The 113,563-nt window shown below is 38.3% G+C and overlaps 2 protein-coding genes, 1 long non-coding RNA gene and 1 other non-coding gene across 7 annotated transcripts; 1 reads left to right on the top strand and 3 right to left on the bottom strand.

Moving 5' to 3' along the window:
* Window positions 3,645–43,379, top strand: LOC110260745. Of its 3 annotated transcripts, XR_002344114.1 has the most exons (6): window positions 3,645–4,528; window positions 22,403–22,444; window positions 23,093–23,144; window positions 23,652–23,781; window positions 34,198–34,279; window positions 42,989–43,379. It is a non-coding gene; the product is annotated as an uncharacterized LOC110260745 (long non-coding RNA). The 3 variants fall into 3 exon arrangements; XR_002344115.1 differs by lacking the exon at window positions 22,403–22,444 and having other exon boundaries at window positions 23,652–23,770; XR_002344113.1 differs by lacking the exon at window positions 22,403–22,444.
* LOC100524679 (ovostatin homolog 2) lies at window positions 21,874–53,409 on the bottom strand. Its single transcript, XM_021092373.1, is given in 27 exon segments — window positions 21,874–22,039; window positions 22,461–22,536; window positions 24,097–24,199; window positions 24,810–24,878; window positions 25,249–25,339; window positions 27,573–27,697; window positions 28,393–28,602; window positions 29,712–29,923; window positions 30,637–30,802; window positions 31,796–31,870; window positions 34,449–34,605; window positions 35,221–35,302; window positions 37,116–37,292; window positions 38,447–38,530; window positions 39,328–39,379; window positions 40,383–40,459; window positions 40,462–40,500; window positions 42,911–43,040; window positions 43,399–43,627; window positions 44,053–44,149; window positions 46,693–46,837; window positions 47,840–48,010; window positions 49,976–50,125; window positions 50,844–50,989; window positions 51,374–51,428; window positions 52,396–52,620; window positions 53,234–53,409. Coding segments are annotated over 25 exon segments (3,075 nt in total). The 5' UTR covers window positions 52,576–52,620; window positions 53,234–53,409; the 3' UTR covers window positions 21,874–22,039; window positions 22,461–22,483.
* TRNAK-UUU lies at window positions 89,672–89,745 on the bottom strand. Its single transcript has one exon. It is a non-coding gene; the product is annotated as a tRNA-Lys (tRNA).
* KLRB1 (killer cell lectin like receptor B1) lies at window positions 89,934–102,838 on the bottom strand. 2 transcript variants are annotated; one of them, XM_003126494.4, is made up of 6 exons: window positions 102,638–102,828; window positions 96,678–96,776; window positions 95,906–95,980; window positions 94,127–94,281; window positions 93,646–93,761; window positions 89,934–90,091 (listed from the first exon to the last, which is right to left on the bottom strand). In XM_003126494.4, the coding sequence occupies exons 1-6, from the start codon at window positions 102,711–102,713 to the stop codon at window positions 89,950–89,952; spliced, it is 663 nt and encodes a 220-aa protein (XP_003126542.2). In that variant the 5' UTR covers window positions 102,714–102,828; the 3' UTR covers window positions 89,934–89,949. The 2 variants fall into 2 exon arrangements, with proteins under 2 accessions (XP_003126542.2, XP_020948031.1); XM_021092372.1 differs by lacking the exon at window positions 96,678–96,776 and having other exon boundaries at window positions 102,638–102,838.

Raw genomic sequence — 113,563 nt, 5'->3', positions numbered from 1 at the left:
GACGAAGGAAGAGGTGGGGTTTCAAAATAAAAATATTTGTTATTTCTGCCACCCACCACTACAATATGAATGTATACATAAAATTTCAAAATGGGCCCAACATATGCTTTTTTTTTTTTTTTTTTTTTTTTTTTTTGTCTTTTGCCTTTTTAAGGCCACACCATGGCATATGGAGGTTCCCAGGCTAGGGGTCAAATTGCAGCTGCAGATGCCTGCCTATGCCACAGCTCACAGCAAGGCGGGGATCTTTAACCTACTGAGCGAGGCCAGGGATCGAACCTGCATCCTCAAGGATGCCAGTCAGATTCGTTTCCACAAAGCCACGACGGGAACTGCCAACACATACATTTTTAATCTCATGTTTTCCTTATACCAGAAATTTATTTAAGACAGATGATATGTGTGGCCTACAGTGGGTTTATGATTCCCTGACTTAAGAGAGTTTGTGCAAATAACAATATTTTGAATGTCTTTTTCCTAAAAGACAAATAAGATTTTCACTCCAAAATCTATCTAAAATACATAAAATTCATATGTTAAAATAAATCCATAAGTCATGCATTGATGGAATTATCAACATTATGATAGTGATTTTATAGGATTATTACCTACCAGGATCATAAGATTATTAATCATGCACAATTTCAGGGATTCCAAAATGATGTTGAAATAGGTTGAGGCTAAGGTGAACCTTAATGGCAGAGTTTAACCAAATGTCAAAGTCAGTGATTAGTGTAACAGTATTCCAACTTTTTTTTTCCTTTTTAGGGCCACACTCTTGTGACATATGGAAGTTCCCAGCTAGGGGTCCAATCAGAACTGCAGCTATTGGCCTACACCACAGCCATAGCAACACAGGAGCTGAGCCACGTCTGGGACACCTCAGCTCACAGCAACACTGGATCCTTAATCCACTGAGTGAGGCCAGGGATTGAACCCACATGCCTATGAATACTAGTTGGGCTCATCACTGCTGAGCCGCAATGGGAATTCCACAGTATTCCAACTTTCAATAGTATGTGGCCATTTAACTCACATGAATGAAAATACAGTAATGAAGTTCCAGTCATCAGTTTAACAGGCACTCAGCAAGTATTTGTTGGTATTATTTCACATAAGCAAGAAAAGCACCTGGAGAAGAAAAAATCTGAAATACAATATGAGAATATTTTAACTGCCCTCAAAGCAGGGTGACATAGTCGTTAAGAGAATAGTCTCAACTGTCAATCTGCCAGGGAAGAAAGTCCAGCTTCCTCACTTGGTGTGCCACCTTTGGGCAAATTACATGCCATCTTATCTCAGTGCTTCAGCTCATCTATAAAATTGGCCTTAAGAGTTCCTCGTTGCAGTGGTAAGAAGACTAGGAGAGTGCGGCTCCTGCTCAGTGGACGATGGGGGGAGTGGGTAGGGAGACGGCTGATCCGCGTGCTGGCTCTGGTGTAGGTGGCACTAAAAAAAAAAAAAAAAAAAAAAAAAAAAAAAAAAAAAAAAAAAAAAAAAAAAAAAAAAAAAAAAAGAGAGCTCTAGGAAAAGGGAACCTTCCTCCACTGCTGGTGGGAATGTAAATTGGTGCAACCCTTATGAAGCACAACATGGAGGTTCCTTTGAAAACTAAATATAGACTATCATATGATCCAGCTATCCTACTCCTGAGCATATATCTGGAGAAAAATTTGAAAAGATGCATGCATCCCAAAGCTCAGTGTAGCACTGTTTATAAGAGCCAAGACATGGAAGCGACTAAAATGTCCATCCGCAAAGGAATGGATAAAGAAAATGTGATACATATATACAATGGAATACTACTCAGCCATAAAAAAGAATGAAATAATGCCATTTGCAGTAACATGGATGGACCTAGAGGTAATCATATTAAGTGAAGTAGGTCAGACAAAGACAAATATCATATGAGATCTCTAATATGTGGAATCTAATAAAAATGATATGAAAGAATTTATTCACAAAACAGAAATAGACTCAAAGATTTTGAAACCAAACAGGGTAACCAAAGAGGAAATGTCAGAGGGGAGGGATACATTAGGAGGTTTGGATGAACATATATATACTACTATGTATAAAATAGATAAGTAACAAAGACCTACTGCATATAGCACAGGGAAATATACCCTTGTAATAAGCTATATGGGAAAAGAATCTGAAAAAGAATAAATATATGTATAGGTATAACTGATTCACTTTGCTGTACACCTGAAACTAACACAAAATTGTAAGTCAACTATACTTCAATAAAATTAAAAAGAAAGAATAAAATGTGAAATTGGAGTTCCCGTCGTGGCTCAGTGGTTAATGAATCCAACTAGGAACCATGAGGTTGCGGGTTCAATCCCTGCCCTTGCTCAGTGGGTTAAGGATCTGGCGTTGCTGTGAGCTGTGGTGTAGGTCGCAGACGCGGCTCAGATCCCGCGTTGCTGTGGCTCTGGCGTAGGCCGGTGGCTACAGCTCCGATTCGACCCCTAGCCTGGGAAACTCCATATGCCGCAGGAGCGGCCCAAGAAATAGCAAAAAGACAAAAAAAAAAAAAAAAAAAAGCAAAATTATACAGAAGGAAGGAGAAGCTTTTCTGTAGGGTTAGATTATCTTAGCTGACAAAGTAAAGTACTTGGAGAGTATATGGCATCAAGTGCTGCATAAATGCTAATTATTATTAATAAGACGGCCTTCACAGTTTTTTTTTTTTTATCTTAGGAACTCTTTTTGTGCAGGAGACATCTGTTGTACATAACCGATGTGTAAGATCCATGGTTTTGAGAACCAGAGGTAACCAACTCAGCCAAGAAATTCTCATACAGAGTAAAATGTCACTCTCTAAATCATTCACTAAAGCACCAGTTGATATTAATAAAACTGTAGATGAACCGAGTTTTTTAATAACATGCTGTACATTGCCTTAGTAGAATATTACACATATATCAAAAGCGATAAATAAGAAGACTTTATCACAACATGAAAAGTTTTATTTACTGCCATATGATAAAGAACAAAAGCTAAGTGTGGACAGTAATAATAACGTTAAATATTGACATAAACAAGAAGAGAGAAGAATAAGTAAATGCGAAAAGAGTTGACTTTGCCATTGTTGATAATTCTCATAAAAGGTTAATTGTTTAACAAGCAGATTTTTTAAATCCTAAAAGCTATTTTTAGAAAAGTCTATGAAAGACATCATTACCTTTGGACATAGTTCTAAACTGTTATTTACAAAGAAAAATATATTTACAGAGCATTGAGCAACCATGAGTGGGTGAGAATCGAGGTGTCCTTGTCACTTAGTGTACACTGGGGGAGGTACGGTTTGGATTACTGGCATATGTAGAATGAAATTGCAACTCACAGGACACAGGAAGGATATTCATGGCAATATTTTTTTTATTTTATTTTATTTTATTTTTATTTTATTTTATTTTTTTATTTTAGCACTGCATCCACGGCACATGGAAGTTCCCAGGCTAGGGGTTGAATTGGAGCTACAGCTGCCAGCCTGCACCACAGCCACAGCAATGCACAATTTGAGCCGCATCTGCAACCTACATCACAGCTCATGGCAACACCAGATCCCTGACCCACTCAGCAAGGCCAGGGATTGAACCGGCATCCTCACGGATACTAGTGGGATTTGCTTCTACTGTGCCACAACAGGAACTCTCATCATAGCAATATTTTTAATGAACAAAAGAAGCAAGAATCCTGGTTGTGATGGTCCTCCATGATAACTGGCCGATGAACCCTGCATACTTTTCCAAGTATTTTTATGAATACGTGGCTTTGGGGAGAGCAGGCTGCAAAAGGTTGGGGCTTATAAGATGCATTTCCATCCTTTGAGGATTTCCCTGCACTGATTCTGAGAGGCAGGGCAAATGATAAAAAGAACATAAGGAGGTGTTCTTTCTTTGTCTTCCTAGAAAGATGCGTGGTTAGCATCAGCATGCTGATTCAGAGGTCAGGCTAGTGGGCTTGCCAGTGGAGCTGTGATTCCTCCAGTCCACTTTATTCAAGACAACAGTCCTATTTTCTTCAATCCAGAGCATTAAAAACTGTCCTAGTGGCACAATGTTGTTCCATCCAGCTCAGTCTTCTTCCTCTGAGTCATCAGTGGAAGTTTTGTCCAGGAGAGTGATGTTTTCCATGCCTGCATACCCCTCCCAGCCCTGGGATCCCCAGTCTCCACACCTCCAACCAGCTGACTCCTCTGCCTTGTCTGCTCAGCCCTTCTGACCTCCTGGCTCTCCTCCAGCACTTGAGAACCCTCCTGTATTAAAGACGTGATTTTGTGCCCTTCTCTTGTATTTGTCTTCTTCCAGATGTTCACAGTGCTAACTTCCTGACCTTCAACCTTTGCTCATCTATCAACGTCGCATTGAGAGCAAGGGTCATGTTTGATGGGCACTGATTCTTCACCCATTTATTCAACAAATAATTACTGAATGCTTGCTACTACTGAACCCTGTTCTCAGAGACCAGGAACACCAATGAGACAAACGCTGCCCTATCGTCCGGTGAGAGGAGTCAGGTAATAAACAATAAATATAATAAGTAAGTGCATTACATTATGTTATGTCAGAAAAGTACAATGCTATGAAAACGTTTTTCATTGAACAAGGGTGATCAGTAGTGCCACAAAATAGAAAGGTGCCACAGCAATTTAAAGGCTGCGGTCAGCATAGCATTTGTCACTTTCTGATGGTAGAATATTTCTCTATAATTACTTTTTGAGGTGGTATTAAAATCTTTTTGTAAGATGATAAGTCTACTTGGAGGCCAGGGAGCTTACTCCATAGCCAGGGAGTGGCCAGAGAGTCAAGGATCAGTCGAAGGTCATTTTAAGTAGTAAACAGGTTTATGGTCTATGGTCTAAAATAAACAGGTTTATTTTGCAATAAAATGATAGTGTTCAGTGGTAGTTAATGGTAAATAACAGTCTCTGAACCGTGATTTTCATCGGATAAAAAACATGTGAACTTGGGAGATACTAATCTGAAATTCCCTGGCAAGAAAATACGCAGATATTTTTTAAGGAACCACTCAGAAAATAAGTTGGCTGTTTTTGAGGGAATGGTGCCCCCTTTTGAACACCAAAAAGGGATCCTCCATTTCCCCAGATGACCTAAGAGAGCTCCAAGCTAGAGGACAGAGGGGAGACAGTAAGTTAGACATGGTCTCCGTGCCTCTGCCTGCTACTGGGCTGGACTGAAATACAGGTAAAGGAAGGCAAATGATATCACAGCAAGTGCCCCTCCCTGGGGTGTAGACAACTCAGGAACAGAAGTCATTGCTGCCTAACTTCTCATCTGAGACTTTTGAGAACAGCAAACCTGCTGACGCTCTTCATGCCAGGAGGTGAGATAAGGACAAGTGAGAGGGTTCCACTGAACACAAGACTGAAAAGCATCTTTTCCCCACCCAGCATCCCCTACACAAACCAGGTTTCCCTGGGAACTCCCAAGTCCTGGACAGGAATTCCAGATTTTTCACAGATTCCTGTGGAGATTAATGGGGCTCAGGATTTGGAGACAGCAAAATATTGCCAAGATTGAAGCGTTTAAAATAAATTTTAGAAGAGCCTCTTGAGCATTTCAGTTCATATCTTTCCCTCAGTAGTTGGTCCAACATTTAGTAGTATTATTATTTTTATTAGTAGTCCTCCTTGTCAGATCAGAAGCAGAAAAAAATGAAGTCTTTTGTCAAAAATGAAGAGTAACAGAAGCAGGTTTTTTTTCTTAATTATCTTGACAAATTTATTACAAGCAACTCTAGAGAGCCTACTGGAAGCAAGCTGGTTACTAATTACAGTTAAAGCTGGGGTTTATATTTAATGTTTTTTCTGTAAATTGTAATCTCTCTCTCCCTCCTATTTTGCAGAAATACCTCTTCAGGATTTAATCAATACTGAGTGGTTATATTTATTAGATACTATGTATTTTATATTTCATTTGTCATTTTAGAAGAGCTGCTTCATATATTATATGAAAAAAAAAAAAATACATGACCGTGGCCACTAATTTGAGCTATTGAGAGGCAGTGGTGGAGATTTTGCATAAGTCTTTAGAATTAATCATTGAAATTTTTTACCATTGAGATTGGAAAACAAGAGGCTATAGGAGCAGAAAAGGAAATTAGTCTTTCTTGAGGCTGAGAGAAAAGTCAAGGAACTGAAACTATAGTACCTTTAAAATAATGTTTCCTAAATAAAAGCATAAATAATTTCACAAAAAGGTAAAATAAGCAAAAATACATGGTTAGAAACTATTGCACTTGGAATGGAGAAGCAATGAGATTCTGCTATATAGGCCAGGGAACTATATCTGATCCCTTTCGATGGAACATATCGGACAATAATGTGAAAAAAAGAATATATATATATATATATATGTATAACTGGGCCACTTTGCTGTACAGCAGAAATTGACAGAACATTGTAAATCAAATATAACAAAAATTTTCTAAATTAAAAAATACATGGTTAGAATTGTGTAATAATCTATTAAGATAATAAACAATTTAAAAATGAAAAATAGAGAAGCAACTGAGTAAATGCATGCTAAAGAAAAAAGTCCAACATGAAAAATGAAATAAAGTAGGGAAAAGTAGAAAGAAATAAAATAAATAGAAAGGATACAAGGAAACGGGAAAAAGGGAGACAAAGCAAGAAAATGTATATAATGGTACAAGGTAGGCAAGTGGCGATTTAAAATAAAATAGGTGCTTTCAAATGTCATTGGGCTAGAAACGTCGCTGTAATTTCTCCATAAAATATCTTAAATGCAAACAGACAAGTTTGAAAATAATAATTAAATAAAAGACAAAGCAAATCAGTAATGCATGGCAGGTGGTGATAGGTTTCCAAACCGAAAGAGCAGCTCCACCTACACGAAGGCTGAAGGATGCTTCATTCTTGTCTCATTTCCTGCTCCTCTGTCTAGAGAATTAGGGTCGTGTTAAAAATGGAACAGCTGTCCCTGAACTGGGTTCGCTGTCCCTCGGAGGAAGTCAGCAACTCTGACAGCAGCCTTTGTAAAGGCCGGGGCCAGAAGGGTCTGCGGAGAGGGGAAAATAGACATGCATCTGGGTTTCAAAGGCAGTTTTATGGCATCCTGATTTGTAACAAAATACCTGCCTCTGAAGGTAGATTTGAGTTTGTATTGTTCCCTTATTGCATAGAGTTAGAGAAACAAGCAGTGGGGTTGTTTAGCACAACAGGTTCAGCCAAGATCAGTGCTCTTCAAGCAGTTTTAACTGTAACCACAGTAAGAAATGCATTTAACATACAAAATACACGTGTATGTACATACAATTGAAAAGAATGCTAGCCAAGCAATACTTAAAAACAGTTACTTGCAATGGATAGTGATACTACTAGCTGTGTTTTTCTAAAATGATTTCAAGACCTGTTAATAGGTTGGAATCGTCAGTTTGAAAAACCCTGCCCTAGATGAAATATTTTGTGGTGAAAGTCCTGGGAACTGACATAACTGCTAATGACAACAAAGAGACCTATAGGCATATTGAAAAGGCATTCACACCACCCACATGTATATCAAGTGAAGAAAAGCAAGGCAAATCTACAAGCCTTTTAGCAAGTGAATCTGACAAGACCACTGTTCATTTGAGGATAAAAATGCAAAAAATTGGAAATACAAAAAAATCTAGATACGACCATAAATTTAAGACTCAGAGGAATAGCTTAAGTTTTTTAAAATAATTTACTAAATAAATTAGAAATTTAAACTTACAACTTCCTTATCAACAACAGATAAAATTACTTCAAGTATATGTTTATTTTAAAAAAGGGATAGAGTGGAAAATAGGTAATAGAAATAAATATATGCAAATATACTGAGCTAAAATAACATCATTAGAACAATCAAAACATTCCTCTAAAATTAAAAAAAAATAGATGAAATCTGGTTCAAAATAGAACTACTGACATAGATGATAAGTGTGAATTAAGACCAAAATGATAAAGAGTCTGAAGGAATTCTAAAGGAAGTGTTTTGATGTTCAGAGAAAGACGATCGAAAATGAATATAACCTGTGTCTTCCAAAGCATCCTAACAAATGGAAAAAGTATTTTTAGGAATATAGACGTCATGCTTTGCTTTAAAGTTAAAAAGTCATCTTTTGGATGTAAAAAAGGAGAGACATAGAAAGAGTTAGCAGCCTAGGCAAAAGGAGCTTGTTCAGGTCTAGAAACAGGTGGAGGAATTGGGCAATGAAAATGAAAATAGAACGTGATATTAAGAAGAAGGTCCCCAAATAAAGAGGTACACCCTTCAAATCGCCAGTTTTTGTTTGAACCTTGATAAGAGTCACAATAGAATACCATTTAAGAGCTGCGATTTTAGTATGACTTCCTGAAAGAACATCATATTAGGGTCTATACTTACTGATCTCTCATCATCACCATTCATGTTAAACTGATCAACACATGGACTTTCATCCTGAAGTGATAAGAAAGACATGAAGTATTAAGGACACGTCAACATTTTCTCAAAATTATAGACCCATTAAAACTACGCCGATTGAATTAACCATTTCTGTAATCTGGGGCCTGATCTAATGACCACCAAGACAGATGGACTTGATTAGGTTAACTGTTAAATGCTTCTCCTCATGGGGCTGGATCTGCTTCCAGGTCAGCCACCCCTTCCCCTTCCAATCCACTGCTACTCATCCAGTAAAAAAGCAGAGTGAGCATCTTTTATACCCACTACATGAAACTTTCGTAGATTGCTTGTCTCTCTTTTGTTTAGTTCTTTTTTTTTTTTTTAAGGTTCTGTTTTGTTCTTTGGATTGGAACATAGTTCTCTGTCATTGCATTTTGCCTAATTTTCTGCGTCGTTTTTATGTATTAGGCATTATCAGCTCTCTCTCCCAGTCTTGAAGGAGTAGCCCCACTTGGGAGATGTCCGGTGGGACTCAGAAATGCAATCTCATCTGGCCACAGAGCCAGGAGCTCCACGGATGTTCCCTACGTGGGCTCTGGGTGCTTCATGCTATAGTGGGGCTGCAACTGCCACAGGGCACTGGTGGACAGGGCTGGCCCCTGGACCGGTGGCTGTGTGCTGGTGGGTGGGGCCATCATGGGGATGGTTGTGAGGTTTTGCTGAGGTGCATGGCACACCCACTGACAGGTTAGAGGGAGAATTTCAAGATGGTACCAATCACTGCCAGTATGGTTCCCACTGGTGTTTCAGTCCTAGCTGGTTCCTGCCTCTCTGTCAGAGCTTTAAGGTTAGCAAGGGGGTGTCTTTCATCTATGCTCCATGTACTTTTCAATCTGGTGTTTTTGCACTGATTTTCAGATGGAGTGTGTGTTGCACACCAACTCTTTCAAAGAGGGTTTTTCTTTTTTCTTTTGGTCTTTTTGTCTTTAGGGCCACACCTGCAGCATGTGGAGGTTCCCAGGCTAGGGATCCAATCAGAACTGTAGCCATCGGCCTATGCAAGAGCCACAGCTCAGTGGGATTCCAGCTGCATCTGCAACCTACACCACAGCTCACAGGCAACGCAGGATCCTCAACCCACTGAGCAAGGCCGGGAATCAAACCCATATCTTCATGGATGCCAGTCGGGTTTGCTAACTGCTGAGCCACAGTGGAAACTCCCTAAGAGGGCTTTTCTGATCTCTGAAGTTTTATGGTATTCTTGGACATATTTATTCCCTATTGGTTTTCAAAGCCATGTGTTTTAGGGGGGCTTGTCTTTCCTTTGCTGGTCTAGGGGTTGGAGGCCTGATGGGGAGCTCGAATCCCTCATGCCTCACTCCTCGGGGAAGGGACACCTTACCTTCGTGATAAAGGGAACAGATACCAAACCTTGTGAACCCTCTTGATTGTGGATCTCTGGGCTGTGTTTTTTCCTCGGTGAGACCATTTCTCACCAGCCATCGGGATGCTGTCCTTTACCCTTTGCTGTGGAGACTCGGCTCAAAGTCTTCTGGGTCCTTTCCAAGGGAATCATTCCATGTTGCGTTCCTGGGAACATATTATTCCATGCCGTGTTCCTGGGAGGAGGTGAGTTCAAGATCTTGAACCCTCTCCCTCTGAGTCTGAATGCTTTTGGTTCCTGGTAAAAGTGGGATCAGGTAATATTTGTCCTTCTGTGTCTTTTGGAAGGAAGTGGTAGGGTACCTGCCACAGACTCCTCATTTACCTCCTGTGACGTTCGATCACCACGTGGATCCTGAGACTAAAGAAAGTATATTTTGTTGCATGCTGGATGTTTTCATTTACTGGAAAATTTTAGCAAGGCACACTTGTTAACAATCTAACTTACTGTGTCAAAACATGAGTAGGTCCTCTAATGCCCCAGGGAGAATTGAACCCATCTGGGTTCACTTAGCTACCTATTGTAGCACTTAGTAAATTTTGGAGTTGCTATTTTTCACAAGCCTAATTTAATGTCTGTCTCTGATTTCTTAAGGGTAAACCATAATTTATCCCGAAGTGCATGTTTACATATAGTCAATAAGTAAGCATGAAATGAGATGAATTCATACTTGCCTAATGTTTAACTGGTAGATGTTAATATCAGCCTTATTATTAAAAACTATTTCTATTTTCTTGAGGATGGTTACGTGAAATAAATAATTCTGTGACAAATTAGATCAGACAGTCTTCCTCGGTAAACTGCATTCGTTCTGAATTTTTTAGATGTTTCAGCAAACCTGGCTTATTAGGCCCTGGAATAACATTAACTACAAAAATGTAGGCTGCTTCTATGTATGAGAAATGCCAAATGTGAAGCTGGAAAACATAAAGTCAAAAGGTGTATCTAGATAATTTATGGGTCCCCTCAAAATTTTTCAAAGGCTAACTTTGCAACAACTTAGCCATCAATATTTTGTAAAATTTTCAGCCTGTATTGAAATTGTATCGTCTGTAATTTCTCAGAGGGAGAGAGATGAAGGTGTAAATGATCAAAATGCAGATCATATGAAGCCACAACAATCTTAAACATGTTTTGAGCTTTTAGCGTAAAGCAATAGTTAATATGAAAATATACTCCTTTTTTTAAAACAGAGTATAACACTGGGTAAGCTATGAATATTTGAAGCTGTGAATATTAAAGTGTCTAATAAAATATACACTAAAGGTCAATTTTTTGGAAAACTAGATATCCTCAATTATGCAAAACTCATGATTCACCTTTGGTGCTACATTATAACCATTTCCAGGACCTTAGGCCCTTTACTAGAAAATGGATGGGCTGAGAGAAAAAACTCATTTGAATTAAGTGTTTATGTTTCTGGGCTGTTTGAAAGAGTAGCATCTTTTTCAACCTCTGCCTTCTTTAGCGCTTAGCAGGCATCCCAGACGAATTCCAATTTCTTGAAATATTTCCTATCGGGAAAGAAAGCCTATTAGCAGTTAATAATGTCAGTTGCTAAGGATAATCTTCTTCAGGCTGCTTTCATCAGGGTATAATCCCCCAATCTGCAGAAAACAGCTCTTGAGTGCCACGGCCAAGGCTTTCCTGTAACTCTCTTATTCACTTGAACTTGTTTTGCTCCCTTCTGGGGTTATTTATTTATTTATTTTTTCTTCACTGCAAATCAGTCGATTTTAGACTCATTTTAAGGCATGGTTTTCAGATTAATGCTATGTCTTTGCTTTCTCATGCATCAGTCATCTCATCAGAAACATCTTTCCTTTGCCATAGTAATCTGTGTCTAAGAACTCCTTCCAGGCGGAGGAGATAAGAGACTGCTCAGCTTAATTCCATGCCATGCTGGTCACTCCATCCCTGGTCAGTTCTCCACTCACTGGGGTTCTCTACCTCTTCTTGATACACTTTATGGCTGTTTTACTTTCACTTCAGTTATAAGCTTACATTTGCCTAAGCTGTCATTTAGTGATTCCAAAACTTGATTATTGTTAGAATCACCTAAAGGTGCTTTAAAAATAAAGTTTCCATGGCTCCCTACCTTAGATTTACTGAAACTAAATCTCTAGCCTTTATGCTGCATAATATATATTTTCAAATCACTTCATGGGGTATGACTGATACTCAGAACGCCATATATATTTAATGAATAGGTGATAAGAATACATCTGTGGAAAAAAATTGAATTTGTGTATTCTCCTAACGGAGAGGTTGTGCTAATCTTTCTGCATTGTTAATATTATTATTTTTTTTTCCCCTTGGCCATGCCCCTGGCAGGCAGAAGTTACCAGGCCAGGAATGGAATCTGTGCCACAGCAGTGACAATGCCAGATTCTTAGCCATTAGGCCACCAGGGAAATCCTTCTCTGTATTGTTCTAATTTTAGTATATGTACTGCTGACATGAGCACTGCGATCTATATTTTTATTTTCTATTTAAAGCAACTCTCTGGTGGATTTTTAATGCAACCAATTTGCTAAGCACATAGCATGTTCCATCAGCTTAGATATCCTATAAACGCTATTACTTGAGTGTAAAGAAGTTTACACTCACCTTTCTGCTGGGACTTGCAGATGGCTGCAAAAACACCATGTTTTCCTAAGACCTGATTGCTCTCAAACTTCTTCCAGGTTGAGAACTGTTCCTTTAGCAGAGAATGTAACAAAAGCCAGCGGGTCAGGTCTGGCCTGAGGAGGCAAGTGGGGGGCAAATAAATACAAGATCGATGTTTTGTCAAAAAATCCTTACCACCAACTATGCGTTGGCATCACTTAAAGTTTTAATTCATAACTCATCATATCGATTTTTTGAATGACCAACCTTGTTTATTTCTCCTGTTTCATCATTCTTATCTCATCTTATTCAAATGAATTCTTCTCTTCCTTTCTTAAATCTTTCCTTCTCTGTATGGGAATCTTTCCTTTTATTTCTCTTATTCCCATCCACAAATTTCTGTCCTAAAATCCAATGATTTGGCTCATCCCCTTGTCACCATTTATGACTGTACTTACGTCATCCCATTCTATTATTTTAAAAATTAAAAGAACTTATACATGCACAGTAAAATAAATCTGAAAAGTCTTTTTTTTTTTTTCCCTTAGAAAGTCATGTGTATGGGTACCTTTCATGTTCCTGCAATATTCTTTCCTACAAAGCAGATCCAAGTATTTACCTTAAAGTTGAACACATTTTGTGTTACTTTATCGCTAGGGATTTGAGTCCATGGGAAACTCTTGGAAGACATCTCAGGATTGCTGTGGTAACATCGTGTATCATAAAGGAATCTTCTGCTGAGTTTTTCACTAACATTGCCCTTTTACTGAAAACAGCAGGAAAGCCATTTTACACTACCAATGGACTCTTTTTTTTTCCCCTAAAATGCACATTAATTATATCATGTCCTCTTTATAAACTCTTTTATGGTCATAATTATCTGCTGGATAAATCCCAAACTCTTTAGCAAGTTTCTTCTTAAGCAAGTCCATAAGGTTTCCAGCTGTGGCACCCATCACCTCCCCTTAGACACTTTTTGGGGGTATTTTTGATGAAAACATTATCAGTTTCTTACATGAGCCACACACATATATACATGTGCTGTATACATAAACTAAACGTATATACATGAGCTGGATACTCTCTGCCTGGAATATCTTTCTCCATAATGACCTTTCTGCCGGGTATCTAGCTCTTGCTTCATGAATCCTGTTAAACTTTCATGAATGCCCAGATGAAATCGCTTTGAACTGCTTTGAACTTCCAGAACTCAGGGACAGAGCTCTGTTACAGAATATCTTGTTACACCATAATTATGGATGTTCATGTTACTATTGCACTTAGCTGTGAGAATCTTAAAGGCACTGCTGGTATATTTTATTCATGGTTAACTTTCCAAAGGCTGCAATATTATGGGTCCTTAATGAATGCTAACGGTATTTTAAGTCTTTAATAAATGCAAGCATCTTTTGACCCCCTTGTGGCTTTTAGTCAATTTATGTTGTGTTTGAAGTAAGCTCGCTCGCTCTCTCTCTTTTTTCAGTTTTATTGAGATATAATTGATGGCACTGTATATGTTTAAGATGTGCAGCATACTGTTTTGACTTGCATATATTGTGAAGTGATTACCACAATAAATTTAGTTAACACCTATCATCTAATAGAGTTACAGAAAAAGGAAAAAGAAATTCTTTTCTTTGTGATGAGAATTCTTAGGATTTACTCTCTTCACTTTCAAATACAGTACACAGCAGTGTGAACTATAGTCGTCATGTTGAATATTATCTCACTGGTACTTATTTATCAAACTGGAAGTTTGTATCTTCTGACCACTTTCATTCAATACACCTCCCCCCACTCTCGCCTCAGGCAACCACAAATCTCTTTTTCTATGACTTTGCCTTTTTAATTTTTTTTTTTTTTTTTTTGGATACTGCACATAAAGGAGATGATACAGTATTTGTCTTTGACTTTTTTTTTTCCTTTTTTTGTCTTTTTGCCTTTTCTAGGGCCGCTCCCGTGGCATATGGAAGTTCCCAGGCTAGGGGTCACATTGGAGCTGTAGCCGCTGACCTACGCCAGAGCCACAGCAACGTGGGATCCGAGCCGCATCTGCAACCTACACCACAGCTCAAGGCACCACCAGATCCTTGACCACTGCTCACGGCAAGGCCAGAGATCGAACCTGCAACCTCATGGTTCCTAGTTGGATTCGTTTCTGCTGCGCCATGACGGGAACTCCCTGTTTGACTTTTTTTATTTAGCATAATGACCTCAAGATTCCATGTTCTTGCAAATGACAGAATTTTGTCTCTTTTTTTTTGGCAGAATAATGTTTCATTGTCTATATATCACCATGAACAATGCACTCTTGATCCCCAAACTTTTAAAGCAGAAACCCATTTCTCAGGGTGCTTTCTTCCTATTCAAGAAACACTCTGTTTTTGGATGAGAAAGATGCATCTTTCCAGCTAACAATGTCTTCTGCTGGATTCCCACTCTTGCACCTTCCAGATAGTTAAAAAGGATGAAAGCCAAGCATCCTCTAGTATTCAGGGGCTGGTGAGCTTAATGAGGCGTTAGTTTGCATTTTTTTCCTGTTGTATTTTCGCCCACCCTTTTCTAAGAAGACAGCCTGGTATTGCACACTAAAGGTTTGGGCCAGATCTAAAGAAAATTTTCTCCACTCACTTTACCAAAGCAGTGACTTCATATTTTCACTTAATTCTTCTCTACAGCACAGAAACAGTTTCGGGTCAGTGGTCATTTATGTCATCCCTGATGAAAAGCAGCCACACAAATCTACTGCTCTCTATGTTGGTCCATGACTGATCCCTTGGAGTTTCTTTGTCCCTTGTCATCACACTCACTCTAACTTATGACCCTAAGATAGTCACCTCATATTTGAAGAACATTCAAATAGTCAGCTATGTGTTTACTTTTAGAACATTCTTATTAATTAAAATGAAGAACATAAATCCCATGAGCAGTGCCTGCTTCCTTAACATCCCCTCTAAATTGGGAAAGTCGTCTAATTTTTTAAATGTGAAATTTAAATGGGTAAAGGTATCAACCACAGAAACACACAATTTTTTTTTAAAGGGTAAATCCTATGTTCACGAATGTTCTTTCCTTAGAAGATGCAGAACCATTGTTTCCTATTCTGCTCATTTCGTGGGGAAATTGCCTTCCCCATTTACTAGTGAGGAAAGAGTTCACTAGTAAAGTTAAGGATGTGGAGGAAGGTAGAGGAAAGAAAACTGGTGTAACACGTTCAGCATATGGAAAATACCCCCCTTTTCCACTCCCATACATTCCAGTGTGCATTTCCCTCTTCCGGTAAAGCAGAGATATGTTTCATCGTGAACTGCGAAAGTGTAATGTTGGGATAAGGCCACTGTACAGTTACTACTACTAAGAGGTCCAAACAAAAATCTAAATGAATGCTCTCAAGTTCAAAATCATTGCTCTAGTCAAAAATGCATTTGGGGATGCCTCTTATGGAAAACATTTTCAAAACATCAACAGTTTCTTTTATGAAATCTGGAAAACGAGTCCAGGAATTATCAAGATAAAATATAAATAAGACATATGTTCAAGCCTGTGTCTCTTGCGTATATACTGCAATAACATTAACGTGTAGTTTGTACTTCTGTTTCCAATGATATCCATATATTTAATATGCAAAGACATTTCCTATCCATAAACTTTTTTTTTTTTTTTTTTTTTTGGCTTTTTTGCTATTTCTTGGGCCACTCCCGCGGCACATGGAGGTTCCCAGGCTAGGGGTCCAATCGGAGCTGTAGCCACCGGCCTACACCAGAGCCACAGCAACGCGGGATCCGAGCCGCGTCTGCAACCTACACCACAGCTCACAGCAACGCCGGATGGTTAACCCACTGAGCAAGGGCAGGGACCGAACCCGCAACCTCATGATTTCTAATCGAATTCGTTAACCTCTGCGCCACGACGGGAACTCCTCTATCCATAAACTTTTGTCTACAATGAAGAATGATTGTTTTCTATACTCTTAAAAAGTAAGTAGTTAATATATATTGGTGAAAGTAAAAATAAAGAAGAGAGAAATTAAATTGTTTCCAGTCCTGTGAAAATATTTTCCAAGTTCCAAAGTCAAGTTTGGAGCATAACTTCTGTTCTGTCCTGTATCCCTCTCACCTTTGGTCTTCACTTTCTTCAAGGTATGGTGTCTCAGGGGGTATTGACAATTTGTAATATCAGGAAAATAGAAACCTTCTGGAAAAAAATCAATTTTGCCAACTTTATGATAATCACTTTGCTGATAGTGATATTACTTTGCATAACATGGAATGTCATGCAAGTCTTTCCTCTTCGATACTACAGGGCAAAGGGAAAATGGGCCAGGAATTTATCATGCGTTGTGTAACAAATGAGAACTCCTTCTTCCCCCTGCAGAAACTGTTCTTGGCGGGAATTCTACCCACAACCCAGCAGGCAGGCCCGTCATGCAATAGGTGGTGAGCAAGGCTCCTCTGTCTTCTCCCTTCAGAGGCTTCTTTGTGTGAAGGTCGAGGGTGGGGCTGTGTCAGGGCAGCAAGCCCACGGCGTTCTCCTTGGAATTACCGTCACTGAAAATAATAAGCTTTCTGTAAACTTGCTTGGATTTTAACATCAAAGTTGTCACAGCAAGTTATAAAAATTTCCAGAATCTTTCTGCCAGCAGAGGCTGATGTTCAGGCCGATGGTCTCTGCTGGGAAACAGTTGCCCTAAATGCAACCCTTTTGCAGAAAAAAATTACAGTTTTGTTGTAGCCAAAAGGAAACTACATTTTCTCTCCCTGTATTTTTATTTTTTTCTTGTTAGGGCCATGTGTTCCAGCATATGGAAGTTCCCAGGCTAGGGGGTCAAATTGGAACTGCAGCTGCTGGTCTAAGTCACAGCCACAGCAATGCAGGATCTGAGCCATGTCTGGGACCTATACCTCAGCTCTCAGCACCACCAGATCCTTAACCCACTGAGTGAGGCCAGGGATTGAATTCGAATCCTCATGGATACTAGTTGGGATCATTCCCACTAAGCCACAACGGGAACTCCTATTCTCCCTGTATTTTAAATATTAGTATATTAAGAATATGGTTTGTGTGTACAATTTTCCTCCCTTTCTTTGCAAGCCCCTGGGCGGAATCTCACAGGCCACGTTTGGATTCTAGTTCTATGGCTTAAGGAACAAATGACCTTCAAGGATTCACTTAAATTCCCTGTGCTTCTCTTTCTTTGTCTGTGAATGGGAATCGTTATAATAGCAATGATTTATAAGTCTATCGAAGGGGTAAAATAAATTAATATATTTAAAGTGATTGGTGCAGTGCCTGTCATGTAGAAAACATTGGATATATATATCCCTTTTGAGACTAAATATCACACACACACACACACACACACACACCCCAAAGTTCTAGTCGTGAAGAGCATTACTGTGAGCAATGGATAATTCATTTCTTATTTACAACCCATCAGGAAATCTTACTGGTTATACCTTCAAAATGTACCTAGAATTTGATAACTTCTGACCATCACCACTGCTACAACCCTGGTCCAAAGCCACCATCATCTTTTGCCTGGATTTCTGCAGAAGGTGCTGCCAGGTCTCTGACAGACTGTTCTCAACACAACAGCCAGATGATCAGTTTTAAATATAACCAGATTAGGTCACTCCTCAGTCTGGGGCCCTGCATTGGATCCCTTTTGCTCAGTGTGAAAACTAAAGTCCTACCAAGGACCCTCGATCCCCAACCTTGTGTAGTGCCCTGTTAGAATTCCCATCGCCTCACCTCGTGCTGTAGACTCCTTCTTCCTCTGTCATTCTAACCACACTGACAGAGCTGCTGCTCCTTGAACATAGAAGATACACTACCACTCTATGCCCCGTGAAATTTTTTTCTAGCTGCTTCTGCTGTCTGGAATATTCTTCCTTCAGATAACTACGTGGCTAACTCCCTCACCTCATTCAAAACTTTGCTCAAATCTCACTGCCTCACTGAGGCTGATCCTAAATCTCCTACTTAGTATTTCAGACTTTCCCCTCTTCCCATCTCCCTGGGCATTCTAGATCCTACTACTGTCTCTATAGTTTTTATTTTCCATAATGCATCGCTTACTGATTTCCTATTTTTTGCTTATTTATTATGTTGATTTTATGTCTGAATATATTGACTATATTACGTGTAGAGTTTCTCTCCCCCACTGGAATGTAAGATCCACAAAGACAGCTATTTCTTATTAGTTTCATTCATTGATATACCTCAGCCGTGAAGGAGAGTTCTGAGCACATATAGGCACTCAAGGCTGGGGCTCTGATTGAAGGCAGCATGTTAGTGGTGGATAAAAGCAAGTGGACCTATGAGCCACTCAGCTATAGGTCAACAATGGCCCAATATCAACAGTAATTAATAGAATAGTACTACTAGAGAGATGAGAGGGAAGGAGTTAAGGTTGGTATGCAGATAATTGGTGATGATATCACACACTTACGGGCCTCTCAGTAGAAGCTGGTTTATGAGTAGATGAAGGATCCTATAGAGGTGTCCATGAGACATTTGGTTAAAGAAGTAGGAATCTGTGGGATATACGGTGCTGAAATGCAGATATTTGGGAATCATAAAAATTCCTGGATACTTTTTTTTTTTTGTCTTTTTGCCATTTCTTGGGCTGCTCCCCCAGCATATGGAGGCTCCCAGGCTAGAGGTCTAATCGGAGCTATAGCCGCTGGCCTACACCAGAGCCACAGCAGCACAGGATCCGAGCCACGTCTACGACCTACACCACAGCTCACAGCAATGCCAGATCCTTAACCTGATAAGCAAGGGCAGGGATCGAACCCGCAACCTCATGGTTCCTAGTCGGATTCGTTAACCACTGCGCCACCACGGGAACTCTTGGATACCTTTTTTTGTCTTTTTTTTTTTTTTAGGGTCACAGCTGTAGCATATGGAGGTTCCCAGGCTAAGGGTCCAATCAGAGCTATAGCTGCAAGCCTACACCACAGCCACAGCAATGCCAGATCTGAACCTCATCTGTGACCTACATCACAGCTCACAGCAAAGTTGGATCCTTAACTCACTGAGCGAGGCCAAGATCGAACCTGTGTCCTCATGAATGCTAGTCAGATTCATTTCTCCTGAGCAAAGATGAGAGCTCTCGGATCATAAAAATTCAGATGATAATTTAAATCACAATATTTTTAGTATGCATAGTGAAAAGAGAAGAGAACATGTTAGAATCATGAAGAAAAATACTATCTAATGTTTGGGAAAAGAAAGTGGAGCCAAAAAGGAAGACCAGTAATTATCCAGAAAGTGGGAAGGAAGGAAAATATGTGTATTACGGGGGGAAAATCACATCTTTATGTGATGATGAAAGAAAAAAAAAAAAAAACGGTAAAAGGAAAGAGGCTGGATCCAAAGACAAGAGAAAGAAACAGTTGACAGAAAGAGGAGAAGGCCAAGAAGATGAGATTTACAGAAGGAATGCTAGGGTTAGGCTTTTCAGGTACTAGTTAGGTGTGCTTACTATACTGTAAGAATGTGATAGACGGAATGAATTATTCCCATTGGCCACATACTTTTTTTTTTTCTTCTTTTTAGGCTTGCACCCATGGCATATGGAGGCTCCCAGACTAGGGGTCGAATCGGAACTGTAGCCGCCGGCCTATGCCACCGCCACAGCAACATCAGATCCGAGCTGCATCTGTAACCTATACCACAGCTCATGGCAACGCTGGATCCTTAACCCACTGAGTGAGGCCAGGGATGGAACCCGCAACCTCATGGTTCCTAGTCGGATTCGTTTCTGCTGAGCCACGATGGAACTCCCTGTCCAAGTACTTTTGTGTGGAGGGAAAAGAGGGGCAGATACCATACCATGCTTTGATAATACCAGCCTCAACCAAATGAAAGGTATACATCCTCTATGAAATATTCCACAGTGGTCTGCTTTACTAAGAGCATCTTAAACACCCACGTGCACAAAATCATATGAATATTTTGTACTTCCCATTCAACATTCCTGAAATAGAATGTCTCTTATGTCTCATTTCCATTAAAATTTGGACCAGGAAATGACTTTGGTTTTCTGTCCAAATAAACTGGGGAGATGCTTTAGTGGAGGTAAGTAACAGAGGCGTATTTTTATCCACAGCTTTCTGTTCTTTAGAAGATACTCTGATCTCAGTCTGTGATACCTGTTCATTATGACACCAAAAAATTTTGCAAGTGTAAACACTGAATCCCAGACTTCCTCTGTGCCTTGAGGTATAGCAGGTAGCTCACTTTGCCATGCCCTTCTTCCCTCATTATCATTTGAGGGACAATTTTATTAGGGAATAGGCTAACTGTTGAATACATGTCAAGTAAAATGAGCACTGAGAATTGATTATTTACTTAGGCAGAAAAGGGGAACTTTCCCACCAAGAGAGCTTATTTACCACCAAGTGAATTTTCTTCATGTTTTTTTTTCTCAAATCTTTAGCACAAAATGTACTAGAAGAGTCACATTTTCCTTGAATGGAATCCTTGAATATCTGTAGAGCCCAGCAAGTTTTTAAAAAAATATATGGGTGCCGATTATCTACACATGTGAAAGGCCATGTTATGATAAACTAGGTATAAAGGAATTCTTAACACAGTGAAATAAATTCTTGTAGCACCATACATGGGCTGACACAGCAGTTTACCTCTGACGAATCCATAAATAAATATTTAAAAGCCCAGTTGTAATTTACATTGGTACACAGAGACTACAAAGTAAATAACCCCAACTGTCTTCCATTAAGACACGCTATTTTTAATTTGTTGAATACTGTTAGGCCCTAGGACACTCTGTTTCCATTTTTTTTTTTTTTTTTGACTCTACAACTAGAGAATTTATCTCCAGCTTTTTCTAATCCGTAGCAGAGACTCAGAGTCAGAAAGCCTGTGTTGAAGTTGGTAGAGAAATTATTTCAGCTCCAGCCCAGTTCCCTCCAGTTTCTTCTTGTCTCCATCTTCTAAACATTAACTCATTGCTACAACAATAAAGTTAAGCAAAGCAGAGACATTGAGTACTGCTTGTCAGTAATAAGAACAGTAAAATGATTTTTAGAGAAATAAAATGTCCTTGGGCAACCCTCTTGATCATGTGTATGAATTCAATGAAATTGTCAGTTCATTTGTGACTTTCCAAGTGCACTCTCCCCCACCTCTTTCACTAAGAATAGTCTATGTGTCTTGTATTTCTTTTTATTTCACTGAGCTCACATGAAGTCCTCTTTCTCTCCCTGCTCTCAGGGGACCCTACCTTTCTCTCTCTCTTTCTCTGGATATTGGTGGGTTCCATAGTCAGTATCCCATAATGCCTAAAAAGAGTAAAGTAACTTATTAGAGTCGCTATCAAACAAAGCCCTGAGTTTTCTAGAATGAAAATTATGAATGATGCACTTAAAAAAAGATCATAGACTCAGATGCAGAATAAGAGGGTTTAATGGAATAGAAAAGAAACAAAATCTGATAAGACTCATGGCAGATTGCAGGCTATTCAGAACTTGATGTGGTTCATGGTTTTCTTCCAGGTTTGATACAGAAGAGGGAGTTTGTTCAAAGTAAATAGTTTTCTATTTCTATTTTAAACCTGGGATTTAAAAACATTGTTTAAACAATATATAAATGTGTGTATGTGTATATAAATAAATATATAGATATAAACAAATACATATACCAACATGCGCAAATACATACACATTATATGTATAAAATGTGTACGTACATATTTAATAATGTATCAATTTATAAAACAAAGAAGAGTTTATTTAATGAAACATTTATAAATGGCACATATATAGCTGAAAATCCTTTAAAACTGTTTTAAAGAAATTAATAAAAATCTAATGTTTATCCCATCTGAGGGCTTATCTAGTGCTTATAATTGTATAGGCCCCGTGAAGTCACTGACTTGTCGTTGATTCATCTATTTTAATTTTTTTTATCTCCTTAGGTTTACAGTTTCTTACTAGATGTGTTTTTAATGATCTGCGACGTATGTATTTTCTTACCCTTTCACATACTTTGTTTGGTTTCACTGGGAAACTGAGACACTGTTGATGTTGTAAGAAGCAAGGGCATATTCATCTGAAAATAAAAGAAAGTTCATCCTTATAAAATCTCCAACTTTCTATAACCAGATTATGTCAGACAACATAGATACACTAGGTCTAATCTTTCCAATAATTCTGGAAGAGACTCAGTCACTTCTATTTTCTAAAGCCAGGAATATCCTATTAAAATTTAAGCACTTGACACAATATATTGAACTAGTAAATAGAAGAGCCAGAGACTTGACAAATTCTGCTTGATATTCAACAGAAACCAATAGCACTAAACTTTTTTTTAGGGCTGCATTTGTGGCATATGGAGGTTCCCAGCTAGGGGTCTAATTGGAGCTACAGCTGCCGGCTTATGCCACAGCCACAGGGGATTCGAGCCTCGTCTGTGACCTATACCATAGCTCACGGCAACACCGGATCCTTAACCCGCTGAGTGAGGCCGGGGATCGAACTCGCAACCTCACGGTTCCTAGTCAGATTCGTTTCTGCTGCGCCACAATGGGAACTTCTTTTCATTTTCATGTGCTTGTTTTTAATGGAGAACAAAGAGACATAATGGTGTCTGTTTGTGGTTGATCCAGGTTTTATGAATGGTACACATTTTGACAGGACACTTGACGAAGAAATTACCATGTAAGTAGACATTTTTCTTACTATTGTTAAGTTTTTCTGTTTCAATCCAATTGTACCAATGTTTAAATTTTTGCATTATTATAGTAAAGATTCAAATTTTTTTCCTTGGTTTGCAAATTTTTATCATTCATTTTCTTAAAACGATTTTTATTCTTTTCCATTATAGCTGGCTTACAGCGTTCTGTCAATTTTCTGCTGTACAGCAAGGTGACCCAGTTGCACATACATATATACATTTTTTTCTCACATTATCATGCTCCATCATAAGTGGCTGGATATAGCTCCCAGTGCTATACAGCAGGATCTCACTGCTTATCCATTTCAAAGGCAATAGTTTGCATCTCTTAACCCCAATTCCCAGTCCACCCCACTTCGTCCACCTTCCCCTTGGCAATGAGTCTGTTCTCCATGTCCATGATTTTCTTTTCTGTGGAAAGGGTCATTGGTGCTGTATATTAGATTTCAGATACAAGTGATATAATACGGTATTTTTCTTTCTCTTTCCAGGGAAATTTTTGATCATTTTTACAACATCTTAGTAATTGTTTTGGAACCTAGTCTATCAAGATTTCTCCAATAACACTTCAGAACATTGCTCACTCCTTCTCAAATTAAAGTCGATAGAGGTAATATGATGGTGAGTTTTGGCATTAACAACAAAAACAACAGCAACAAGACCTGGAAACTTAGCATGGTTTGTATTTTAAGTTATAAGGGAATTCTTTGCATTATATCAAAAAGAGTCTAGGTACTGGAAAACTCTGGTAAATAGAAAAAAAGCCCAGTTAGAAGTTATTTCATGTAGTAAAAAAAAAGATCAATATATAAAGTAAAACCAAATATTGCTTATTTTTGAAGACTGAGGATGGTTCTGGAAAATTAAGTAGCTCAGGGAATCTTAGATACATATATCATGTTCAGTAGCTTTAGGGCATGATTGTTGCTTGCCTACCTTTTTCATAATAATCATAGACCATGACAGGGGCTGGCTGAATGTTGGACACACGGTTGCTTTGCTCAACAGAGAAGGAGAAACTATTTGCTATACCCCAAACCTATAAAGACACAAATTATAAATACATTATGGCATGTCTCCAAAGGGGAAATCACTGAGCAAATTATTTCCAGAAGTTCATGATCTACCTAATTAAATAACTCCCGGGTATCACAATTTTACATAATGAGAAAATAATGAGTTAGGTAACATTAAACTGTATAAAGTTTAAGTTTCACCTCATATTGAGGTGCAAGAAATTTAGTTGAAGGCATCAGAGTAATGCAGGCATTTATGTGAATGTTAATGATATACACAGAGAAAGGGGGACTCTAAAACTCATGCCAGCCTATACTGGAGTTCAAGTTGAACTACAAAGAATTATATAGCTACTCTTGGACCAGACTATGTTAGATGCCGTGAGGAATGAAAAACAGGGAAATGATGTTTATAAACTTGAGAATCGTCTAGTTAGATAACCAAGGCATGTATGAAATAGCATAAAAATTAATCAGGAGAAAAGATTAGTGGGATGGAAGAATACTGATCATTTTAATGTCCCATATAATTTTGGCAAGCCCTATCATGCCTATGTACAAGAAGTAGAAGCATCCAATTATCCTCAGAAGAAAAAGAAATTTTTGGAAGAAAAAAAATTATCTTCAACTTACATTTTCTAGGAAGAAAAGAACATGGTCATTCTTGACTTCACTCTTCATTACTTGACCATTGCTTTCAAGCTTTAAAGGAATGGGCAGGAGGGATAGACATTAAAGAGGACCATTCCAGAATTGAATGTTTCATGCTTTTTATTTAACCAGTTGTCAAGAATTTATTTTATGGACTGTTCCCTTGTGCAATGATGTTTTCATAAGCACAAGGAGGAACTAAATTAAAAAAAAAAAAAAAGGACTGTGGATATGGGAAATAATGACCGCTAATAGCTACAAATTAAGAACCCATCCCTCCAGTGTTCCAGCAAAAATATAAGTGTGAGCTTCGAATAAGTTTGTTTCAGCCAAGAATCCCATGGCTTGGTTTGCTCACCAATTATTTCATAAACACACAGTTGCTTTTTCTGTGCTGAAAGGTTGGGCTTCTATTATTTACCTCCTCAATGGATGACATGACTGGAGTAAATCCTGAGAGCATTTTTACATCAACAAGGACCATGTTGGAGTTGTTGTGAATTCCAGTATATCTGAAATTTAAAAACAAAATACTAGTGTAGACATTTTAGAAGAGTGACTTAATCTTATGGCAAGGGTATGAGTACGTAGATCCCAATTGGTTATAAGTCAGGACAAGAGGCAAAGCCGGAGAAGAAACATTTGAAGACAGTCATTCTCACCCATCTGGAAACAGGTACAACCAGAGTGACAATGGATGACATGACACAGAGTAACATAAATTGGAGTAAAGAGTGAGTGGTCTGGACCTGGAATCTCCCCAAATCCTGCTTTTAAGTTTACCTGAGGTCTCAGCCTCAGGACTTGTAAACCAAACTTTTAAACTTATATTACATATACATATGTTAGCCTTAGATTTGTACAGAACTTAAATGAGACTTTTTTTTACAAAGTAGGATGTTGACCAAACTATCAGAAGGCATATCCCCCAGAGAACTTCTAGATTGTTCCCTGACTGTGGACAGGATTATTGGGACATGAAGTTAACAGCAGTGTATTAAATTCTTATTCAGCACTGGTATTCAACAGATTTTCATTTGAAAATCCTAAGAAAAAATCCCCCAACTAATTTTACTCAGTGTTTCTCTACATAGTAATCAAGATTAAAATGATTTGGAATAAATTACATTTTAATTCAAGGGAATTATTTTGCTTTTCTTCTCTGAAAAATAAGAGTCTAAAATTTTGCTCTGTGCAGTCATAATTCAGCATTTGCAGGTTTTTCTCCTCCTGGATCACCCATGTTTGTCTTTAGAAGGAAAAATCAAATCTCCATTGTCCAAAACTGATAGTACTTCCATACAAAAAAGTGAAAGCATTGCTGGAGCATCATTGTGGCAGAAGTTTTCAAATGATACTTACGTACCTTATGTACAGTACAGATGACATATGCATTATTTTAGCTTTTAGTTTAAGATGTACTAAATTGTGGTGTGTGCATAGACAGCCATAAAGAGACTGCCATAGAAATATCGCCACAAACATATAAACTCAAGATAATTACCATCATTAGTATTTTTAAAATGTCCTTACTTTTTTAATATAATTTTTATTTATTTATATTTATTTATTTAGCTTTGTAGGGCCACACCTGCTGCATATGGAAGTTCTCAGGCTAGGGGTCGAATCAGAGCTGCAGCTGTCAGCCTAGCCACAGCCATAGCAATGCAGGATCCAAGCCACATCTGCAACCTATACCATAGCTCATGGCAATGCCAGATCCTTAACCCACTGTGAGGGAGGCCAGAGATTGAACCTGTGTCCTCATGAATACGAGTTAGGTTCATTACCATTGAGTCACAAATGGGAAATCCCTTAATACAATTTTTAAAGCTTAGTTTCCATTTATAGTCATTACAAAATATTTGCTATATTTGCTGTTTGGACAATACATCCTTGAGTTTATCTAACACCCAAGAGTTTGTACCTCCCACTCTCCCACCCTGATATTGCCCCTCCCCGCATCACCTCTCCCCAATGGTAACTATTAGTTTCTTCTCTATTTCTGTGACTAGGCTTCTTTTTTTTGTTTTATTCACTAGTTTGTTGTATTTTTTATAAGTGATATCATACAGTATTTATCTTTTGTCTGACCTATTTCACTGAGCATAATACCTTCAAAGCCCATCCGTGTTACTGCAAATGGCAAAATTCCGTTCTTTTTTATAGCTGGGTAGTATTCCATTTACATACATATATGGACCACATCTTCTTTATCCATTCATCTGTTGATGGACAACTAGATTGCTTCCATATCTCGGAGTTTGTAAATGATGCAGCTATGGACATTGGCATCTGTGTATCTTTTCAAATTAGTGTTTTTGATATTGTTTAAAATATTTTTATTGTTTAAAATATTTTTTGTTATTGTTTAAAATATTTTTTGTTATTGTTTAAATTATTTTTTTCTGATGTATTACTTTCTCTCTAGCCCAGGAGTTTGGGGTTTTTATTTATTTATTTATTTGGTCTCTTTAGGGCCATACCTGTGGCATATGGAGGTTCCCAGGCTAGGGGTCGAATCAGAGCTGTAGCTGCTGGCCTATACCACAGTCATAGCAACGCAGGATCTGAGCTGTGTCTGTGACCTACACCACAGCTCATGGCATCGCCAGATCCTTAACCCACTAAGTGAGGCTAGGGATAGAACCTGCGTCCTTATGGACGTTAGTCAGATTCCTTTCTGCTGAGCCACGACAGGAACTTCTTAGCCCAGGAGTTTTGACGTCAAAATGACACACTTACTGGAGGGTTATTGTCAGGTCAAAGTGACTCTGGAATGTATCGGAAGAGTTTTTCCTTACAATTTCCAAGGAAAGGGAAAATCCAGATTCCTTCTTAGGTAGAAGCACATTGTACTTCAGGGTGGCCTAGAAAGGAGAGCAAGTTGTAAGAAAATCCATCAATTTATCTTGTAGCAAAAATTGAAGCACTTGCTGTTTCTCTTACTTCCATTATTAATAACTTTCTTTTTTTTTTTTTTTTTTTTTCAGGGCTGCACCTGTGGTGTATGGAAGTTCCTAGGCTAGGGATTGAACTGAGCTGCACCTGCCTGCCAACTCCATAGCCATAGCAATGTGGGATCTGAGCCACATCTGCACCCTACACTGCAGCTTGCAGCAATGGTGGATCCTTAACCCACTGAGCGAGGCCAGGGATCGAACCCAAATACTAGTGGGCTTCTTAACCTGCTGAGCCACAATCAGAACTCCTAATGCACTTCATTTTACATCTTCACCATCAGAGAATAAGGTTAAATGTAATCATTTAGTTTTCAGAAGACACCAGAAGCTTTAACAATGTAATTTAATAAAAATATCAGAAAACACATTAACAGCGACATTCCTCAAGAAACTTCTCAGTCCCCCCGTTATCCTTAAGAGTAAGTAGCTCTTTACAAAATAACTTTCGTTTTCCGCTACTGAGCAGAAAATATCAATGAGAGGAAGAGTAATCATGAAAATGTGCAAAATGATAAAATAGCCCTTCTTACATAACTGAACAGATAGTCTGACTTCCTTTTACTGGCAAACATTCATCTCCCTCACAGGTAGAGTTCTATTACCTGGATGAATGTGCAACCTTGTCCCTCCACATCTACTGTGTATTGTCCACCTGCTCTTGGCAGTTCTGAACGCTGGACCAGTAAGCGGTTGTCACTGTTAACCTGGACAATCTCACTGGATGCTTCATTGCTAAAGGTGACATTGTTTTGATTGTCAGAGAAGGTCAATGTCATGTAGCGGGTCACAGCAAGAAGGCAGATGGCCGTGTCCTGCACAGAACAGTACAAGCATCAACTCTGGTACCATGCGTAGGAGTCATCATTTGGCCATGAACTTTAAATCAATCCATAGAAATAATCCTGCAACAGGTCACTAGAACACTGAGAAGCAGTATCCCGAACAATAGGAAAAATATATTTGCTTGTGCTAGTTGTTGCCATTTAATCTTTTCAACAAATCTTATTTAAATTTTTTTTTCCATGGCATGTGGAAGTTCCTAGGCCAGGGATCAAACCTGCACCACAGCAGCCACCAGAGCCATTGCAGTGACAATGCCGGATCCTTAACCTGATGTGTCATAACAGAACTCCAGATTTTCATTTTCTAATGAGTTTTATAATCTCTGCTGTTGAAAATCGTGCCAAAACTTTTCTAAAAATTTAAGTGTTATATACCATGGATGCCTTAGATAACATTTAGGCCAACCATCTTCAAAGATGGGAAGTCAGAATCCAGAAACGATGTTAGGAGATTCACTAACACATGGTTTTACTCAGAAGCTAAGACCACAAAAAAAGGAAAGTAAGGAGAGAAGTGAAATTTTTCTTGTGGGAATAAAACTGCATTTTGTTGCATTTAAATTGTTTTCCCTTAAAGAAAAGACATAAAACACGGTTTTTGATATCCATTTCTTTGGTTATTCATTCATTCATTTGTTTTTCCCAATGTGTAGACCACAGAAACAGAGAGAAGTATTTCTTCTTAATATGTAGTTTGACCATAGTATCATCAGATTTCTAACTTATCATCAAGTCTCCGGTGCTTATAACAACAGCCTTTTCTAGACCATTCTATTTTTACTGTGCAAATTTCCCTTCTGCTTTTACTGTGCAAATGGAGATATAAGTCAGGCATACATTTCCTGCAAAGGCACCTCCTTTTATTCATTTGTATATAGAGAACCCCTACTAGAGTTCCCGATAACAAGAACTGCCTGGTGAATAACTGTTGACTAAATAAAATAAGATTTATAATAGCAAATAGTCTTCATCTCAGATGGTATTTTCTATGATTGCCTTTCTAGATTCTTGCCAAATAGTACCTTTTGCATGGAGCATATCAAACATATCATTATTAATGTCAGAGCCACACCAATCACCTGGGGGTAAGAGAAGCCTCCGTAAGAATTCATCTGTTGGGCAAGCCACTGCACGATCTTACTAGCATAGGTCAGGTCAGGAGTTTTCCGGGAAAGGACAGCCAATAGCACGTAGCAAGTCTTTTCCATCTCAGCAGAAGGTGTCAGAGGAGTAAAGGATGGGGAAGCATCTGTCTTGGGTTTCTTCGCTCTTTCCCAATATATCGCATTATCTGAGAGAAAGGAAGAATTTTCACACGGTCCCTAACAAAGAGAACTGATTACATATAGAAGGATGCATATTCCATCCTTGGCTTTTGTTAGGGGCTGAATGGTGCTCTTTACAATCCATGCATTCAAGCTCTCCTCCCCAGAGCCTCAATATGTGACTGCATTTGGACATAGGGCCTTGAAAGAGGTGATGAAGTTAAAATGAGACCTTTAGGATGGGCCGTGACCCGATCTTACTGGAGTCCTCGTCAGAGCAGGAAATTTGGACACAGTGGATGCACATACACGGAAAAAAAAAAAAAAAAAAAACGTGAAGATGGAGGGAGAGGAAGGCCATCTACAAACCAAGGAGAGAAGAAGAAAACAAACAATATTTTATGATGGCAGCTCTAGCAAACTAGTACAACTTCAAATAGCAACTTCCTGAGGTCGGAAGTGGAGGTGATTATGTTTCACGAACAGTTTTCATCATCAATGGTCGCTGTGCTTGATTTCCTTTATTTCATTCATTTGAGAAGAAGTTAGCAGAAAAGAGAATGAGAGAAATTTAGAAAATACCTAATGTTCTTTAAAAAGATAAAAAGAAAGGGCCACTCCAATTCATTAAGAGAAATGGAATCACACTAGTGAAGAGAGGGTTGCTATGTGATTGCTAAGTTTCATCAGTTGATTCTAAAGTTCATCTCCCTGAGCAAAAAGGAACAAAGATGCTTACTTTTTTTGGTAGCAGATTGATCCAGGATCTGGAGTAAGGAGTCTGCTTGCTCCTCTTTTCCAGCTAATGCAAAAGCATAAGCTAGGATTGCCTGGTTATAGCCATTTGTGACACCATTTTCCAAGGCCTCCGACAAGCAAAAGAGGGCATCTCGTAGAGCAGGAAACTAGTGATGAAGAAGAAGAGTTTATTTAATTAAATTAATTAATTAATTTTATTTTATTTTATTTCATTTTATTTTGTCTTTTGTCATTTTAGGGCCGCACCCTCGGCATGTGGAGGTTTCCAGGCAAAGGACTGAACCTGCAACACAGCAATGACCTGAGCCAAGTAGTGACAACTCTGGATCCTTAACCACTAGGCTGCCAGGAAACTCAAGGGGCTTATATTTCCTTTTTTTTTTTTTTTTTTCCGGTCTTTTGTCTTTTTTAGGGCCACAACCATGGCATATGGAGGTTCCCAGGCTAGGGGTCTAATTGGAGCTAGAGCTGCCAGCCTACACCACAGCCACAGCAACGCGGGATCCGAGCTCACACCACAGCTCACGGCAATGCTGGATCCTTAACCCACTGAGCAAGGCCAGGGATCGAACCTGCAGCCTCATGGTTCCTAGTCGGATTCGTTTCTGCTGCGCCACGATGGGAACTCCAGAGGCTTATATTTCTAAAGACAATTTTTGAGATGTACCAAGGAGCCTGAAAATTCCAACTGTCTTATTTCAAGAATAGACTTTGCAATCAGATAATCTGACCTGTGAATTGAGAGGCAGCCAGGATGGACCACAGTTAAACTGAAAATGTTTGCATACAGAATTGATTAGATAAACTAGATAGTAGATGAAGGTTATACTTGGAACAAGGGTTCTTAATCTGAAATTAATGGCTGAACTTCAGAACATATGTAACTACCTGAAGTGATGTGAGTATGTGTATCCCATATATGTGCAATGTCTATCTGCCCTGGGGAAAAGCTCAATAATGTTCATTCAAGGTTTCAATGAATCAGAAACTTCAAGTAGCATCAATTTAAAGAAGGGCAATGCAATTAACTATTCTCTTGATGTTTCACCCAGTCCAAGAGTTTTTAAATCACTCTGAACCCACAGTCTATTTAGCATGGATTCAGCCAACTGAAAGTTAAAGAACATGGGAATCCATACAGTGAAATTGAGTCCAGCTTCGAGGAATGCACCAACGATATAGGCAGTGAGTAAAGTGTCCTCTTCATCGCCAACCTAAACACAAAAGAACAATCAGTCCTACAGGTGGCAGAGCACAGAAGAAGAGCTACGCTTCTGAAGGGAAACTAAGTATTAAGGAAACCTTGGAACAAACACCGTTATTCCTCAAAACATCTAAAAATGAGTCATTTTGAAAGGGAATGGCTAGCAACTCTCTGAGCAGGAATCCATCAAGATCCAGTGTAAAATGAAATAAAACATACAATTAATCTCAAGTAAATTTAATGACATATACAATCATTTTAGGTGGACTGTTGTTAAGCATGAATTTCAAGCCATTCGTAAGACTTCATTTTACTCTATTTGGTATTAATTTGGAAAAGCAAACAAAGAATTTCTGATGGAGTGTGTGGGGCTTCATGGTCTCTTCAAGGATATAGAACTTGAAGCCACTGGCCAAGATAAGAATTACCAGACCCTTATCATCACCCCATCTGTAGTACCCCCTCTCCTACCTTGAGCAACTTGGCCTACTCCTTCCTGCCCCTACTAGAAAAGGTATGTGGCCCACTCCTCACCCCACACCTATAGGGGCATTATATGCCCCCAACCAACCAGCAAGTGTATCCTAAGATCCCTCTTTCCCCAACCAATCAGTAGGTCAGCAGGTGTATAGCAAGATCTCTCCTGTCTCTCTGGGCTATAAAAACACACACAACCACATGCCTGGGGTCAGCTTTCCCTAATTATCAGGAAGTCATCCCACTGCACTAGCAGTGTCCCTTTTCTCAATAAACTCTTCTTTCTCTTCACCTTGCTATGCTGGGAATTTTTTTTTTTTTTTGACCTATTTTGCATGGACCACAACAGGGTGGAGCAGAAAGTTGCTGTGAAGCTTCCCGAACACCTCTGGAAAAGTGTTCTAGGAGGTAACAATTGTCACGTTTGACAGAATCTCACAGTGAAAAATTAGAAAAACACTTATAAGTTATATGATTGGTAAACTGACTGCAGGTAAAACTCCCCTGGGAACTTAACCATGAAATAAACCAGTATGCACAGAAAGATTCTCCTTAAAAATGTCAAGAATATGACATAAGAAAATGAATTGTGATACTGATGCAAACGGCATTCAAATGGCATTTGGGATTCACTGATCTACTATAAATCTCTCATTTTATCTTTTAAAGCAAAAGGCAAAAGGCAATCTCTCTTCTTTAGGAAAGGAGTATTAGGAGCTGTTTTCATGGAAAAATAAGTACAGATATTGGACAAGAAAATAAGATCCAGGGACTCAAAGCACTTGAATAATAGCAAGCTTTTTTGTTTTGGTTTTTGTTTTTGTTTTTAATCTTTTTAGAGCCACACCTGTGGCATATGGAAATTCCCAGGCTAGGGGTCTAATCAGAGCTATAGATGCTGACCTACACACGCAGCTCGAGGCAATGCTGGATCCTTGACCCACTGAGCAAGGCCAGGGTTCAAACCCACAACCTCATGGTTCCTAGTCAGATTGGCTTCTGCTGCGCCATAATAGAAACACTGTCATTTCTCTGCAGTGAAACTCTTCATTTTTCCCTGCTTATTACTCCTCAATTCTCTCTCTCTCTCTCACACACACACACACACAATTATGGAAAAAGGATTGTGTAACATTAGGCAAACTGAAGCACTGATCAATAACGAATCCAATAAGAGGCAAGATGTGGAGATGTTTTAGAAGAGAACATGGACTATTCTCATCTTTCTACCCAGGAACAAGAGCTCTTCTCTGTCGGGATCCTCCCATTGCAAAGATGATGTTTGGAATCATTTAAAGACACTTTTCCACTCTGTGTAATAGCAAGGCAATTTGGAAACAATTTGCATCAAAATGATATGCCCTACCCAGTTGCAATTTATCCACATTTTGAGGCAGATTAGCTTTACATTCCAAAGTCCAAGAAGAGGAATGATGAGCCAGAAAAACAGCAGAGAGGAAAAACCCAGGATATTTCAGAGGTTATCAGGGCATGCTAAACTATCATGACGGGAGAATACAAAGATCAGGGAATAAAAGGCACATAAAAAGGGGGTGAAGTGGACAGCTGTCTTCAAAGAAAGGAAATCCGAAGGAAGGGAGGATACCAAGTGATTTAGCTAAATACGTGAAGGAAAAGGGAAAGAATAGGTGTGCTCAAGGGCATACTTCATTTTATTTGCATTTTGACCTGGGGCAAGCAAGGTCCTCCTGCTCTTCATTGAAATGAAATAAAAATGACTAGATACTCTCCCTGAACCATCTTCCCATCCATAAGTAGGAATGAATACTTTGTTTGGCCCCAAATTTATGAATGTTTCCTCTCTAAGTTCTTTTTCTCTCCCTTCTCTCCTATTTCCAGTTTATCTACTAAAGGAGACAGTAAAGCAAACAAGAGATACAGGAGGAGTTCCATCCAGGCTGAGGTTAACATCACAAAGCAGGTATGATGCCGTCGACCAACACAGCACAAGCCTATGACAACAGCAGACTCAGAAGGTACACGGTAGTATTCGGGAGAAAGGATTCATACTCCCAGTTAGGGAGGCCAGACCTAGGGAAGGGCAGAGGAAGCAAGGAAGCAAGGCAAGCCCACTTGTATTCATCTCTCACCTCCCAGGCATTGTTGAAAATCTTGCCGTCACTTTGAAAGCAGCCATTTCTTTTCTGTTTGTTTGAAAGCCAGATCAAGGTCTCTTTTGGAACTTGTTCATCAATGAAAACATATTTCTTCATTCCCTCTAATGTCTTAAAAGTAAGGGCACTGAGCCTGTAAGGCAAATTCTCAGTTAGCTAAAAGTTAGATAAGAAAGAAATGATGTCAGCTACCCAGCAGGTCCTTCACCATTCCTTCCTTTGGGTAATAGGTGTTCCAATTTGGCTGATAGTGATGGTAACAAGTCTTAACTGATAGTGGCTCTTTCCTTTGGGTCAGTAATGATATGAACCATAATATGTGAAAATAAGAGCATATAATTCCTATCATTTTTACCCAAATTCCTATATAGTCTATCAGAGCATCCATACATGAAGAAAGAATGGTTTAAGTAAATGTTTTGGAGTCTTTCGGTTTTCCTTTCCTGAATCTATGGGAGACTCTGAAAGATGCAGACTACGATGTGCCAATTTCCACAGGCTGTGGAAGTGTTGGGGGGAATGTCATTAAATGACCAGACTATGGAGCAAATTGCCACGAGACCCTAGGTATACTGTTGCATTGAAGTGGGAATAATCAAATATTTTAGTTTTCTCCAATTCACCTCTATAAATTCACTTTGAAACCCACCTTGCTTTCAAAACCCTTCCACACTCAACTTCCCTCACCCCCTTCAAGCCATCCATAGATCATTTCCGTATTATTTAAAATAAAATTTTCGTCTCTCACCATATGCTTCCTTCCTGATTCAACCGCCAAAACACACTATAGGAACCATCAGGGTTTTTGAAAGACAACTGCTTTTGATAACCTAAAATATAACATGGCAGGAAATTACTTTTTAATCTAAGAAAGTTAGAAGAAAAAGAATGGTGTAATGCCAACCCTGTGTTTTAGTATTATACATAAATCACAAGGATGATCATTTATTTCAGTTTTAATTTCTGAAACCGAAGATTCTCTAACTATAGGGAGAAAAAATAACTTCTACCTTCTAGGGTTTTAATGACAAATAAGATATTACATGTGACTGTATCTGGCTCAGTAATTCTCTAATATTACTAAACGTTTTATATCTTTTCCTTAAGGGTACTTCACTTCAGTGTTATCTGTCTGAAAAATAAATAAAAGAAATTATACTCTGAGCTTTTCCTCGCATTTACAAGGTTTACACACCCTTTGTCTAAATACAAATTCAATCGTTTCATTGCAATGAATTGAGCAAACACAGGAGGTGGTAAATGAGCCACTTACAGCTCCTATTAGTAATAAGAATGGAGTAGGATAGTTACACTGCTAGCTGTAGAAGTCCCAGTAGGGGAGCATAGGTGGAAAGGGAAATTTAGGGAATTTTGTGAGAATACTGTTAAATTAATAATCCCTCAAGAAAACCATCAGAATATCATGGAACAAAGCAGGCTTGCTTAACTATAAAACCGTAAATAAAAACATGGGAGATGTCGCAGGTAAGTCATTAAACGAAAGATAAAATGGGGCCTGCATTCAAGTTCAGCAAGGTAATGATCCTTAGGATCAAGGAGAGAAATTTAAGGGAAAGATGACCCACATTATACAGAAACCTGAGCTGACTCAACATATTTTAGCATATGTTACCGCCCTTCTGCTGATTTGAATAAGGGCCAGGACAGTCCTAGTTCGACCTCATAGGGTCAATTACGCTCTTACCCAATAGGAAGGAGGAGCTAATGATGTAAACCTGACTTCTGTTTGAAGAAACAGGAAGAAAGCAGTCTTTTCCCCTCTCCACTTTCCTTGAATTATAAAAGTGTAGCCCAGTTAATTCTTGGGGCTGAGTCTCTTCGTCTGCCCAGCTGCATCTCTGACAAGCGTCCTATCTTAAAAAATCTATTTCTTGCCTATCACTTTGTCTCCCGCTGAATTCCTTTTGTGCTGAGGCATAAAGAACCTGAACCTCAGTAAGTCCAGACACCAGGTGAGTGATTCTACTTTAAAAAATCATGGGAGTTCCCGTAGTGGCTCAGTGGTTAACGAATCCGACTAAGAACCACGGGGTTGCAGGTTCGATCCCTGGCCTTGCTCAGTGGGTTAAGGATCTGGCGTTGCCGTGAGCTGTGGTGTGGGTCTCAGACGTGGCTCAGATCCCACATTGCTGTGGCTCTGGCGTAGGCCAGAGGCTACAGCTCCGATTAGACCCCTAGCCTGGGAACCTCCACATGCCACGGGAAGCAGCCCTAGAAAAGGCAAAAAGACAAATAAATAAATAAATAAATAAATAAATAAAATCATGAGTTCAAGTCCCTAACTGGGTTTAGATCGGGGTCAAGTTAGAGGTGTTTTTGGTTTCATTAGTAACAACAACAAAAAAGGTAGCTTGGCAAAATATTAGGCATTAAAGACAAGCTGAGCTCATAATTTAAAACACTACTGGTCTAAATTGTGCAGGTAAATGACCACATAGATAATGAATTCCCAAAAAACCCCCAAATAAACAAAAAACTCCCAAACCATTGCTAACACAGAGTATCTCAGTTCCGATGTACTTTTTCTCCACGAGACTACCTCATAATTAAAGCTTTAGGACATCTTGATATTAGTAATAATTTATTTCATCTATTACAGGCAGAAATTACTTGTCTGCTCACCGTTAGATAAGAAAAAGAAAGCTTTAGATTTAATTTCCTCTGTTAATTGATTAGTAGATTTCAGATAGTCAAGGATGTAGGTATCAGAGGCCAGCAGGGCTATATTCTGCTCTCCACCTCCGTAGGGCATTTTGAGAAGATTTTCCAGATTCTGCACCGCAAGTCCTACAATATCCCCTAAAAGTAAGAAAAAGTGGAAAGTTACTATTGCTAACTTGGCATTTCAACATGAACAACAATAGATAAAAGAGGTGGTTAAAGAATCCGACTAGGAACCACGAGGTTGCGGATTCCATCTCTGGCCTTGCTCAGTGGGTTAAGGATCCGGTGTGGCTGTGGCTGTGGTGTAGGTCAGCAGCTACAGCTCCGATTAGACCCCCAGCCTGGGAACCTCCATATGCCACAGGAAGTGGCCCTAGAAAAGGCAAAAAGACAAAAAATAAAAAATAAATAAAAAATAAAAATGAGCCTAAAAGGTGGAAACAAGGAAAGTTTTCATGAAGTGATTCTGAAGAGGAAAGAGGCATGAAAGGTGATGTAAAAAGGTTTCTGGGATGAAAAACATTTCTGAAAATCTCATTCCCAGAGAGAGGGTTAAGTTAAGAAAGGATGTTTGCTTGCTTGCTTATTTTTTTTGACAAACTGACCCTAGGAGCTGTGCACTGTAATCCATCCCTTCCTCAAAAGTGTTAATGTTAACGGACAAAGAAGTTGGTTTTGGTAAAAGTTTTCTCCTATTACTGAGGAAGTTTCCAGTATCTTTAACAAGAAAAGGGTATTCTGGTTTCCAAGGGGGAATTTAATATTTCAGATTAGTGGGCTATGACAGAACCCTTTGTTTTCTAACCAATTATCATGCAACAGAAAAGATGTCTTCTAGAGACACAGATTTGAAAATGGTGCTGTCAGAACCTTCTGATGGCATATGGAAAAAAGCCCAGGGGAGCATCTTCAGCAAGTTCCCTCCAAATGATAATGGAAAAACCAAATTGCTCCATCTTTTTATTTTGAGAATTTTTCTTTAAGATGACCTCAATCAAGATCTTCAAATTACTGGAGTTCCCGTTTTGGCTCAGTGGGTTAAGAACCAGACATGGTGTTCGTGAAGAGGTGGGTTTGATCTCCGGCCTTGCTCAGTGGGTTAAGGATCTGGCATTGGCACAAGCTGCAGATGTGGCCCAGATCTGGGACTGCTGTGGCTGTGGCGTAGGCTGGTAACTGAAGCCCCAATTCGACCCATAGCCTGGGAACTTCCATATGCCTTGAGAGCAGCCCTAAAAAGAAAAAAGAGAGGTTTTCCAAATTATTGTGAAACAAAACATTTAACTTACCCACAACAGTGAAAAAGGCCCTGGCTGATCCTTCTACTACATTGTTTGGCAAATCCAGATCTACCTGCCTGGAGTCTTTGGTGCCTGGAAAGAAAATAACAATAAAATACATAATGTTATAGCTTCCTTTTATAACCAATAGCAGCAGATTTGTGGGACAAACATATTAGAAAATATATTCCATTATTTATTTTTATATTATAAGTTGCCCATTAGAAGAGATGAAATTGAGGTCTTGATAATTTAGGATAATAATACTTTCAGAAAATAATATATAAATCTATGTGTTAGAGAATGGCCCCTTTTCTCCATTAGTTTAGTACTTAGCCACGTATGAAAAAAAATGTAAACAACTACTATGACATAAAGCATCACATACAAATGGTAAAATTTGGAGAATCCTATTAGGCATTAAAATCAGATCATCAATCAAATAAAGCAATACTCTGTGTGGCCATAAAACAGATTATTGAGGGGCAGTGATTTATCTATGGTTGTTTCATTCCAAGAGTACAAAAGCAAAGGTTACAGTGTGTGCTGTTTGGGCATAATCTTGACTTTCCACTGTCCAAAACTGTGCCACATTCATATGACAAGAGAAACCAAAAACATACAAGATGGGAGAAATAGGCTGAGACAGATCCATGTCATAGGTGAACTAAAAAAAAAAAAAAAAAAAAAAAATTCATGAATATCCTTTTCATTTGCTAAAATTATACAACGAAGATCAGACCTAAAATGAAATATTCATCCATCAGATATTTAAAATGAAATTAATGAGGTCCTCAGTATGGCAAGAGAACTAAAGTGAGAGGGAATAAGCTCATTTGTGGGATACATTTTCCTTAGGACTAATTTGACCATTCAAAAGACCCTCTTACCTTTTGTACAGATAAGGAAACCCTGAGTCATCTCTTCCTCAATACCTTCAGGCTATCAAAGAGTAAACAAAAAGAAACACCAAGTAAGGCGTCTGGGCCATCTTTTTATGAAGGAAAAGCAACCAGGCATCAGCTCGCATAGGCGTGACTGGCAGAGGGTTGTTCCTGGAGAAGATTCTTTCATTATGCCCTTCTGTTTATATCTGAAATCAGTGTACATAACCAACACTCATTTTGGCCCTGTGTTCCCGTAGCTCTTTTCAGGACAAGGATAACATCAGTGTCTCAGTGGGACACCCTTCACTCCTCTGCTCTTGTCCAGCTTCTCCAGCAGACAAACAAAAGTGTTTTGCAGAGTAAGAACATGCCACAAGGTGAAGTGAGAAGGCTCTGCCAACAAGAGTTGGTTCTTCTGGAGGATGAGGAGAGCTACATGGGTGTGTAGGACAGCACATTTGTCTCTTGGATTTGAGAGTCAAAGAAAGGGAGGGGAGGAGTTCCTGTCGTGGCTCTGTGGTTAATGAATCCAACTAAGAACCATGAGGTTGCGGGTTCGATCCCTGGCCTCCTTGCTCAGTGGGTTAACGATCCGGCATTGCCATGACTGTGGTGTAGGTTGCACACGGGGCTCGGATCCCACGTTGCTGTGGCTCTGGCGTAGGTCGGTGGCTACAGCTCTGATTTGACCCCTAGCCTGGGAACCTCCACGTGCCACGGGAAGCAGCCCTAGAAAAGGCAAAAAGACAAATAAATAAATAAATAATAAAATAAAAGAAAGGGAGGGGAGAGGATGAGGTGCACAGGAAGCATCATGAGTCAGGAGCAAACCAACAACCATCAAGCCTCTTTCAAGGCTGAAGGTTTTCTATCCTGGGTCAGATATTGATTAAAGAAAGGATGATTTTTATTGCTGCTTTAATTCGTATCAAATGGCCTGTTTGTGTCACTAGTAACTCTGGTCAGGTAAGTCTCTTCAAGGAGAATGTCCTTTAATATTTAACCTATTAGATACTTTCCACGTCATATCTAGAAGGGATAGTTTTGCACATACATACCTCTACCAACAAACTTTTCACCACAGTATCTTTCCAGTTTAGATTCTGCTGCTCCTTTGCTTCATTTGGGCAAGCGTACTTTGTTTGGACTCAGCAATTACTGTGATATTCACTTTACCTGAAAAATATTGCCAAATAGAGGTTAAATTGACCATTGGCCCCTTATGTAAAGGGAAATGATTAGAGTCTATAAACCACATCTTGAATCAGATGAACTGAATCCAATCACTCTATCTGTGCTTGACCAAAATAACTCGTTCTTGTCCTGCCTGGAAATAATATGATAGGTTCTGTTTTACCCATGTCAAGATTCTTCATATTAAATAAGTGATTCATTTGCCTATTTAGAACTCAAGAAATTTTAAGAAAAAAATAATATCTTCAAAGCCCACTGAGCCAATTCCTTGACATTGATGGTTTTTAAAAGTTACTTGCGACAATATTAGGACATAACATCAGATAACTAGGCTTCCTGACATTTCCATGATCAAATGAACAAAAATAGTAAAATATGACATAGTGGAAAGAGCACTGGGTTTAAAGCAAGTGGACCCACTGTTTTAATTCCCTATGATATCATACGTCGTGTAATTAAAACTGGTCTTCAATTTTCTTCTTTTTTTGTTTTGTTTTGTTTTGTTTTTGCCATTTCTTGGGCCTCTCCTGCGGCATATGGAGGTTCCCAGGCTAGGGGTAGAATCGAGCTGTAGCCACCGGCCTACACCAGAGCCACAGCAATGCAGGATCCGAGCCGCATCTGTGACCTTCACCACAGCTCACAGCAACACCGGGTCCTTAACCCACTGAGCAAGGCAGGGATTGAACTCGCAACTCATGGTTCCTAGTCGGATTTGTTAACCACTGAGCCATGATGGAACTCCATGGTCTTCAATTTTCTTGTAAAAATTAGAGGACTAAAAAAATAAAACTCTTTTGGCTTAATATTACCTGTATGCCTACACAGCCGTATGTAACCCATATACTGTTCTTGTGTTTTGTTACCGTGTTTTTTTATTTGCTTCTTTTTTAGATAGGCCTTTGATACGCCACTCTTAGAAGTGAGTCTCCACTTAATGGCATAAAACCGTACAAGTTAGTATAGTTTATATCTCAACTGCCAGAATCAGAATTCTGAAGACCTAGTGCAGTTAGAAAAGTTGAGGAACTTAAAATCTAATAGGGAAACTAGTCTTAGGCACACTCATGTCACAAGTCAACTAAAATAATCTCATATATGATTCTTTATTGCCAAAATAATATAATGAATTTAGAACATGAAATACAGAAATTTTAATGATATTTCTTTTTTGAAATTTGTTATGAAGATTATCACGTCTACCACATTCTCATTCACTAGACTCTTTTTAACTTTTCCCTTCTCTTACATTTTTAACAAGATGCTATCAATTTTTTTTTTTTTTTTTTTTTTTTTGTCTTTTGTTGTTGTTGTTGTTGTTGCTATTTCTTGGGCCGCTCCCACGGCATATGGAGGTTCCCAGGCTAGGGGTCTAATCGGAGCTGTAGCCACTGGCCTACGCCAGAGCCACAGCAACGCGGGATCCGAGCCGCGTCTGCGACCTACACCACAGCTCACGGCAACGCCGGATCGTTAACCCACTGAGCAAGGGCAGGGACCGAACCTGCAACCTCATGGTTCCTAGTCGGATTCGTTAACCACTGCGCCACGATGGGAACTCCTCAATTTATTTTTATATGTTGCAGATAATATATACACCAAGACAGAACTCTTCTTAGTGTTTGATCCTCATTCAAGTGTTTGGGGCATCTCGTAATACATTTAGTAAATTTACAAATCCTGGCAATTACTGTGAGTGGGGAGCAATTTTTGTATAGGTGACATGGGTTCGGGTTTGTGAAAAATAGGTGAAGGAGAAACAAGAAGTGAAGGAATTGGGCAGCATTAATGAAAATATGGCCTTCATTTGGGATATGATATATTGTCTTGATAGGTCATGCAAATTAGTATTTATAATTATTTTAATCACGTTAGGCTTTTATACAAATGAAGAATGGGTTTGCTCTACACAAGCATTAACAACCAGAAATGAGATCCTTAAAATAGGGTTTTAGGGAGTTCCTGTTGTAGCACAGTGGAAACGAATCTGACTAGTATCCGTGAGGATGCAGGTTCGATCCCTGGCCTTGCTCAGTGGGAACCAGCATTGTTGTGACCTGTGGTGTAGGTCGCAGACATGGATCAAATTTGGCATTGCTCTGGCTGTGGCTGTGGCTGGCAGCCGTAGCTCCCATTTCAACCCCTAGCTTGGGAACTTCCATATCCCGTGGGTGCAGCCCTAAAAAGACAATAACACCAAAAAAAAAAAAAAAAAAGAAAAAGAAAAATATTTTATATTGAGAGTCTAAAAAAATGAGAAATTTTAAAACTGATACATTAAAAATGTGGGGGGAAAATTCTTTTGGTATAGAGGATTTAAGGGAAATAAATAGAGGTAATAAAAGTAGGCTGGTTTTCCATGACAGGTTGGCACAGACACACAGTTGCTTACCCAGTTTCTTAGGGATGAGAGTCCAGACATATGTCTTCCTCTCTCCAGCTTGGATAACCTCACTGCCATTGTCTTTAGGGCTGCTGAGATTTGCCTCAAAGTCCTGAGATGCTTCCAGCTGAACAAAGATCTAAAATAACAGTCATGACAATAAGGGTGATATTCTCCATACTTGGCTGTTAATATTCCTTCTCCCATCTTGCGAAGATTCTGCTTTATCTATTTTAAGTTATCGAAAATAAGACACCAACTGACTCCTCTCCCACGAAGATGAATACAGTAGAACACAGACAATGAAACGGCAGTTTTAAAGCAATATTTAAATTGGTGCTATGAATTAAAGCAATTGTTTTTGTTTGAGGAAAAGGCGAATAAATCTTATTAATGTATAGTACCATTTTGCATTTGAAAGAAGAAGAATATGGCAATATTCAAAGCGTCTTTTGGCCTTGTTGGATTTTGACTCCAGATCAAAGGGAATAACTTACCTCTATGCATGTATTCAGGTGGCTGAAGACATTGACAATCACATCAGATTGTTCATTTCGAACCATCGAAAAGGGCAAGGTCGTTTCCACAAAGAAAGATTGGGAGACTTCCAGAGCAATTGTTGATGAAATGCCAAATCCGGCCTCACCATTCACACAGAAGGTGTTTGCCTCCCATTGGGTTATAGTATCAGGGATGGTGAATGAAAGATTTGCTGAACCCGAGGAACTGCAAAGAGAGATTATTGATGAAATGCATTCTTTGTCTAAACCAGGAACCTACATTAGTCCAGAGCAAACAAAAGAGTACTCACGGAAGGCTAAAAATGAGTGCTGATGTTTGGACAGGGCATTAGATCAATATCTTAGGAGAGCGATTTCTATACAGTTTAATCTTAAAAAGGTCACATGTCTTTAAACATCACATTATTAAAAAAAGCTGAGGCAACTTATGTCTATCCGTGTGAAATTAATAGATATAAAACAATGCCAGAGGAAAAATAAAATACAATATGTGGTCAGTACACCCAACTGGGTGGTATCATGTATTTTACAAAGATGGTACTGCTTTATATACTCAGAAATAAAGTTTAAGAAAAAGAAAAACAAAATAGAAATAAAGACAAAGATCAAAGAAAACTGCCAGAAGCTTACTCAAGGCTGACAAGGTCCCAAATCCATGTCTCTGGAAAGTTCGTTCTGACTGTTTCCCTTATAGCCTGTTCTACGTAGTCAAAATTCTTCTTTGAGACTTCACCAGTCAAAAGAAAAGAGAGAATAAAAAATAAGTGTTGCAATGATACACCTATGAACTCCATCTTTAAACACACGTGCTTAGTGTGAAACAATATAAAGACTGCTCCTGGGATTCATGGCCGATAAATGTGCATCCCAACCAAGGCGTCAGCATTGTGATACTCAAATCTCTCCCACTGTTAAAAAGAACAGCAACAAACACACACACACACAATAATAACGATCAGCCTCCTTTGTTCCTCTACAGCCACGTTTAGAGAAAGTAATGCCTATATACCGAATGGAGTTTCTCATCTGACCTTCTTCATCATACTAATCAATAAAATTGTCAATGACTTTAATATCGCTAATTTCTAAAGAACGCTTTCTTTGGCTTCCTTGGCCTCTAGGCTGTATTGGATATTCTTAATCACGGTGTCCTTTTCAAAACAGTCGCTATTGTTAGCTTCCATAACACTACATCCTTCCAGCTTTTTTCTCATCTCCATGGCCATTTCTCTTTTGCCATCCTCCTTTGAGGATGTAATTCCTCATCCTTGACCTGTTCCTAAGAGCTCTGTTTTAGGTCCTCTTCTTACTGAGCACTGTCTCCACACTGGTACCCTCATGCCTGGTTTCATCACAGTCCTGATGTTGACATCTCCCCGTCTGTGTCTTCCACATGGACCTCTCCTCTGAACTCCAGATGTGGGCAGGCAACGGCCCTGTGCCCTTTTCACTTTGGAGGCTTTGCAGGAAGTGAAAATAGACCCATTCCAAAAGCATTATATCCTCTTCCCGCTTCTTCCAGTATTTTCCACTTCCACACCAAGTTTCATATCCAACCACTTACCCAAATCAGAAATTTAAGAATAGTCCTTAACCCACCTCTCTCCATCCTGCATTTCCTAGCATAACCAACCAAGGGAAAATATCTTGAAACCAGCTCAAATCTATCCATGTTTCAGTTTCCACTGCCTTGCCCTAGTAATGCAAGCACCACTATCTCTTATCTTAATCACTAGCTTGGACAGCATTTGTTGCATACAGACTTCAACAGCACAAATTCCAATCTCTTTTTTCTGCATTGCAATCAGCTATGTCTTTGAAAAACACATATTAGGCTGTCTGCTTAAAATTTGTCAGTAGTATATAACTGCATTAGAATGGATTCCAAACACTCATCTATAAAGTTCTAAAACTTTGTGCCTTGCTTTGTAGTTAGTTTTAGAGCTTCGTAGAAGAGAGATAGCTTTAGCTCTCCCTACTTTTGCCATTGAACCTTATCTTCTGTCATTTTGAAGGGCTTTTTTATCTTATCTTTCTTAGTACTTCCCTCTCTGCCCAGAATGTTTTTCTAACCCTTTTTGTGGCATATTATCATTCAACTTTCAGATCTGAGTAGAGAGTCTACTTCCTCCAGGAGGTCATAATAGGCCCTTGAGAAATTTAGGTCTTCCTATTATTTCCATGTAATGTGCTCTTCCCAGGTTTTTGGAATTACCTATTTCATTATGCTTCCCTGCTAGACTAAAATTCCAGGAAAGCAGAGATTAAGCTGCTGTATTTATATCTATAGCTCAGTTCCTGGACACAATAAAGGCTTTTTGAGGGAATTAATAAACAACTGAAGAAAGAAGACATTTAAATAAATGACTCTGGGGTTCAGTACATTTTATTCAGATACTAAAAAGCTTAGAGATTTCTGATAAAGCTCACTACATATGGTTTAATCTAGTGGCGGAAAAGTAGATAGCTTCAACCTCTTGAATAGGACTTTAGTGTGAATTCAGCCTTTGGACTTTATAGGGCCTCCTGAATTCTTGCTGAGTCTACCCTTGTGTGCAATCGTCAGGCCTTTCATTTCTCTCAAGTGGAGTTTCTGATAAACACTTCTGATAATCACTTCAATTATTGGATTAGTCTCAATGTTAGGGCAGAGAGATTTAAGGAATAGTATTCAAATATGTTCAGATCTGGAATAAAGCTTTGATTCTGGTTCTGCTTTGATGACTTGGTTTCTTTTTGCCTCCCTGACTAAATTTCCGTGTTTGAAATTGGCCTAGATCTCATTCATGGCTGAGTTTTGTGCCTCCAGCCCTTCCAGCAGGGAAATGGACTGGGATTGAACAAACTTCTCTGATGCACCTATTTAGATATCCGAGAATCAAAATATGGTTTGCCTTGAATTCTGTGTATTATGTTCCATACATAATCAGGGCATAAGGACCCCATAAGGACATCGTTCTCCTGTATTACACTCACTTATAATGACAGTCCTCTCGAATCGCCACAAACTCCTGGCTCCTGTGCATTTCCGAGGTGGTGCTATACCCCCTAAAATAGATTCCTTTCATATCTGAAGCTCATTCTTCCTTTTAGCTAAAGCCATGTCCACTTGCTTTATACTGCTTTATTCAATGGCAAGGTATCTAGTTGCAGCAAAAACATAACATACTTCACATGTAAAATCCCAATTTTGTATAGATTGATACCAAATACACCCATTCCATGAAACCTTTCAGCCGTCTCCCACATACGGCATTCCAGATTACCCACATGCAGTTCTCAAGGGGGCATTATCCATGGGCATGTATGCTCCTGAGTCTAGATACAATGGCCCGGGGAACGGCATCCTTCTCTCCATGGAACATACTTCTGGTTTCCGGTAATGGAGATTAGTAAAGACTTTCAGACCCATATCCTTCAAGGAAACAGACAGCAAAAGAAAAGTTATGCATTCCTTTCGTGCAAAACCTACAAAAGGCCTATCAACTCTTTGCAATAAAAAAATAGATGATAAATATACATTTCCTATGGTAGTAAGGCTCTGGGATTTCAGAGGCCAAGTCACCTCTGTTTGATGTGTGGAAAATCCTGATTTGGAGGAAAAAGGATAATCACTATGATTTATCTAGCACTTGTGTATGAGGATTTTGATGAATGGTTTATGTCATTCTCTATTTAATTCTACGGGAAAAATATTACCATTGCCTTAATTAACATAAAACATACACACGGAGATACATATATACACACATCAACACACATATACAATGCACTGTCAAGAGCTGGGACTTGAACTAATGCCTGTTTGATTCTATGCCCCTTTTCTTTTATAGCTGTGATTTCAATTAGAAAGATCCTTTCAGGGAGATCTCAGCATATTTCATATAATATATGTAGGCTGTATTTCAGCCTCTTGATTTGAAGATTTCTGCATAAAATTTATTGCAGTAAATTGAAGACTGGTCTCATTGCTTCTAATATCAGGTTTTATCATTTCTTCAGTCACCTTATTTTCCACAAAAGAGAGAAACATTAACAAAAATTGGTTTTTTGTTTGTTTGTTTGTTTGTTTGTTTTTTCCTGCACCGTGGCATATGGAAATTCCTAGGCCAGGGACTGAATCTGAGCCACAGCTTTGATCTACACCACAGCTGCCCAACACCAGATCCTTAATCCATTGCACCAGGCCAGGGACTGAACCCACGTGGCTGCAGAGACAATATTGGATCCTTAACCCACTGAGCCACAGTGGGAACCATGATATCTTTTTTATAAGACAATTTCTAAGTGTTCTATGAGCAGATCACTGACACCAATCTCAAAGAATAGGAAGAAAACACAATTAATAAAGCATGGATGTGCATTATGAAAATTAAAACTGATATGAAACAATTTTTAAAATCTTAAATGATCTTACCCTGACAACATTATAGATGTCTCCATCCCCATGGTTGCTTACAGGTGTATAATACAAACCATTGTAAAACATATCCTTCTGAGGAATGCAAGGGTCTAACTTGCTATCATCAAGGTTGAGACCATGATAGATATACCCATATAGTTCTTTATTTGGAAGCATACTGTACACCTGCAAGAAAAATCACATGGTTCCCAATTACTTTAAGCACTCTTTTCATAACTGCAAAATTGACAAGTGTTGTGCTAGAACCATTTATTCTTGTCCTTTTCTTTATAGCCATACTATTTAATCCAACGCTTTTGAGTCAACTCATTCCAGAAGAGGAAGCCTTCAATTTTGTTTTATGTGGTCAACAGCATGTTTCCAGAAAGTTTTTAGTTTTGATGCCAGATTTAGGATAGCATGTAAGAAGGAGATGCCTGAAGATCTATGGATGTCTCCAAGCCCTGGAGTACAGAAACTTCCTTGTAATAGTAGGACTCCCAGGTCTGGAGGAAAATGGGAGCTACCTGACTCTAAATCTGTGTACCAGCTCCAGCAGCTCTTTCACCCAGCGAGAAACCAAGCGAGCACTTGAGCACCCGGAGAGTTGGAGAACTCAGGTTTATTATGCTGTGGGCTCAGAGGAGACGGCTCTCCCGAGTCCGAGACCTGAAGAGGGGTTTCACAAGGCTTTTACGGGCTAGTTCTTCCGGGTCCGTGCTTGGCGGACCAGAGTGAGAACTGGCAAAGTAATAGATGCGGGAGCAAGTTTACAGAAGCAGATATGTAGGGGAGGGGTGATTAGGGGTAGTTGGCCAGATTTTGCTTAGTCATCATGGCCGGGGTGTCTCCTTTCTACCTTTTTGTTGGGACATTTTCTCCTATAAAGCAACTAATTAAGTAATTAACTAACAAGTTAATGAACTAACTAAATAAACTAATAGAGAAAAACCATATCAAAATACTTCATATAAATGAAATGTTCTTCCACATTCATTTAGGCACTGTGAATTACAGATTCAATAAGGACAATGAACAAAACACAGGAAGAAATAAAATGAAGAAAATGTATTGAAGTCAGGAATAGTCAAAACCATGTAAACAATATTTTATTAGAGAAATAAACTCTAAGAAGTTCCAGAAAAAAATTAATTGGAAAAAAAACTTTAAAAAGCAGTATAAAAAAAGCAAAAGAATAAAAATAAAAGAGTGAAAATGGGTCAGAAGCAAAGTGGTTGAATTGGAAGGCAGGCAAAGTAGATTCAACACATTTATAGAATTTTTTTTAGAAGAGAAAAAAATAAAAAAGCTAATATTTAAAACTAATTCAAAACAAATTCTGGAAATAAAACAAAATTCTTAAAAGCAATATTCAAAGCCAGGCTATGGAGGAGTATTTTCAAGAAATTTAAAGAAAGTGGGAACAAGGATTTAACACACAGATAGCCTGTCCTTCCCAATACAAAGCTTTGGTTATACAGTGCGAATATGCAAATTTCAGGGAATTCTATTTCCACAAGAGCTTCTGAGGAATCTAGTACAGAAGAGCTTTATGCAACCAGAAGATGACTGAAGAAACTGGCAGAACTTTGTGAATAGGAAGGAAAAAATAGAACATAAACTTTTACGTTCTGACAAAGAAGGAAAGATGCCACTTTCAAATGAGAGAGAAGGGGGGAAAAAGTATTGGGGAAATAACCATTAAAGAAAAATGCCTAAAATAAAATAAATTAAAATGAGAGAGAAGGGGAAAGTAAAATACCCAACAGAAACAATTTTCATGTAAACTTCTAGAATTACTGGTTTGGAAATGCTTATGAAAATGTAAGATCCATTAATAGATAATATTTTCAGATTGTGTCCAAACATATCCTTCCAAACAGGGATTTAACTCTAGGTTTCTACAGACATGGTTACATCTATAGTTTTTTTTTAAAAAATCACCTTGTTTTATAACCCCTAACCCATTACAATTATCTTGAGAGTTCTGTATTGCTATGAATGCTGGGTCAGTCATGAAAAATAACCCAGGAAAGAACAAAGGAAGGCAATATTTGACTTTTTTAAGCTGCTCCGTCCAAAAAAAAAAATCATCTGGAGGGTAAGACTTGTTAGGAGTCCAGATAAAAATGAGGAGGTCAGAGGGCTTACCCTTTCAGCGGACAGCTGTTGGTCTGATTTCAGCAGGAGAACACTTCTATCCACAGCCCGGAGAGCACAGACTGAATCAGGGGCTGCTTGAAGATGGAGACTGGTCCTGGAGCCAGGTGGCCCCTGCTCCTTCGAGAACTTTATGCTAACCTAAAGTAGGGGAAGAAAAGGAATGTGTAATTCTGTGAAAATAGATTGAATATATCTAACCTTTTCCAAGTTAATCTTGACAGGTTTCTATACGAACTTTTCTTTTCTTTTCTTTCTTTCTCTCTCTCTCTCTTTCTTTCTTTCTCTCTCTCTCTCTCTCTCTCTCTTTCTTTCTTTCTTTCTTGCTTTCTTTCTTTCTCTTTCTCTCTCTCTTTCTTTCTTTCTGTCTTTTTTAGGGCTGCACATTTGGCCTATGGAAGTTCCCAAGCTAGGGGTCAAATCGGAGCTACAGCTGTCAGCCTACACCACAGCCACAGCAATGCCGGATACTTAACCCACTGAGCGAGGGCAGGGATTGAACCTGCAACCTCATAGTTCCTAGTCGGATTTGTTTTTGCTGCACCATGACGGGAACTCCCTGTACTAACTTTTCTCTTGCCCACTGTCACCCTTAATTCTCCTTCCTTACAGGGCCACCACCATCACCACCTTCCTATCATCTCAGGATTGGCATTGATGCCAACGTTTATTCTGTTTGATGATTCTCTCTTCTCCTATACCAATTCCAATTTTAATTCCAATGCCAATTTCACTATATCCAGTGTTGATTTCGAGATGACCCTATAAAGGTTATGGCAGTGAGAAAACAAGGAGACACCAGGGAGGAAACCACCCACCCCTCTCATTCAGGACAGACAAAGTATAGAAGAAACGTCACCTTGTTTTTAAAGCACTTGTCAACCTGGAATTTGACACTGTCAGCTACAATTTCCCCACTGGGGTGAACAGTGTAGACAAGCATGACAGCCATGGGAGCCAGGTCAGCACTGACATCGATGGGGAATGAGAAGTTTCCCGTCCAGGCTGTGTAGACAGGAAAGGTCATCAGCAGATATAATGCCACCAGTTTCCCAGCTCAGTGGGACACTTAGATAGAAGAGAATGGTATGCATAGACAGAGCAAGTAGGCTTTATTTTAAAGGCAAATAAACAATGGAAGGTTTATATACACGAATGAAGAAGGCTGTAAAATTTAGATAAGAACCATGTTTGGGTTTTGGACATAAATTTTCTATAATGTACTTGATAACCTGGCAATAACTGAAACAGGTTGAAATCTCTTTCATCAAAGTATTCTCACTATTGCCTTCCATCCACAAATTGGAATGTTAAGGGCCTTTCCTAACCGCTTGACTCTTTAAAAGAAAAAAAGTGAAGGGAGAATATATATGAATGTATCATATACACCTTTGTTTTGGATTTCCTTTTGTCCATTGAGGAAGATAGATCCTCTTACCATTATCTGTGTGGAAAAAACACAATATGTGATATCATGTTAGATAATACATCATAAATTATTAAATAATGAATGATCTAATGATCATTATATTCATAAGGTAAGGTCGCTTCCACCAACAACTATTATAAATGGACTCTGCACAACTTGGAAAAGAACAGAGAACGTGACTGCAATGGATGGAGAGTCTATTATGTGCTAGAAACTTGGTGAAGGACAATGCAAATCACTGTCTAAGGGGTGCATAAAGCGCTGAAATCATTTAGACCATCTGGCTTCCAATAAACCGAGTCATTTCACTTCTTTGCTCTGTTCCCTTATTTGGAAAAAGGAGATATTCGTAGGGCTGATTAATGCACACATATGAAAAACTCTCGTAACACTGCCTGACATATAACACTTACCCTCTGAGGTAAGTCTTATTATTTCCAATCACAAATATACAGCTGAAGAAACTAAAGCTTAGAGAGTTTAAACAATCTGCCCAAGAGCAACTGGTTTGCATGATAAAACAGGAGGGGGGGAGGATTCCAATCGGAAGTCTTAGTGTCCAACTTTGTAGCTTTTCTTCTTTCCATAGCCTTGTAGAGACAAAAAGGGATAAATATGGGGACAGAACCAAAAGGGCTGACTCTTTTTATTGCTCATCAGCTCAGCCTTGCACCTTACTCCCTAGTAGCTGCCTAACAGTTTATCTTCCTGATAGATCATGTATACTTGGTATGAGTTAGAGTGGAAAGCTTAAAAGAACAGACTCTGAATAATAAGATTTTCAACCTTAGGGAAACTGAAGTTGCCTTGGAACTTCTAATGTGTTCCTTTATTTGTTTCTGAGTTCGTTCTTAATGGACCCAGTAGTATTGACCAGCAAAGTGAGAAGGCTGGTTCACTCTGGTTGTCAAGGACGGATGTACGGGTTCTGGGCTAAGCAGACAATTAGACAAGATCCAGGAATCCACCCACTGAGACTTACCAAATAGAAGAAGTTAATTGGCTCGTCTCTGTAAGCGTCCCTGTTTAGGGAGTAATGCACAGTAACAATCTTTTGTTGATCGCAGCGAAGCTGCTTGGGTTCAGGTTCAATCATTAGGAAGCTGTTGGTTCGGGAGTAAAAGCGTTGGACTGAGAGATGACCGTCCATGTATTCTGGCATTAACCAGCTGGGAAGGTAGCAGCTCTTGGGCCGGATATACGTGGCCTGAGAAGATAAAAGGCAGCAGAGGATTTCAGCACTGCAAAGACCTTCCAGGCACAGTCACTGCAGAAAGCAAGGCTTCTTATCTCTTCAAAGCAGGGAGGCATCTTAGCTTGTGGCTGACCTCTCAATGTTAAATCTTGGAAGTAAAAACAGTAACAGCACTCTCCTCTTTTTGCATATAAAAAGAGGACCTTAATTTATGTATATTTCATTAGGCCTCCAACAAAGTGTTTATTTTTACTTTGTAATGGACGTCAGGGAATGGCTTTAAGCCCTATGTCTTTCAGCTACATTTGAACACTTAACAGATTGTTTGCAAAATTCTGTTTAAGCAGAAAAAGACAAAGCACAGAATCTCTCTCATCTCTGTGTGAAACGATCAAAGGAAAAAAGCCAAATCACCTTCACGAGCTATTTCTAGTTTCTCAGGGGAAAATATTGATTGTTAGAGAATTTATGAAAATTATAATAGGCTGTTATCTTCAATAAGTATTCCCATGTATTATTTAATGAGCAAGTAAACATAAAATACACTACAAGTTAAAGCTTTGTTAAAAGGTATTCCCAATACATTATTATTATTATTATTTTTTCCTTTTTCAACCATACTCACGGCATATGGAAGTTCCCGGGCCAGGGATCGAATCTGAGTGATGCCACAGCTGCAGCAACACTGGATCCTTAACCCACTGTGTCACAGCAGGAATGCCCACAAGTTATCTTTTAAGAGATTCCTAATAGTCAGAATTGCTAACATTGAAATCCCCTGCCAGATCTCATTTACGCTGATGCCTTACTTTCAGGCTGAAGGCTGGATCGAATATATCTGAAGTGTCGATGGAAAACTGAGCTTCCCCATTCTCATCCGTGGTGTAATTTCCTAGAAATTTGTTATTGAGCTCCAACTGCAATAACTTGTTTACCATCGGTGCATTATCAGGACCGGACAGTTTAAGCTGCACACAAACCAAAAGAGACATTCATTTTTAAAATTCAAAATGTCTCATTTCTACAAAGAAGGAGTTTCCTATTCACAAATGTTTATTTTGAATTTTCTTAAATTTCAATAGACAGAAGGATATTTTATTAAGTAAACACAATATGGAAACAGCTATAATTTTATCTATTGCTTTCTTTCTGTGAAGGACTTTTCCCAATATATCAGATGCAGTCATGCTATGTAGGTGTTTGGAAGTAAGAAAAAGGGTCCAGAAATTTTCAAAGGACAATCTATGATCTAATAAAATGAAATGAGAGCATATATTTTTAAAGTCAAACCCACAGTTCCCAAGTAAGGAATTCCTCTTCTATAGAAAGTGTCCGTATTCTCAAAAGTCACAATCCCAAGCAGTTGAGTGATAAAAATAGAAGATTTTTCACTGATCTGCACACCTGTTAGAAATGAAAGACAGTGTTTGAGTAGATAAATCATTTGATCAAGAATTTCAACAGAACAAATAGCTTAGATTGTGTTTGTACGTGTGCAAACACATGTAGACAGAATGACATTCTTATTCTGCGTTGCAAGGGAGGTGTGGATGCTGGGAGCAGGCTTCAGAGTACTCCCTGGTTATAGAATTCATCAAACTGAATAATGTAATTGACATGAAAATATTTTAGTCAGAACCAGGAGAAAACACATTATCCTTTGTTCTACTCAATGCTGGCTTGGAACACTTGTTTATGGCAGAAAATGTCATAGACAGAGAATGTCTTTAGCCTACAAGATAACTGTTTCCAGATTTTTACCAGATTCAAAAATATCTAATAGCAAAGTAAATAGAAATGCATCGTGATATGGACAAAGCGTGTGACAAGTAGAGGCAAACATATCTAAGTAGGACTATAAATGTGTCAAACTTATCCATTATGAATGCCATCACAATATTGATCAAGCATATTTATATAACGCACTTTATAAATAATACCATCCCGATCCTTTTTTTTGGCTGCACCTGCAGCATGTGGAAATTCCTGGGCTAGAGATTGAACCTGCACCACAGCAGCCACCAGAGCCACTGCAATGGCAATGCCAGGTCCTTAACTCACTGTACCACAAGGGAACTCCCTAACGATCTTTAAGTAACAAGAAATAATTAATAATTGAGTCTCGTTTTCTCCAATCCAAATTTTATCTCACTTTCCTCTGCTTTGTCATTCTTTTAAAAAATATTTATTGAGTCCTTGCCATGTGCAATCTTGCAAATTTTTCACAAATAATTTTTACACTTGCAGATGCACCCAATTATAGTGAATCAGAAGTTGGCAAACTTTGGTAAAGGATCTGACAGTTATAACTCAAGCCTAAGACTGATGTATCGCTGTCCCAGCTACTCAACTTTGTTGTTGTAGTTCTTAAGCAAGGTGATCAAAACGGTCATCTTCCAATAAAACTTTATTTACATAAATAGGCAAGGACCTGGATTTGACCTTCCAGATGTAGACTGTGAGCTCCGGCATTAAAATACAGATTAGGGAGTTCCATCTTCGACTAGCACCTGTGAGGATGCAGGTTCGATACCTGGCCTCGCTCAGTGGGTTGGGGATCTGGCATTGCCGTGAGCTATAGCGTAGGTCGCAGATGCAGCTCAGACCCCAAGTTGCTGTGGCTGTGGCTGTGGCCAGTGGCTACAGCTCCAATTTGACCTAGGCTGGGAACTTCCATATGCCACTAGTGTGGTCCTAAAAAGCAAAACAAACAAATGAACAACAACAAAGATTAGACCTTGGCAAGTGATTATCAAATGACTGACACAAAATTAGAAAGAGATACTTTCCTTGTTCTTTAGCTGGCTCTACTACCTTTGACGGGAGCTCATTTGTCTGATTGATGCAGGCACACAGCAGACATAAACATGGAGCATTTAGATAATAGTTTTAAGTATTATTAGGGAAATCTTGTTCAAAAGCAGCCGTCTAGGCTAGCAGCTACAGCTCCACTTGGACCCCTAGCCTGGGACCCTCCATATACCACAGGTGCAGCGCCTTTAAAAAAAAAAAAAGCAGCTTTGATTATTTTTTTTTCATGACATTTTAATCTTGATATCCAAGGAGTACAAAATTTTTATCTCATGATTTTTTCCTTTTTGTTTTGTTAGAGTATAATTGATTTCCAGGGTTGTATCAATTTCTGCTGTTCAGCATAGTGACCCAGTTTTATATAATACTTTTTCTCATACTATCTTCCATCATGTTCTACCCCAAGAGATTAGATATATTGATCTGTATTTAGTGAGTACTGCTAACTGGATAACTTCTCCCAGGAAGCTGCATACCCCCCAGGATGCCCATAAAACAAGCATTACCTGTCCCAGTTTCTGCAACAGTTACGGTGATATGAAATGACATGAAAAGTCCAGAACGGTAGAGTTGGAAGACTTTTGTATTTACTGTTTGAGAAACACAACCATTTCTCAACTGAAAAATAGAATAATGAAAAAGTTAGGGATTTAAAAGTCTTTTTAAAGTATGTAATTTTTTTTTCTTTTTTTTTGTCTTTTTGCCTTTTCTAGGGCCGCACCAGCAGCATATGGAGGTTCCCAGGCTAGGGGTCCAATCAGAGCTGTAGCTGCCGGCCTACACCACAGTCACAGCAACTCGGGATCCGAGCCCCGTCTGCGACCTACACCACAGTTCATGGCAACGCCTGGATCCTTAACCCACTGAGCAAGGGCAGGGATCGAACCTGCAACCTCATGGTTCCTGGTCGGATTCATTAACCACCGAGCCACGACGGGAACTCCTAAAATATGTAATTTCAGCACAGACACATGACTCCCTCCACTGCCCCACGGTTCCATCTCACAAACTTGTTGAAATGCCAAGAAATGAAAACAAGGAGAAGGAAGTAGGTGGTGTTTGCATTAGCAATTAAAACAAAGGAGGTAATGTCTGCTTTACAGATTTCAGGGATATAGTTCCTGGAATGGGAATAAAGAATAAAGATGGAACTGAATGATATTTTAAGATTAAGAAATTATAGAATTCTTCTGTGGTATAGTAGGTTAAGGATCCGGCCTTGTCACTGCAGCAAGGCTTGGGTTATCTCTGTGGCTTGGGTTTGCTCCCTGGCCCGGGAATTTCCACGTGCTGTGGGCACAGACAACAAAAGAAAAAGAAATCAAAATCAGCTTGAGAGGTATTAGGAATGGATGAAACAGAAGCACTCTTCAAACGTGTAACACCAAAACATTTTTAAGGTAAATTATTCATTTAAAATTAGGTGAAAAAGATAAGAGTAATCTTTCAGTAGAGACATCAGTAGAAAAATATAGATTTAGTTCTCTTTTAAAATGAAGGGTTTATTAATTTCAAAATTAAAATGTTAGAAGGAGGAGTTCCCTGGTGGCTCAGTGGGTTAAATATCCAGCACTGTCACCGCTGTGGCTCTGGTTATAGCTGTGGTGTGGGTTTGATCCCTGGCCTGGGAAATTCTGCATGCCATGAGTGCAGTCAAAAAAAAAGAAAAATGTTAGAAGGAGATTTCAGTTCATTGATACTTAGAACTACTTTATGAACTAGACACTATTATCATCTTCATCATATGGATGAATGAACTGTGGTACAGGTGGGTTATACAACCTGCCCCAAATCACACAGTCAGAAGGTGGTGGAACTAACCAGGCATTCTGATGTGAGAATGTAGGCTCCTCTGAACTATCCGCTGTTCTATCAACAACAACAAAAAAGGGCAATTTTACTTTGTCTAGTTATGATACAATCAAATTAAAAAGAAATAATAAAAGGTAATCGGAAGAACCTTAATTGCTTTGGAATTATAAGAAAAGTATTTTTCAGTAATCCCTGAGTCAGAGGGAAAATGCAAAGTAAATCAATAGGAATCTAGATGTTATTAGTGTCAAGGGAAAAATACTTGGCATCAAAATGTATGCTGTTAAGCTGTGGTTAAATGAAAATATAAAACACTGTGTTTTAACAGAAAGAAGCAACTAGCTTTTTTTTTTAAACCAACAAAATAAACTAAAATTTTAGAGAAAAGAATACAGAGAAAACTACAAAAAATTACTTAGAAACAACAACAACAAAAAACATTAGGGAAAAAGTGAAAGCAAAAGTCCAAGACCAGTAAAACAGGTGAACATTTTATGAACATAATTTAGAATAAAGAGGGAGGGCAAAATTGTATAAGATTAGGTACTAACAACTGAGTGTCCAGAAAAAGAAAATTTCTTATTTTAGACCATAATAAAAAACTACGTTTTGTTGATTAGAGAAATTTTTAAAATCTTAAAAGCACACTTTAGCTACCTGTACAACACAGTGGCAAGTGAGACCTTTTTCTAAGACTGAGAACCCAGAAACATTAGGAACTCTGGAATTTCAAAAACACTGTAAGGTCAATATTGAAATAACAGACTTGAAAAAAAAAAAAAGACTAGAGGGTAATATCTATAATTAAGCAGAGGGTCAGTTTCACAGAAACAAGAAAACAGGGATAATTAAGAGTTCTCAAAAGAACAAATCCAAACTGATGATGAAAATATAAAAATATGCTCAAAACTCACTAGTAATTCAAATTAAAACAAACTACATATTTGCCTATCAAAATGGCAAAAAAAATTTAAGTTCATATATTGCTGGTAGTAATTTAGGAAATTTTTTTTAATTAAAGTTTTAAATGATTCTATTATTATCTATCTATCTATCCATCTATCTATCTATCTATCTATCTATCTATCATCCATCTACTCTGACTCAGGTAACTTGCTCCAAGGAATCTATTTCAAATAAATACAACCTCACATGTATAGTGGAGTGCCCTTTGTGGCGCAATGGAAACAAATCCTACTAGTATCCATGAGGATTCAGGTTTGATCCCTGACCTTGCTTAGTGGGTTAAGGATGTGGCGTTGCCACGAGCAGTGGTGTAGGTTGTAGACACGGCTTAGATACAGCATTGCTGTGGCTGTGGTACAGGCTGGCAGCTGTAGCCCTGATTCAACCCCTACGCTGGGAACCTCCACATGCTGTGGGTGTGGCCTTAAAAAGCAAATAAATAAATAAATAAATAAAGATAGTTTTAGCAGATTACTTATTGTTGCATTTTTCCCACAGGGGAAAAAATAAAACAGCTGAATGCACACCCATCATTTGGGTAAAATGGAGTAACTTACATTACAACCACACAGCAGAATAATGTGCTGCTGATCTGAAAGGATTCCATTCAACCTTTCTCAGCCTGCAATTCCTACCTCAAAAATAAATTTCTAGCCATCTTAACCAAGTATTGATATTTAAAGGATGGTCACTAAAGTTGGAGAGTTTAGGATAATCAAAATTGAAATATAAACAGGTTGGTGTATACAAAATTCACTTTTGAAGCTCAAAGGTGATTCTCCAAGAGATGCGTGGGATTGTTAAAGTGACGATGCTACAGATTGAAAAAGCAAATGGTGGCTTCAAAAGTGAACATCACATCTAAAGGAAGAGAAATACATACTCTGAATTGCAGATGTTTGCAAATGAACTTTCTTCGGTGGGGCAATCCTAGGTTGCGTGGTGAAGGCCATCAAGGATTCATTTATGTAAAGAATGATTAATGATTCCCCCCAAAAAGATCAGAGAGGTCAGGAGTTCCTGTCGTGGCTTAGCGGTTAATGAACCCAACTAGCATCCATGAGGACATGAATTTGATCCCTGGCCTCATTCACTGGGTTAGGGTCTTGCATAGCCGTGAGCTGTGGGGTAGGCCAGCAGCTGCAGCTCCGGTTTGACGCTTAGCCTGGGCACCTCCATATTCCATGGGTGAGGCCCTAAAAAAAAAGAAAGAAAGAAAGATCAGAGAGGTTGTCTCACATTATGTAAAAATGGAAAGCCAGTAAAATTTCCAAATTCAAAAACTTCTGTGTAGGTGAACAGAGATTTCCTTGACCTAGAGAATGAGTCACACATTTCTCTTCATTCTTCACCTCATCGAACTGCAACCTCCGTTATCCACAAAATAAAAATAATGTTGTTCAGTCCCTTTTATAAATGGAATCAAAGGAAGAAGAAGAATGAAAATGAACAAGAATTTTTTTTTGGAGTGAAGGTCATGATCTGTACCTGTGTAACAAATTGTTCACATATTTCATTGTTGTTCTCACAACTCCCAGAGGAAAAAAGTTCTCTGCACACCCGGATTTGGGCTCTTCCTTGTACAGGTTGTCCAAAGGTGTACCTAGTCGGAGAAAGTGGACTGGTAATAACAGATGAACAACACCGTGGTAATATTTTATAGTCGTGTCTTCAGAAACGATATATGAAATCTCTAAACGACTATCCCAACACCAAGTTCAATTAGGAATCCTCATCTATTGGGACTATCTTCCCCAGGGAATTTAGGCAAAAGTAGGCATTTGATCTGTTAGAAGGATTAAGCTGCTTTTAAAAAAATCAAGTTCAAGGTAATGCGGAATCTAAAATCTCACCGAATAGGTTTTAATGAATAAATTGAGTTTTTAGGAGTTCCCTTGTGGCTCTGTGGGTTAAGCACCCAGTGTTGTCACTGCCGTGGCTCTGGTTAATGTAGTGATGCGGGCTCTATCCCTGGCCCAAGAACGTCTACACACTATGGGCACAGCCAAAAATAAATAAATAAATAGTTTTAAAAATTATATTTTAATCTGATAAAAATATTAAAATTGTTTGTAGCATGTGTTTTATATGCTGGTAAATAACACTAGAATTACTCAGGATCTTGAAGTAGAAATCAATATTTTAAATAAAAGTTTTCATTGCATATCAAAGGATTGGCATGTACTGGACATGCTTTAATTAAAAGTATAATGTCTTTTGGGATGGAGTTAAATAAATATCTCACTTTTTCCTTAAAACACAAAAAACTACAACACGAGTTTTTTAAAGGTTCAAAGGCAAATACAGTTGTAGTCTGAGTTTTTTGGTTATTTGAGGCTTCTTTCTACTAGGATTTAGAAAAACATAACAAATGTGAAATTAGTATATAGTAAAACTGAATATCATTAAATTTATTGATTTTACCACTTTTTTCTAATTGTTGGACACTGGTGTTCACACCCATCAACTTATTTATTTTTCCCAGTGACTGCAAGAGGTAGGTATGTTATCTCATTTTGCAGATTAGTAAATTGAGATCAAGAAATTTCTTCACACTGTAACTGATGGAATTAAAATTCAAACTTAGATCATTCTCACTCCACAATCTTTCCATTCCACTAATTTGTTTATCTCTATATTCAAAAATTCTTAATGTTCCTGAAATTTTCACTCATCCCAAAATAGCTACAATTACCTCTCAGCTCTAAATATCAATTACATGTAAAATAGAGGCAAAACTACCATCAGGCCACAAATACTATACCTGAACTTATTTATTTCTTCTTATTGTCTTTTATTTATAAAACTCATCATCATTTGATCTACAGGTGGACAAACATCCATGAAATATATAGCTTAAACTTTTCAGGCAGGACAGAATAAATATTCTACTTTTGTAATTTGAAAAGCTTTTGGTGGGTACTAATGCAGTTCATTAAAATTTACCTTTGCCTGTGGGGACATTTCTTCCTTCTGAAAAGCTTAATTTAACTCTGAAGTGGTTGGTTAAAATAATCTAATCTGTTGTTGTTTTCTCTAGTTGTTTCAAGCTCTGTCCCAGGGAGTACTTAAGGAACAGTGACACAGTCTTTTATTTTATTTTTTGTCTTTTTGCCTTTTCTTGGGCCGCTCCTGCGGCATATGGAGGTTCCCAGGCTAGGGGTCTAATCGGAGCTGTAGCCACCAGCCTATTCCACAGCCATAGCCATAGCAATGCGGGATCCGAGCTGCGTTTGCAACCTACACCACAGCTCATGGCAAGGCCGGATCCTTAACCCACTGAGCAAGGCCAGGGACCGAACCAGCAACCTCATGGTTCCTAGTCGGATTCGTTAACCACTGCGCCACGACGGGAACTCCTTGACACAGTCTTTTATACAATCTAAGGCAGGCACATCATTCACTGATGTTAATCTCTGGACACACAGATGGCTTTCCTCATGTTCTCAGAATTGGCCCAGAAATAACTTTGGAGCCAGCACAGCTCCCCTCTCAACTGCTTGGTTCTGTTGCAAATATTATTATTGCTGATGCTGCCATATTATTTCATGGCAGAACTGCGTGGAATATAACAGTAAGGAGGTTTCAATGCGTCCCAATTCCATATCAACACGTAGCTGAGAAGTTTTTTAGAAAGGTGGTACTTGGATCAGTGGTTAACGAATCCGACTAGGAACCATGAGGTTGCAGGTTCGGTCCCTGCCCTTGCTCAGTGGGTTAACGGATCCGGCGTTGTCGTGAGCTGTGGTATAGGTTGCAGACACGGCTCGGATCCCGAGTTGCTGTGGCTCTGGCGTAGGCCGGTGGCTACAGTTCTGATTTGACCTCTAGCCTGGGAACCTCCATATGCCGTGGGTGTGGCCCTAGAAAAGGCAAAAAGACAAAAAAAAAAAAAAAAAAAAAAAAAAAAGGTGGTACTTGATAGATATTTTAACTCAGTTGATAAATGTGTGTTGTTTCTTAGCATCTTATTCAGGAGATAAATTATAGATGTTAATCTCATTGACAGTTCTGGCTTTCTGTAGGATTTTTCTAGTGAAGCCAGTTTAGAATCCTGGATTTCTTCATGCATGTATTGATGATCCTATTATATTTTTGGGGGCTGCTCCCAAAGCATGCAGAAGTACCCGGACCAGGGATCAAACCCCCGCCACAGCAGTGCCCTGAGCTGTAGTGATAACAATGCTGGGTCCTTAACCCACTGAGCCACCAGAAAACTCCTGATTATCCCATTATTTCTAATATAGATAATCTACAATCTCTCATATATTCCATTTATGAAATTCTGGCACACAGTCAGCTTCTCTTCACTGAAACGCAGAAAAACATTATAACTATTTTCATAGAGTTCAAAGAACATTTTAAATATTATTATTTTTTTGAAAAAAAGACTAGAAAATAGTTTCCAAGATTCTCCAGGGCACCCTCAGCCCTGCCCCCACATTGTACAAGGCAGCCAGTGCATCTTTAAGATGTGGCTGAAAACATTCAAAAGCAAGTAATTTTCATATCACCAATTAAATAAACCACGTTTAATGAATAAGGCAAATATTAATATTTTAGTCATTTTTATAAAGTATAGCAGAGGTCTTGTATAGGGCAGTAGTGTTGAAGACAAATAGTTGGGTCTAAATTCCAGTTTTGCCTTCAAAAACTCCATTAATGTTGATAAATTATTTCAAGTCTCTGTGTTTTATTATTGCTCTTTGTAAAATAGAGGTGATAATAGCTCCTCTCTCATAGTGATGTGGTAAGAACATAATAGGTGTAATGCTTAGCATGGAAATTGGCACTCAATGAATTTTTAAGTATAATTAGAAATTTGAGGAGTTTCCATTATGGTGCAGCGGAAATGAATCCAACTAGGAACCAGGAGGTTGCAGGTTAGATCCCTGGCCTTGCTCAGTGGGTTAAGGATCCGGCATTGCCATGAGCTGTGGTGTAGGTTGCAGAAGTGGCTCAGATCCTGGGTTCCTGTGGCTGTGGTGTAGGCCGGTGGCAACAGCTCCGATTAGACCCCTAGCCTGGGAACCTCCATATGCCTTGGGTGCGGCCCTAAATAGACAAAAAGACAAAAAAAAAAAAAAAAAAAAATTTGAGAAAAGGCATCACCACTTTAAAAAGCTAAGCAGCATTAGAGATAACTTCCCCAAAAGAAAATCAAAATTTCTCAAACCTCATAGGACTTTTTTTTTACATAAGAGGATTCAAATTAGTTTAAATTAAATTGATGAAATGCCTTTTTTTCCACTATGACATTTTCAAAATTTCTCTTTTGTAAAGAACTCAAATATTTTTGATTTACAATGCTGTGCCAATTTCTGCTGTACACTGGCACAGCATATTTTAGTGATCGATATGACAATCAAAAGACTAAAAGAATGTCACGCACTTTGTCATAGTAAATCCAATTCTGGGAATTTTTCTTAAGTAAATAATTTTTAACACAAAAGCTACTCTGTGCATTTAAAGACATTACTATAACATTATTTGTCATTAGGAAAACAAAATGAAAGAGGGAGATGTATTTATGTAGCAAGGAACTGAACTTCACAGAAAGATTAGTATAATATGCAGACATGTCTTCTTAATTATAAGGGTAGAAGACTGTGATTGCAATTGTGGGACATATTCATAAAAGACCAAAAGAAAATAAATTGCAATGTTGATGGAAGTTTATGGAATTAATTATAAGTAATTCTCATGTTTTTCTTTATATTTTTCAAATATTCTACGATAAGAATCCCTTCTTTAATAATTTTAATGTAAGTTACATGGTTAATCTTATTTTTCATTCTCTCTGGAGTCAGATCGCCTGAATAAATACTTACTTCGCACATGCACTGACTTGGAATTCATCATCTGAAATAGTTATTGTTTGTGGTGCACTGACTTTAACTTCAAACTTGGGCAACACTAGAAACAAAAACAAATATACTTCAACTTCCAAATCACTGTTGAGCAAAAATGTTTGCAGTCATGTGATTACGTTTCCATGCATAACATTTTCCCATGCGTGCCTCTGTAGCGATCACATTTCTAAAGGTCCTAAATTCTGTATGGCACCAAAGGGTGATGGTGTCCCATTAATGATTACTTGTTCCCCCTTTCCTTTCTCTTCCCTATTCTTGGAACATCACGTTTTATTTACTGTAATCCTTTTAGATCCTTTCCAGAAAATTATCTGGATTTCTCCTCCTGAGAAAAGGAAGGGTTCTAAAGAAGAATCTGGGCAAGGAATGAAGAACGAGAAAGGAGAGATGATAAAACATAGAAGGGCAAGAAAGGGAGATGGCAGAAAACCAAATGAAGCTTCATGTACTCTTGTCTAATTCTAACACGAAATTAGAATGGTTGAATGGTCCTTTCAACCCTCCATTTATAGAGGACAACAGCCATAGTAGGAATTGGTTACCATATTTATTAACAGTGAATTGGTGCATCAACATCTTTCCCGATTCCCTTTTCACAACAATAGAGTAATCTCCAACCATTGGTTCTGAGATCAATTGGAACGAGAGTTCGGTAATATTTTGAGAAGAAGTCACATTTTGCCATTGAAAAATCCTATTGTTTTGAGGGTCCTGGGAAATAAAGAAGAAAGAAAAGCAGGAGTCATATGAAAGTATTATCTTTTCCTTCCCTATTTGAGGTATTTTAGGTCATCGATTCAAGTAACAAAGCTCTGTCATTTTACGGCATTAATGTCTCAAATTGTAGAAACAGCGTAATTTCCTCAGGTATTCAAATTCAATCTTACAGCATATCTTTCTTAAGTCCAAAAGTATATTAAAAAAAAAATCTGTAACTAATGATTCTGATTTAAAAAAATTTATTGGCGTAGAGCTGACATATAATGTGCTAATTTCAGGTATACAGCCAAGTGATTCAGTTGTACATATATGTATGTATGTGTGTGTGTATCCATCTTTTTCAGATTCTTACAGAGTATTGATAGAGTTCTCTGTGCTATACAGTAGGTCCTTGTTAGTTATCTATTTTACATATAGTAGTGTGTATCTGTTAATCGCAAATTTCTAATTTATCCTTCCCTCCACATTTCCCCTTTGGTAACCCATAAGTTTGAATTTGAGATATGTGAGTCTGTTTCTGTTTTGTAAATATGTTCATTTGTATCATTTTTATTGGATTCCACCTATAAGTGATATCATGTAATTTTTGTCTTTGACTGACTGACTGACTTAGTAGGATAATCTCTAAATCCTTAAAGACTTTATTTTATTTTATTTTTTGTCTTTTTCCCTTTTCTTGGGCCACGACTGCGGCATATGGAGGTTCCCAGGCTAGGGGTCTAATTGGAGCTGTAGCCACCTACGCCAGAGCCACAGCAATGCGGGATCCGAGCCGCGTCTGCAACCTACACCACAGCTCATGGCAACGCCGGATCCTTAACCCACTGAGCAAGGCCAGGGATCGAACCCACAATCTCATGGTTCCTAGTCAGATTCATTAACCACTGCACCATGGCGGGAACTCCTAAAGACTTTATATTTTGTGGCCATGCCTGCAGCATGCAGAAGTTCCCTGGCCAGAGATCAAACACACACTACAGCAGTGACCTGAGCCACTGCAGTGATGCTGGATCCTTAACCCACTGAGCCACCAGGGTACTCGCTTAAGGAATTTAAAACCTAATGTACATGCTCTGGGGTAGTGCTTTTCATAGCAGGTGGATACACACTGACAGGTGCACAGGAGATACTTATCCCACCAAATACTTGTAAAGGTTTGTATTTGGTGTGTAAGTTGGTCATGCATTACATACTGCATGCAAGAGCAGTTAAATGGAAATTCTACAATAAGAAAGCATCGGTAATGCCACCCTCTCTCCTTTATTTGCTTGTAGCATATTGCAACTTATGTGAGCCTGGTTCAATAAGTGTACTAATATCATCAAATTGTGATAAAGAAATCCTGATAAAAAGATTTCTACAAAGAAGCAAAAACATTACTCACTTTTTTTTTTTTTTTGGCTTATCTCTACAATAAATTCTAGAGAGTTAAATTAACTTTTTACTCTTCCTTTCAGTAAGGATTGTTCACGTGATGGGGGTGGTCAATTACAGGTAAATAGAAGTCACTGGGTAGAAAACTCTTTCAGAAGGAATCAGACTCAGAGGCCATTGAAAGTGAAGCAACACATTGAGGATGTCAGAGGGGTTAAATACAAGAATCCTGGGTAATCCTATTCCAGTCCTAACCCTGAAGTGATTACCTTCAGATATAGCAGTTTGTGAAAACAATAAACTACCTTTTCATTTAAATCAATTTCAGTTAGTTAAGCTTTCTGTTGCTTTCAATAGAACACAACACCAGCTGAATTAAAATACTGAAATGTGACTGTATTTATGGATTACTAATAATGCAGAAAATATGAAAATGGCTAACTTTATATTTCTTTATCCTGTTAGACGTGTGAACTATTTTTTACTCATATAGAAAAGTCGAAACCATTCAAATTACAAAGACTATCTGAAGTATACCTTTAAATACATAATCATGAATGATGAACTCAATCTCAGCATTAACCTTCAGAATTAGTTAACAGGAATGGTACTTATCATACTAAAATATACATATTGGAGTTGGTCGATACAATCTATTTATTGAAAAGCATGAGATTTCAAATCCGTTTGAAAGCCACACGTGACTACACTAGAGATTTGAATTAGTAGAAGGAGTCACGAACTATTTTCTGAAAGCAAAGTCCATTTTATAATAAGGTCACTTCTGGCATACTTTAAAATTTTTAGGTGTTTATGATTTCTATTTTCTTCAAAAAGATGTAGCTAAGTTAAAATTGAGAAGGGCCAGCAGCCAAAATCAATCAATTGTGAACATGTCTTCCTTAGAAAGAGCCCACTCTGTTTTCCACAAAAATGCAAGTTAGTGCATTTTCCCCACAGCTGACACTTTATTTTAGATAGTCGTCTGATACCTTACACTGTATATGTGTGTGAGGATTTCTCTTCCCCCTTATTTCGGTTATCTTAATTTCTAACTATTCTTAATGACAACTAGACACACAACATTATTTGTCTGAAAATTTTAAATGATGGGTGTGAAAAAGATCTCTTACCTGAAGTGTGATCAAGGGATACTGAAAGAAGAAAGAAAAATGCAAGTTAATATTGAAATAGTTCATTCTTTTTTTGCCAGGTACTGCATGATAAATATAAGTCCTAAGAAATCATCTGACTTAAATGTTGACTTACTCCCCACTTTCTCAGACAGCAAAGTTTCTATAGCCAAAGATGCCAGGAAAAATCTCCTTTGAGCAGTGGAAATCAGGCTTCAGAAAAGCTATTTTGTTCCTTGTCTAACAAAAAGACCTAAAGAAGTATAAATCAATGCACTGTAAAGGAAAGTTCTATGTTTAAATTTGAGGTTTATCTTTGCAATTTTACCTATAATTCTTCATGCTTATGGAAAGCTTCCTGATGATACTTTACAAAGTAATGGATTTATTTAATTTGCTTAAAGGTCATTGCCCCATTGAAATAATTGAACTCACCAAATCCTTGACAGGTCTGAATTTGGTATCCAGTGTCACAATGCGAGCTTTAACTAAAAGAAAGAAGGAAGAAGAGGGGAAAAAATACTTTTATTATTTCACTCCCAGGTGTGATTGCTCATAAATAGACATAGAAATTAATTACCTTTCTATCTTAGAATACTGTACTTCCTTCTCCTCTAATTTAACCCTTATGAGATTTGGGGTCCTTTTGGGAAGATCTCTTTTTTTTTTTTTATTATTTTCCCACTGTACAGCAAGGGGGTCTGGTCATCCTTAGATGTATACATTGCAGTTACAGTTTTTTCCCCCACCCTTTCTTCGGGAAGATCTCTTATTGCACATTAATAATTCCTCTGTTGTCGAAGATTTGATGTTACCAAAGCTGACATTGTTGGAAACTCCTACACTAACAGCCCATTGAAATGGCTCAGCAACAGCTGGCAAAATTAGTTGCAGAAGGACAAATGTGAAATAGGTATAGTAGGAGTTACGCATAATTGATGTAAATTGAAAATGTATTTATGTTAGCAAATATTAGTTAATTTTAGCAGAATTCCAGAAAAGGCATTTTAGCTATCATCATAGCACTTTAATAAGTTCAGAAGAGAAATCATAATGTAGCGAAAAATCTCATTCTAAGATTCTGTTGTAGTTCTCTTATTTCTTTTCAGTGAATGATACAAATACATATCAGTCAGAACAAAGTGTGTAGAGGTTCTCATCCAACCTCTAATTTTATAAAGGAGAAAACTAAAGATCTCAAAATCAGGAGTTCCCTTCGTGGTTCAGAGTGGTTAACGAAAAACCAACTAGGATCTATGAGGATGCAGGTTCAATCCCTGGCCTTGCTCAGTGGGTTAAGAATCCAGCCTTGCCATGAGTTATGGTGTAGGTTGCATTCAGGGCTAGGACTGTCTGTGGCTGTGGCTGTGGTGTAGGCCAGCAGCTGTAGCTCTGATTGGACCCCTAGCCTGGGAAAATCCATATGCCATGGATGAGGCCCTAAAAAGCAAAAAAAAAAAAAAAAAAAAACCCTCAAGATCAGTATTTACTTGGCAAAAGTCAATAGTTTATTGACAGAGCTAAGATGAAAATCATATCTTCCTGAATCCTCATTTGGTGTTCTTTCAACTCTTTTTATTTATAACACTAATAAAGAAAATAGGAGGGCTCTGCCTAGATTATTAGATTTATTTATTTATTTTTGTCTTTTTTTTGCTATTTCTTTGGGCCGCTCCCGCAGCATATGGAGGTTCCCAGGCTAGGGGTCTAATCGGAGCTATAACTACTGGCCTACGCCAGAGCCACAGCAACGTGGGATCCGAGCCACGTCTGCAACCTACACCACAGCTCACGGCAACGCCAGATCGTTAACCCACTGAGCAAGGGCAGGGACCGAACCCCCAACCTTATGGTTCCTAGTCGGATTCGTTAACCTCTGCACCACGACGGGAACTCCTAGATTATTAGATTTATGATGACTTCTGCTAGTATGAATGATAATGATGATAACAATAAATATCATTTGAAACTCTTTACTGTGTACTAGGTACTATTTTCATCAACTAATTTTATTCTTACAATATTTCTATAACACAGCTACTTGTACTGCCTCCATTCTAGAGAAGGGAAAACCGAGTTTAAATAAAAATTTAATTAGCTTGCCCAACTGATAAATTATGGGGCCACGCATCCCATGCTTACAGCCATTGTGTTGTGTAAGCTTGTCAAGAGAATTTGTAAACTGAAATTGCATGCCAAATCGTGGAAAACAAAGCATTCAGTCGCTGGAGGTGAAGGGCACTATTTCATAACTGACCTGGACAACCAGTCAAAATTCTAGAAATTCTTGACCCTGAGACATTAAGATTAAATTTAAGACTGTGTGCTTGGATTAATATTTAATTATGTGTTTGGATGGCTAACAATTGGAAGAATGTGTTTCTAAAGTCAACCATATGAAGGAAACATAAACATTGACTTACCATTCTCTCCAGATTTATAGATGGGTTTACTTGTCTGCACAAATGTTACTGTCTCCTCTGAAGAGAATGCTACAGATCTCCTCTCAAAGATTTTAAGAGTAGCTCCCTTAGCCAACAAGGTCACAAAAGCCAAATTTTCAAAGGACTTGTGAGAAACCTATTTACATTAAAGAGCAGAGAATGGGAAAATTACTTTTAGGCACTAGGAAGGAAAATGATACCCTAATTTGCCTTTTAAACCTATCATTTCTTTTTGTAAAATGGTTAAGTTATTTTTTATTAAGATAATTACAATGAGAAAATAAATCCAGTATTCCGAGGCACATAGAAGCACATAAGAAGGCCACCAACATGCTCAAGGAAAACCCATTATTTCTTAATGAGAGACTTGGGGATTAATTTTTACCATCCTTTTAGCTAGCATGGGGACCATTTCTAATACACTTATTTTGTGATTTCTTGTCTTCCATTTTCTTTTTATGTTCCCCTCTGTCCCAATCCTTTACCTAATTCTCTTGCTTCATATGGTGAAACAGGTCTCCTATCTAAAAATACCATTCCCTATAATCAGAAAGTGCGAAATTTCACAAGTTTTATTGTACATATAACTTTTTCTTTTATTTGCTTTTCAAGAATTCTCCAATTTTCCTCCCTGCCTCCACAACCAATCTAGAAATCAAGATTCGTTATTTCTCTAAAAATAATTCTAAGCCATCCTTTTCTCTTCCCATTGGAAGCTCTGAAATGTCAAATTTGGTGCCTCACCTCAAACTTTGCACAAGCATAGAAGTTATCCTCTTCCACAGACTGGTCAAAAATGGTGGTACTGGATCCATCATATTCTAAGACAACACTCAAGGATACAGATTCATTAAGGTTTAAAAGGTGGAGACAAGCTTGCTCTGTAGAATGACTTTGCATCACAGAGGAGACCCATAGGATATATTGCCTATGCAAAGAGAGTCATCAACACTCAAAACAAGTGTAGGAGAAATGCAGAACATGCATAAAAAGCAATTTTAGCTTATTGAAATAGTCCTAAAACATGCATATTTTTTTCACAGTATTACAATAAACTTGAGTATGCAGAGAGAGGTATCTTAAGAAAAAGCTGTCAGTTCCCTTCCTACACTTGTTTAGAATTTAGAAGGTAGGGAGTTCCCGGGGTGGGTCAGCTGTAACAAGCCTAACTAGTATCCATGAGGATGAGGCTTCGCTCTCTGGCCTCCCTCAGTGGATTAAGGATCTGGTGTTGCCATGAGCTGTGGTTTAGTCAAAGAAGAGGCTCGGATCCAGCGTTGTTGTGGCTGTGGTGTAGGCTGGTAGCTACAGCGTCAATTTAACCTCTAGCCTGGGAACTTCCACATGCTGTGGGTTCAGCCCTAAAAAGACAAACAAAGCAAAACAAACAAACATGCAAAAAACCCCCACAAAAACCCTAAAATTCAGAAGGGAAACCAAAATTCAGTCTCAAAAGTTAAAATGGTAAAATACAATCACATCTTAACACAGAGCATAGTTAATAAAGTCACTTCACTGGTACTTTCATATGAGTAGAAAAAATAATATTCCCTTACGGTTTTGTAGCCACAGAAACAGTGAAATGAAGCAAAAAGGTGCTCAGAAAAATGATAGGCACCATTCTATCCTGATGCCTGAACAATAAAGACTTCAAAATAAAGATTCTCTCCTTCTCTCTGTCTTTCTTATTGGACATCAGTTGTCTTAACTCTCTATTTTCTTTCCTTCCTTCTACTCTGTCTCTCTCCACATATTGTTGCTTTTATATATTCACACACAATGAAGGATCAATTGCTTTTTTGGAGCAAGTATCATGGACCCACCAATCAAATCACATTTAGATTGCCTCTTCCATTATTTTGGGGCGGTGGGGGTGTCACTTTACTGTACAACTTCCTTCTTAAGTTCACTGGATGCTGATCTGTTTTTGGAATTAGCAGCACAGGTTTGACAGGAAGAAGGAGAATAACAAAGAAAACACTTGTGTGGCACTTAGGCATTCGTAGGTTTAATTTAGGACCTCACTCACAGGGCTGCCCCAAACATCCAAAGGGTTAGTGCACATAGGAATTAGCACTTGGAAGAAAAATACCCTTCCAAATTGCTGTTATCGTTCCGAATTTCCAAAGGTAAATTTTCCAGGCTTCTGAGAGGAGTACCATGTGCCATATTGCCAAAACCTGGATGCAAATAGTTATCTCGATATGGGCTCATTTTAGAGGTCATTGAAACTGTGGTTTTTCTATAATTTCATAATACAGAATACATTTAAAATATTGATATGTATTCAACATTTATTATGATTTTTCTTAGTGAGTTTTTCTTTACAATGCTCAGTATCCTTTTTGGGTCCCAAATCTAAGAAAGAAAAAATGTGTGTTAGGTGAGGGACATAGTATTGAACCAGGTCCTGGTGATAAACAGATGAATAAGTCCACCTTTTCCTAGAACAGCTCACTGTCCACTCAGCAGGATATGTAAACATAAATTGCAAATCCATGTGATACAAAGCCTATATTGAAACTATGAACAACATTCAATGGAATCACATTAAAATGATGAGTGGGAAGTTGAAAAGAATTTCATAAGGAAGTTTTGAGTTGGAAATATGAACATGATTATGAATTTTTGCAGGTAGAGTAGAAACCAAGGTAACAGCTTTGGAAAGAAAATTATAAAATTATAATCAAATACTGCGTGCGTTTTAAAAATAATGGTAGTCTCCATTTTCTTGGAGAAAAGACAGTTTATGAAATGACATTCAATAGGCCTCTTGAAAAAGGTCTTGGGCTGAAGAGTTTGAGTGTTATTTTGCAGAGTTGTGAACATAATAACTTGGTAAACCATGGAAAACAAAAGAGAGAGTGAAACAGTGGAAAGAGAACTAGATGAGTCTGCTTGTCTCGGTTACAGAGTTAAGACCCTGAACAACGGCAATATGTCTTCAAAAAACTTTTTTTTTTTTTTTTTTACTCCAATTGTTAGAAGGTGAGACAGTTTTGATTTGAGGATGAAGAAGCAGGAGAGAGTGAGATTGACACTGTTGGTGAATACTATTGCATGTAGACAGGGAAGACAAAATGAATCCACAGATGATGTGATCATTACGTTCGGTACGTATCAAGTATGAGGTGACTGCCGTGCAACAAAGAGGCGATACCCAGCAGAGGGTTGAAAAAAATCTGGTGTTCTGAGAAATGTGAGAGATGTGGATATCAATTGGGAATCCTTGCACCATGCAAATGATATTTAATATCCTACATCTAGGGATGTTGCCAAAATTATACTGGAAAACTATTTGCAAAGGGAAAGACAGCCAATGGAAGAGAGAGAATGGCTCTCCTGCTACTCCAACTGGGTGATATTGATCGGGTGAGGGGCAATGTTGGTTTATTTCCCTGGCTCCACTGAGTGGAATCTGAGGTAGTGATCTGAAATGCTCTCTTGACATCATATATATTTTGTATGTGATATGTTTTCTCTAAACAAACAGAAAACATTTTCTTGATTTTCCCAACTGCATCTTTAATGAAGTTCTTTTTTTTTTTTTTTTCCTGTTTAGGGCTGTACCTATGGTAAATGGAAGTTCCCAGGTAAAGGGTCAAATTGGAGCTATAGCTGCTGGCCTATGCCTCAGCTACAGCAACATGGGATCCAAGCTGCACCTGTGACCTACACCATAGCTCACGGTAACGCCGGATCCTTAACCCACTAAATAAGGTCAAGGATCGAACACGCATCCTCACAGATACTAGTCAGATTCATTTCCACTGTGCCACAATGGGAACTCCCCATGATGGTCATTGTTAAGGGAAAGAAATTTAAAATCTATTTGAGAGTTCTTGTGAACATCTTGAACTTCCGGTTCACCTCTCTGAATCGTTTAAGTCAACACTACGAATAAGGTGTATTGCCCAAGACCAGTAATATATACACAGCGAATTATGTTTTAAAATAAACAAAACTATTCAGTTCCTGATGTTGCAATCCATTGAAAAGGAAATCACCTTTTCTTCAGAAAGGAACAACCTGCAGGACAGGTGAAATTGCCCTTCTTGTTCTCAGATGTTTATCTCTTTCATCACTAACTGATTGTTAGGGTTGCCAAGAAAATTTCTAATCATACAACACCCACCTATTGATAGGTAATTAAAAAAAAGTCATGGGGGAAAGACAGATGGATAACAAAGGGCCAAGTGAATATGTACGACGTGGCCAGTGTTTACAGAGCTATGTTTTTTTTCAGTTTCACAAACAAAATTCAACAGTGTCAAAAATGAGATTTTATCCAACCTTGTTGAGGGTCGGGGTTTTTAATCCTTGCTTTTGCAAATGGCATCTTACCAAATGCTACCACCTGTGTGGTGAGTTAGACATCTTCAGGGCCATGACGCTTTTCTTTACTAGAGAAAATATTAAAATCTTGAGATGAATGGGGGAAGGATGCGTAATCATGATAAAAATATAAGGCAGTGTTCATAATTATGTAATTCATCACTGAAACCACCATCTGGTTGGAAATTTCTGTCACAGTCCTTGGAGAATCATGACCTTAACAAAACATTTAGACTCCAACTAATGCTATCAATTGTTAACTAAAAATACCGCCTGCCATATCAGTAAACAAAGGAAGTTGCAGCTATCAGCCACAACAATCACCACTCCTCTGGATGGTGCATCCTGAGGAGACTCAGGATGAGAAAACACAGGAAACTGACCAAGGCATAAGGTGCATATCAAAAGAGTGATTTCAGTGAGCCTAGACTCTTGCATCTTCCTACATGTAGAAAAGCACTAAACTCCTTAACTTGAGATAGTAGGTTTGTCTTTAATTAACAGTAATCATCTGATGTTCCAACTACCTGATTTTCTTGTTAAAAACTCCTGTATATCCTGATTCCTTCCCCTGCCTCTTTGGAATAATCTCTCAGAGTCATGGGAGAGTCTGTGACCCAGGCTGAAGTTCTCAGTTTTGTAGGATGAGTAAAACATAAATAAAGAGGTTTATTCATTGGTTCCAAAAATATTTATTAATTTGTGTTTTAGTTCCCACAATTGGGTAGAAACAAAGAAAAATAATATATGGTCTATTTTCATTAAAAGATGTTGATAAGCATTCCATTGTGGCTCAGCAGTAATGAACCCGACTATTAACCATAAGGACACAGGTTTGATCCCTGGCTTTGCTCAGTGGGTTAAGGATCCAGTGTTGCCATGAGCTGTGGTGTAGGTCAAAGACACACCTGCTGTTATTGTAGCTGTGGTCTAGGCCAGCAGCTATTGCTCTGATTTGACCCTTAGTCTAGGAACTTCCATATACTGCAGGTGCAGCCCTAAAAAGCTAAAAAACAAGAGAGAGAGAGAGAACACGTTGATATTATTGGTGAGATAAACACAAAATTGATACTAGACCATGTAAATGCAATAACAGAGAAGCATGAATTTTAGGATGTTTTCTCTCTGGAGGAGGACAGGATCAAAGAGAATTCCACCAAAGAGGTGACACTTGAGAATCTTCGGGTTTTTAATTTTATTGTTATCTAAAACTTAGAAGCCTTACTGATGTTGTACTCCATACCCAGGACAGTTATTCTTTTACCTGATTAGGCCTAGTGGACTGGATGAAGCTAGCCTAGGAAGCCCCCCCACCTCCCAAAAAGATTTGAATTTGGAACCTGGGTATCAATTATGAGTGATGTTACTCTTTGTTTCCACTTCTGGTAGCTGTAATTTATGCTCAAAGAAAATAAGCTCTTAGCGTTATCTTTTTCTTTGGGGCATCGCTTACAACTTTTTTGAAAAAAAAAATTGTTGCAAGAACCTTAAAGGTAGATTTAAATTTTTTTCTTTTTTGGCTTCTGGATTTTGAGCTATCTTTAGAAAAGTCTCCCATCCAAAATAAGGAAAACATTCTCCTATACTGTTTTCTAGAGTTTTTAACCAAAAAAACAAAATTTGGATCCATTTGATATTTACCTTGGTGTACAGTGTGAAGTTTGGATCCAACTTTTCCCACTTGGAGATGACTATCCAGTTGTTCAAATATCAAATTACCTTGTTGCTTTTTAGATGTTGTTTATACCAAACACTAAATTTCCATATATATATTGGTTTATTTCTTGTTTTTTTCTGTTCCATTCCTTTAGTCTAACTCTATACTCATGTAACATAAACAGCCATCTATTTATTTTATCAAAAATTTTAATAGACTCTAATACTTGGTCATACCTGTTTTCTTTCTAATTCCCATGCCCTATCTCAGTGCTTCTGCTTTTTTGTTTTCCAGATTCTCCCTGATTTTTTATTTTACCATAACAGTTTTATTTTATTTTTAATCTTTTTTTTTTTTTTAAACCATAGCAATTTTAGAATCCAGATTTTCCAGTATAGTAGAAACTCCCTCCTTGGTCAGTCTTACTGGAGTTGCATTAGAGAGAATTGATGTTTTTAAAAAATGTTGAGTTTCTTAAAATATTTTTTAAAGTTTAATTGAAGTGCAGTTGATTTACAAGGTTGTGATAGTTTCTGCTGTACAGCAAAGTGATTTGTTCATGTATATACACATACCCATACCCATTCTCTTTCAGATTCTTTTCCCAAATAGAGCATCACCGAATACTCAACATGGTTCTCTGTGCTATACAGCAGGTCCCTGTTGGCCAATCATTCCACATACCTCAGTATGCAGAGCTAATATTTTATATTAATTTAATATATTGTATATCTGTCTATTCTTTCAAGTCTCTTTTGTGTCTTTCAGAGATATTTTAATGCTTTCATGATACAATTTTTTAATACGTTGTTAAGTTTATTTTGAATTATTCTGTCTTTTTTGTTACCACTTTAAATGGTATCTTCTATTGCAGATCCTAAGGAATTTTTGATTTTTCATATAAAAACCACTGATTTTTCTTGTTGAAGACCACTGAATTTTGAATGTTTCCTTTATATTTCACTAACTTGTTTTATAGGAATATTTCAAAGGATTCTTGTGAATTTTTCAACTATACAGTAATATTTTCCACAAATGTAGTTCCAGATATATATTTTTTCACCTCCATTTAGGTGGAATATTCACCAGATTGTAATTGCAGGGGAGAAAATTCAGATTTCAGTGACATGAATGAATTTGTCCCAGGAATCCACTCATAAATTCGTCGTTTTTACTGAGTACCTGCTATATGCCAAGCACTGGGACTCATCATTTTTAAAAGTGTTGGAAAGAAAGAAGCTGAGTTTTGTGTATGCCTCATGGGAAAAATACATCATTCATTGTAAATTAAAATTTCTTGCTATTTGCTGACTGGTAAAAGGAGAAAATTTTTAAGGAACATTGTTGCTTATTTTTGAGGTGTGTTGTATTTAATGGATTTAGTATTGAACAGCTTGCTACATTTCATAGATGCATCCATGATGAGTTTAAATGTTGGAAAGGGATTCACCATTGTCTAAACTGGAAAATACAATATTTATGAAACGAGATTAAATAAATACAGTTTAAAATATGTTGCTGGAGTTCCTGTTGTGACTCAGTGGGTAAAGAACCAGACATAGTGTCCATGAGGATGTGGGTTCAATCCCTGGCCTCACGGAGTGGGTTAAGGATCTGGCATTGCCACAAACTGTGGCATTTGTCACAGATGCAGCTTGGATCTGGTGTTGCCTTGGCTGTGGCCATAGGCCTGCAGCTGCAGCTTCCATTTGACCCCTGCCCAGGAACTTCCATATGCTGCAGGTGGAGCTGGGAAAAGAAAAAAGAGAAAAGAAAAAAACATTATGTTACCACCATTTAAAAATGAGATATGTAAAATGTGACTACAATTGTATTGATATAATAATGAAAATATTTGTGCACAGTTTCACTCTGAGTAAATTCATTAGGCAATATTGTTTGCTAGTTATAAAATACTTGAGAGGTGGAGTGTTTAAAAAATGGGTTGTGGAGTTCCCGTGGTGGCGCAGTGGTTAACGAATCCGACTAGGAACCATGAGGTGGCGGGTTCGATCCCTGCCCTTGCTCAGTAGGTTAACGATCCGGCGTTGCCGTGAGCTGTGGTGTAGGTTGCAGACGTGGCTCGGATCCCGCGTTGCTGTGGCTCTGGCATAGGCCGGTGGCTACAGCTCCAATTGGACCCCTAGCCTGGGAACCTCCATATGCCGTGGGAGCGGCCCAAGATATAGCAAAAAGACAAATAAATAAATAAATAAATAAATAAATAAATAAATAAAACCTCAAAACATCTTGAGGATGAAAAAAAAAATGGGTTGTGGAGGATGACAGGGTTCAAATCTAGGTTCTTTCACTTAGAGACCAATTGATATTGGGCATGTTGAAATCTCTTGGAAATCAATTTCCTCATCTGCAAAATGAAGAAAATAATAATGCTAATCTTACAGGCATCTTAGAAGGATTAACTGTGTTCTTGGAGATAAAGCTTTTAGAACAATCTTTGGCACATGGTAAAAACTCAGTAAATATTAGGACATATAAGGTGAGGTAAAGGATTGGACTTAATCAAAGTAAAACCTTTATCTGGCCTCATCACTGCTTTTGTAGAATATGGCCATTGTACGATACACAATTTCTATGATTTCTTCTATGTTTATACATCTTATCTCTGTGGTTAGATTAATTGATATTTCTAGACACAGAGAGGATCAGTTGTTTGGCAAAGTACGTGGTCATTTGCTTGGTGCCAGAATGATTTGCATTGTTCCAGGAAGGAGAATCAGTTGCTTGCTGTGATTTTGACTCTGGCTAATTGGTCTGGAAATGTGCAAATTAGTACAAATTGTGCAAATTAATATTTCATTAATTTAGTCCAACACAAACATGGGCAAATTTCTTTCTTACCAACTTCCTCTACCAGCATTAAAAAAAAAACAAAAAAACAAAAAATCCAAGTGTAGCCGAAGTCTTAGAAAGCCAGCCATTTTTCTTTATGAACTAATGATTGTGTAAGTAAGAAATCACTTATTTGGGATTAGAAAATTTTCTAGCATCAACAAATCACTAAGGTTCTTTGTTGAAAGCTTTTTTTTTTTTCCTTCTGTCTTTTTGGGGCTGCATCTGTGACATATGGAGGTTCCCAGGCTGGGGGTCCAATTGGAGCTGTAGCCCCCGGCCTACACCAGAGCCACGGCAATGTGGGATCCGAACTGCGTCTGCAACCTACACCACAGCTCACGGCAACGCTGGATCCTTAACCCACTGAGCGAGGCCAGGGATCGAACCTGCAACCTCATGGTTCCTAGTCGGATTCGTTAACCACTGAGCCATGACAGGAGCTCTTGAAAGCCTTTGAAAGATCTGAAATTCAGTTTTCCCTTCAACCTGTGATGTGTCTAAAGTATTGTAAAGAGAAGGGTTCCCAATCTATCATCCACATCAAAGAGAAAGAAATGGAGCTTTTTTTTTTTGGCTTTTTAGGGCTGCACTTTCGGCATGTGAAGGTTCCCAGGCTAGGAGTTGAATCAGAGATGTAGCTGCCGGCCTACGCCACAGCCACAGCAATGCAGGATCCTTAACTCACTGAGTGAGGCCAAGGATCAAACCCACAACCTCATGGTTCCTAGATGGATTCATTTCTGCTGCACCATGACAGTAACTCCCACACATATTTTTAAAAATCCAAATACCTATAATCATCCTAGCTTTCCAAAGATTTGCAGCCTGAATACCAAAGCATTTGAGCTCTGGGAAAGAAAAACACCAGAATATTTTATTAAATAAAGGACATATTTACACTTTATTAAGATAGTAACATAATATAGATATTGTTCTATATTATTAAAACATTGTTAACTGTAATATAATGTAGACACCTCGTGTGGACTGAATAATTTCTCGACAAGCTCTCTGAGTTTTTCTTCATTTTATTGTTGGTGACCTATGTTCTTCTATCACCCAAGGAAAAACAAAATGATCTTGTGCATTTCCTTCAGACAATAGTTACCAATTTGAATTGTCTGATTGGCATTTCCATTATCTTCTATCTGTTCCTGCTGTCAATCCTCTAATAGCTATTCCTTTAAAACATGCATTCTCAGCAAGGGTAACATCATGCCCAAGGGGGCAAAAATTAGTTCTTCTGGGCTGAGAATGTCTTGTTCTTTTTATGTATAAGCTATTTGTACACATAGGATATAACAGTACACAGTATGTCTTTATCTATGGTACTAAAATCTTTTGGTTATGGCCATTTGAAACAAAATGTCTAAAAAGCTTTTCAGGGAACAAAATCGAAAAAGGATTGAGAAACGTTGCTAAAATATTTCCAAAAGTGGATTATATTTTACAGGTCTTGTGTGATATTTAAATTATTTTTACATCATTAGTCCTAACGGCTGTACCTGAGCGTATGGAAGTTCCCAGGCTAGGGGTCGAATCGGAGCTACAGCTGCTGGGTGACACCACAGCTGCAGCAATACTGGATGCAAACCATGTCTTCAACCTATGTCACAGTTTTCGGCAATGCAACCCGCTAGGCTAGGGATTGAACCTGCATCCTCATGGAGACTCTGTTGGGCTCTTAACCTGCTGAGCCGTAATGTGAACTCCCAACAGTTAATCTTTCACAGATTCAACCTTGAACACCCCACTGCCACCACCACTTGCCTTAAAATACTTCTATTGAGGATACTATATCCTTAACAACTTTGGAGGAATTATTTACCTCTACTCAGAAAATCTGACCACCTTAAAGGACAAATGATTGATTCCCTCCTATTAAAATGAAGGATACTTATTCTACGAGTTAGGGTTGTGCCCATCTAGGGTACTATTGTTTGTGTGGACATTATTTCTTTTTGGGGGGAAGGGAGCACCACTGCAGTATATGGAAATTCCCAGATTAGGGGTCCAATAGGAGATACACCTGCCAGCCTACACCATAGTCACAGCAACGCCAGATCCGAGGCCCATCTGTGACCTATATTGAAACTTGCCGGATCCTTAACCCGCTGAACCAGGCCAGGGATCAAAGCTGCATCCTCATGGATATTGGTTAGGTTCCTAACCTGCTGAGCCACAATAGGAACTCCGAGGACGTCACTTCTACTCTTAAAACCCAACAAATCATTTTAAATTTATTAGCCAAGTTTAGCATGGCTTATGGTTTTCTCTTAAGTAACTCTCAGGGTGGGAGGACATTCACGCTATAGCAAATAGAGTGAACAATGCTTTCTGTACTTCATTAAAGAAATACAAACAAATAAACAGCGTATGACTAAGCTAGAAGAATAAAACCACCTGGCTTTCTGAAATGAGCTTACGAGGATATTGGAATGTGTTTTATTGGTCTAGGTTTAATGATCTCAGTTCTTGGCGTTATGGTCTATTTGAAGGAGTAAAACAATGTTGTTGCTGGGAGTTGTCTCTGTTGCACTGGACTCTGCATCCTGCCCAAAGTCTTAGGTGCTACTCCACGGCTATTATCACATCACATGGTTCACCAGCTTGTAACAGCAGCATGAAGGGCCACCTCTCATCCAACTACAAACAACGTCCTCTGGAAAATCTCCTGATTTTAGCAATGATGAAGATCTGCATATCACAGATTGATATCCTATGACCTGAAGCCATCTGTTTTTCACCAAAAGCGGGGGATTAAGATATGAAAAAGCACCCTGAGAGTTCTTAGCTGGAGTTCTCTGCTGACCATACCAATTTCACAGAGTACAAACATTCCACAAGGTCATTCTGGAGCCAGACAGACTGAGACAGAAACAAGGTCACTCATCAATCATCTCTAAGTACAGATAGAAATCTGAACATTGTGTAACTACACAAATAACCAGATATGTCCTTCTCCCAGCTCATATCAGTGACTGTAGCTTCTTTGCCGTTTACTGCTTAAGTCTTGGTATGTTTTCCCTGCCTAATGTATTAAAACTACTAAGAAATCTTCAACAATTACACAGGGCTGTACAAGCTAAAGGAATAAAACTCTCCAAAAAGTATACTTAAGTGACATTTTGGCTAATGGAAGCCTGCTGTGTAGTAGAGAACTCTATCCCAATATTCTGCGATTATCTATATGGAAAAAGAATCTGACAGAGAATGGATGTGTGTACATATATAAATGAATTACTTTGCTGTACAGCAGAAATGATCACAACCTTGTAAGTCGACTATACTTCAATAAAACTTTAAAAAATTTAAAAAAGGCAAGAGAGGAGTCCCCACTGTGGCACATTGGGTCAAGCATCACATTGCAGGGGCTCTGGTCACCATGGAGGCACGGGTTCAATCTCCAGCCGGCGCAGTGGGCTAAAGGATCCTGTACTGCTGCAGGTGTGATGTAGCGTGAAGCTGTGACTTGGAGTCAGTCCCTGTCCCGGGAATGTCAATATGCCACAGTTGAGGCCATTAAAAAAAAAAATAAATTAAAAAGGAGGAGGCAAAAGATCTGATACCCTAGGAGAAGGAAATCACAGGAAAATATCAGGAAGGTCCTAGACATCTTCCAGGTCCTCGTCCCATGACACCTGCTTTGTCTTTTAGACTGTGAACCTCCAAGATGTGTGTGTAATATCTGTCTCTGGGAAATCAAAGCATGAGTTTGTTAAGACATCTTTTATCCTATACCTGCCTGTGTAATCAGATAAACCTGAGGTAGAACACCGATCTGTACATTCTCAGCAACACATGTAGTGTAGCTGATAAAGCATGCATGCATGCATGCATGTGTTTTTGGCACATTAAACCTCATCTTGTAAATCACTAGTTCATTCATCCTTAACTTGCCCATGTTTTCAGGTGCCTTTGGAGATAATCATAGAGTTACCATATAACAGCTACAAGTTAGTCCTATCTCTTTACAACACCCAGTAACCCAGTAAACCAAGTTACCCGGTGAACTAAAATACTGGTTTCTGATGACATCTGATCTAGAGCAAGCCCCACTCTATAGAATTCTACCCCAAACCTCCCAGGACAAGGCTCAATCTTATAACAGCCCTTTCCTAATTCCTTCCTACTGACATACTGGACTGCTTAGGATAAAGTTGACTTTCAGCTGAACTGGACCGGAAAAGTTATATATAGCCTTAGCTTTGGGAACTATTGGTCTGGCTTTGACTCTTGGCTAAAAAAAAATGTGCAATGGAATTCATAATGTGTTGTTCAAAGTTTGAAACTCCCATGGTGACCCTTGGAGCAGTTTGTTGATAGATGGTTTCCAACTGGCCCAACCAGAGAGCCTGGACAACGGGATAAGTGGGGAATAAAAACCCACATGGGAACTTCTGCCCTGAAATTTCCCAGAGCTACAACTCCTTGAGATGACCTTGGGAGTTCAATTCAGAGCCAGAACATAGAAGACATGTGAAAAGAACCCTGGGTGATTGCCCCTAGAAATCTCTAGCCTCCCAAATGTTTGCCTGCCTTCTCTTTCTCTTGCTGTATGATATCTGCGGCCTTTTAAAATAATCTCTTAATTTTTTTTTTTTGGCTGCCCCGCCACATATGGAGTTCTGTTGCAACACTGAATCCTTTAACCCACTGTGCCAAGTCAGGGATCGAACCTGTGTCCTGGCACTACAGAGACATTGCTTATCCTATTGTGCCACAGTGGGAACTTCTATTTTTTAATTAAAGTAGAGTTGATTTACAATGTTGTGCCAATTTCTGCTGTACAGCAGAATGACCCAGGAGCAGGTATATATAATATATACGTCTTTTTCTTGCTTTCATTGTGCTCTATGATGTCTGGATATAGTTCCCTTTGCTACACAGTAGGACCCCATTGCTTATCTATTCTAAATGGAATAGTTTGTATTTACTAACCTCAAATTCCCAGTCCATTGCACTCCCTCCCCCTTCCCCTTGGCAACCACAAGTGTGTTCTCTGTGTCTGTGAGTCTGTTTTGTGAATAGGTTCATTTATGCCTTTTTTTTTTTTTAGGGCCACACCTGTGGGCATATGGAGGTTGCCAGGCTAGGGGTCGAATTGGAGCTGCAGCTGCCAGCTTACACCACAGCCACAGCAACTCGGGATTATTTGTGACATATTTTAGATTCCACATATAAGTGATATCATATGGTGTTTGTCCTTCCCTTTCTCTGGCCTCTCAAATGTTTGCCTGCATTCTCTTTCTCTTGTGGCACAGTATTTGTGGACTTTAGATTAAAGGCCTTAGGTGAGCATGCTCTGTGGAGTCTTGTTGTTGCTTTCAAATATCTGGCAAAACCTTGCACCCACGCGTTCCCATGGTGTGTGGTACCTGCTATAGCTCGTAATAAATGCAGCTTTAACTTAGATCTGTTCTTGTGGGTCTCGGGCTTGTAGGCATCAATGTGGAAAATCAAGGTAGAGATCTCAGCCCCAAATTAGAGACATAATTTATATCAGTGGAAAACAAATATCTACACTACATTCAACTTGTTGAACAACAGGTTTGGAGAGAAAGCATATGCAACCATAGTACAGATGGTCCCTGACTTAGAGTGGTTTGACTGAACTTACAATTTTTTGACTTTACCGTGGTACAAAAGCAATATGTATTCAATGGAAACCATACTTTGAATTTTGCATTTTAATCTTTTCTTGGGCTAGCAATGGGTAGAACCATACTCTCTCGTGGTGCTGGGCAGTGGCCATGAACCCAGCTCTCCATCAGCCCACCTTCACAAGTGTAAACCATCCATACACTTACATATGTTTTGGACTCATAGAGTCATTCTATTTATAACTTTCAGTACAGTATTCAGTACATTACATGAGATGTTCAGCACTTCATTTTATTTATTTATTTATTTATTTAATTTTTTGTCTTTTTGCCATTTCTTGGGCCACTGTCACGGCATATGGAGATTCCCAGGCTAGGGGTCCAATCAGAGCTGTAGGCCCCAGCCTACACCAGAGCCATAGCAACGCGGGATCCAAGCCACGTCTGCAACCTACACCACAGCTCATGGCAACGCCAGATCCTTAACCCACTGAGCAAGGCCAGGGATCGAACCCGCAACCTCATGGTTCCTAGTCGGATTCGCCAACCACTGTGCCACAACGGGAACGCCAGCACTTCATTTTAAAATAGGCCTTGTGTTGGATGATTTTGCCCAACTGCAAGCTGGTGTAAGTGTTCGGAGCCTGTTAAAGGTAGGCTAGGCTCAGCCATGATGTTTGGGAGGTTAGGTGCATTAAATGCATTTTTGACTTGCAATATTTTCAACTTACTATGGGTTTATTGGGACACAACCCCATCATAAATCCAGGCAGATCTGTCTATGGCTATGTTTGGAAGTGTACACTGATGCATCATGGCATATGACCAGTTTCAAAGTGACCATCAGAGCTGTTTGTAGTGTTCTGCATGTAGCCCCCTTCTTCTGCTTTTACACTCCTGAAAAGACCCTTTAAAAGCTCTTGCCTATTGATTGTCAGTGGGGGAGTCAGCCTTTGGACTCGAGTCTGCCCTCCCTACCCGACTCCAAAATAAAGCAAACTTTCCTTTCCACCAATCTTACTCCTTGACAATTGGCTTTTGAGCAGTGAGCAGCTGGACCTCACTTTGGGAAGATTTATGAGGCTTCTAAATTACGCACCTCTGAGAACACACCATTTCCTTTCCAAAAAATAGTATTTTTTTTTCAATTTAATAAAAGTTTTATTTTAGTTGTGTTAGTTTCAGATGTACAGCAAAGTGATTCAGTTATACATATACATATATCCATTTTTTCAGGTTCTTTTCCAGAGTTAAATATTTTGTCATTATTTTAGAAATTACTAAGATATTTTAAACCCCAAACTCAATAGTTGGAAGAAAGAAGATCGCTCCTCTAAATAATTCTTGAACTGAAGAGAATTTCAAACAATAAACACAGATTATTTATACAAAATGATACTGACAGCATTGCAATATCTAAATGGATGAGATATGGCTAAAGTCCTACACAGAGCAAACATCACTGCCTTGAATGTTCTTATTATTGATGAGCAAACTACATTTCCAAGATATTTACTTGCTCAGGAACATAGAGTTCAGGGGGCTGGATTAGGACTTGAACCTATTTATTTTTTCAGTACATGAACTGTATGATAGTCCTGTTTATAAAAGACTTTAAGGAAAAAAAAGAATAGCTAACCAACAGTTCTCAGAGCTCCTATCTCACCGCTGAAGCAAGCTTAAAGAATAAAAAACAAGAAATGAATTAGTACGGATATTGAAAGTCATATAAGTATTCCCATAAACACTGAGACAAGATTTCACAGATTGATACATCTTGTTGAAAACAAATACTCTGATCACTTAAACAGCCAGGGTAGGAACCCCTCTAGGTTCTTTGTTTTGTTTTAGGAAAACAAAAATGAGTGGTTAAAACGAGGCATCTTTAGTGGCTCCAGCCTCAGGATTTGAAGTTGGGGAAGGAGGACAATATAAATTAACTGGCGCTGAATACCAAATTACTTAGTGGCTTAAAACAACCACAGTTACTTTTATTGAATATTTTTGACATAGAAACTTGTGTATACTGAAGGTGTAGGATGCATCACTTTGGTACATTATGTATCGTAATAGAATTGTCATTGTGGTGATATGTATTATATTGCATAGTTCTAAGACAGTATCATTGTCTATATTCATTGTAGATCACTGTGGCTTGTTTACTGTTTGCTGCAAGTTTGTACCTTTAAACATTACCAGTCTTACATCCCACCTTCCATTCCCTGGTAACCACTGCTTTACTCTCTCTTTTTCAGATTCCACATGTGAGAGCATAAAGTACTTATCCTTCTCTGCCTGACTTATCTCACTTAGCGTGATGGCTTGAGTTCCTTGCACGTTGCTGCAAATGGCAGGACATCCTCCTTTTTTTGTGGCTGACTAATATTTCAACCATGATGACTGTGTTACCTCTTACAGCTCTCACAGGGGATTCTCTCCTAGAGTTTCCAGTGCAGGTGCAATCCAGTGATGGCTGGGTCTGGAGTCACTGCAATGCCTTCTTTACTTACAAGTTTGGAAGAGGGGGATGGCTATCACTTAGTACTTCAGGTTGGACTGTTGTCAAGAAGACCTGGGAAGTTTGGTCTCAGCCTGAGTTCCGAGAGCAAGCTTCCTAAGAGTTTCTCAAAGTAAGCAAAGTTTTATGACCTAGCCAGAGATGTCACATTGATTGAAATCACATTCAAGGGCGGTGGGCACAGATCCATACTCTCAATGGCAAATGTCAAAAAAAGTGGGGGCTGCATTTTAAAAGCAACACCGGGAGTTCCCACTGTGGTGCAACAGGATTCGTGGTGTCTCTGTTTGCTGGTACGCAGGTTCAATCCCAGGCCTGGCACAGTGGGTTAAAGGATCCGGCATGGCCACAGCTGCTGCGTAGGTTGCAACCGTGGCTTGGATCTGATCCCTGGCCTGGAACATTCGTATGCCATGGGGCAGCCAAAAAAAACTTTTTAAAATAAATGATAAAGAAAATAAGTCAACACTAAAACTATGAGAAAACAATCAAATCACTAACCATAATGCAGGACATCCTGTAATAAAAGTGACCCAGACTCTTCAATAAGTAAATGCCCTGGGGGAAAAAGAGCAGATGGACAATTCTTTAATAAAAAATACCAAAGTGATGTTAAAAAACAAGACAATAGGAGTTCTCGGCGTGGCTCAGCAGTAATGAACCCGACTAGTATCCCTGAGGATGTGAGTTCGATTCCTGGCCTTGCTCAGTGGGTTAAGGATCTGGTAGTTGCCGTGAGCTGTGGTGTAGGTCGAAGATGCGGCATGGATCTGACATTGCTGTGGCTGTAGTAGGTTGGCAGCCTCAGCTCAGATTCAACCCCTAGTCTGGGAACTTCCATATGCCATGGGTGCAGCCCTAAAAGGAAATAATAATAATAATAATAATAAAATAAACAACAGACTCAAAATGGATTCACTTGTGCTAAGCCCCATGTTAACGACAGTTTTGGCTCTCCCAGAATTGGAATCTTACATCAGTCAGTTAGGAATCGTCTGATCAGCATTGGCGAGTTCATCTCCTTGACAGATTTTGGCCATCCCTTAAAGGAAAGTCACCTTGCAATAACTAGCCACTTTTTTTTTTTTGCCAAGTACAACTTCCTTGGTCCTGCTCCTTTCTGCCTATAAAAGTTTTTCATTTTGTAAAGCCCTTTAGAGATCCTTTCTGTTTGCTAGATTGGATGTTGCCTCATGTGAATCAATTTTTCCTCAAATAAACTCAGAAATGTTTAATATTGCTCGAATTATCTTTAAACATGACAATAACCAAGTGCAAAGTGTAAACTTTGATTAGATTCTGTATTGAGGAGGGAAGGGGTTAAAAAAGACGTTTGGGGAAAATCTGGATGTAAAATACATCTTGGAATATTTATTAACATTATTTTTAATTTTCTTAGATTTATTTATATATGCAACTTACTTTTAATGCTTTCAGAAAATAAGGTAATAGAAAGCAAGAAAATTGTAATAATTGTTGGATCTAGGTAAGGAAAATACTGATGTTAAATGAACTATTCTTGAACCGTTCTGTAAATGCGACACTTTGCTCCTCTAACTGCACTTTCACAGTTGCAGATGTACATAATGGTCACAAGGTGGCGATAAACTCACTTTTTGAATTTGTATGAGACCGCTCCTACTGTCAAAGGAGGGGCCGGTAAAAAAAAACATTTCTTAATGTTTTAATTCCTCAGATGCTGGTTCTAGGAGAAGAAATGCGTAAAAACCCAGTTGAGCGGTTAATATTGAAATAGACACGCTGGAAAATGGAGGAAATATTCACGTAGGAAGAAGCTAGGATGGATCTTTGCTTCAGGGAGAAGTCTCGTGTCTAGTCCTGGCTTTATCAATGTCCAGTTTGGGAACCTTACTCAAGTTGGCTATGAGCAGCTCTCACACATCAGATGAGGGAAACAACAGCAATACGTGGAGGGCGATTTCCATCAGAATTAGAATTACACTTAGGGATTATACCTGGAATTAAATTTTTATTTTGGTCACCATAGTATTACTTGAATTTATATAATTCAACTTTGCACTGAATTATGAAAGTAGATATCTACTTTTCTGAAATTTTAGTATGTGTCTCCTTAGAGAGTAAATTCAATGTTGGCCTTTGTTTGTTTTCATAGAAAACTTGGCATGTGGTTTTAAAAAGTGAAAACTCAAGAGATCTATCAGAATAAACATGCCTCTTAACTTCCGTTTCCCCAACTGCAGGGTTGAAAAAAAAATCACATTTTCATCAGAGTAATGAAAAATTTGATGCTATGTTTCCTACAGCTTGTGTGTGAGCCGTAGAAAGGACGCTGAAGGAAAATCAAAGAGCAATGAGAAAATTAAAATGGGAAGAACTTTGAAATGATGGGACGAGTTAAGGTCCCCTCCCAAACTCTTTTAGTAATGGGTCTCTGATGTGACTCACGACGATGCGCATTAAACCAGTTTCTTCTACAACCCACAGGTGTGTGATGCTATGAAAAAAATCACAGGCTATGAGAGAAGGAGAGGATTTTACAAATCACTTACTAAAACTTTTCTGGAAGTGAGCTAAGCTGTAGAGAGGATGCGTGAAGGCCACATCTGTATGTCAGGGTTAGACCTCATTCCCCTTAGCTGGTCTGGGCTTTTTTTCCACGGAGCATCACTTCAAATGACACATGTTTTCTTTATGTTTCCTTTTTTTTTTTTTTTTTTTTTGTCTTTTTGCCTTTTTGAGGGTTGCTTCCTGCGGCATATGGAGGTTCCCAGGCTAGGGGTCCAATCGGAGCTGTAATCACCGGCCTACGCCAGAGCCACAGCAACGTGGGATCCGAGCTGTGTCTGCAATCTGCACCACAGCTCACGGCAACGCCGGATCCTCAACCCACTGAGCAAGGCCAGGGATTGAACCCACAACCTCATGGTTCCTAGTCGGATTCGTTAACCACTGTGCCATGATGGGAACTCCAGAAGGAAGCGCCTGAACAGGGACTTGAACCCTGGACCCTCAGATTAAAAGTCTGACGCTCTACCAAACTGAGCTATCCAGGCCCTTTGTTTTCTCATTTACTGAATGAAGAAGTTAAACATGAACTTCTGTAAGATTCATGAGAGAAGTCTCAGGATCCGTTCACTTTGTACCAAGAAATGCACATTCAGCTATTGCAACAGAACACTGAGTTAAAAATAACAGAGACCTGAAATGGAAATTAAAGAAATGGAGAGGAAATGGATGGCTAAGAGGCAGAATATACTTTATTTCTTTACTATATTTCTGACAGGTTTTAGGTTTTTTTGGCAGATCCATTTATTTTCTGAATCACAGGGCTCAGAAAGCATTTGTGTCTTTGAGATGGAGACACAGTTGTTTTCCCCAGCAACACCAGTAATAGGTAATCTGTGGAGCAGAAGAAAAGCCTCTACTTAGTGTTTGTGACTTTTCTCACATAATTCTTCTCACCCAGCAGGTATTTTCTACAACTTTCTGGAAACAATGGGATGCTCAATTATTAAGCATAGCATAAGTACACAGTCACAAGTGAATATTGATACAAACTTTGAATGTAAAGCTATTCTAAACCTCTGGAAATTGCAAGCCCATCTTCACTGGCCAAGAACGGTTTTCACAAGAAATGACATAACGATACATACAAACGAGATGCTTTGGAAACCGGAAATTGAATCTCCTTTTTCCTACTATTGAAGTGTCATGTGAATGTTTCTTAACTTCACAGAGCCTTGATTTTCTTAAATGTTATAGGATATAGCCCCCTAGTATTGGGGGAGGCATGTGAAAGCATGATCACACTTAAACAGAGCACATGCTCAGGAAAGGTAATTAGTACTTTGAGGGTGGTGGATACGCAGGGTCTAAGGAATTTGAAGGTAGTAGGGAAAGGAGGCTCCGCTCATGTCATATGCACTTGGAGTTTCATTTTATTCCCATTTCGAATACGTTGGTGGGTCTCTTCTAGGATGATACACAGTACTATCAGGTCCAAAGAAGCACTGATCATATGACTCCCTGCAGGTGGGAGGTATGATGCAAGTTGGGTTTGGGATGCCAGCATGGGTTGAGTGCAAGCCATTTACCTCTTTGTCTCAAATAGCAAGAGAAGTGGTGGCCGTGGGCAGGACTCTTTCAGAGCTTTTCTTTGCTACTTTGTTCTGGTTCTTGGCCCTTGGCCCTGAGATGCCAATTAGGTTTCCTCCTCTTGAGGAACCTCTCTCAACCAAGCTATTGCGTAAGTGCCCTATATTTGGCTTCTTGCACCCTTCTGGTCTTTGCTTCAGTTTGCAAGAGAACTTTTTGAATGCTCATTTGGCCAAGTCGATGGCTCCCTTTCCAAAAAGTTTTTGGTGTTGCCCCAGGCCTTCCTTGACGAGATCTCTACCTCATTCTCCACCGTTATCTTATTAAACCCTCAGAACAGTCCGATGAAAAAAAATTATCATCACCCTTTATGTTTTTCTTTACCTGAAAACCAGGGTTGAGAACTGAAATAAAAGCAGAGTCTAGCTGCTGCTCTTTCTACTATAAAATGATACCTTTCAGGTTTATCTGATCACTGTTTCAACCAAACCATCACTTTCATCCTCAAAATAAAATAGAATATTCAATTGAATTTAATCCATCAACTTTGCCTATATTTCTGCTCATAGGGACACTTCAGAGTTTTCCAACTTTATTATAAACCTTAATAAAATAAACATAATGTCCCAATAAGAAACACATACAAACCAAAACCAAACAAACCAAACACATACAAACCAAAGTTAACCTTTACTATTTACAAAAAATAAAAATAAGTTAGTATCAGAGTTACATTTATATGTAATAAAGTAGAGAAAATAATCTGCAGAAAACATAAAAAATCAGAGTATGGGAGTTCCCGTCATGGCTCAGTGGTTAACGAATCCGACTAGGAACCATGAGGTTGCAGGTTAGATCCTTGGCCTTGCTCAGTGGGTTAAGGATCCGGCATTGCTGTGAACTGTGGTGTAGGTCGCAGATGTGGCTTGGATCCTGCGTTGCTGTGGCTCTGGCGTAGGCCGGAGGCTACAGCTCCGATTGGACCCCTAGCCTGGGAACCTCCGCATGCTGCCGGAGCGGCCCTAGAAAAGGCAAAAAAAAAAAAAAAAATTAGAGTAGATTTTAATAAAATATATTTTGCCTTTTCATACATTATTTCTAGTCCAGAACACTTTATTTTATATTTTAAAATTTTTCTTAGGGCTGCACTCATGGCATATGGAGGTTCCCAGGCTAAGGGACAAATTGGAGCTGTAGCTGACACCCTATGCCACAGCCACAGCAATATCAGATCCAAGCTTCGTCTGTAGACTATACCACAGGTCACGGTAATGCCAGATCCTTTAACCCACTGAGCGAGGCCAGGGATTGAACCTGCCTCCTCATGGATGCTAGTCCGGTTCTTTAACCACTGAGCCACAACAGGAACTCTAAACACTTTATTTTAAAATAAATTTCATTTTTGAGTGCTGCATTAAAAAAAATATTTTAGAACGTGAGTCAATATCAAAATTTGCTAATTAAACAAATATTTCTTTCAATGTTTAATAATTTTCCATACTTACATGATTACTATATTTTGATAAACATAAACATGCTCCTATGATTTTGTTGTTATTTTTTCAGCCAAGCCCACAGCATGCAGAAGTTCCTGGGCCAGGGATCAAACCCTCACCACAGCAGTGACTCAAGCTGCTGCAGTGACAGTGCTGGATCCTTAACCTGCTGCACCACAAGGGAAATCCTTTGCTCCTGCGTTTTAAATTTTAAGCTCTTGTTTTTTGAATGATTTAAAAAAATTTATTTAAACTGCAATTTATATAAATGTGAACAACTCATTCACAGACTCAAATAGCATAACACTGGCATCTGTTCTCAAAAACTCATCCAAAGTTCTGTTCAGAAATTTGGATGCCTGCACGTTTTTTGCTTTCAAGGGAAAAAGACGTCCTGCCCTCTTCTGTGCAAATAACCATGAAGTCCATTTAAATGTGTAACTTAACTGTGTAGTACGAATCCTCCTGTAACACCTATGGTTATCTCGACCATCTTACACGAGAATCTGTGAATAGCTTTTCTGTGGTTTGTGCTTCTCCACCATATCCCCTGAAACAACTCTCTCTCTTATACCACTGGTTAAAATAGTCTACAATAGTTGTCATAATGTGGGTAGTTTCTCTCAAATGCCTGGGTTCCACACTGTGCTATTAACTCTATTTTTTCCCTTTCCTATTCATTGTTCCAATGCTGGTTGTAACCCACTAAGATACATGGTCCCACAGTTTTAAGAACACTATTTAAACCATTCTTTGTGCCAATAGATTCCAGCTAGAAATTTCTTAATTTTTTTTTTTGTCTTTTTAGGGCCGCACCTGCAGCACACGGAGAGTCCCAGGCTAGGGGTCAAATTGGAGCTGTATCCTCTGGCCTACACCACAGTCATAGCAATGCCAGATCCAAGCTACATCTGTGACCTATACCACAGCTCATGGCAACACCGGATCCTCAATCCACTGAGTGAGGCCAGGGGCCGAGCCTGCATCCTCATGGATGCTACTCAGATTTGTTTCCTCTGAGCCATGACGGGAATTCCTAGAAGTTTCTTGATTTTTAAATGTTATGCTATTTGAGTCTGTGAATGAGTTGTTCACATTTATATAAATTGCAGTTTAAATAAATTTTTAAAAATCATTCAAAAAACAAGAGCTTAAAATTTAAAACACATTTTATTTTAAAACTTTTTTATGTGCCCCTTCCAAAGGAGTTAATCTCTTCCTTGTTTCCTAAAACTCCATTGCAGATAAAAAAATATATATTGTTATGAAGGGCTGATTGATGTCTTTTCACATACGGAATTTTTTGACCAACTTCAGAATCATTGGAAACTGCATATTCATATTAGCCTTTCTAATACTTACATCTCAGAACTTAAAAAGGAGCCATTTATCCACTTCCAGTTCTCCTCTGGTAAGGAAAAATTTAGTCCAATCCAAAATATAATTCCTCCACTATCTATCAGATTTTGTATGAGTCTCTGTAAATAAATCAGAAGAAATGATTGGACATGGAATTGTCTTCTCTATTTGTGGTTTGCATTCTCTACTCAGCCTTTAAAACCCAGTTCAAGTATCACCTCCTCTATAAAGCCTTTCCTAATTTCCCATCAGAGTTAATTATTCCCTTTGTGCTGTGTCTATCTATATGTTTATATTGTTGAATTCATTAAATTGTGTCTAATCATTTGCTTACACATCTGTTTAGTCTCTCAGAGTGTGAGCTTCTTGAAAGTCAAAGTTACTACTTCTACCTGCATAGAACACACAGGCTAAAGCATGAAGAGCTTAGTATGGCTGGAAGAAAGTGCTAAGTCAAATTAAAGCATTTTACTTAATTATTTACCAATTCTTCATTATCTTGAATAAGCAGCAGACTGGATTCTTTTGTGGAACAGTCAGCTAGACTTTCATTCCAGTGTTTATAAGAGTTATAAAAAAACAAGCATTTATCTTGGAATGGGTGCCAATTTGTTGGGCACTTTAGCAGAGCTGGTCTTTCTAAAATAAGAAAGGGGAAGAAGACATAAATAAGTATTATATTTCTAACCTGTCCCCACCCCACTGTGACTAATTATACATGCACAGGTCACTATAAAGAAAAAAGGGAGGTCTTTGGTCATCGCTGTTACAATGATTGGTGAAGGGTTTTGAGACTTACTGTTGGTTCCGGTACCAAGATTTAGAAAGGAGTGACCATTTGAATCACCGACAAACAGAATAACTTGTTCAAGTCCACACAATCAGATGCTGGTAGAGTCAAACTCTTTCTGAGTTTCCTTAAATTCGTCACTGGTGCTTATCCTACTACATGGACAACAATCTCAAACTTACATTTAAAATGTCTACTTTAAACAAAATGTAAAATGAAAAGAAACTAATACTTCATTTCACTAAATTAGGGCAAATGCCATGGAGAAAATATTACACGGAAATTTTTTTTTTTCTTTTTATGGTCACACTGGCAGTATATAGAAATTCCTGGGCTAGGGGTCAAATTGGAGCTGCAGCTGCAGGCCTATACCATGGCCACAGCAATTTCAGATCTGAGACACGTTTGTGACCTACAGCACAGCTTGAGGCAATGCCAGATCCTTAACCCACTGAGCGAGGAAAGTGATTGCATTTGCATCCTCACCGAGACTGTATCAGGTCTTAACTTGCTGAGCTACAATGAGAACTCCCCACAAGAAAATTTCTAATTGCAAAGTTATATATTTGCCTATTAATGTGATCTCTTAAATAGCATTTCCCAGAAGGATTTTCTAGGTTTCTTTCTTTCTTTCTTTTTTGGTGCTTTTTTTAGGGCCATGCCCATGGCATATGGAGATTCCCAGGCTAGGGGTCTAATAGGAGCTACAGCTGCCAGCCTACACCACAGCCACAGCAACACCAGATCTGAGCCGCATCTGTGACCTACACCACAGCTCACAGCAATGCCAGATCCTTAACCCACTGAGCGAGGCCAGGGATCGAACCCGCAACCTCATGGTTCCTAGTCGGATTCGTTAACCACTGAGCCACGATGGGAACTCCCCCTAGGTTTCTTAACATTTCTGTTCCATACAAATGTGCAGAATAAATGATCACATGCTGCTAGTGACTTTCTTAACACACACTACTTAGTAAGTGTGATAACAAGATCAACGTCTTGATTAATACAATAAAGATTAAAGAGTTCATTTTATGTTTGTGTTTCATTAATCAACTTCAGACTAAAGTTATCTGTCTGGTACAATCATTAAAATCATCAATATTCCATTTAAATATATACTTTGTCTTTTAGCTTTTTTTTTTTTTTTTGGCTATTATTATTGACTGTCTAGCAGCAGCCTCCCATAAGGCGGTACGCTCTTGTAGTTAGGATTATAGGCTCTGAGTTAGATCACCAAAGTACAATTCTCAGTGTCACCATTTAGTACTTATAGGACCCCGAGTGCGTTGCTTAACCTTTCCTTGCCTGGGTTTTATCAACTGTAAAATCAGAGTGATAATCCTATCTGAACATAGGGGTGTTGTGAGCCTGGACTGTGTTATGAGCCTTAACTAAGATAACACAAGGTAATGCATGAGACTTATGGAATGGTAGCTGCTATTCTTCGGAAATTCGAGCCGCAAAATATACCTGTGGTTTCGTTCCTGCTCTCTGGAACATCCATGCTGGTTTCTTCTATTGACAATTTTTGTCGTAAGAATATCACTAGTAAAGAAGGAGAAATCATCAAAGAAAGATTAATGCTGCATTATGCACGGCAAAGGATGTATTATATTTATCACTTCAGCAAATTGTTTTCTCTACAAGCTTGAGTATGGATGGAAGAGAGAGGCAAAAGCAGTAGTAACAAAGGGTCTACTTAGAAGACAGCATACATAAACGAACACATAACCAGTGAACACACGCAGACATTGAGTTACCTGTTATCTGATGGATAAGTAAACCCGAAGGTGTTACTTAAATTCTTAAATTGCTTACACTCCTCCCTGCACGTTCTAGCCTCATCATGAGTAGCCCATGGCTTATCTCATGGGAGAGATTGCCTAGGACAATCTGGAATTGAGTAAGCACTTAAGAAACTGTAACTATTTGGAAACTTTTCTTTGTTATTGTGCCCTTTTTTTTATCATAATTGTGATTTTTTAAAAACTTCTTAGAACACATGTAAAATCCCCTGTGAAGACTATCAGAACCATTTGGAAGAAAAATAGGAGAGGATCGGTTTGGCAAAGCACCTATCGCTGAACACTGTTAGAAGCACGGTTTTGTAACTGTCTTCTCCTTCACTGGTCTGTCACTTGTCTTCACTCTTTGGGGTGGCCAAGTGATGCTAATATACTTGAATATTTATGGTATAGGTCGAAAAAGTAGAACAAGATATAAATTATCTTGCATCACTTACCTGAAATACTCAACCAAATCACAGCCAAGGAAAGAAGAGTAATCCCAGCACAACCAAGTTTCAGAGCAAATTTATGCCAAGGTGGACCCTGACAAACATCTGAGACATTAAGAAAACATACTAGGTTAACTCAGTTGAGTCCATCTGGTACAAAAAGCAAAGGTTGTTTGGATCACACAAGAACAGTTAGATTCAGGTTGTAGGGGTGGTGGGGGCAGGAGAGAATATTCATCAATCATCTTAAAGTAGGGTCCCACAAAGAGGAACCTCAGATTCAGCTGAGAGTTTGATCATTGATAAAACAGAAAAATGTTTGCCTGTCTTGTATGTGAAGGATTGGTATAAGAAGCAAATGAAATAGATGTGACAATGTTTTGAAAAGCGCCAAGTGCTATACTAAAATGAAGTATGTGTCCTATTGTAGGAAGTCCAAGAATTTTGGCTAAAAAGGATGGTCCTTATTCATTCAAGACACTTTTTTTTTTAGGCTCTATTTTGTGCCGAACAGCTTTTTTTAATGTGCTGGTGATATAGGACAATTCTATTTTTAGACATGGATTCCTCCACTTTGCTGTTGTCTGAAACAGTCATTTCCAACTTGGACCAAATGTATGGAATTCAAGGAAGTTTGTGAGTTTGCACATTGTTTTCAATATTTCAATGAGTATGCCGTAATGTGAACCTAAATCTGCAATATTGCATCATCTAAAAAATGTCAAATCTTTGCTTTTCTCTGCACTCACGTCAATAGCAATCTACTGTGTATCTCATGTTCATCAAAAGTTGAGATTATAGGAGTTCCCTCTGTGGCTCAGTGGGTTAAGAACCCAATGTAGTCTCCATAAGGAAGCAGGTTCGATCCCTCGTCCTGTTCTGTGTGTTAAGGATCCAGCATTACTGCAAGTTGTGGCGTAGGTTGCAGTTGTGGGTCAGGTCCTTTGTTGTTGTGGTTGTAGTGTAGGCCAGCAACTGCAGCTCTGAATCAACCTCTATCCCAGGAACTTCCATATGCTGCAGGTGTGGTCATAAGAAGAAAAAGTTGAGATTATATTAATTAGTAAAATGGAATCATAAATTAATGATAATGTTATCAATGTATTTGCTTCCAGACATCTTTAAAAAACATGGATTTCACAGAGAAAAATAAGAAAAGAGGAACTTACTGATACAAAAATTCTTGGGAAACACTAAGACACAACTTCCAAAATTAAAGCAGCTCTGACAGGAATTATTTTGATAATTCTTACCTCAGTTATTCTACTTCAAATTGTGCTTAGACAATTTCTATATCTGACTTAATTATAAACCCCTTTTATTCCCATTTGGCTTGTAATATGTTAGATATATTACAATTATAATTGTTTTCTAAAATGTATTACTAGAGCCAAGGGTCTTAACAAGTAAAGGTTTTCTAATTTATCTATAGCTCTTTATTTATAGTGTCTACTCCTTTTATATATTTTCTATTATTTCTCAATATAAATGGACACTTGCTTTGCGTCACTTGTTAAAGATTCTAGTATCAGATATGTCTGTAATAAAATATAGTCTTTATTCTCATTAAATGTTCCACAGTACCTATATGTCCTTTTCTATTTTATTTTTATACACTCTACCTGGAGCTTAAGTTGTGTGACCCCAGTTTTCAGACAACTACTAATGATTTCTTCTGCTATGATGCTGACATTTAGCTCTCTCTGCAATTCCTTGGGGGATGTTCCCTGGTGGCCTGATTGTTAAGGATCCAGCTTCGTCACTGCTGTGGGGTAGGTTCGATCCCTGGCCCAGGAACTTCCACATGTCGTGGGTGAGGCCAAAAAAAAAAAAAAAAAAGTTAAAATGTCCTTGGAGAGATGGAATTTAGGATAGCTAAATGTGGTAAAAGATTGTGGGAGGAAACAGATAATAGAGTAGATTCAAGTTGTTGGCAGATGGATTATCATCTGGAAGGAAAAGATAACAGTAGACACTTAGAGGAGACTAAAGGTCATATTTCCAAAAATGGCAGAACCAGATGGGAGGATATTGACTTAGAACTTTTAATGCAAACCAGTGGGACATAGAGGGGCCAAACTCATAAAGCCTAAGCCTAGTCCTAGGTGACCTTTCTTTACAGTGTATGTTATTTTACCTTTTTCTCTCTTTTCTTATACTTCCTTCCCTCCCTTGGAACTTTGAGAAATGGGGAAAGCTTCATAGAGTCACTATGTTAGTATTTTTTTCTGAAGTATCATGGTGGTGAAGAGAGAGGCTCTCAGATCTAACAGACTTGGATTTGAGCATAATACTTTGGTCATGAACCTTCATAACCTACAGATTTCCTCAGCTATGAAATGTGGAATACTATCTACTTCATGAAGTTTTGGAAAGGGTGATATGAAATCATTCTCTTAGACATGATGCCTGGCACAGAGCAACTATGCATCTAAAAAGTAAAGAATTGAATGGGTTACTTTTTTTCTGCCACATGACATGGGATTAGAGTTACAACAATAAACTGAAGAGGCTATGGAATATTTAGTTATCTGGAAATGCCCACTTAGGGCTATTTTTTGTTTGGATATACATAGTATGTTACATCATCTCACTTCATTGCTCTGAACTTTCCCATGGCTTTCTATCAAGTAGATCTGAGTCTATAAACCTGTCTACAAATCCCTGTTCAATCCAGCTTCCCATTATTTTTCTAACTCCATCTCCTGCCATTTTCCAAACAGACATGCTGCCATTTCCCACAAACCCACGTACTCCCTCTAAAGTAGGACAGGCACGTTCACATCCCAGGGATTTTTCACCTGCCGCTACAACTTCTAGAATACTCTTCCCCCAGCAAGCATGCCTTTATCACCCCTTTCAGATCTTGAGTCACACATCATCTTGTCAGGCAGCCCTTCTATGATAATTCTTTTTGATATGGTACCCTCTCCAAAAACGACCTCTCAATTCCATTTTAAAAAAGGTTTTCCTCCATTGCACTTAATGCCATCTGAGCTTCTATATATAATACTTAGCTATTGGTTTATTTGTATGCCTTCATAGTAGTACAACATAAATGCAGTGAAGGAAACTATGTTTTGTTTTGTTCACTGCTCTCTCCTAGAACATGCCTGGCACAGAGCAAGTGCTTATTTTGGGGTGAACGAGTAAAACTCTAGAGGCATTTTGCAACACCTATCTACCTTTCTAAGAGATCAATTCCTGGCCCGTAAGCAAAATAGGTCACAACTCACATCTCTCTCTCTGGCTTTCCTGATTCTCTTCGATAAAAGCACTGTTCTACACAGTTACCGCAGCCTGAAGAGTTTAGCCGAAGAGCACAGTAGTACTTTCACAATAATTGTAATACCGGATCAGTGTTGGGGGGGGAAGAAAGTTGCCTGCTATTTCATTAAACAAAGGATATTTTGGCCTTAAAGCCATCAGACACTGCAGCCGCACCCCTCCCCCCAACTGTGCACCCTGAGGGGATTCGAGATGGAAAAAAATAGGACACAAGCCCTAGATAGTTAAGATGCATAGCAAAGGAATGATTTTGGTAAGTCTGGATTCTTGCATCTTCTCACAAATAGAAAAGCACTAAAATCATTAACTTGAGAATGTCTGTTTTTGTGATTACCAGTAATTTTTGATGTTTGACTGCATTTTTTTTCCCCAGCAAAATCTCCTATATATCCAGGCTCTTCCATTACCTCTTGGGAATAGTTCCTCAGAGCTATCTGAGAGTCTATCTTCTTGGCTATAATCCTAGGTGAAGCCACTGAATACATAATTCTCAGCTTTTAGGTTAGGTATTTTTTTTCAATTGACAAGTGTTTTCTTAGAGTCACCTATTTTACTCAATTGACAAGTGTTTTTTTAGAGTCACCTATTTTGTTCTGACTTCATTCTACTAGTTTTCAGATTTACTTTTTAAAAATTTTTTAATTTTTTTAATAAAAAAAATTCAGGGCATTTCTGATGGCCTAGCAGGTTGAGGCTCCTGCTTTCTCACCGCTATGGCTCTGGTTGCTGCTTCATGGTGGAGGTTCAATCCCTAGGCCAGGAATTCCTACATACTGCCTATGTGGCAAAAAAGAAAAAAAAAAAAAATACAAAAAAAGAGAGAGAGAGAAAACCTGAAATAAATGTTGCAACTCTTTAAAAAAATATTAAAAAAACTTTAAAAATTTTTATTATTATTATTATTATTTTGTCTTTTTGCCTTTTTCTAGGGCTGCTCCTGTGGCATATGGAGGTTCCCAGGCCAGGGGTCTAATCGGAGCTGTTGCCACCGGCCTACGCTGAGCCACAGCAACGGGGGATCTGAGCCGGGTCTGCAACCTACACCACAGCTCAAGGCAATGCCGGATCCTTAACCCACTGAGCGAGGCCAGGGATCGAACCCGCAACCTCATGGTTCCTAGTTGGATTCGGTAACTACTGAGCCATGATGGGAACTCCAAAAAAAAACTTTTTTTAAAGACACTCATGGCATATGGAGTTTCCAGGCTGGGGTCAAATCAGAGCTACAGTTGCTGACCTATGCCACAGCCACAGCAATGTGGGATCTGAGCCATGTCTGTGACCTACATTGCAGCTCACGCAATGCCAGATCCTTAACCCACTGAGCAGGGTCAGGGATAGAACCTGCAACCTCACGCATACTAGTCGGGTTCGTTACCACTCAGCTACAATGGGAACTCTGCTATTTTTCAGATTTACTTATAGAACCATATTTTGGGGAATAATGCTTCCAATCAAGATAGACACATTTTATGGCCCCATTGGTTAGGGATCATAGATAGTAGCTTTTGAGGAAACTCTAGCTGTCATTTTCTGTATTCTTTCTCCAAAATCTCCTTCCAAGACCATCCTGCCTTCTCCTCACTTTTGCTAGTTCTGAGTAGGGAATAAAAAATCTTGCTCTTTTCCACCAAAAAATAACTTATGCTTGACTGGAATCTCACTGTAGTTATCAAAGCTTCCAATTTCCTTTCACCCCCATGTGGAGGGGATCATGAAATTATTTGATAACTCCAAGACTTTTCAAACCCCAATTTAGGATGCTGGTAATTTAATAGTTTCAAATTATATGAACCATCTTAAAAAGATACAACCCACTTGCTAAGCACCATATGGAATGAATATCAGATTGGATACAAATTGCAATGTTTTAAATGTTAGTAAATTTGGTTAGGCTTCACGAGATAATACTATGTCATGATAATTTTATGCTTTTTTTTTCTGCCTAGTTTTTGATTTCTTTTTATCCAAGCCCAGGCCGTGGAATCCATCACCTTAGAATTCCTTATTTCTTTCACTTGGAATATTAACTCCTCTGATAAACAGAAAAGTGTCAACTTCAACAACAAATATAGAATAGGTTCATCAGTGATGTTCTCCCATATCTTGTGTCTTTGTCTCCTAAACAGTTATACTTTTTCATTTAAAAATCACCAGATGGTAATTATATTCAAGTCTGTGATCTTGAACATAATTTTCTTCCAGAACACTTTTTTTCCCCTTCCCTTTGGAGAGTGAAAGATGTTAATTATTACGCTTATACCATACAATCTGAAAGGAATGCCATGGATGCAAATGCACTGGAACTTAATCTCAGTATTTTGTAGAGGGAATCGTAATAAGGTAGCTTACTATTACAGTAAGGTAGTTATGTATCTCTAAAAATATTCCTTTGTTCAAACATGAAAGATATCCTTCAGGATCTTTTAGCCAAGTCTCAGTAATAGGAGCAAAGTTCACTTCTCACACTGGTATCTTGAGAAAAAATAAATTTATGAGGTATGTGTTTTTTTCCCCACAGTTGTGAGTCCCTACAGACAAGCCATGCTAAACCTACTTAATATTAACATACACTGCTGTTCATCTTCAAAACCATGATTTAAAGCCATGAATTTAAAAGAAAAAAATCTAACTCTGGAAAATATATAAATGCCCAAAGGAAAGGCAGAGGCACTTACTCTGAGGAGCTGATGAGCTTTCAAGGCCGGAATCCCTGGATAAGTTTAAATCCGCATATATCACCTGTCTTTCCATTGCAAACAGAAGAATTTAGCACTAAACTTGGGTAAAAGGAAAAACTCCAAGTTCTATGAGGCAAGACCAGCAAAAGGAAGTGACCAGTCTTGAAAAACCCTGTTGTCTCTCTTATGTCACCGCACTTCAACATGTGGGTTTTTTCGGTAGATTAGTGAGAAAATCCACTTACTGGGTGTCCATAATACTTCACATGCAATTAATTGGTCTGTTGTTTGACAAAATTCTGGGAAGTTCTGTTTGTTGTCTTTGTAACCATTATGTTTTTTTAAATTATTATTTCCTCAATACATTATTTATTTTTTCCTACCGTACAGCATGGTGACCTAGTTACACCTACATGCTTACATTCTTTCTTCTCACATTATCATGCTCCATCATAAGTGACTAGACATAGCTCCCAGTGCTACACAGCAGGATCTCATTGCTAATCCATTTCTAAGGCAATAGTGTGCATCTATTAACCCCAAGCTCCCCATCCTTCCCACTCCCTCCCCCTCCCCCTTGGCAACCACAAGTCTATTCTCCAAGTCCATGATTTTCTTTTCTGTGGAAAGGTTCCTTTGTGGTGTATATTAGATTCCAGATATAAGTGATGTCGTATGGTATTTGTCTTTCTCTTTCTGACTTACTTCACTTAGTATGAGAGTCTCTGGTTCCATCCATATTGCTACAAATGGCATTATGTCATTCTTTTTTATGGCTGAGTAGTATTCCATTGTGTATACATACCACATCTTTCTGTCCATTCATCTGTCGATGGACATTTGGGTTTCCATGTCTTGGCTATTGTGAATAGTGCCGCAACGAACATGAGGGTGCATGTGTCTTTCTTAAGGAAAGTTTTGTCAGATATATGCCCAAGAGTGGAATTGCTGGGTCATATGATAATTCTATATTTTTGAGTACCTTTCTCCATGTTAGGACTAGCATGAGGTAAATGAGGCAGTTTTCTAGGGTGCAAATTTAAGAAGCTTCCAAAAAACTTAGGAATCAAGATAAATAATATTTACTGCAATGTTGTAAAAAGTAAACACTAATGAAAAAACTACAGGGTGCCTTTCAAAAGCTCTAAAATCTTCCTGAAATGTTTGTGCTAAAAAAAAAAGATGCAAAATATGGAAAATGGAGTTGTAAACGTAGGCAAGACTGCTGAGTAAAACAACAGAGAAAGCAAAGAGTTAAAGATTAATAGACTACTCTTAGCTTAAAATAGTGTTTTTAGTGCTCTGAAGTTTAGTTTCAAGTTATGAAGCATGATTGTGACTATTAGGTATTTGTTAAAGAAAAATTAACACCAATTCTCCTGAAAATCTTCCAAAAATCTGAGGAGGATGGAACATTTTCAAGCTCTGTGAGACTAGAATTACCCTGATACCAAAGATAGACAAAACACTACCAAAAAAAAAAAAGACAAATATTACTGAGGAATAGTCATATAAAATTTTTCAACAAAATATTAAGAAACTGAATTCAACTGAACATTAAAAAGATTATATATCATGACCAAATGGATTTATTCCTGGAATAGATGGATCGTTTAACATAGGCAAATCAAGCATTGTAATACATTGCATTAATAGAATGAAGAAAAAAAAATATGATTATCTCAGTTGAAGGAGAAAAAAATGTTTCACAAAATTCAACATTCTTTCATGATAAAAACACTCAACAAACCAGGAATGAATAGAAGAAAACTATCTCAACATAATAGAGGCTATTTTTGAAAAGCCCATAGTCAACAGCATAATCAATGGTGAAAGACTGAATGCTTTTCCTCTAAGGTCAAAATAAGGATGCCTGCTTTCAGCACTTCTATTCAACACAGTATTGGAAGTTCTAACCAAGCTAATGAGACAATAAAAAGAAATAAATCCATCTAAGTTGGAAAAAAAAGAAAATACTATTTTCGTTCAGAGATGAAATAATTTTACATGTAGAAAGTGCTAAAGACTTCATACACACACAACACACACCTATACAAATAGATGTATTTGGCCAAGTTTCAGAATACAAAGTTAATACAAAGATATCAATTGAATTTTAACACACTAATAATTATTTGGAAAGACAATGGAGAAATTAATTCATTTGCAAAAGCATCAAAAAGAATAAAATCTGTAGGAATAAAGCTATTAAGGAAGTGAAAGGCTTGTACACAGAATAATACAAAAATTTGCTTAGAGAAATTAAAGAAGACATAAATGAAGAAGTATCCTATGTTCATGGATTGGAAGACTTGATATTAAGATGTACATACTAGCCACTACCGTATGACCCAACAATTCCACTCCTGGGTATATATTCAAAGAAAATGAAGCCACTAATTCACAAAGATACATGCACCCCAATGTTTATACCAGCAGTAGATACAGTTGTCAAGATGTGGAAACAACCTAAGTGTCTAACTACAGATTAATGGATAAAGAAGATGTGATATATGTATTCTTAGTTGAATGCTACTCAGCCATAAGAGAGAGTGAAATCTTGCATTTGCTACCACATGAATGGACTTGGAGTATATTATGCTAAGTGAAATAAGTCAAACACAGAAAGACAAATACTGTATGATATCACTTACATATGAAATTTAAAAAGAAAAACAAACTAGTGAATATGACAAAAAAGACACAGGCTCACAGATAGAACAAACTAGTGGTTACTAGTGGGAGAGAGAGAAAGGGGAGGGGAAAGATAGGAGTAGGGGATTAAAAGGTACAAACTACTATGTATAAAATAAGCTACAGGGATATATTGTACAATACAGGGAATATAGACAATATTTTATAATAATTATAAATGGAGTATAACCTTTAAAAATTATGAATCATGGCGTTCCCATTGTGGCTCAGCAGATTAAGAACCTGACTATTATCCATGAGGATGTGGGTTTGATCCCTGGTCTCTATCAGTGGGTTAAGGACTCGGTGTTGTGACAAGCTGCATCATGGTTTGCAGATAGGACACAGATCTGGTGTTCCTGTGGTTGTGGTTTAGGCCAGCAGCTGTAGCTCCTATTTGACCCCCAGTCCAGAGAACTTCCTTATGCCACAAGTAGGGCCTTAAAAAAGAGAAAAAACAAATTGTGAATCACTATGTTATATGCCTGAAACATATATTTTATATCAATTATACTTCAGCTAAAAAAAAAAAAAAAAGATGTGCTTACCAGCCAAAGTGATTTAAAGATTCATTCAAAATCCCAATGGTGATTTTTTCAGAAATAGATAAAAATTATTCTAAAAGTCACATGGAATCTCTAGGGAACCTCAAATAGACAAAACAATTTTGAAAAAGAACAAATTTGGAGGAGACAACTTATTTCAAAAACATATTACAAAGTACAGTAACCAAGTATATGACATAAAAGCAGATAAACAGACCAATGAAATAGGAGAGCCCAGAAATAAACCACAGTGTATATGGCCACATGATCTTCAACTGCAATGCCAAGATGGGCAAAAGACAGTCTCTTCAACAAAGAATGCTGGGAGAACTAGATATCTACTTGCACAATAATAAATTTAGACCCTTATCTTACACCATATACAAAGATTCAGTAACACATATTCAAGACCTAAATGTAAGACCTGTAACTATAAAACTCTTAAAAGAAAACATAGGAAAAATTTCATGACATTTGATTTGGCAAGGTTTCTTTTATGTAATACCAGAAACACAGGCAACAAAAGCAAAAATAGATAAATGGGATTGCATCAAACTTTAAGACTTTTATGCATGAGAGAACACAATCAACAGAGTGAAAAAGCAACCTACAAAATATGATAAAATATTTGGAAATCATATATGTGATAAGGAATTGATGTCCAGCATATAGAAAGAATTTCTATGACTCAGCCACAAAAAATTAAAGAGCCTGATTTAAAAATGAGCAAGAATTTGAATAGACATTTCTTCAAATGATGATATCCAAGTGGCCAACAAGTATATGAGAAGATGATCATCGTCACTAATCATTGGAGAAATGCAAATCAAAACCACAATGCGATATCACCTTACGTATGGTAGGTTGGTTAATATAAAGAAAATTACAGAAAATAATAAGTGTTGGCAAGAATGTGGAAAAATGACTTGTGCCCTGTCGATTGGATTGCAAAAGGGAGCAACTACTATAGTAAACAGCATAGTTTCTCAAAATTTAAAAATAGAACTATCATATGATCCAGTAATCCAACTTCTAGGAATATATTCAAAAGAATTGAAAGCAAGGTCTCAAAGAAATATTTGCACACTCGTGTTCCTAATAGCACCATTCATAGTACCCAAGAGTGGAAGTAATCTAAATATCCATTAACAGATACATTGTTAAAGAAAATGTTGCATATACATACAGTGGTATACAATTTATCCTTAAAGGGGAAAGAAATTCTGTCCTATATTGCAACATAAATGAATTTTGAGGATATTATATTCTGTGAAATAAACCAGTTATAAAAAAAAAGACAGTGTATTGTTCCACTTATAGGAGGTGTCTAAAGTAATAAAATTCACAGAAACAGAAGGTAGACTACTGGTGAGGGGAGAGAGAAAAGGGAGTTCTGGAGTTCCCGTCGTGGCGCAGTGGTTAACGAATCCGACTAGGAACCATGAGGTTGCGGGTTCGATCCCTGCCCTTGCTCAGTGGGTTAACGATCCGGCATTGCCGTGAGCTGTGGTGTAGGTTGCAGACGTGGCTCGGATCCCGCGTTGCTGTGGCTCTGGCGTAGGCCGGTGGCTACAGCTCCGATTCAACCCCTAGCCTGGGAACCTCCATATGCCGCCGGAGCGGCCCAAGAAATAGCAACAATAACAACAACAACAACCAAAAAAGAAAAAAGACAAAAAAAAAAAAAAAAAAGAAAAGGGAGTTCTTTAGTGTGTATAGCGTTTTGGCTTTGGAATGAAAAATACCTGGAGCTCTGTCTTACAGGAATTCTGTTAACACTACTGAACTGTATGCTTAAACGTTAAGAAGGTAAGTTTTGTGTTAAGGGTTTTTTTTTTTACCACAATAGAAAAACAACAACAAAAAGAAAAGTTGCATATCTGAGGGAAAACTAGTGTTCAGTAATGACAGAGGAAGGAAGGGAGGGTGTACTATCTAAAAATCTCCAAAACATAAGGGCAGTATTTTTAATGGTCTATCTCTCCTCTCCCCCACCCAGAGAATTGGAAAAATGGTCTCGTGTTGGACGAATGCAGTGGGACAATGGAGATGGGAGATGGAGTGGAAGCCTCTAAGGATTGAAGGATGCAGCAATAACCCCACTTATGTTCTGGATTGACATATGTACCTGAGCGTACCATTAACCAGCTTATTCAGATATGGAATCATAAACAAAGTGATTCCTGCTAAATTTAATACTTAATGCCTTCTAAGAAGGCTTTTAAATGATGGAAGATGAGATATGTTTCCAAAGAAGACAAAGTCGGCTCATTCAAGAATCCATCATTTGGTTAAGGATTATAACTTTTTTTTTTTTTTTTTAAGGCCACAGGTGCAGCATATGGCAGTTCCCAGGCAGGGGTTGAATTGTTTATGCCACAGCAACGCCAGATCCAAGCCACATCTACAACCTACACCCTATATCACTGCTTGCAGCTATGCCATATCTATAACCCACTGAGCAGGGGCAGGGTTGAAACTGCATCGTCATGAATACTAGCTGGGTTGGTTTCCATTGAGCAATGTTGGGAACCCCAGGATTATCATTTTGCTTGGCCTTCTCACTCATTAGCATTCAGTGGTACTGTTTAAGGATCAGATTTTGGTTTAAGTCTCAGTACTTCAGTGTAAAATCAAATACATTTTGTCCCTTCTTCCTCTGTGTTCTGCAGCTCTTGCACACAGAACATATTTGTAATTGATTTGCAATGAGATAATAGCAATTTATGTCTGTTTTGCTATTAACTGGAAAATTTCCCTTGAATCATGACTATTTTCTAATGCCAGAAGAATACTGAAACAGAGAAGAATGAACTTGACTCATGTTGGATCTATCCTTTAGCTCTAACCTTTGTACTATTGCCTGAGCTTAGTCTTAGTGGCTCTGGTCTTTTGTTTTTCTTTCAGGACCGCACCCACAGCATATGGAGGGTCCCAGGCTAGGGGTTGAATAGGACCTGTGGCTGCCAGCCCTAGCCCCAGCCACAGCTACGTCAGATCAGAGCTGTGTCTGTAACCTACACCACAGCTCACAGCAATGTCAGCTCCTCAACCAGCTGAGCAAGGCCAGAGATCGAACCTGCATCCTCATGGATGCTAGTCAGATTCATTTCCACTGAATGAACTATATTAACTACAGGAACTCCTGGCTCTGTGCTTCTGTAAAAAATGTTGCCTGAAATATTAGTCGTAATATTTAGTCTCAGACTTTTCTCAAGGCTCTGCCTCCCAGGCTTGACCTCTAAAGTCATGACATTTCCCATTCACATAAAGATTAAAAGTTGCAAAACAGAAAATAACTTTTGTTGGAGCTTTACAGAAACATCATAACCAGACTTATGTGGATAGTCATAAGAATAAATAATTATCACATCACCGCTGGGGTCTGGCCAGCTCCCAGAAGTCTGCAACAACCAGTTACACCCCCTCCCCTTTTTGTGTAAAAGACTTCTGATTTCCAACTCGGGTAAGACAGTTCTTTGATACAACGGTCCTCCATCTTCTCATCTTCTGTCTTTCTGAATAAAATCGTGATTTCTTGCCTCAACAACTCATCTCTTTTTTTTTTTTTTTTTTTTTTTTTTGTCTTTTTGCCATTTCTTGGGCCACTCCTGCGGCATATGGAGGTTCCCAGGCTAGGGGTCTAATTGGAGCTGTAGCCACCAGCCTACGCCAGAGCCACAGCAACGCGGGATCTGAGCCATGTCTCCGACCTACACCACAGCTCATGGCAATGCCGGATCATTAACTCACTGAGCAAGGGCAGGGATCGAACCTGCAACCTCATGGTTCCTAGTCAGATTCATTAACCACTGAGCCACGACGGGAACTCCAACTCATCTTTTATTTATTGGCCTGTTGTGCAGTGAGCAGTACAAGCTTGGACTCGATAGTGTAATATCTATCTATCTATCCACAACACATAAATAAATGAATATATATATTTCATATATATGAAATAAATTAATAGTGATGTATTTATTGGCCTTATTCAGTGCTTCATATTTGTACTGGGAAGCAGGTCACACTGCGAGAGTAAAATTTCTACAAAGCAACTGAACCATAGATTAACACAAGAGCAAATACTAACTCTTTCAAACTGTAAATGTACTTTATTGTTCTGTAATGGATTATACCCACATTTAGAACATGTTCAATGTTATATTGAGACAAAGATACTGCACAGAATTTTTTTGTGTTTAAGGTTCAGAAGTTTCCACTGCTAACAAAATTAGGTCAGTTACCTTTATGCACAGGAAATACTTACCACAAATATCTCCGTAGAAACATTTATGTATTTACAGCTAAGGTGTCAACTAGCGGTGTCCCTGTTTAGCATTTACCTGAAGTTCAATAGCTAAAATGCATATCCACATGATTAAAACTTACTTTTATAACATAAGAATTGCATTTATTTTTAGAGTAACACAGTTCTCCTACTGCTTTTGTGTTATTAAATACAGAGGATGTGGATAGAAGATAAGGCAGCTGCTGGAAATCAGATATCTCAAAGTCTTTTTATAAAGTGATATGCTCCCTTGATCATGAGGTTACTTCAATAGAGTCATTCAGTCTGTACTCATAAAACATCTACTGTGTTACACTCCAAATTATTTGTTTGGAGAGTTATGTAATTAAAACTTATATAGAAAACATCCATACATGACACAAACTTAGCAACCAAAATATACAGTACAACCTAGGTCTTCACAAATAAAAAAGTAGGGCAAATTTCCAGCTAATGTGCAGATGGTTGCAGTGTTAGGGATAAAGAGACTTTATCTACAGCAAAAAAAGTCTTAAAGCAATAGGCCAAGAGACTTGGGTTTTGAACACCGTGCAAGATAAAAAAATTACATAAAACAATTCTCTGTAATATTTATCGATAAAACTTATAGTAAACGCATAAAAAAACATGTGTGCAAGTTATCTGTGTCAGCCTCAGATTAGGTGTCACTTCAGGGAGAGCAGAATGGAGAAAAATGGTTTGTTTTTGTTTGTTTGTCTTTTTGCCTTTTCTAGGGCCACACCACAGCGTATGGAGGTTCCCAGGCTAGGGGTCTAATCGGAGCTGGAGCCGCTGGCCTATGCCAGAGCCAAAGCAACTCAGGATCGGAGCTGCGTCAGCAACCTACACCACAGCTCATGGCAACACCAGATCCTTAACCCACTGAGCAAGGCCAGGGATCGAACCCTCAACCTCATGGTTCCTAGTCAGATTCGTTAACCACTGAGCCACGACGGGAACTCCAAAATGGTTTTATTTGTATTTGTACATTTTATTTAACTTGATATGAAGAAAATATGGGCAAAAGTGTTCATGTATGTGATATGTGAGCCATATTTTTTTGTTTGCTTTTTAAAAATTTTTAAATTTTATATTGGAGTAGAGCTAATTTACAGTGTTGTGCTAGTTTCAGTATACAGCAAAGTGGTTTGATTTTATATATATGTATGTATAAAGAATCTGAAGAAGAAAATATACATATTCTTATATCCCATATAAATTCTTACCGAATATTGAGTAAAGTTCTCTGTGCTCTACAGTAGGTCCCTCTTGATTACCTATGAGCCATATTATTTTGAATCACTTTATCTGATTTTTTTTTTCCATTGTAGGTCTCAAACATGCTTTTGGCCATAATTTTATTTTAAATATATCTTTAGTCATTTTGCTTACATGAATTTCATAACCAGTAGCTTTTATTTTATACAAGAATCACATAAGATGAACCCATTATTTCATCTCCTTATTTGTTTGTGTGTGTCTTATGCTTACCTTTTGCTATATGGTCTATATTTCCTTTGATTGAATAGCATGTAGGTGCACAGCCTTCTTTTGCTAACTTTGAAAGTTTATAATCTTATTAAAGTCTTTAGTGGCAAATATTTTTTTACATTTTGGATGAAAATTTACATTGCTTTAATTCTGAGTGAAGCTGAGTATCTGTTCAGTGCTTTAGAGCTATTTGTGGATCGTTCTGGGAAATTTTCTGCTTTTGTCATTTGACTATTTTGATATGGAATTTTAGAGGAGTTCGTAATGACTATTTAGAGCTCTTAATATATTAAGGAAATTATCCTTTTTAGCCCTAATGTATTTCTAAGAGTTTTTTGGTATGTGTTCAAACTGTTGACTGCTATCACTTGACTCAATCTCCTTTGGTAACTTTCTCCCAGTTTATAATCTTTACATCAGGAATCAGCAAATATAGGCCGCTGGATCAAACCCATCCTGTCACCTGATTTTTTTATAGCCTACAAACTAAAAGCATTTAAATTGTTGAAAAAAAATCAAAGGAAAAGTATAATGATAAAAGAAATCTATATGCAGTTCAAATTTAAATGTCTGCAAATAAAGTATTTTTATTGGAGTTTTTAAATTTTATTTTGTTTTTATTGGCATTTCACATGTACAACATTATATTTTGACTTCTGTATACACTATAGTGTGCTCACCACCAACAGTTTGGTTTCCATTATTTACCATAGAGTTGACTTATTTTCCCATTTTGCCCTCCACCCATACCATTTTCCCTGGGGTTAAGTACTGTTCTATTCTGTGTATCTATATGTTTGTACTTGTTTAGTTTGGTTCGTTCATTTATTTATTTGTTCATTTATTACAAATGAATGATATCATATGGTATTTGTCTTTCTCTGTCTGACTTATTTCACTTGGCTTCACACCCTTAAGGTTCATCCATGTCATCACAAATGGCAAGGTTTCATCTTTTTTATGGCTGAGTGATACTCCACTGTATGAATATACAACATCTTTAACCATTCAGTTAGTGTTTTTTCCCATAACTTGGCTATTGTAAATGACACCACAATGAACATAGGAGTGCATATATATTTTTGAATTAGTTTCAGTATTCTTTGGATAAATACCATAAATGAGAATAGCTGGATCATATGGTAGTTCTATTCTTAATTTTTTGAGAAATCTCCATACTTTCATCCATAGCGACTGAATCAATTTACCTTTTCACCAACGGTTTATGAGGATTTCCTTTTCTCCGCATTTTGGCCAATATTTGTTATTTCTTGCCTTTTTGATCATAGCTGTTCTAATAATTGTGAGGTGATATCTCATTGAAGTTTTGATTTTTCATTTTACTAATTAGCGATGTTGAACATCTTTTCATATACTCATTGGTCATATAGATATCTTCTTGGGAAAAATATCTGTTCAGATCTTCTTCCCATTTTTAATTGGGTTTCTTGTTTTTTGTTGTTTGGTTATATGAACTCTTTATATATTTTGGATATTAACCCCACATCAGACATGTCATTGCAAGTGTTTTCTCCAACTTGGTAGGTTTAGGTTGTCTTTTTGTTTCATTGATGGTTTTCTTTGCTGTGTAAAAGCATTTTAGTTTGATGTAGTTCCATTTCTTTATTTTTGCTTTTGTTTCCCTTGCTTGAAGAAACCTATCCAGAAAGATATCGCTAAAACTGATAACAAAGAGCATGCTGCCTATGTATCTTCTTGGTTTTTTATGGATTCGAGTCTTATATTCAAGTCTTTAATTAATTTATAGTTGATTTTTGTGTATGATATAAGATAGGGTGTAGCTTCATTCTTTTGCATGTGACTGTCCACTTTTTCCCAACATCATTTATTGAAGAGACTATCCTTTTCCATTATGTTCTTTGCTTGTTTATTGTAAGTCAATTG

This window comes from Sus scrofa, chromosome 5 (genome assembly GCF_000003025.6).
Source record: "Sus scrofa isolate TJ Tabasco breed Duroc chromosome 5, Sscrofa11.1, whole genome shotgun sequence".
In the NCBI taxonomy this organism is placed as follows: domain Eukaryota; kingdom Metazoa; phylum Chordata; class Mammalia; order Artiodactyla; family Suidae; genus Sus; species Sus scrofa.
Note: the sequence above shows the minus strand (reverse complement) of the source record. Positions and strands in the feature narration are given on the sequence as shown.

Coding starts and splice junctions, on each gene's coding strand:
- KLRB1 (XM_003126494.4), bottom strand. CDS start 102,713: ATGGAAAGACAGGTGATATATGCGGATTTAAACTTATCCAGGGATTCC. Junction 95,981..96,677: donor GATTTGGTTGAGTATTTCAG/GTAAGTGATGCA, acceptor CTTCTTTACTAG/TGATATTCTTACGACAAAAA. Junction 94,282..95,905: donor GAGCAGGAACGAAACCACAG/GTATATTTTGCG, acceptor TTCTTATTTTAG/AAAGACCAGCTCTGCTAAAG.